The 144,179-nt window shown below is 36.1% G+C and overlaps 7 protein-coding genes across 10 annotated transcripts; 1 reads left to right on the top strand and 6 right to left on the bottom strand.

Moving 5' to 3' along the window:
* Positions 1 to 45,100: 45,100 nt before the first annotated feature.
* On the bottom strand, positions 45,101 to 47,624 carry fam181b (family with sequence similarity 181 member B). The gene has a single exon (XM_084126825.1). The coding sequence runs from the start codon at positions 46,966 to 46,968 to the stop codon at positions 46,003 to 46,005; it is 966 nt and encodes a 321-aa protein (XP_083982951.1). The 5' UTR covers positions 46,969 to 47,624; the 3' UTR covers positions 45,101 to 46,002.
* Positions 47,625 to 53,141: 5,517 nt separating this feature from the next.
* prcp (prolylcarboxypeptidase (angiotensinase C)) lies at positions 53,142 to 72,526 on the bottom strand. The gene is made up of 9 exons (XM_084126045.1): positions 71,926 to 72,526; positions 64,602 to 64,742; positions 63,910 to 64,011; positions 63,637 to 63,818; positions 62,820 to 62,971; positions 60,998 to 61,170; positions 57,317 to 57,484; positions 55,616 to 55,803; positions 53,142 to 54,448 (listed from the first exon to the last, which is right to left on the bottom strand). The coding sequence occupies exons 1-9, from the start codon at positions 72,085 to 72,087 to the stop codon at positions 54,247 to 54,249; spliced, it is 1,470 nt and encodes a 489-aa protein (XP_083982171.1). The 5' UTR covers positions 72,088 to 72,526; the 3' UTR covers positions 53,142 to 54,246.
* Positions 72,527 to 72,907: 381 nt separating this feature from the next.
* On the bottom strand, positions 72,908 to 83,390 carry rab30 (RAB30, member RAS oncogene family). Its single transcript, XM_084126044.1, has 5 exons — positions 83,215 to 83,390; positions 81,699 to 81,797; positions 81,479 to 81,562; positions 80,061 to 80,244; positions 72,908 to 76,480 (listed from the first exon to the last, which is right to left on the bottom strand). The coding sequence occupies exons 2-5, from the start codon at positions 81,783 to 81,785 to the stop codon at positions 76,230 to 76,232; spliced, it is 606 nt and encodes a 201-aa protein (XP_083982170.1). The 5' UTR covers positions 81,786 to 81,797; positions 83,215 to 83,390; the 3' UTR covers positions 72,908 to 76,229.
* A 1,130-nt stretch (positions 83,391 to 84,520) lies between these two features.
* On the top strand, positions 84,521 to 86,140 carry ndufc2 (NADH:ubiquinone oxidoreductase subunit C2). The gene is made up of 3 exons (XM_084126534.1): positions 84,521 to 84,771; positions 85,700 to 85,843; positions 85,952 to 86,140. The coding sequence occupies exons 1-3, from the start codon at positions 84,633 to 84,635 to the stop codon at positions 85,999 to 86,001; spliced, it is 333 nt and encodes a 110-aa protein (XP_083982660.1). The 5' UTR covers positions 84,521 to 84,632; the 3' UTR covers positions 86,002 to 86,140.
* A 1,894-nt stretch (positions 86,141 to 88,034) lies between these two features.
* thrsp (thyroid hormone responsive) lies at positions 88,035 to 88,687 on the bottom strand. Its single transcript, XM_084127478.1, has one exon. The coding sequence runs from the start codon at positions 88,567 to 88,569 to the stop codon at positions 88,153 to 88,155; it is 417 nt and encodes a 138-aa protein (XP_083983604.1). The 5' UTR covers positions 88,570 to 88,687; the 3' UTR covers positions 88,035 to 88,152.
* Positions 88,688 to 94,139: 5,452 nt separating this feature from the next.
* On the bottom strand, positions 94,140 to 102,540 carry guca1c (guanylate cyclase activator 1C). The gene is made up of 4 exons (XM_084126440.1): positions 102,001 to 102,540; positions 98,724 to 98,873; positions 97,812 to 97,899; positions 94,140 to 95,548 (listed from the first exon to the last, which is right to left on the bottom strand). The coding sequence occupies exons 1-4, from the start codon at positions 102,193 to 102,195 to the stop codon at positions 95,418 to 95,420; spliced, it is 564 nt and encodes a 187-aa protein (XP_083982566.1). The 5' UTR covers positions 102,196 to 102,540; the 3' UTR covers positions 94,140 to 95,417.
* Positions 102,541 to 109,674: 7,134 nt separating this feature from the next.
* Positions 109,675 to 138,345, bottom strand: LOC311090582 (NACHT, LRR and PYD domains-containing protein 3-like). Of its 4 annotated transcripts, XM_084125952.1 has the most exons (10): positions 138,199 to 138,345; positions 137,927 to 138,022; positions 134,999 to 135,106; positions 131,724 to 131,837; positions 129,866 to 131,608; positions 129,222 to 129,392; positions 127,449 to 127,619; positions 115,728 to 115,898; positions 111,686 to 111,859; positions 109,675 to 111,391 (listed from the first exon to the last, which is right to left on the bottom strand). In XM_084125952.1, the coding sequence occupies exons 2-10, from the start codon at positions 137,974 to 137,976 to the stop codon at positions 111,385 to 111,387; spliced, it is 2,709 nt and encodes a 902-aa protein (XP_083982078.1). In that variant the 5' UTR covers positions 137,977 to 138,022; positions 138,199 to 138,345; the 3' UTR covers positions 109,675 to 111,384. The 4 variants fall into 4 exon arrangements, with proteins under 4 accessions (XP_083982078.1, XP_083982079.1, XP_083982077.1 ...); XM_084125951.1 differs by lacking the exons at positions 109,675 to 111,391; positions 111,686 to 111,859 and adding an exon at positions 112,461 to 112,845; XM_084125953.1 differs by lacking the exons at positions 109,675 to 111,391; positions 111,686 to 111,859; positions 127,449 to 127,619 and adding an exon at positions 112,455 to 112,845.
* Positions 138,346 to 144,179: the final 5,834 nt, after the last annotated feature.

Here is a 144,179-nt window from a genome sequence, read left to right as displayed (position 1 = left end):
TTTTTTTAATCTTATATGTTTCCTCCTGTCTCAAATCAAGCTGTTCGATATTGTGACGTCACAATATCGACGCCCCTCCCACGATGGCTGATTGACAGCAGCGTTTCAAACACAGACCCGCCCTCGCGCCCTCGTGAGCGAGCTGTCAATCATAGCACGCGCCGACCGGCGCGTTCATTGTTGATAGCTGGAGTGCTGAGCAGAATGGCGTCTAACGATTGTGGTGTTCTGTTCTTGGGTGTAATAACGAACAAATGATGTTTCTAAATCCGTACAGCTGAAGACGCAGTGGCTGAGTTTGTTTTCGAAGGGAATATTCCCCACGATCAACGTCAATGCTGTCATGTTTGCGCGAATCATTTCACCAGACTCGAGACTGCTTTACAAACGAGGGTCAGTATAAAGCTGTTTTTGCTAAGAAGCTGCTCCAGAAAAAAGGATCAGTACCAACTATTCGTGTTCCTGCTGAATCTCCAGAAGAACAAGTGAGTGTAACGTTTTATTGACCTTTATATTAATATTTATATTAATCTTTGCAAATAGCTTGCATGCTTCACAATGAATGTGGCTATTTTTACACTCAGGGTACATTATGGCATGTTTTCTATGTACGACGTTCTCAATATAATTCATAATCCCACGTTTATAATGAACAACGCGTTATGGTTATTGTGTTGTTATTTAAAACGGTGTACGCACAGAACAGAGGGGCGGGGTGAGCAAAGCTCATTATCATTTAAAGACACATGCACTGAAACGGCGTGCTGAAAACAGAGCTGTTTTTGACCAGGTAAAATGAGTGTTTTCTTACAATACTAATGAGAATTTTTAATTAAAGTATATTACACAAACTTTTAATTTAGACCCTAAAGAATCATATTAGCTTGTACAAAAATGACATTATATGACCCCTTTAAAGCATGTTGTTTTGCATATTATGATTTATTCATATTTTAATATGGTTTATGTGTTTTTTGGTTATGTGTTTGAATATGTCTGAGTGTTTTAAGCTACAGTGTAATTGCCCCTTGTGGGATTAATAAAGTGGTAAACTAAACTAAACTAAACTAAACCATACTTTTCAGTCAATGTATGAACTTTTTAAGTGTTTTGGGGGAATGGACTTTAAATGAAGAAACAGAAATCTCCCAAGTTTCATTAAACGTATCTTAATTTGTGTTTTGAAAAAGAACGAAAGTCTTCCAGGCTTGGAATGATATGAGGGTGATACAATTTTTGATACAAAAATACAAATAAAAACTATCCCTTTAAAGTCCCCCTGTGGTGAAAAATCAAGCTTTTAATGTTGTTTATATGTCTATGTGGTGTTTTTAATATGCTTTAAGACAAACCATGTGCAAATTCATAAGTCCACACTATTGCTGATTATTTTCAAAAACGCGGTTTGAAATCGCTGGTGTTTCTGTGAGTGTGAGTGAGTGGAGGGGGGGCTAATTTGCATATTCATTGCATATTTTTGTGTGAAAATAACACAAATGGTGCCTGAAAGAAGCAGTTGAAAGAACTAAATTCTTTCAAAAATGTAAAACCTATGATTCCATTTTTACAGAGAAATAAGCCATGCAAGTCCCTGGTCATTGCTAAAGCTTGGGTAAACAAAATTGTACTAATCTAAAACACATTCAATTCCTAATATACCATTATGTCTTTCTGTTGATAACTGCCAACAGCTCCCTCAACAAAGAGTTTAGAAATCCTACCTGTATTCTTTATCTAGTATCAGGTGTTCTATGGAATTGAATGAAACCTTGCAATTTTTCCCTTCGAAGGACAATAAATGTTTCTACCATCTCTATGTTTTGTATGAACTCTTTCCTCACCAGCATTTTTTAAACATGTTGGCTGTTCCTCGCCAGTGTTTTTGATCATTTTCACAAAAATGTCATGACCCCCAGAATATTTTGTTATGAATATCTGAACATGCAAAATATCAAAAGAAAGAACAAAGCCTCTGGTTAAATTTGCTGTTTTATTCTAGCTTCATGCATTATTTCTTATCAACACTTGAATGTGGATATAAGTTTCATTAACAAAGCAACATTTTGAGCAAAAACCTGAGAAAATCGAGTTTTTGTCAGATACTACATCCAGATGGGATTCAGAACGATGATCAAATCACAGATGGAGTAAATCAAGTCCATCAACACCCCTAATGCTTGCACCGTCCTAAACCTCGTCCTGGGTCGACATTTCATGTAGTAACTTTAGGCAGTTTTGATTTATATGTTGTTTGAGGTTGATGATCGCATTATTTTACATTTTTATGCTATCATAGTTCCTGCATCTTCTTCACTTGTTTTGATCTGGAGATTCAGCACTCCCTACCCTACTAGCGCCCCCTACCTTATAACAGTGAAAACACGAAAAAGCCTTAAAAACTCGTCTTTGGCGGGGAAGAGCTTTCTCATAAAAGCCGAGATAACTCGTCCATGGCAGGGAAAGAGTTAACGATCTGTGAGCCCTATTGTTTGAACTTGAAGTTATCTTTACACAATGTCCACAATGATGTGTTTGCAGACTCCAATGCCTCTGAGCATCAGGCGAGCAGTGATGAACGGTGAACCGCGGGGTTTGACGGAGGGGGTGGGCCCTTAAAACCTAGTGGCTAGGAAGAGGTCAGCCACATGCTGTTTGGATCATTACACCACCTGAGCCCAGACCTGTGGTGCCAGTCTGATTTATGGTCTCCTGTAGCTCAACCCACCCATTGGAGGCATCCTATCCTGCCCAAACTGAGGCACATCCATCTTGGGTCATGAAGTCGGGCTGCCTTTCAGTATTGTACATCTTGTTGAGCTGTGTTGGCCTCAGTCTTAATCTCGCTCCGTGATTTAATGGGCACATTAAGGGCAGGACTCAATACAGTATGGTAAATTACTGCAGGCCTGCCAGGCAGATAAAATTAATACAGCAGCAAATCTGAAGGTCCCACCTGATCATCACACAACTCTGTGTAATTCATGGTGGTAGTGCAGGAGACATTAGGTTAAAGTAATAGTTTACACAAAAATGAATCTGCCTTCATTTATTCACCCTCAAGTCGTTTCAAACCTGTATGAAATGTTTTCATAATGTTATGCTTTGAAGAGCATTTACACTGCTCTTTTCCATACAATGAATGTGGATTGTGACCAGGGGCTGTAAAGCTCCAAAAATGAAAAATTATCATATGATATGAGGAAAGGTGAAGGATGAAAGAATATTCATATTTGAGTGACTGTCCCATTAAAAGTATGGCTGGAAAAAGATTCTGTATGCAGTGTCATTAACAATTTGGCCGGCGTGTTGAGTTCTCAGGAGTCTCAGGAGTGGAGTCTCAGGACTCCAAAGGGACCCAAAGGACCATTTGTAGACCCATAAAGGCCCCAATATACTTACAAGTAAAATCATAAAACGAACTGGTGTGACGTCATTTCTAACAAAACCAGACCAAAGCAAAGTTTGTTTGAAGTTTGTTTCGGGAGTTCAAAACCTTTCCGGAAAAGTTAACTAAATACCGTCACAATACCATTGGTCCATTGCAATAGTAATAGATAGGTTTGGCTCTGAGGTTCTGCCTCCTTTAAGGTGAAAATCTTCACCGGTTCATTTTTTCTGTTCAGTCCGTTGAGATCAGACTCGAGAAAAAAAAAACATGAACACAGAGAGCTGCTTTATAGTAGAAACTGAAGTTTTAATTGTAACTGAACGCAACACTGACTCTGTTTTTCATGTTTATTACTGTAAATCAGCTTGCATTAAAGGATTTGTATAAAGTGCGATATAAATAAATGTGAAACGACATGACTGGAGTGCACATATTTACATATTCATCTAAACGTTGCTCTCAGCAGGGCGGTGTCGGGATGTTCGCCAACACTATATCACTGCTTATTTTTGCCCCAAAGAGAAGAAATAAAATTTTGATGACATGGCCTGAATAAATCAGATTTAATAAATTACATTTATTTTTTTTGTAGGCTTTATATTGTTCTGTAAGTATATAGTAACATGTTAGCGTCATTTTATTTTCCTGTTGGGCCAGAGTGTAGTGGACGTTTATCCCTGTACAGTCACTGTCAAATTAAAATTGTTTCTTATATACATTTTATGATGCATGAAAATGCATATTTGAATCTAAAGTATTGCTTTAATTTCTCTGTTGCGTTTTGAAGTAATAGCTATAGTTTGGTTCAGTTATACACCATTTATGCCAAACATATTCACATAATTGTAATGTAATTTATGTGTTGTTTTTCTGCTGTAGAACCAGTAAAATTTCCGAACAGTAGGACATAACGTTAATGTAAATTAGCAGGCTTAGCTGCACATCTGTAACAAAACTTAAATTGATCAAAATAACTGGAGTGAGAATATTATGTTCGTTGGCAACATCTGTGAACATTTGTGTTTGCAAAGCCGACACTCTGCTCAAACTTCAGAGAACTTCATGGGTCATCCTGTTCTATATGTAGACGAAATCTGTTGTGGATTAAACCCAGTGGCCTCAACTAAGTGAGGACATTTGCTTCTTGTTTGCTGCACCACCTGTTTGCACAAACCTTGAGCACGACATCAAGAGATGCGAATGAGGTAATACGCGTGAATGCTAATGATATTAGCCGCAATAACCAAATCCTCTCATGTAATCACAGGTTGTGGCGATGAGCACAAGCTGTGTGCGCTCAACTTTGTTGTGTGTCAGAGAGAGTTTAATCAAATCTGACAAGATTGTTTTGAAGCAGCAGCTGTTTGGGCTCATAAATATTACTTCGGCTCGCACAAAAAAAAAAAAAAAAACGATTCATAATTCCTATGAGTGTACGTACGGCTTGATCAAGATGAAGAAGCTGACCTGCAGAGGCAACAATAAATAAGATTGCTTCAGCATGCTAATGCTACTAGCCGGTCTATCTAGTGAGTTAAGAGAGGAAGGATTCCAATTTACACCTGTTAACCCATCACGCTTTCGTTCGTGTGAAAGCCATGCATTCCCAGCACCCCATGCCTCGTGGAGTATCTGCCTTCTAACAAATAATAAATGAAGCTTATTGCATATCGAACAGCTTACAGTAATGCCAATTTGATGCTCAGTGAGATCCTCAACCCAAGGCTAGCGCCAGCTCCCCATCTACGATAGACTGACATGTCGAAAACAAATGAAAAGCGCCCGTCCCTCGCCGACTCCCTGTGCTTCACCCCTGAAACCAGCTGCATTAGCCAGATGCACACAGCTTGTCTGCTTCCTTTGCCGCCCCAGTAATTCTCATTACAGTAATTGTTGCTTAATGTTTTCATAATCTGCTGCTTAGAGGAAACAGTTTCCATTCCTCTAATATCATTGCCGGCTCCCTGCGGCCTCCTCCTTGATGCTGGCCTTGCATTTTTATTCTTATTCTCGCCTCCCTGTAATGAATTAGGATCTGTCTCAGCTGGCTGACTTCCCTGATCAGGAGCTGTCTGGGCAAAGGGACGGTTGGCTTGACTCTGTTGGCAGGGAAGGGCCAGCGGGCTCACTCCTCCTGGCTTAATGAGGCGGTCACATGTCCACACGCTGGCAGGCTTGGCTGGCATCTGGTACTCGAGCAACCGAGCGAGCTCACAGAGTTTACTTACAATTCACCTGCACAATTACTCAAAATGAGTGATGATCTGCTTAAGCACTCCCCTCAGGGCGCGATTCCGCCGAAAGATGGCCGTGCGTACTGAGGCGTGGAATGATGGGGTGATTACCCCGGGAACAATAAGAAGTCAGTCTGCATTTGATACACTGTCTGATTACACAACTCACGGTCCCTCTTTAAGTGTCTTTAATGGTATACTTACACCTAAATTAATCATTTGACAAACTCTTTAAAAGAAAGGTTCAGGTTTTCAGAATGATGCCATATAAGAACACTTTTTGGTTTCCCAAAGAACCTTTCAGTGAACAGAACCTTTTTCCACAATAAAGAACCTTGAAAAGTTTCCATGGATGATAAAGGTTCTTCATGGAACCATTTCATAGTTCCTAGAACTATTGGCGGAAGTACCTGGATTTTGGCGTGTTCGCATCGCAGGAACTAGGAACGATTTTAGTTCTAGGAACTCCTTTTGGAGGAACTAATTTAGCTCCTACTTCAGAGTAGGGTCTAACCCAGCACTATAGGAACTATCCGTGACGTTAGTGTACGCTGATTGGGCGAACGCACGCGAAACACCAGCACCTGCCATTTAAAAAAAAAAACTATGTAAACACACAGATTATAGCCTATATATTTACTCCACAAACTAACTCTACGAACATGGAAAACAGTGATAGATGGGTCTCTAAACCTTTATGCTGAAGAGAAAATCCAACGCAACTTTAAGGGGACCAAGCCAAACATGATTATGGATTTCTGCTCAGCTGGCAACACTGGATATCAACCACACGGCAAACACCATCTGTTCATATACGGTCTACTTTCTATGTATAGCAGTTCTATCTAACAATGTACTGTTAGATAGATCGTAAACTAATGAACACAGAGAATGCGAGCACTGTGTGCTGTGTGCACAACAGTCACAACAACAATCGCGGCTTACGTCACTTCAGAGTTCCTACAGCACTGGCGGTGCGAATGCAACCAGGAAAATCTTCCTAAGGGAACCATTAGTTCTCGGGAAAACACCCTGGTGGCTAGTTCCTAGAACTAAGTTTCTAGAACTACCTGGTGCGAAAGCCCATATTGATGGCAATAAAGAATCTTTTAAGAGTGTATAATGCACTTATTGAGTACTTATATTTAAAAACACCTGCATGTAATTACAGCTGTAATTCATTTCTGCAATTACATCTATTACAACACTCTTGACCCTTCCTTTGTCCCTTAAGCTACCCCTAAACTTACCCATACCACCAAACCTCACCCATATCCCATCTCAATAGCAGCAGACATGTTTTGCAATTCAACAATCACAATAAGTACCAAACATTTTTTATGTAAGTACGTAGTAGTTAAAAGACACCTAATATAAAGTGTGACCCAACGTCCAAACTACCGCGCTGACAAGAACTGAAAATATGCCGGCTGGTTTAAGATATCGGTTAATGCTAGTTTGATGCTTGTCTAGTAATCGATAATGATGACATTTCACTAGATATGCGAACACTTTTTCAGTGACGTTACATCACAGCAGCGATACACTGATTTCTGCTGAAAAGGTTGCAGAGTGAGCTACAGCAGAAAAAGTGCATGACCCATGTTGTCTAAAGCACTTTATAAATGCTTTAAAGGTCAAGAGCCTAGAGTATCATGTGGATTGTCAGGTGTGTGCAATTATTTATTTTTTTCAGCACATATTTGACATGTGGCTAATATGTTTTACTATAATATGCTTTGCATCCATGCAGCACAACAGAAAAGAGGGGTGCAATAATTTTGGAAAAAAATAAATTGATAAAATATTTGTTGTTTACACTACTGTTCAAAAGTTTGGGGTCAGTAAATTTTTTAAAATATATAGATTTTTATTCAGCAATGATGCATTTAATTGATCAAAAACTGACATTTCTGAATTTACAGAAAATTGATAACACTTTATAATAAGTATACAGTAACAAAACACGTATATATCATTTGCAAACTATTAGTTAATAGTTAATTTATTGTTTATAAACTGTAGTTAATACATTAATAGACTATATACAAATAATGAGTTCTTCATTCATTGACACTATAATTAGCAAATTATTAACTGTAAATAGTTCTCACTTTAGATTAGAACAAGGAAAATCGGAAAATGTCATTAAGTAAGTGCTTTAATTCAGCCTTTATTGGACATTGATTACAGTAGTATTAAGAGTTCCTTAAGTTCTTTGAGTTGATGTTTATATGTGAATAAAAGCCTAAATTCAATCTGTTCATCATATAAAGCGATCATGTCTCTTCAGAAAATTTGGACTGAAACCCCTCAATTCATATGGATTAGTCTTACGATCTCTTTATCAACTTTTTGATTCATCAAAGTGGTAGTTGCGTAGCTGTCAATGGAGGGACAGAAAGCTCTCAGATTTCATTAAAATACCTTTGTGTTCCGAAGATGAACGAAAGTCTTACGGGTTTGGAAAGACATTAGGGTGAGTAAATGAAGACAGAATTTGAATTTTTAGGTGAACTAACCCTTTAAACTGTATCTGTGAAAGTTTTTGTTCCATCGCTTTAGTTATTACTCAGTGTTTTCAACAAATTTCAGAATTCAAAGCCTTCAGCTGCTGTTTTGCTCTGATGTCTGTCATTTGTTTTATGACTTTAATCGAAGGTTCCATGGTCCAATTCCTGATGGATTCTCCCCTGTGCTGTTTTGGCTCTTTAAATTTTATCACGGCATTGATTTGAAGCGCACACACACACACACACACTCGGACAGACGGGAGCATACAGCTCGCTTGCAGCTATGCACTGATGGCAAGAGCTCTCTGTCAAGATCCCCTGCAGGGTCAAGTAGATTGCTTCTTGTCATTTCTCTGGCTGCTGGTGTAAACTCAATGCCAACAGACCCACCGTCCAATTACACACCCAAACATATCCTCATGGAGATACGCTTTAGCCTACCTAAAAACTTTTAAAAGACCAAACTCATATAAAGTGTTAAGGAGTAAGACGTGTTTCATCAAGGACACCATTTCCCTTCTGAAGAAGTTGTGTGAACTTCTTGTTAAGTGTAATTTAATTTAATAGTTAAAATTTATATTAAATGCAATTAGCTGAGCTTAAGTGTGTTTTCTGACCCACTTAAGTAGGACTTAAGAACATCTTTATATGTAATTTCATAATTACTTAATACTCATAAGTTATAATAACTCATAAGTATTACTTAATACTCATAAAACTCATAATTACTTCTATTGTCTTTGAAATATGTTTACTGCTGAATGTTCTGACAAGCATTTATGGTAATCTAAAATATTCTTGACATACTTGTCATTTCTTTTGAAACGTTTGTTTTACATATTTGTAATGACTAAGTTGCAATTTATTGAAAATGTAATATCAAATAACACACTTCAAAATAAGTGTACTCTAAATTATAACAAAATATGATGAACCCATAATGATTTAAAATATACCTTAAAGTAAAACATTAACTCTTTTTTTTTAAAGTGCATTTAAAAAAACTAAAAGTGTAATATCTTTAAGTGCACTTACGTGGTCTTTTATTTAAACTGCGAGTACATTTTTTAAAATGTACACTTTTAAGATTTGAAATACACAAGTGCACATTCAATACAATTAAGCACACTTCTTTTCCATAAGTTGTAGTGTGACAGGGTCATAGTTTGTATGCAATGACTGGACCCCTCTATAGACGCTTTATGAGAGTGACCTAGTTGCATTGCATTGTGCCATTCACTACCTAAACTCTGTGTCTGGTTCACTGTGTTGGCCTACATATGGGGAGGAATTATTCCAGTGAATAGAATATACAAGTTAGAAAAGAAAGATGGAATTCCCAACATACTTGTAGAAGTGTTATAATATGACAAAGCTGGAAACTCTCACATTTTCAACCTTGATTACACTAAGATGCAGGTTTATCATGTCACACAAAACACACAGAATCTTGCATTTCTTGATGATGAAGCCTGTTTCACAAACATTTGCATAGGCAAGCATGTAAAACATATCATATTCTTTGTTTATAATCAATAGACCTGCAAAACAAAAGCTAGAATTCAAAAGAACACTACATGATCAGCAGAGAAAGCAACATCTGACACATTTAGGTACAGTATTATAGAGTGAATTCAAAAAGAAATGCATTAAGGTGCAATCACATTTACTGCTGTTCTGCACATTTTTGACAGACGAAATCCAGTCATTTCAATAGGAATATAGGGCTGCTCGATTATGGAAAAAATCATAATCACGATTATTTTGGTCAGTATTGAAATCACGATTATGTAACACGATTATTTCACATGACTTTGGGAACGTGTTGCATTTACTAAAAAGTCACCTTTCATCAATTCTTAAAAAATCTAAATTTTAACATTTATTGTACTTTTTGAACTATTAAAATAAATAATATAACAGATAATACTTCAATAAGTATTCCCGCAGGTCTACCACTTTTAATGCGGGAAATTCCCCCGCAAACATTGATTCACTTTAGCAAGTAGATTGTATGAGTAGCCTAAATTAATCCACACAGATTATAAAATCAAAGCAATCATTTTAAAACTTTCTCCAAGACGCAATTTCACAAACCAATTGAACAAACCATGTTCAGCGGGGGGTGCATCTTCTCTCTCTCTGTATCTCAAAATGGGTTGGACAAGGCAAGCGTCGAAACTCAGGTTTAGGAGTCGGGACATGACGGAATTGTCATTTGCACAATCGGGCCAGCATTGCATCGTAACTAAAGTTGATCATTTTCACTTCTTTTTAAGTCTGATCAGTTTAAACATTCAAGCTGAGAGAGTTTATGGCTTCGGGAGGGGCGGATGTGCGCGTACGCGTGTCATTCAGAACTGTATTTGTTCTAATGACAAATAGAATTGTACTATTTTGGTGATCGTTGGGAGCCAAAATCGAAATCAAAATTAAATTAATTGCACAGCCCTAGAATATACACAGATTCACCCATTTCTCCCTCACTATCGTCATCTTCACTCATGCTGTTTGGACTAATCATTAAATCAAGCACTCATTACCATATCTGAATTTCAGCTCCAGAGGCTTCCTCAGCACTTGATACACAGTGAAACAGTAGCGATGGCATCGATTTTACCATATTAATTTTTAAGAATGAAAACATTGGAAGAAGAAGTCGATCAATCCGATCACCATCGCAAGCACGACGTTTCTGAGTGGCATGTTTTTATTTAGATTGTCGTTCATTGTAGATGAGATGTTGGATGGAGTTAAACTGCTGTGGTAAAAATGAATTTTAGACTCTTCAAATCCTCATCCTTAGGAAGTGCATGAAAAGTGGATTTGCATTATCGACAACACGAACCAAGCTCTTGCAGTCTCTAGTGTTTTAGACATTGTTCACGAGAAGCCAATCAAGACCATAGGCTGGCAAGTTACAAAACCACTTCAGGCAGTTCAGAATCTGACCTTTCTTTTGGGAAACAATAACTCCATGTATTGTATATTTCCTTTGATCTGTGAAACTTTGCAGGCCTTTCACATTGACAAACAGCTATATTACACACATAAAAGGTAATATACGAAAAAGCATAACAGGGGCACTTTAGCACTGTCACTTATAAAATGAGTGACACTTTTATTAAACACTTTCAATATGAACAGTTGAAGGACAAAGTAAAGCATGTACAGAAGTCAAAGTTATGAGTCTCCTGATGTCAGGTTATTGATGCTTTACCCAAAGCCCATCGTGCTCAGTGCGTAATAATGAAAGTGTCTATCGACCCCACCATCTGTAGATCAGACAGCTTTTGGGCTTTTCTAATTATCCTGTGCATGCATTCTTAAAGCCCTTGACTGCGGCAGAGGGCTTGAGCAGGAAGCCACAGCAAGGGTTGAGATGCCACGAGGTGATAATGTTCATTTATTGGTCGGCTTTCATCAGCACATTTCTATGCCTTAAGGCCTGATTAAAATCAGATGCATTCCTGCAGGGAGATGTAATAGCCTGGCTTTGAAGGTGAACCTTTGAGGACATCATCTTTGTTTTAAATCGCTTTTTAAACGTGGACCCACGATACGTCCGGCACCACCATTATCTCCCTCTCTTTATGTCCTGCCGCGGTCTCCATGAAGCGGAGAAAGGTGCTTAAGAACTGATATGTTCATGCTTTTTCAGAGTAATTAACACTCAAGGTAATGACATGTCCTTCATAGTCTTTGCTTGTACCTGAATTAATGTAGTTGTCAAGGATAATTAATCGATATAAGGGCACGTTGGAAATAAAATCTAATGAAGACCAAAACCGTTTAAAAAGTAACTGGGAGGGGATACGGAATTGAGCGGGAAAATGATTCGCTTTCCCACAAAGCACTCATAAAAACCCACTTCGGTCATAACCATTGGAAATAGTTAAGACGTATTACAGTCAACATGTCCAATTGACTAAGGGAGGGGGGGGGGGGGGTATCAAAGCGTTTGCATTGCGGTCTATTGCATGATTCATGGGCAGACGGGAGCCGCTCCGTGAACTGACAGTCCCGGGACGTGTGATTGATAGCATGCTGTGCTTATCATTGTGGTGTATCGGTTTTATGACAAAAGCTTGAAGGACATTGCTACTTGATATGGTTATTCCACAGCAGGCAGAAGGAGACGTCCATAGCAAAAGGAGCTTCACATTGTGAGCTAAAGAATGTGTTTCCTACCCAGAGTTCCTGTGAGTGACACATATGACATTCCCAGAAGCTTTGGGGATGCCTCAAATGGATAAGAATAGTGCATGCAGCATTGTTATTCAAATTATGTCATATACTATTCATTCTGTAGTCTCTGCCTGCTCAGATTATTGGTTCATTGTCCTTTTGTTCACCTTGTTTTGGACGCAGCTTAATAATATAAATCGTTAAATGACATGACAGCTTGAATCAAATTCATGTACATCCTTAAATGAATCTCATGAAACCTGTCAAAAACATGAACACGTGTTATATTTCGCCTCAAAATAATTCAATATTATATTTACTGTTATATGTTGTGTACGTGTAATAATTTTTTATTATAATGAGCAACAACATATTTCTATTTGTAAAGTATTTATACATCATGGAAGTATTTGCCGTTTAGAACAAAGAACAAATGTCTGGACATATTGTGGCAATGAGAATGTGGGAAGAAACTGTGCTTAATTGTCACAATGCATTAAAAAAAAAAAAAAAAAAAAAAACTCTTGATGGTCCTAAAAACAGATTTTCTTTTCTTTATGCAACACTTTATTTAGATTTTGTAGTGAAATGTGACCTGACATGCACTAGTTTCAGTGCTAATTTTAATGAGGCTGTCTGTTAACATAAATGTTTTATCTCTTGCGGATGGATCTTGATTTAATGGTTGAAACGTCTAATTTGCTGGATGGTTGTCTTGATTTAGATACCATTATGCCTTAATCAGCAGTAACCAATGATCTGTGCAGAGACTCTGCCCATTTAATTAGCATGGATGCGAGCGTCCAACCAGCAGTGGCCAGTGAGGGTATTTAAACCTCAAATGTACATTTTTAACACAGAAAATTCCAATAATTAAGCGTGTAATTACACAGAGTGCATTGTTCAGGGAGTAATAAGACAATAGAGGGTTAAGATTGTGGAAAAGAGATGTAAAACTGACTGCAAAGTAGTTAAAACAGTGGGGGGGTTTTTTGTTTTTGTTTTTGTTTTTTTTATGTGAGTGCATATGATGATTTTTGTTTATTATTTTCCCAAAAAGGAAAAAAAGGGAAGATTATCTAATTTTTATATAATGTGGGAAAAATACATTAGTAGTTATTGTAAAGCAAACATGTAAACTATGATTAGACAGACAGACAGATAGATCGATCGATCGATTCAATATCTATTTATAGTGGGTGTGTGTATGTACTGTATATGGTCTTAAAACAAGATTCCTTTAGTTAATGCAAAATAATTCGTTTTTCTTTTGATTTTAATGTGCAATATGACCTATACATGATCATAGTTCTTTGATTATGCCCAAAACAAAAAATCCACATATGAACTTGATAAATGACTCCAACTTTGATTTAAAAAAAAGTGAAAACAATGACCGAGTAATCATGTCAAACTCCACAGCCCAAGGGATAAACTTAAAGCAGAAGGCAGCTTTGAGCCCCAATGATCCATGTCCTGCGTCTGGAGCGTATCCAGACGCTAAGTTAGCCATCAGCAACCATAATGCAGCAAGGACTCGGCTATAACCTCAAAAGAAAAAGAAGAGCAAGTTTCAGCATTTACGCCCCCCCCCCCCCCCCCCCCCCCGTTTATGGGATATGCATATCAGAGCGTCTCTTCGCGTGGTGCCGCCTATTTTGTTGGCGTGGGCACATAGCCTTTGACAGAAGGCATTCTGGCTTTAAAGAATGGGCTGTACGCCTGAGCTGTGCCCTGAATCAATGCAGTCGCTTTCTTAACAGGTTTCAATATGTAACCATGGTGAAGGGGAATCCGTCGCCATAGCAGAGCGCCCTGAGAGCCAGCCGAGGCGCAGTGGAGCGTTAAAGCTAAGCAGCCGAGCGTGTTTCCTATACCTGCATCATAATGCTACAGGAGATATCATGTGTGAAAGGCTATTTGGGAGGTTCCTCGTCTGCAGGCTTTCATTGCTGTCATAACTCTGTGTTGGTGAATACACTCCATGGCAGAATTACATTAGGCCCCATACGTCCAGAGGCAGCCTTGTATATGAATATATTTCACCCTATACTACTACTGAAACCATTTTCATTTGCATTGCCTTGCTATACCGTAAAAAAATACAATTTTGTTAATAAAATGAACATTACGTTTTTCAACCCGCGTTGTATTGTTACAATGTCGATAGTATATGTAAATCAACAATGTTTACTCATTCTCCGTGTTACCTGGAATGAGAAATGCATGTTTATTTGTCAGCAAAAGTCCTCAGGATGACGCAAAACATGTCATCCGTAGGACTTTTGACTGGAAAACTACAAATTATACATCCACATTTATGGATTTGTTCGGATCAATAGAGGGTTATTAACAGAACAGTTATTGTAAGAGTAGGTTTTATAACTGAAAATTGTATCTTACTTTGTCTACATTAGAAGACAAACTGTGGCAACAACTTTCTTATCTGTAGCTAGGCAATGACATTTTGCTTCGGATGGAAAAGAGCAGTTCAGTTTTCCCCCTCCGTTAGGCTGTTTTCAGATTTTCCGTCACAGCGTTCTCTCCGTATGTACGAGTCTTTGCAGCCTTTAGCCTCTGCCTAAATCGCCGCTGAATCCTTTGAAAGTAGATCCCTCCCGCTAAATGTTTACTCTTTGAATTCTTGCACCTGGGAACAATTCAAGTCGACACCATAAGGACTAAACGTTTGCTAAGAAGTATTTCTTACTAAAGCAAGGCAGTATTTGACTCTGGTATGTGTATCCATAGCAGACTGGTGGGAGTGGCCTTGGATAGTAACATGCCCAGTGCATTATGGGTGTTGAAGTTTTCCTACCGATTTGGCAAAATGGAACCTATTTTTCTCTAGTCAGGTAGCATCGATTTCAAAAAATGTTTCGCCTTTTCTATACTGTAAGTTTTATTGAAAGCCAATTTTGCCTGCGGTGAAGAACCCCTTTAACTGATATTTAACTAAACTTATTTCAGCTAGTTGCCAAAATTTTTTTCTCATTTTCATTTAGTTTTATTTAATGTACTGAAAATACTAACTAAATTATATACAACATAATTTAGAAACAAAAAAACAACATAACATAAATGATATACAACATAAATTATATACAACATAGTTTATATATATATATATATATATATATATATATATATATATATATATATATATATATATATATATATATATATAAACACAGACAAGATAAAGATTAAAACTAATTCAAATTATAAATAAAAACTATAAGAATGGTAATATACATGGTAATAAAATGGTACTGAATTACACAAACAAAGTACCATGGAATGACCATGGTTCATTTTACCATGTTTACTGCAAATTTTTTGGACATGTATATTGGTAGCATGATATTTACCAAAAACCATACCATTTCAACATACCATAAAACCATGGCACTGTTACAGTGGGGGGGGGTTTACACTACCATGGTATTCTATAATACAGTATGTAGTAATCACCCTTACAAAAAAATACCTAGAAGTACTACAGTATGTATTACCATGTATTATTGAATACCCCTTGGTACTTTGGTATATAGAATGTATGGAGTACCACCATAGTACCATATCATTCAGGACCAATTCAGATTTTTTTGTTTTTTTGTAAGATATGTATATCTTAAGTATCCTTAAAGTTCCATTTAAATGCTATATGGTATATAAATGATTATTTACACTATCTAAAGTTTTTTTTGGGGGGGGGGGGTTAAAAATAATTTTATTTAGCAAGGATCAATTAAAATGGATGAAAAGTGACAGTAAATACAGAAAAGACTTATTAGAATAAGTGCTGTTCTTTTCTATTTTCTATTCATCAAAGAATCCTGAAAAAAATGTATTACTGTTTCCACAAAAATATTAAGCAGCAGTTGATAATAATAAGAAAATCAGCATATTATACTGATTTCAGAAGGATCATGTGACACTGAAGACTGGAGTGATGATGCTGAAAATTCAGCTTTGATCACAGAAATAAATTACATTTTAAAATATATTCAAATAGAAAACAGTTATTTTAAATTGTAATAATATGCTACAATGTTACTGTTTTTAAAGTATCATTTCTGTAACATGCTGCTGCCACAGTAAGTTTAGCAAGAGTACAGCAAAAGAAAGAGTAAACTGCATTATGTAGTGAATGCTTAATGGTACGCTGTATTGTGAGAGTGTATTCAGAAGGTATTGATGTGCAGCATTAGCTGTGTGTGTGTAAAGAGCAGTAAAGCAGAGGTCAGCAGTCATCCTCAGTTATCTGAAAGAGAAAACACTCCACTGAATGTTGAGAGCTTCTCGTGTTCAATTGCGTCGTCATTATAACATTCAGCAGAAGAGGAAGAGTCGCTCTATCTGCCATTATTATCTCTCCATGTAATCTCTCCTGCAATTCTGCACTTTATGAGGGTTTCAATCATACAGCAAACAGAAAAAAAAAAATTTAGAAAAAGAAAATTCTCCTTTTGAAGTTGTCTTGTTTCCGTCTGGCTTAACGAAAAAAAAAAGAAAAGAAAAAAAAGGCATTGGAACAGTCTTGATCATAATTAAGAAACAATCAAAAAGTCTCCACTCCATATTTAAAATCTTATATATAGTTTATTTAATGAAATTCATGAAATTGATTGGATCTCAGGTGCAACGCATAATTTTGCACGCTTCTAAGTCAAGATTATTTAATTGGATAATTTGGTTTTAGTGACTTATGAAAGCTTATTCATCATTAAAATTACTCTGCAATTTTAAAATAACCAATTTTGGTTAAAGAAAATACATTTAAATGTTGATTAAATCATCATTAAACAATTGAATGATAAATAGTATAAAGGTTTTCAAAATTGAAATGGAATAAGTATAATTTTACACTATTTTAATATTTTTTTCTTTCCACAGTCAACAGCAAATAAGGATGTTTTTTTCCAGTGACTATACAAAAGGAATGCCTGTAAAACTGAAGAGCAGAATCAAGCCAGAGTTGTTAATTAGATCAACAGAGTTAATTAAGAGGAGATCAGGTATTAAGTTAATTACAGTCTAACACCCAGATAAGACTCATCTCACTGCATGCCATATAATGTTCTCTACATTATTATTGTTGTTTGCTCTTTAGATTTTATGTACATACTGTAATTAAATGCCAACACATTCCACTTTTGTTTTTACAAGAAAATACTTCTTTTTTTTCTTCTTTTTTTTTTTAATGATGTTGTACACCTGATTGCTAAAGGTGATTTTGTACAAACAATGCCTAGACATGTGTTTTCAAAATAATTTTGACCTTTTGCAAGTAGTGAGGAAAAGCCCCGTATTTTATAAAATAAAAACATCTTAACATCTTAATAATAACAAACTTTTATCAAGCAAAGTTTCTGGAATCTGTTTCTAATTATCTCTGCCCTGTTTCCATTCAAACCTAATGCAGTAAAATCAGTAAACAGCTGACTTACACGATGAAGAAGACTAAAGATAATCTCTGTGTAATAAACAGATTTCTTAGCATACTGGAACCTTAAAAGATGCATATTCAGTTGGAGAAGGAATGTCAATTTAATTAACGGTAAAGATGAAAATTGGTCTAATTTAAACGTTATCGCTCAAACCTGGAGTGAATTTGATTGCTAAGGCTGAACGAGTGTTACTTATCACCTGCACACCAGTTGTGTATGATTGTCTTTTTTATGTATAATATTAGTCTTTTTCTATTACAAAAATGTTCCATTACGTTCGCATGCTCTAAATATATTTGAAAAATTATGGAAAATAAATTACTTCAGCTTGAATTTTAATCTATTCCACATTTTACAGTAATTAATTGAGTAATCAGATGCTGATTATTTGATGGTTATTAGTGGTGTCCTGTATTCTAATTAGGCAGATATGTGTTCTCTTGAAGACACGTATAAAATATTAAATTAAATAATTATATTATATTAAATAATTCTTATTTGATTATAAATCTTGTGAGCACACAATTATATTATAGATGTATTATAAATATAAGTGGGGAACAAAAAGTAAAATTACATCTTTAGAATTATGTTTCTGTTTTTGTAATCAGAAAAATCTGGTCAAAGTCACTTCAACAGAAGATTCAAATGTCAGGCATCATTTTTGAAAAATATTATACAAGCCATGTGTAACTGTAACTCAACACAACAAAAAGATTAATTTACTGATTTGTTCTCTAAGTTATCATCTCATTACATCAGTGTGCGTCTTTTGCACAGAGTTGTTGTAACATTCGCTCAACAGATTTGTTCGCATTCGACCCTAGTCTTATCCTTGATTAAAAATGTATCCCTACATTTTGTCAACAGTTGATCTTGGCTTTTATATAAAAAAGGCAACAATAGCCTAAGTCAACTAGTGACCCATAGGTCAGATCCAGCCTGTCAGTCCATTTTTTATGCATTCCTCTGATTAATTTAGATAAAATCACTGCCTGATACATCAGAGCACAAAACTGAACGATGAGTTCAAAAGCACTCAGAGCCAGCGGTCTACAATTATCGCTCAGTGGTCCACTCCAGCCTAGCACACTGAAGTGCTTGTTTAAGCGTTTTCTGCAAAATAGACTCATTGGAATTTTTTATTTTTTTTTGGCAAAACTCCAAAAATGTACCAATACATACAATTCACTGCAGTTTCCAGCTGAAATGAAAGGGATGGTTTGGAGTAAAATCAACCTAGGGTTCTTTGCACCATGACCTCGAGCCAAACACCCCCCCAGAAGCCTTTTTTCCCTTGGTCGAACATTATTAAAGTTAGAGCTTATTTAGAGATATCAGCCGAATGGTTTAGTGCAGGCGCTAATGGATCCAAGGCTGTATCTCGTAAATTACCCCACTAATAATGCCCGGAATGGTACCAAACTTCTACAGTAGTACAAATAGGTTCTGTACTCATAAAACAAGGCATTGGAAAGTTTGTAAGTACATCAGGAGTTTATTTAAATAACACTTGCCTGATGGCTAATGCTAATGGGGGATGTTTGGCTCGAGGTCATAGTGCAAAGGACCCTAGGTTGATTTTACTCCGAACCATCCCTTTAAGCGGCAAAACAGCAACAACTTTTATTCCTTTTCATGTAAATTATGATTACTTTATGATTACTTTTAAATTATGATTACTTACTTTTAAAGACAATACTATATTGTGTCCTCAAAACACTTTTACCATAGTGCATGATTTGAAAACTAATACATTTTGACATTTGCATCACATAATCAGCTCCATATGGCTTTTCGATTGTAGTAAAGTTGCTCGTTACCTCACCTGGTACAGCACTGCACTTCAATGAGGAGCGCTCGGGTACGAGTCCCGTGAAACACGAGTCACAATGAAAGAGCTCAAAGACTTTTAGAAACAAACTGAAACGCAGCTCTCATCACAATCACTTTTGGTAACACTTTATTTTACAGTGTCCTTGTTACATACAGTATGTTCTACTTACCGTAGAAATCACGGTAAATTGGTAACCCTAACTCTAGTCCTACCTTAACCCTATAGTACATGTACATGTTGTTAATTAATATTGCTCGGTACTTAAATGTATAATTACACTGTAACAATGTCACCTTTAAAATAAAATGTAACCTTACTTTTTACCCAGCAGTCCAATCACAGTGGAGGAAGGGCGGGACAAATACCACACTGACCAACCGCCACATCATGCTCGTATAACAATAAGCAGCACAACAATGGAACAATCATTTAAAACAAGAGCAAGAGCAAATACTTTACATTATATTGACATTGTTATATTCAGAAGCAAACTATCTGTGATATCAGATACTACATTGGACATTTACATTTAGCAGATGCTTTTATCCAAAGCGACTTACAAATTAGGACTAAATTAAGTGAGTCATCATGAAGAGGCAAAAACAACACAAGAAGTGCTCAAAATACGAAGTTCAGGCATTATTCAGAGTAGCATAAGCCCGATAAGAGAGGTTTTAAAGGGAAAGGGAAGGTTTTTTTTTTTTTTTTTGAGGTTAAGTGCTCACGGAAGAGATGGGTTTTCAGTTGTCTTTTGAATGATGTCAGGGATTCTGCATTCCGGATGAGGGTGGGGAGAGCGTTCCACCAGCATGGAACTGTGAATGAGAATGTTCTGGAAAGTGATTTTGTGGCTCTCTGTGATGGAACCACGAGACGTCGCTCTTTGACTGATCGTAGGCTTCTGGTAGGGATGTAGACTCGTAGAAGTGAGTGAAAGTAGGAGGGAGCTGAGCCTGTGATAGATCTGTAAGCAACACTGTAAAAAAAATCTGTAGAAATTACCGTATTACTGGCAGCTGCTTGCCAGTAACTTACTGTAGATTTAAATTGATGTTATTTACTGGCAACAGTTTGTTCAAAGTTAAATGAACATTAAACATTAACAAGTCTTTATCTTTACAGAATAAAACTAAAATAACAGCCTCATGCAAAGCATTCTGGGAACCAAAATCTGAAGGAAAAAAACAGAAAAAGGTTGATGAAGATTTCTGGTTCCCAGAATGCTTTGCATTAGGTTGTTATTTTATAGTTTTATTCTGTAAAGACAAAGACTTGTTAATGTTTAATGTTCATTTAACTTTGAGCAAACTGTTGCCAGTAAATAACATCGATTTAAATCTACAGTAAGTTACTGGCAAACAGCTGCAAAACTACAGCAAATTTTTTACAGTGAAGCGTCAATGCCTTGAACTTGATGCGAGCAGCGAGAGGTAGCCAGTGCAGAGAGATGAACAGAGGAGTGACGTGGGCCCTCTTGGGCTCGTTGAAGACAAGACGAGCTGAAGCATTCTGAATCATTTGTAGAGGTTTAGCTGCACATGATGGAAGTCCGGCCAGAAGAAACATTTCAGTTTGAAAGAGTCACAAAACATGCAAGAAGCAGTGTATCATTTTGCAAAAATATCATCACAGACATGTTTTTCCAATGAGCCTGGGCTGTTTTTTTGGGCATAATTTAGCTTTCCTTGTTTTCCCCAAAATGTCCTTGGACCAATTAGATGAACATATTTTACCAGGTGTTATCAGATGTCTTTAACATTGTTGGAAAATCTGTTTAACCGTTGAGTTATAATTAACACCACAATTAAAAAAAATAGCACAAACTCATTCCATCACCACCTCCACCCAAACCCTCAGAAGTCAAAAAGCCCGAATGCACATCCCTAATTAACAGCCGACACAACATCCTGCTACATCAAAATATCCTCGCCTAATAACAGAGATTCTGTTGAGTGTTTTGACATTTATCTAAGACAGTCATGTCATGAAATGCTTCGGAAGAAGCCTTCCCACTGCTTTGTTGACAACAGATCAGCATTCGCTTTCCTTAGTTAGAGGTAACCAGTCATACTTCATTTGTACAATAAAAATGGATAGCTGAGGAGTGCACCGCAAATGTTAAGTTAATGTCAATTAAACATTTCGTATTAGCCTCCCTGATAATTTTCCAGAATATTCCAGTCCTGTCTGATTGCATGTTTCTTATTGAATAACATGCAGCTTGTTTTATGTAGAGGAGGCCAGGGACTGTAAGACTTTGTATTTTTACATTCATAACTCAGTATATATTTTTTTTGCACTGTCTCTCAAACTTTAATATCATTTTCTTACATGTATCTACTACAAAGTCGTTTCGAAATATACTGCCTATCTCTAAAATAATGTAAATTAGTGTCATGTACAAAGAGTGCTGTTGTTACAACCTTCCCCACTCCAGGAGTGTTCATTTAAAAATTTGTTTTAAATTTCAAACTATTTTACTGAAAGGTATAAATATGCCAAGTAGTAATTTGAAGTAATGATTATTTTATTATTCCAACACAAGTTTTGCAAAATAATAAATATAATACAAAATCTAGACACATATTTATAAACGGATATAAATAGAAAAATATAGACAGTTAAGTACTATCAAAATAATGCAACTATCAAAATGGATTTATTTTAGCCGAACACGCCCACAAAATGTATGTAAAAAAAAAAAACATAAATACTGACACCAAAATTTAAATCTATTACCTACAGTATGGACTAAGTATATTTAATCTTTATGTAAAGTATTTTAATTTAAGTTTAATATTTATTTTAATATCCTCTCATTAAAATTATTTTATTTTTAGTTTAAGTGCTCTTGTCTTTTTTTTAAAGACTTGTCTTTTTTGTTGTTTTTTATATTTAGCCAAGTTAACTTTAAAGTACACAATGTAACTTTTGGTCCTCTAGGGCAGTTAAAAACAAAACTTTGAGGAAGAACATGGTTTAGGTTGTGCTTCGGCTCTGCGTGACTGTGCGGATGAATATGGTTATCTTATATTACTTATATTTTAATAAATACCTGCATACATTTCTGTAATTACATCTGTATTACACTTTTGACCCTTCTCTTACCACTTAACATTATCATTAAAATCATTAAGCTACATTTATTTCTTTGAATTTAATTTATTTAAATTCCATTTCCTTACACTGTTGCAAACTGTAGAGCAAAAGCGTTCAGGAATGCACTGAATCTGTGTAATAGAGTTGCGCATTAATAACACGAGACTCATTTCAGAGGAGTTCAGATCAATCTGCATGCTATAAGCATCCAGTTGCCCCCTTAAATTCTGTATTAGGATGCATGTCATCGCAGTGTGCACAGCCGTGCAGTTAGACTGCATTAATCGGATCGGAAGCCTCTCCTTTGGGTAATAGCACAGACTCCATGCATGCTGAAACATTAATTTGGCACTTTGTACATGAGGCATCTTCCAAATGAAATCATACGCACTTCTAAGAAAACACAAATATCCACAATTTAATATTTCTGAAAGCGTTCCTTCACAGTTTTTAAGCATTGAACAAAATGCTAAAAATTACATGCATTATGTTTTAGGCTTGCTAGATTGTTGCTTTCCTATCTAGTGATTATCTCTTCATATTAGATGCATAAAACATCCATGAAATTGTTCAGCCATGCACACATGGTTGCTGAGGATAAAAACCTGTAATTTACTCTTCATATTTGCTTGATTTTTAGCAATGTTTTTTTGAGCATATATGTTAATGGATGAATACATGGCAAATTGACTGAATAAATGTACTTTGAGCAAACACTCTAAAAAGTAGAAATTAGATTATATGCACTAATTCAGGTTCAGGTTTGTGTGGACAAGACCTGTATAGCATGGCAAGTATTGATTAACATGGAGAAAGAGGTCTGACGTTAGCCAGGCTATGATACTAGTGCTAGTACAACTAGAATCAGTGTTACTTTTTGTTAGTGTATATGACTAAATAAAACCCTGACTTTGTTGTGACCTTTTCTCTTTCTTGTTCAAAAGAGCGGTTAGCTGAATAGGGGTATTTTGTGAATCTGCAGCTGTGATAAAATCTATTCTCAGTTCTCCCCGAGGTGGCGGAGGCTGCACAGTTCAACTTGGGTAAGATTTCCTTTGATCCTTGTAGATGTGATAAGGTCAATAAAGGTTTAGGGCATTCCCCAGTTTTATTGAGCAAAATTCAAATGCATCTCGCTGGCCTTGAAGTTTGTACCATCATACTAGTATCCTTCCTCCATCCTCTCACACACAGCTGTTGCAGTTTAGGTGTTTGAGGAATCTTGAGAACTCCCGCTGAAATCAATTAAAAGGGTCAGAAGGAGGTTCTTGTGGAGTTTGGTGTGGCCTGACTGGAATAAAGTGTCTGCAAAGGTAAGTAAGAGGTCAAACCTTCGGCTGTTCTGCAGTGGAGCTATTAGCATAAATTAATGTATTTTAGGCCAGCGTCTACTTCAGCTCCCCGGTTCCCGCGCCAGTAATGTCCTTGCTGCTGACTTATTAGGATGCAGACTGTGAAAACAAGTGAGGGTAACAGTGAGTTCAGCCAGGGGTTTTGTACAAACTTTGCCCCGTGTTTGTACAATAAGTGTCAGCAATTTGGTATCAAAAAGGTTTCGAGGTAATAGTAAACACTCCACATGCTTGCCCTTGCGCCGATGACCTGTGAGTGCCATGGCCGTTTTTCTGCATAAAATGTAATTCAAAACAAGTTTTAGCAGCCTTGTATTTTTACTTTGATAACTGAATCACTGCTTCATTTTATGGTATTCTATTCAAATCTATATTTGTACTGTTGTTTTATTGTTGTTAGTTTTTATGATTTTTTATTAATACTGCGCACATTGGACAATGTAAATTGTATTTAATTGTGCTATATAAATAAATTGTCATTGCCATTGCCATTGCCATTCATCATTGTCTTGCAATACATTATTGACATGTTTCTTAAAGGAATTATTACACTTTTAAAAAGTGCACTTTGAAATAATGTTAAATTAAAAGTTTTACTTTTAAAGAGTACATTTTAAATCATTGTTTTAATCATATTTTGTCATGCTTTGAGGAAGTCCACTTATTTGGATGAGTTGATTAACATATTAAAGCACATGCACTGAAAAAAATTATTCGTTGAATTTAATAAAAAAAAATATCGTAAGTGGTTGCACACAATTGATTTTAGCTACATTTAAACAAATGCATTGTTGAACTTAATCAATTTTAGTTCAACTTAATGCATTTGTTTAAATGTAGCTAAAATCAATTGTGTGCAACCACTTACGATAAAAAAATTGATTAAATTCAACGAATACGTTTTTTCAGTGTTTATGTACTTTTTTCATTTCAAATCATAATCATTTGAAGTGTGTTATTCATGAAACTGAAGTGTGTTATTCATGCGTATTCATTACATATATATTTAAATACATGCCATGTTTCAACAGAAATGACAAATGCTTGTCAGTACACTTTAACCATATTTCAAAAAAAAACATTACATATAAAGATGCATGCATTTAAGTCCTACTTATGTGGGTCAAAACAGTTCAGCTATAATTGCATTTAACATACATTCAGCTTACACTAAAGTATACTTTTTTTAAATTATGTTATTTTCATAATAAGTACTCATTTTATAAGTATATGCTGAAATGTACTTCTTTTTTTTTTTAAAAGAAAAAATATTTATTTCTTCTGTGGAACACAAATGGAGATATTTTGTGATATATTCAAGCTGCTCTTGTAACCAGCTTGAATATATCATCGAGCCATCAAGTGGAAATACATAATGACTGTTTTCAAACAGGTTTCCCCAGACTCTTCCCTCATCTGCTATTGGTCAGAGTAATAGACAGCCCCACCCCAAATTCACACCATTGGATGAATGCAAAAAAAAAAAAAATCTTAATGATTAAGTTCCTTCAACTAAATTGACTTAAATATTACTGGAAAACAAACAAACAAAATAAAAGTCTACAGGCTAACTAAAGCCGGGTGCACACTGTGCAATTTTGGCCGCTATTTAGCCGCCTGAGACAAATTTTGCAAATCCTAAAATAATAAAATCTGAAGTCTTTGACCGTTAGTTTGACATGTTCACCGACAGCCGATTAATGACCGTTGCAATCAAATTTGACCTCAGATGAAATTCTGGCAGTGTCAGAAGATTTGACTCACAGTCCTGCAGTGTGACTTCTCCTACGACGACCGTCAAATTGTCTTCGTTTTTCAAGACAAGCCGTGAGCAAAATTAATGTTAGAGATTTCTTTGTAGCCACCATTTCAATCCCGTGTGTAATGCATCTTACATCACCGAACGTGTCATTGATTGATGATGTAAAACTCTGGACAAGTTTTCTTGCGTGCGTCCGTTTTTAGCGCATCTTGACTGTCATACAGTCTGACATTAATGACAACTGAGATCTTACAGTGTGACATGGCTTACAGCGAGGATCATGTTTGTACAGTCTGACAAGCAACAATCGCAAAAGGACTATTACAAATCGCACAGTGTGCACCCCTGGCTTAAGTTATTAAAACGTTTTTTGCATCATGTGTGTGCTTACAAGTCATGGGGTACATAGCCTACAATTGCTTGCATACTACTTACTTCCACATCCCAATTTAATATGTACAGTAGAGCTATATTTTAAGGTTGAAAAAAAGCACCTTTAACACTGTAAACCTCTTCAGTGATAATAATCCATGTGTAGTGCACAAGCTGGCCAGTGCATTCTCACCAATTGGTATGCCTGCCCCATGTATATTATGGCACACAAATTGTCAGTAAATAACTATGGCATGACATTCAAGAAGGCTTCCTGCTCACTGGCAGCGAGTCTTGTGACTCTTGACACAAAAGACGCTTCGAAGCTTGACATCTCACAGCCCAGTGACTCCAAGACTAAATGACCTGTCAACTCTCCAATCTGTGGCACTGCAACATCTCAATTCCACCTTACGTTCAATACAGCTCAGTTGGGGGATTCACTGAGAATGGATTGCACTCGCTGATAGCACCGTTTATCTGCATGCACTGTCTACATTGCTTTAGTACCCGTTTCACTATACAGGAATTATGCAAATCAAACATGAAAGTCTTTGCTGAACACAATTTGCATGCCATAGTTTCAGATTTTGTGGGTCGGTTCTGAGTGCTATGCTGTGGAGGATGCAGCAGACTACTACATATTAACATACTTGGGCAAAAATAGACTGTATTCACAATTTATACAAATGACGTAACTGCAAACAGACAAACACAATGCAATGGTCACATGGTTCAATTCCTGATTTAGCAGATGAGTGCCGAGTTGTGGAATATACAGCAGACTATTACAATCTAACATATTTTACTGGAATACTAGTGGGGCTCTTAAAAAGTCCAAGAGTGTGCTTGTTTGAGTGAATCATATTATATTATATTATATTATATTATATTATATTATATTATATTATATTATATTATATTATATTATATTATATTATATTATATTATATTATTTATGAATAACTGCTGCAATAGTATATGCAAACAAACAAAATTCAGTTTTCCACCTAATTTTTTAGTTTTGCATTTTAGGTACAGTCAACAATGTGGTGAAAAGAATGACAGTGACTTAAAGTGCACATATTATGCTATTTTAAATGTTCCTAATTTTGTTTTGGGGGTCTCCTATAATAGGTTTACATGCATCCATGGTCAAAAAGCGCCTACATTTTGTCATAATATACATCGCAGCATCACCTCTTTTCTCACAGTGTCGAAATGGTTTGATAAAAGATTCATTCTCTCTAAACCCCTCCTTTCCGAGAACCTACTCTGCTCCGATTGGTGAGATGACCCAGTCTGTTCTGTTGCGATTGGTCGACCTCTTACAGCACATGTCGGATATGAAGCACTCAATACCATATCTGAATTTCAGCTCCGGAGGTTTCCTCAGCACTTGATACAAAGTGATATGAACAGTAACGATGGTGTCTGTTCTACTATATCAATTCGTGCCTGAGTCCCCATTCTTTGGAAGTGGATTTGCTTTCACAGCACAGAAAACAGCATCTTCTTGACTTGTCGAAAACACAAACCAAACTCTTCAAGAAGCTTCAAATTCAGTGTTTAAGGGCGGGGCAAAGTAGATGTTGTTCACGAGGAGCCAATGAAACCATAGCATTAAGAAAATTTGTTTCAATATGTAGATTCGAGCAGGAAGTAATTTTGGAATTACTGGTGACTAATTTCCGGCAGTTCAGAATCTGTTAATTCTTTGGGAGACAATAACTCCATTTATCGTGCACCTTGATCTTTTAAACTTTGCAGACATTTTAGATTCACAAACAACTATATTACACACTGAAAGGTAATATAAAAAAAAAAATGGGGCACTTTAACTTCTCAAGGTGAATATATTAAGCACATTTAGTGCCTGATTGAACTGGATTGCAAACAGTTAGTGCATAAGAACCAGGATTTTGTGCTACACAAAAGTGAATTCACAGGCTTTTTTTGGATAATTCTCAAAGAGAGACACTATAAGTATTTGGGTTCATTTTGCTACTGTGTCAAAACAAGAAAACCTTGTAATCCACTGTCATTTAAGTCTAGTTATAAAGGGCTATTTCTATGGAAACAATGCATCACATTGATTGTGTATGAGCTGTCGATAAATTAAATATATGCACATCCACAACTATGTGCCAGATTGTAGAGACAACGTACTTGTTTGTTTAAGCTAATGGCACATTTAGTACAAGATTATTGATTCTACAGTATTCACTTCATTATAAATGTAAATATATGGGCATACCAAACAAAGCCGCCTTTTAGCAAAAGAAAAAGCTATAATAGTGGCAATCAATAATTCATCACACCACACACAGATCAGTTATTATGAACTATACATTTCATCATGTTCCACTAATCCCAGTCACAAAAAAAGGATGAGACTGATAATATCAAGGGACACTTTTCACTTCAATAAATATTTCCCAGGGTGTGATTATTTATTAAAGTGAAAATCTCTATAGATCCATACCTTAAAGTCTTGGTTGCAAAAAGCAAATGAACTTTTCCAACATTATTTCCCAGGAAAAGAATAAGGTTCATTGAACGCCTACTGTTGTCACAACGAGAACCTATAGATTTGAGAAAAAAAGAAAAAAAAAAACGATATCTAAAAAGACTATCTAAAGTAAAAAAAGAAAAAGAAAATTGAGACTATTTAATGACTTTTCAAAATTGCAAACAGTAAAAAAAATATGAGAAAATTCATGAAACAGCAAAAATAGAAAATGACATGACGATTAACCATGATATATTTATAGTACATTACTGTGTGTGATGTATATGTTAACGTTATTGTTATTTTAATATCGTCATTATTATCAGTATAAGTGCTGCAGAATCCACCTGAAGCTTCCCGGATGAGTAGCATTACCTTGTCCTGGGATTCATTGAGCGATGAACTTAAGAAACCAGGCTTCTTTTTTCCAAGGGGTGGGACTGCGGTGGAGGAAACCAGCTGTTCGTCATTTGTCTTCATATGGTCAATGAACCAGTATTCAACACACAGCTGCTCCTGAGGATCACACTTATTAAGCACATCTGTTGTGCTGCAGAACATGGCGGGCAGAATTTTCATCTAAAAATGAAAAATGAAAACGTTTTAAAGATGGTTTCTTTCAAATAACTTGTGTATAGAAAAAAAAAAAAAAAACGAATGTAATTACAAATTAATTAATGTAATTACACAGTTATAATATCGTCACTGTCAGGCGGAAACCTTGTAGTCCAAACCCGCTACTTTTCAGGAAAAAGAAAAAACACTGTATTTATTTTAACATAATTAAACACTGTGTTGTCAAAGTTGATATTGGGGCTTTATGGTCAGATACTTGCATGTGTCATTTTATTATTAACATTTTACCAAAATCAAGCTCAGATAGAGTTTTTGACCAGCGAATTTCAGACATGCGTGTTTTGCCCGTCATTAGAACGGCCGCATCTGAGACAGTAAGTGCAGCGCATTATGTTTTCATCAACTTACAGGTTATAAAGTTTACTGTAGCTATGTAGATGTTCAGTTTTTCTCTCACTTGGCCAAAATCTCATTTTATTAAAAGATTAAGTGCTACGCACAGGCTATTTTATGACAGTATTGGCTATGACTATACGACAAAAGCTGGAAAAATACATAAAACACTAGCCTTTATATATAGTGTTCCTTGAGAAAAGAAAACGCTGTATTTATTCAAACAAGCAGTTTTTTACCCTTGCATTGTAAACAAGAGACGGTCCAAAATATGTGCACTTCATTCAAGATAGAGAAGGGCGGAGTTATGAGGTTTGACTGACAGCTTGAGGATCCAATGGAGTTACAATGTTTAGTCACAAGCTCTTTTTAATACTTTTCATTGGTTAAATATTTGCGAAAACCACAGACAGATGTAAAATGTGACCAATAATGATTTGTGAAAAAAAGTCAAAATGACGAAATATATATCTGGTTTCCGCCAGACTGCGACGATACGTAATTATACCACTTATATATATATACTCTGGTCCCTATATTACTGTATGACACTTTTCAATGTTAATGTATTTTTTGCCTGTTTTTTGCAAAAATAGTAATAAAAAAATGTGATATGATAATTTAGAAAAGTAAATAACACTAACACATCTCTCATCAATAAGCCTCATGATTTGAGGTATCATACATGTCCATAGCACAATCAGTACAGGAACAGTAATAGTAGTACAAAGGCAAGTATTGCTATGAACTACAAAGGCACTCAACAGAGTTTTCAAAATTGAGGACTGGTGCTCAGAACTCTTTTCTCTCCAGATACATTGTGACATATACATAATGAAGTGAATGGCGCTCACCTTCCCTTTGTCCTTGCTCCACTCTCGGCCACACTATGGGGTCCACGGAGCTCGAGCGCTCCACTTGCTGTCCGTCTCCCATTGTGCCGGCTCTGAACGGATGGATTTATCTCTATTTGATTAATACGCTACCCTCTGCATTGTCAATATTGTTTCTCTCTGCATGTTATCTCTGGTCCAGAATGTGCATATCGCAAGGCATGGTGAATATGATGAAATACATTCAGAGGATTTGCTGTGTACTGGTGCATATTGGTTTGAGATTCTTTTGAGGGCAAATAGATTCAGCCTTGATTGATTTTACAAGCAAAACCATTCAGATGGTATGCTTGCCTTTGCTTTATGGAAAGTAAAAAGTTTCTGTCTTTATGAGCATTGCGAGGGTGTATTGTTTTGTTACAATAAAGGATGAACTTTAGTACAGACCTGATGCCGCAAATGCAGAAAATGTTTGTTTTTCTGCTTTAGATATATAATTTATCATTGACATAAAATTTACCATTATGTGCGCGGGCATATCCTCAGAGACGAAGATGCAAATGTAGGAGGAATTTCCATAAAATTTGCATCTTTGCAAGGACATGAAAAGGTATTGTGTGTGTTCACCAACGCAATGTATTACAGTTCAATAACTTTAAGAGCAAAAATTACCCTCAGTGTGAGGCCAAATGTCTTTGAAAGTCTTTGAAAGTCTCTGTCTTTGCAATTTAAAAGTATTTAAATAAAAATACATGATAAATATAAAAATAAGTTTTCTTTCAAATAACTTGTTTATAGAAAAAGACAGTGTAATTACAAAGTAATTAATGTAATTACACAGTTATAACATCGTCACTGTCAGGCGGAAAACTTGTATGTCCAAACCCGCTACTTTTCAGGAAAAAGAAAAAACACTATTTCTTTTAACATAATTAAACACTGTTGTCAAAGTTGATATTGGGGCTTTATGGTCAGATACTTGCATGTGTCATTTTATTATTAACATTTTACCAAAATCAAGCTCAGATAGAGTTTTTGACCAAGTTTTGGCGTTTTGGCGAATTTCAGCCGCATCTGAGACCGTAAGTGCAGCGCATTATGTTTTCATCAACTTACAGGTTATAAAGTTTACTGTAGCTATGTAGATGTTCAGTTTTTCTCTCATTTGGCCAAAATCTCATTTTATTAAAAGATTAAGTGCTATGCACAGGCAATTTATGACAGTATTGGCTATGACTCAATGGACAACAAATGCTAGACAAATACATAAAACACTAGCCTTTATATATAGTGTTCCTTGAGAAAAGGATCTATCTATCCATCCATCCATCCATCCATCCATCCATCCATCCATCCATCCACTGTATGTATAAGAGCTTCCCCATGCACCGGTGTCCTCTGTGTATGTAACAAATGTAATGATAAGCAATTTAAAGACAGATACTGATCAAGCTGTCAATGTTAAACTAGTTCCTCATGACTCTTTGCAGCTGTGTCTTGTAACTGTCCTCAATAACAGAGTTTACAAGATGAGGTCACTTTGTTATAAAGTTTCACCACCGTCATTTACTCGCGGCTTTCGTTTACAAGCCTCTGTGGTGTCTAACCTGATTAGAATGAAATCTAAATGCCAATCTGAGATCATTTTCCACTTCAGTGTAGCTCTTCCCATGAGAATAAATCTCCCTTTAATGTCACTGCTTATTAAAATGGACTATTTATAATTTCCAATTTATTAAGAAATTGCGCACCTACAGTCAAGTGGATATAGACGCATCTTATATTTCTCAAGTTTGTTGCAGAGGACATATTCATAGTAAGCTTAACATTTTATTACAAGTCTTTATATGTTCAGATTTGAAATTTAGTACACAGAGCTTTGTAATTACTGTGAGTTATTTTGCATAATGAAATGTATTAATGCCTCTGTTCCCTAAGAAACGAGCAGCAAGTTCACAAGACTCTGATTATGCACATGAAGAGACGAGCGTTTACTCATAAGATTCTTATTGCCATCTAACTCACCTTTAGAGTAAAAAAAAGTGGGCTTTTTCTTTTAAAAATTGGAAGTTTTGGTCTCAGAAGATATCTACTTCAGTCATGAAGCTCTAGAGGGCACAGGCTAATAGCATTAGTACATGCAATCAGCAAGCAATCACATCATTACCATATAACACAAGCTGATTGGCCTCTGCAAATCCTGTAGCCAATGAGAATACTTGCTCAACATTTAAAAAGTCTGGTTCATTGTTTGCTGTAAGCTAGTTCCTCGGAAACCCTCCACCTATGTCTATATATGCAGCTTATCTTATGCTCACATTTTCTACTAAATTTGATGAATAAAGTAATTTTATTGGTAACACTTTATTTTTATGGTCCCTTTTGAATATTCTGTTGACTATAAATAACTTTGCAACTACATGTCAACTAACTCTCATTAGAGTATTAGTAGAGTGTCTGCTTCATATCTGCTAACTCTTTATTGTGATGATCCTCCAACAGACTTTCTACTGACTATAAATAACTTTGCAACTACATGTCAACTAACTCTCATTAGAGTATTAGTAGAGTGTCTGCTTCATATCTGCTAACTCTTTATTGTGATGATCCTCCAACAGACTTTCTACTGACTATAAATAACATTGCAACTACATGTCAACTTATTCTAACCCTAACCCTACCAGTCTACTAATACTCTTAATACTCTACTGAGAGTTAGTAGACATGTAGGTGCAACGTTACTTATAACCAACAGAATGTGTTAAATGGACCATCAAAATAAAGTGAAACCAATATTAGGTTTTAATATATTAAAAGTAGTTATATTTCTGTCCATACAATCACAAACATATTTCCAGTGTGTTATATTATGTAACATTTCTGATATTTGGCTGCTTACTTTACACCCAATCAGTCAAATCCTTGGTTCAGTTCATTCCAAAACATTTTACGTTCTGCTCAGTTATCGATTCTGATTCAATAAGTCAGTAAGTTGCTGACTTGAGAACCACAGTGTAAAATAAAATGATTTTTCAAAGCTGTGAATAGAACAAAGATTATTGCAGTAAATGTTACAAGAAAATACTATTTCATTCAGACTTTCTACTTTCATTTCATGTTATAATTCAATGTTCCTTGCTGTTTCTTTATAATTATTTGTAAAAATGTACTAGTAATTTCTGATTAAAAATTGTTTCCACACCATTTTTTTTTTTCAGTGCAGATTCCAATTAATTGAAAATAGACAAATTAGACATCACTACTTTCTATTATTGTCAATGCCAATAATCCGTTTCTGGCCAACTCACCCACCTAGTGACTAATCATTTGCAATGTCATGGTATAAAACCTTGTTATTCATAGGCATCTTTCCATATTTCATTAGAAAAAAGGCAAAGAAATGCATGTGCTAATGAGGACGGATTACACTATTCAGTATCAACGTCTTGGAAGAATTACCTTGAGCAGACAAAACGACATCCAGAGGTTGCACCCGGGGAAATTAATCTGTTTCAGACGATTGCACACATAAAGTGCCAGCGCATTATCAAAAAAATGAACTGGGAGCGAATTAAATGCCTCCCACTTTTTTGAATGTCATATTAGTTAGGCTACAAGGCAAATCCATTGCAGTCTGTAACATTCTTTCCTTCAAAATGAATACTGGCTAAATATCTGAGGCAGATGATGACAGCCATATGATACGTGTCAGCCGTCGGGATGAGAGCCGAGAATCTGTGTCTTTGAATTAAGGAAGGCTCATACAGGTTTGGTTGAAAGGGATAGTTCACCCAAGAATAGAAAGTCTGTCATCTTTTTTCAACCTCATATCATTCCAAACATGTACGCTGTTTTTTTGTTTTTTTTTTCTCTCCCATAGAACACAAAAGTAGAATTCTGGAATAATCTTCACACCGCCCTATTTCACACAATAACACGTTTATACTGACCAAGTCAGCTCCAAATTGGACAAAAAAACATAAAAAAAAAAGTAAAAAAAAAAATGCTGCCTTAAATTTTCAAGTACATTCAACTTGGACATTTAAGTCATTTCAACTTAAATTACATTAAAAGTTGAATCTGTATTAACTTTTTTACATTTTTTCATAACTTATTGATCATATAATTTTTTTAACAGTGTTACTTTATGTATTATACAATAAAATATCAAATGATTTAATTATAAAGCTAAATGAATAACACATTATTGAGATGCTAAGTCTACTTAAAGTCTTTATATCATGCATTATAAAGGTATTCAGTTTGATTTTTTATTTTATTATCCTGACAATTAGTTCATATGTCAGGTTTTACAGGGTTAAAGTTAGGGGACCATAAAGCCACTGTAGATTTTCAACTTCATAAAAGAATCAGGAAATGGCTCCACAATATATCATAAACACAGGTGTCATTACCTGATCCAAACATTTAGTGAGGGAAAGCTGGCAACATCTCCAAGGGTTTTAAATATTTAGTTTAAAAAGCCATCAAAGATATCTGATTCATCCCACACACGTCATCTTGGTTTCAAGAGTCTCACCGTTTCCGTTTTATGTTCACGATTACAAGAACCCTGGAATGAAACAAAACAGGCAGCTTTCAGATTTCTCTGTCAGCTTTCGGCAAACATCAAAAGCAGTGTGCAACAAGGCGCGCTAGGTAAACAATTCATTAAAAGTGGAGGCTGCCCCCAATCCACAAACATGGGCTGGTTCAATGCCCCCGACAGGAAATGCAGAAACAGTGCCACAAACAGGCATCTAATAGCTACTATTCTTTTGAACATCAGTCAGATCAAGCTGAGTGACGTGAAAAATGCAGCAAATTTATGTTTTAAAGATTGATATTCACAGAGTTTGCTCATAAATAATTAAAGCACAGCTATTACAGATGTATGGTGCAACAATAGAGGATAGAGAGAAACGCACACTGTGTAGCCATCTAGTGGTTAAAAAAACAAAACTGCATTCATTTTGAGGAAGAACATGGTTTAGGCTGTGCTTCGGCTCTGCGTGACTGTGCGGATGAATATGGTTATCCTACTGCTCATAAAACAACCAGTTTAGATGGAAAGGATTTCAAGCTGACTAGCTTTACCCATTAATAGACACGGTACTTCCTTAAAAATAAATTCCAGCACAACTACAACAACCATAATGAAATGATCTTCACAATAGATAATGCTTTACAATCAACTCTGAGAGCTACATATGATAATTTACTGTATATGTTCAATAAAATACCTTATACTCACCTGTTGAGTAATAAAAACACATTGAAAAGTAATTTCAAATCCCTAAGTTCAGGGATTCAAGGGAGGTTGTATTACAGTATACTCACTACAAAAAACTAGACTACACCACTGATGTTGTCAACCTTTCTCGCTTGTTGTGACAACTAACCTCTGCCACTCACAAGTGACACAGACAAGTGACCAATCCTGAGTTGCTACATCACTAAACATTCTATTCGATTAGCCAACCCTGCAGAGAATCCCGGGCTGAGAACGGTCCGTAATCGTGCCCTGCCGAACCAGGCTTAAGTGGAAATAAACTGGAACTGGTCCTTACCATTCTCAGAACTGTTCGACCCGACGCTGGAAAAGCTGCTATTTAAATTTGGTTCATTTTGAACAAAAAGTTACATAGTGCACCTTTAAAATAATATACAACTAAATAAGATATTAAATCATACAACCTATTGATGCAATTACTTTTCGATGTGAAATTATGATTTTCACCTGATGCACAGTAAAATGGTTTTACAAAAATCCCATAGGATTGGATTGTAGAAGGATCTGCATCGTTCAGACTGTCAGTCCAAATGCGATTTGAGCATATCCGAAGTGTGAACGACAAAAATCACATGAAATGTGATTTTTATAAATCCATTTTGAGCGACATTCATATGGGGTTTGAAATCCTATTCAAATCACTAGGGGTGGGAATCTTTTACCATCTCACGATTCGATTCGATTCCGATTCTTGAGGCCACGATTCGATTCAAAATCGATTTTCGATTCAAAAAGATTTTTGATTCAAAACAATTCGATTTTATTCATAATGATTTCTAATCAGGTTTCTGATCATGATCTACTCTCATCTGCTTTGCAATACAGAATGACAAACGGAGACATTAAAGTGTCTTTTTCACATTTATTAAGTTCAATTCTCAGGGAAGTGCCTTTTATCAAAAACATTGAAAAAATATTTTTACTTGGTACTTTTAAAGTATTTAAAGTATTTATGATGACCCATAACGAACTTACTTCCAATACTTCCTATATTAATTGTATTAATAAAACAAATGGAAGTGATTTGGCAAGTCAACTGTAAGGTTACATTTGCCAGCATATGTCCCAACATTGCTGAGAACCAACAGGAAAATAAATGTGTGCCTGTACTAGCAGCATACTTGTAGTAAATTAATACAAACTTCAGCATATTCTGAATCTCTAGCATTTAATAATAGACTTCTAACCAACATCCTCTTGTTATTTCCAATGAGCAATATAATCCTTCAGACAAAAAAAAACATTTTGCTGTAGCAAATTCACAAACAGTTTTCGTTCAAAAATATAGAATTATGTACCTGAAGCTATCATAACGTATAATGCTTGTGGACTTATGCATATTCTGAATAATTAGTAACATACAAAGTCGCTCTTGACTTATACACAACTAAATAATAAAGAGTTATGACTTGAAATGTTTGCTGTATACCACAATCAAAAATAGCAAAGAAAGTGAATGAACATTCTGCAGAGAGTAACTTACAGTCAAAATGTAACTTTTTGTGACTGGCATTGCACATATTGCATACAGATCAGATCAGTTTACACAGCATATTGATGTGAAAACTAAACAATACAGAAATTAGCTCTCATACAAAAAAATACTAAATAGATCACAATGAAATTGCCAATGTTCCATACGTTAGCTTTTAACGAAGACATTCTCTGGTGCCGTTCGGATTTGGCGCTCAGCCATCATGCGTCTGTTATGTGCGCGTCTCTGTTATGTGCGCGCCACAGACTGTCCGCGCACTGCACGTCCGCTTCAGAGTTCCGCCTTTTGCGTTCCTTCAATGTTACGTTATTAGATTTTTTTTTTTTTTTTTTAGAAAATCGATTTTTGACATTTGTGAATCGATTCAGAATCGTCCACGTCCCGAATCGCGATTCATCTAAGAATCGATTTTTTTCCCCACCCCTACAAATCACATTTCTGGAAATCCCTTTCAGTCTGACCGCTCTGATTGGATTTCGCGTGATTTATGTTACTTTCTCACGCCGGGTAAAACGAAACATGCTGAAAGTCGCTGCAGAAACAAGGTTGTGTTGTTGCAAAGTGCCGGACAGCAGAAAACGAAACCAGCATGGTAGTGGACAGATTTGCATTCATAAAAACACTGATTAAAAACATTTCAATAAATAGTTACATTTATTAATGGTAAAGATCCAACTTTTTTCATAGACAATATTTCTTTCACACATTGTGTGTATCAGAATTTTACAACAGTTTTGATCAATCAGAATTACATATACAGTTTTATGAAGCAACAGCAATAATGATAAAAGACATAAACGATTAAAAAAAAACTATTTATGATAATAAACACAATAATAGACTATACTATACTTCCTCAAAGAAGGAATATATAAGAAATATATTTCATAGGCTACAGTCACACAATATCAGAATTCAAAATGGAAAATGTTCATGTCTTCTGACTCTGACTGAAATTATTAGTTTACAAGGCTCATACCAACAAAATAAATCCATTATTTGCTCACAAAATACTGAAGAATAAAGAATAAGTGCATGACCAGAATAAAATGACATTTTATATTATAAAATTTGTTGAGTTCGTTATCCAATTGCTGGATTTGCATTGCATTTGCTGCTGCCATTTTGGTGATTTTTACAGCAGTCAAGCTTAGCGTATATTGATCATTTTACAATGATTTAAGCAGTTATGTTTTAGAGCTAAAAGCATATCTTTTCTTATAATTAATTATTAACTATGACCGTGAGAAGTAAGAGCGGGTGAAGCAACTTACAAGTGCTTGACCACTGCTACTTTGCAAATTAGTCTACATCTTTTTATCAAGTTCACCTTTTAACCATCTTTTTCAGTTCAGTCTTATGCAGTGGATACAGTTTGCTAAGGTCTGAATTAATCCAATTAGTCATTAAAGATTGTTAATACACACAGAATGACCATAAAACGTTTTTGTCCTTGGACTTCAAGCTGAACGTTAACTGGCCCACATCGAGGAGTGTTCAGAAGAGAGCGTCCTTCACCTTAGAGAAGGGGCAGATCTGGTAATTACGAAGGAGAGGTCTATGATGGGGAATGGGATTTTCTGCACTTTTATAAGATCTTATTCCTCTCTAAGGACTCTTCAGGGTTATTAAAGCCCCTTTTCCAGAGGAGATCAGGACATCGTTTGCAATTTTAGATTGGATCTCGCTTTCAGCGTGCACTGCTAGGAGGAGGTGGACAATTTGCGTCACAGAATCAAAGTTGTTTATCATTTAAAAAAAAAACAAAAAAAAAAAAACTACAGGTTATTTTAATTCTGTAATGTGACCTTTTCAAGTGATACAGGAGATTTATAGCTTTATTTTATCTATTGGGAATTGATTGGATGGTAAAAAATGGATTCATTACCATAAAGTAAATGAACCCTTTGTTAAAACGTTGTGGTATAATATTGATTACCACAAAAATACATTGGGATTTATTTTTAAAAGCACAGATATGAATTACAGTGAGGGACTCTAGAAGTGAGAATAGAACAATCTGTAAACGTTAAAATACTCACTGTATGAATAGTATATCCACACAGTGTAAACAATATATGTTAACATGGTTTCAGTGTTGAAAAAATAGTTTAACCATTTCTTGGTGGTTTAATCCAATTTTACAACGTCATTGACATTACAACACAATGGCTTAAATGATTATAAGACTGACAAGGACTTAACTGCTTGACTAATACACAAATTTTATAGAAGAATTAATGCGTGTTATATAAAATACAAAATTTCATAAAATAAGCATCACATTTCTGCTTTTAAATAATCCATAAATTGGCCTCTTCACTTCCGTTGTAAATGCCTCACTGTTTGGGGGGGTTAATCAATGATATATGACTTATGTCTAACTTAACTACTGTAGCACTATTCTTAGGGAAAATACTTCCTAACATTTTCCTACAATGTTTCTACGGCAATGTGACATGCAGTATATGATGATTTGAAGCACAAACTCTCTAATTAATAAACACACACTGAGAAACATGTTTCTCGTTTCTGCTGCTCTCAAATAATAATACCCTTGACATTTATCTTACACCATGACCTTCCAGCATCGGGGCAGAAATTCGGCGTTCATTAAAGATGTCATCTGAACCCACTGCCAGTCGTTAACAGCAAACAGGCAGCTTGTTACAATTACTTTCACTCCTCCGCAAATTAGACAGAAAGACAGATGCAGTGGTTTGTTTATTTATGACTGTGCAACACTGCGGACAACTCAGAATACTATTGGGAGGCAATGCATTTAGGTATGGGTTTTTTACAATCTTAACCTGATCCAAACACCATATTTTTATGTGAAATCTTATACCTGTCCAGTGATGAATTAGAGGGCTCCAAATGGTGTGCATGCAGACAACTATTTGACTATTGTAAGAGCAAATCGCTCACAGCATTACGCATGTGTAAGAATGAAACCGAGTTTCTTCTATCTATCTTCTCTTAAATTTTTATGCTTTAGGGTAAGAAAAGAAATCTGGCAGCTAGACAGGAAGAAGTATTTAGAGCCAGATTTATTAGAGTGATTTAGCCTGGAGGGTTGTGCCAGGCAATTTAAAGGGGATTTGCCATTTCGCGTGTTTAGCTACATTTTCTTTTGATTGAGACAAAATTGTGACAGCAATAAAGACTAAGATTGTTACAACATGTAAAAATGTCGATCAACACCATTTATACATGCAAATCACACCGGATAAGCCTGATTTGTGGTGGTCGTCAAGACAAGCATCACTACTACTGTTGTTTATTCTTAAATCATTTTAATTAAAAAGTATTAGTATTAAACTTTGGTGTGAACAGTGCTATTTGCCCACACATGAATGACCTCAAGCCATGTGGCTTTATGAAGAGATGTTACAAAGCTACATGACTTAAAACGGGCCAAAACAATATCATAGACATATAGGATTAGACTTTCAAAACAAGCTTCGTGAAGCTTCGAATCTTTTTTTTCTTCGAACCAGTGATCCAGAGTGCATATCAAACTGGCACAATCATGTGATTTCAGTAAACAAGGATTTGTTACATCATCGTTTTGACACTATTTGAAATTTTAGTGGTTCACAGCTAAGGGTGATCTCTGTGAACCCATGAAATAGTGTCTATATTTGCCTGCTCTAAGATCAATTTGATCAATTTGTAGACATTTAATGGCACATTTGTATAGTCTCTTATTGGTCTGATTAATCAAGCGCTCCATAAAACAAACAAAACAAGCCATACGCATATTATAAAAACACTTTCATAATGGTATTAGATGATTTGTTAATTGCATTTAATAGCCTAGATCACACCTTCCTTCAATAAAACATTTGTAATTGGGTTTTGTGTATGTTTGGGCTGAGTTTACACCATAACGTGTGGCCTTTCAAGCACTTTAAAACAGGGAATCATTTTGTGAAGCAAATGATTCAAAGTTTCTAAAAGCTTAATTTCTTCCATCAATGAGCAATATTCAAGCAACCACACAGAACACTTTAACAACTGCTAGCAACTGGCCTTTACTTTAAACCAACCATAAAACCCAAACAACCACTTAGTATCACTATATCACCCATTGAAACCCAGAACACCAAGGCCTGGTTTCACAGATTTCACAGGATTAAGCCAGGATTAGGCCTTAGTTAAATTAGGACATTTAAGTAGCTTTTATAAACATGCCTTAAAAAGCATTACTGGTGTGCATCTTGAGACAAAACAATGGCACTGGCATTTTTTAAGATATGTCAGTGCAAGTTTCTTTCAGTTAAAACAGCTCAAACATGCATTTTAGTCTGGGACTAGACTTGAGCCTTGTCTGTGAAACTGAAGTATAACAACCACAACAACAACATCCCAGCATGCAGCTAGAAAATCTTATTAATCATCCAAAATACCCTATAGCAACTGAACTGCAATATAGATATCATCCAGACCAACCAACCAAGCAAGAAATGCCTAGAAAAACTCTAGCAACAACAAAACAATATGCATTAGTAACCACTTAGCAATGTTCTAGCAACTAGCTACAACACTTACAAACAGTACAGAACCCCTAAAGGGACATGATGGGGAAAATTGAGATGGAAGGAAAACATTTTTTTCAATGCTTTTGTATTACCCCGAGAAACTTTGCAAGTGTTCTCAAAACTGTTGTGATGTAAATAATATATGAATCAAAAATATTCAACAGCAGATTAATCATTTAAACATCCAAACAAACTTAATTAACATTTTTGCAGTGTTTTCCAATATGCTAAACATCACATTTATCGGAATAGAGAACTATGGGTAATCACACGTGAGCTGTTGACAAGAAGTGAATGAGGTTTGTGGAAGAAAAAACAGTGAATGTCATGCTGTAAGACATTGCAAACTACTAAATACAAGCAATGCGGGTCAACAGGAGGTGAAGTGTGAAAACTGTCACTATAATTATGTCACATATGAATAGAGAGGCACTGATATCAGAATAGATCTTGGTGTTAAACAGCTCACCTGTGGATGTTTATGTGATTTTCTTTTCTCTCCGGGGAAATAAGTGAAGAGCAGAATCAAGTTTCTGTCATTTTTATGATAAACATCTCCATGTGATGCAGACAGAAATGAATACTTGAGTGAATATCCATGAAAACTTGTAGAGGTTCTTCTTGTTAGATTTTTTAGTCAGTTTTTGTGTGTGTGTGTGTGTGTGTGTGTGTTGTTGTTGCTGAAACTTCCTCCACTGTAGCCCAAATTGTACATACTCAGACGTTGTCAATCCAAATGAACTGAATCCAATTTCAGATTATAAAAGTAGCCGTTTATACCTATAGCCTACCCTAAGCGTTAGAATGCGATTCAATTCAAATTCGTTTACACGTCAGGTGCATTTCATTAATTACAGTGCATGCGCACTGCGTCAGTCTACAAAAAAATACATATCGTAAATAAGTAAATAAATAAATAAAAAAACGCGAGAAAATCACCGGAACTTACCTCGAGCAAAATTGGTGTTTGTATCTCCTAGGCAAAACATTAAAAACAATGTCAAGAAATGCTTGAACGCATTTGACTAGAGAACTCCCTAATGATGCCTCGACATCTTATTAAACATGGGAAGACACGACAGGTGGGCCTCTGCCAATAAAACAGTTTATTACACTGTTTATTAAAATAAAACTGTTAAGCTGCCATTTTGTATGACCAATAAAACGGTCACACGTGTTATGTGTAGAACTACAAGTTACCCAGTAGGCTAGGTAGCAGTTAATTTTTCATAACAATACGAATTATAAAAACTAATTGAGTTATTATCTTCATATTCTTTGAATTTAGTCCTATTCTTAATATAAGTCTACTCTTCATTTCCTCTGACATGAAATAAAGATATGAAACATCAGTGGGGTGACGCAAACCACAAAGAAATATCTCATTTTAATTATAGGCTACTGTGGATATCAAAAGCACGCCCTGATGTAAAGATTTGCTTGAAGCACCACTGCCATCTTGTGTAAAAGAAAAAAAACAACGAATCATTCTGCAACATAGTCATGTAAAGATTATGCAAGGTGTGTATAATGTAAAGCATTTCACACATTTAAGTTATGGAGGTGTTAAAGCGTGTTAATTACCTTGAACAGGAGGTGAGATAAGCTGGTAACACATAAAACATTCCTGTTTATTGAACCTAAAAGCGGCTATAGCATTTGAATAAGTAATATCATTTGGACTTTAATATGCTGAGACCATTCTTGCACGATCCATTTAGGATTTTATCAAATAAGATGTTGCACAATAAAAATGAAACATTTGCTATAGAAAATCTAACTGAAAGTTTTCATTTAATCTTTTTCATGAATTGCAAAGCTAGGATTTTAACCTGATATTTGGAAAAATGCAACAGGTTGTATTTATTCCTTAACTATATTATAGCCGTGTGTGTATGTATCATTCACAATAATGTGAATCTGGAAGATCTAGAGCAAAGTTTCTCAATCAGGGGCTCATAAACAAACTACTAAGAATTTTTGATGCAATAGAAATGCTAACAAGCACAGCAAATTTGGTTAATAAAGACTAATGTTAACTAAACTAGTGTACTAAATAAAAAGTCAGGATTGCAGTTCATTTCTAATGAAACAAAAGACTCTGAACTCGTCAAATGAGGATGGAGACGTTTTTGGCCAACAGATGGTGCCATAACTTGAGAAGTGTTACACCCTTTTGTTTGCCATATAGTTCGAATGAAATGGTCATACATGCACTTCTCTGGGTGGGTTCTCTGTCTTTTTTTATGTTTTGAGTTTTCTTAACACATGCTGCACATCGAAATCTCGGCTACTGATTAAAAAAATAAACATGCAAAGAAGTATTTTTCTTTAATAGACATAAAGACCAGCTTTATTTTGTCCCATGACTTTATGACCAAACAAAACGTCCATCCAGTGCCCCTGTAGTCCATAGATTTAGATGTGTGATTCATTACTAGTAAACAGACAAGTATCTTGAATAGAAGATGTCAGACAAACTAAATGTTGCTCTCACTTCTTTGTTTGTTTTTTTGTTTGTTTTTCCGTACTGCAAACAATGTGAAGAGTAAGCATATAAATTACAAAACACAGGGTTTTTTTTTACTCTTGGCTGATGTTTCCCACATAAAATTCATTTAAGACTACAACTAAATATAAAATATTTCATTAGCTTAATTTATTTTAACTATTTGTTGTTTCCCAATGCAATTGGAAATGTCTCATTCCTAATTTAATTCTCTATCCTAAACCAATGTAAGGCAATGGTGTTACAAAATAATGTTGTATATAGTTCCTGTTTTCATGTTGTGCTCCTTTTTTGATGAACATGATTATTTGTGTACTGCAACTATAACCCATTAATACCAATACATCATATAGCTTATTTTGCACATTTTTACCACCTCCTTCTCCTTTTTATCACTTGTTTTACATAGCCTACTCATAGTTTTCCATTTCTTCCAGAATACACCAAAAAGCCAGATCTAGACCAACCTCAGAGAACTTATTCTGTGAAGTATAAAGTATATTCATTCAAACATTCGCCTTAAGGGAACTGTAAGCCATTGTTTTAGATAAAAATGTTCTAACATTGCATGTTAAGCAGTCAACAAACAATAGATGAACAAACAGTTATAAAAAAAAAATATGTAGACAGATTGTCTTGGTTGCCACTGTTGCAGAATGTTTCATGTTTCAAATTTGTCTTGACCCTAAAAAGTATTTTTCCACTTAAAACACATATTATAATAATATTATGCCATTAAATACAAAATATCAATCCAAGTGGCATTTATTTCTGAGAAAAATAGCACAAGCACAGAAAATATATGACAAAAAAAAAAAGTTTTTAAATTAGAAAACAACCAAAAATTCTGTTTAAAATTAAGACTTGGTTGTTAAATATTAGTGGATCATGTCATAGTTAATGTGATGAACTACACCTGTTGTCTATGTGAACTTGAGGGGAACTTCATACAGCCACTGTGACAGCATTTGATTAAAAATAACTGCAAAATGATTGAGTGAAGTTAGTTCTAACGTAGTTCTCATTTGTTTGCAGATGCCACTAGATTTGATATTTTGGTGTCTCATAAAAAAAAAAAAAACATACATACATTTTAAGTGTGGATAAAGCATTCAAATACTTAATGGGATCACTGTATGCATGTAACTATTTAGTTTGTGACATATTTAAACAAATTAGCAGAACCCCCTGAGATCAGCTCTGTATCTTATTGTTTCAAATTGTTTATATTGTCAATCAAACAATGCCCATGTTACAAGAGTAAGAGGTCCAAAGTGTATCCATATATTAAGAATACTTTTTTTGTTGTCGTTGTTTTATTTACAGGGAACAAAGTAACATAAAACTCTGAGGCATAGTTTTGTTAATATATGATTAGAAATGCATTCTGTTTTCAATAAATTTTGTAAACTGTAAGGATATATGTAAACTAAGGCCATCTTTAGATTGTAAGCCTTAACAGTTTGCAACTGTATACATGTTATCCCATCAAGCGATGTTTTAAAAGGGTCCATTAGCTGATTTTGAGGCAAATATTTCAGGATTAAAATGGACATTTCATGTTGATAGCGTCCTTTGTCAATGCCATACTGAAAATGCAAAAGTGATTTTGTCCCAATGTAATGTCTGAGAAAAAGAAAATCTCTGGCTTAAAGAGAAGAAAAGCTCCCTCTGTTGTATCCGTTTGCCAGATCGTAAGAAACCGGCGGTGTGGAGCAGTCTGTGAAGAAGTTTGAAAAGGTAAGTGCGCATGGCGAGCTCTGTTCCACAGGCACGCTGCCAGAAAGGTCTGTGTGAGTATAAAGATTTGGCTGTACTGGTACTGTCCGCATGTCTCCCGACTTTTTGGGGGTGTCGCTACAAGTGCCCCAAGGCTCGGTGTACAAAAACCCACCAGTTACAAAATGGTGGGAGTCATATGGCTCGGGGCCCATGGTCACCTCCTGTTGAATCCTGATAGGTGCGGTGTGGAATAGATCCTGCTCCGAGACCATGTTGCTGTAGTCGGGTCCAAGAAGCTCCAAGAACTCTGCCGCTTCCGGAGTCCCTCGCTCCAGGTCTTTGAGCGACATGCCAGACGTGGATGTAACTCTGGAGCTGTTGGCTGGCTCCGTGAAAAAGGATGGAGGAAGGTTTCGATGCCGCAGCGGGGGCTTCTTGGCCCTCTCTCCTCGTACATCCTTCGCTGGGTTAAAAAGGGCAGCCAGACTCTTGCTTTGCAGGTTGGCCTGTATCCCTTCCTTCTTGGGTGGTGTTTTGCTGGAGAAGTTGCTTGTCGGGTTTTGGGGCGAGCCTTGCTTCTTGCATGGCTCCTGAACCGGTGTGGTCCCTGGCGAGATGATACCCGTGCACCTCTTAATCTGCTTCTGCAGGTACTTTCGGTGGTTGACCTTCCTCTTGGACTTCACAGGTTTGTCCAGCGCAAGTTTGATGTTGCTGGAAGCCGAGTCGATGAAGCTAAGCAGGTCCCTAGTGGTCTCCCTAAAGTCACCCTCGCAGTCCACCTCGCCCAGGAGACCCCCTTCCAGACCCTTTTCCACCTCATAATCCATGACCGAGCCAGGAAAACAGAAGTTTAAGAACTGAGAGTTCATGATGGCAGCCTGAACAGCCATCTCCTCTCTCTCTGCCACAAGCACAACACCTTCACGCAGGATGTATGCAATTGTCTTTTAGAGACCCTAAAGCATATTTATTATCTGCATTTCCAGGGTGGTTTGCTAACCCTTGGTCCTGTGCAGGACACCCTTACAGTTCGTCTGCACTCTGTCGAAAGCTGGAATTTGGGGGAAGGGAGGATTATTTTAGGGGGCAGGGCCAATGATGTCAGGACATCAAAGGGGAGGGGCCGAGGGACCCTGGGACTTAACTCTTTGCTCACGCCTGACCACCTGCAACTAAGAGGGATTTGTTTGAGGCATCCCACAGAGTAAAAAGACAATAGCCTCGGGTTCATCTGTCCTGGTCAAGTCTTCTTGTATATGTCTACGTGAATATACACATTGTATGATATGAATTCTCTGAGAGCAACTACATTGGACTGCCCACAAGGAATCTGAATTACTTTGATCTTATTAAAGACTAATAAGTTTTATTTGTTAAATTTGATTTAAACTTTTGAAATAGACAGAGCTTAATAGGTTGTAAATTAAACACCTGACTCAAAATGTTAGCACATGAATGATCAAATAGCAAATGTTTCCAGGTTCAACAATGTAGTTTATGCTTTGTTCAAGTTAGCTTAAACTGATTCTTAGTGTGAAATAAACTCTGAAACACCTTCTTTAAGTGATTATTAAAATAATGTATCTGATGCACTCACACATTTTTTAATTAGTTGTGGCAGTGTGGCATTTTATTCCCCTAAAGAATTCAAAAGTTTCATGCAGTGTGATCTACATTTTTTTTTTTATGTCTCACAAAATACACCTCTTGAATTTGAATGCATATGTTGTATAAACTTGACCAAACCTTCCGGACATGTGCATTTGGTCCTGTGCGTTAAGGTGAACGCTTAATTAGAGATGCATGCTTTGGGACAGGTACTGTTTGTTTTTCTACATGTTCTTCTAACTTCCTACAACTATCTTAATCTGTTCGTGGTGGAAGTTGATTTCTCGTGCATTCCCGCACCAGTGGGAATTTTAGCCTCTGCCTGACAACTATTATAGGCTGCCTTTGACATACAGCCCTACATGGTCTAAATAGCTTCTATTCTTCCTCGGGCAGTGAAAGGGATCTTTGTGCCAGAGATTCATTAAACTGCACCTCACAGCCCCTTCGTAAAATGAGGCTCAATAATGAACAGTCGATTTAACTAGAAAAGCTGCCGGAGCTGTTAAATTAAAGGGGAATAAAGTGCAGTTCAAGCCCAGTGTGCCAGAAGAAATGTTGACCTTAAGAAATCCTGCGTATGAGTGAAATAGCCGCTGTAAACAATTCAGCATTTGCAGGAAGTTTCTTGGCCAGCAGTGAATAATGAAGAGGGATCCAACACTGGGACTTTCGTAGGGGTCCGAACGGATCCTGATCTCAGTGAAAGCACTTAAAGGACGTCGCTCTGGTTTGGAATATGGTGGGCTTAGAAAGAAAACACTTGAGGATGTTGGGAGTGTTTGAATGAGGATGAATTGATATCAAAGATAATGTTCGATTTAGTGTTTTTCTCAATCAAATAGCTCAGAAACAAGGATTTTTGCTCATTGATGCAGAATGCTTTTGGCCCAAAGTGTTGAAATTTCAGGACATGATGACTTTTCAAAAGTATTTAGAAAAATATAGTTTTGTCCCATCTTTCTTTTGAGAGCCCGTAGACTTGTGTAAAGTCAGTTCAGATGCATTTAATCTGATCCAATTCCAGTTCAGTCCACTAAACTTTACTTTCCCAGGCATTAAACACGTTTATAGCAGCCCTGACAAAGTTTCTTTTTTTATCGCATCCATTTCACTTAGCATGTTGTGAAATCACGTGCCAATGGACTGTTTCTGCCATGTCCCCTTTCTCTCTCACTTTGAGAGGTTTTCCCAGGGATTTTTTTTTTTATTCCCACCCCATAAGTGCATTTTTAGGTGAGGCAGTGAATCATTTGGATGTTGGAAAGGGGGAAAAAAAGGAGAAAGTCTAAGCGCTTTTGAGAGAGGGGGACCATCGAGAGTGTTATTATCATGTAAATTGTGATGTAGAAAAGAGACAGTGAAACTGATAGCAGTGATCTAATTATCTGTAGCCCGGCTCTAGACCCGGTCCTGAATGGGGGTCCCAAAGAAGCTGCCATGGCCTCACAATAAAACTGTGTACCACAATAGAAAAATAGCAACAGTGTAAAAACAAGCTTTTTTTATTTTTATTTTTACAGGATTCGCCTCCACGTTTCCAAAGTTACGGCTATTTTAAACCACACCAAAGTCCGTTTCCCTCTCACAGAATAGAAGTGACCACTATGATATTTTTTATTAAAAGGATAGTTCACCCAAAAATGAAAATTGTGTCAGTAATTACTCACCCTCATGTCGTTCCAACCCCGTAAGACTTTCATCTTCAGAACAGAAATGAAGATATTTTTGATGAAATCTGAGAGCTTTCTGACCTCATCATAGACTGCAATGTAATTACCACTTTCAAGGCCCCGAAATGTAGTAAAAACATCGTTAAAATAGTCCAAGTGACTACAGTGGTTCAACCTTAATGTTATGAAGCGACAAGAATACTTTTTGTGTGCAAAAAAACCCATAAATAACGACTTTATTCAACAATTTCTATTTTTATATAAATCTTAATAGAACAAGGGAATGGATAATTTAAGTTTGTTTTGTATTCATAATTTAAACAAATTTAAATGTTTAAATTTAAGTTTAAGATTCATACAAAATGTTTTAAGTTGTAGGTTTTTTTCTACTCATTTAAAATTTTGAATTCATAATGTGAACAATATGTAAGGATTATTCAATTCAATTTGTTAAAATTATACTATTAATCGAAATGCGTAAATCTTGAATGCTTTTTTCTTTTCAAGTCCCTTTAATATATATTTATTTGTCCCTTTAATTTTCCTTTTTCAACAAGCCCCCCTCGTTCTTCTGGAGCCTAATTTTGGCACTGTGACATCACCAGCCTAATGGCTGATATTTTCTTCTCTTCCCGCACAGAGCTTTTGTACATGCTAGTCATTCACGTTTAAGGGCTTGACGCACTAATTCCGGAAACAAGTTTCTATGGCCACATAAAGGCCAAAGGGATCAAAGAGGGTGAGGAGTAGAATACTGACACCAAAAAAAGGAGAAAGAATTGTGTGACATTAAAGAAAAGAGACCAAGGAGATTCCTAAGCACTTTGTAAAAGTTGCAAAAACTGGAAAGTCTATTTTATACTGTCAGTCCAACACATGAAGTTGAAAATAGTTCAACAGTTCATGATCTGTTTTGGCTGAACTTAATAACTAATTAACTCATTTATTTATTTAAAAAAAATATGTTTTGCAAATCAAATAATTTTGACCTTATGTGGACCTTAGTTCGGCAGCCTGTGGTCACTGCTATGGAATGACAGAATTTTACATTTCTGGGTGAACTACCCCTTTAAGATGTAAGCAAAATGTTATTTTTTCTTGATTGTTACAACACTTAACATATTTAACGTCATTAAATGAAAGATTGCACTGACACAAAATTAAAGAGATTTAAATGAGAGTTTTTCTTTTCATTACCTTGGACATTCTTGCTATTGACCCAAATGCATATTAGTATTAGCATCAGATGATGTGGTCCTTGCATGACAATAAATGCATTTTTCTTCAGGGGAAAACACTAGTGGGAAACAAATTATAAAGAAGCAAAAGAAATCAACAAGGTCAAACTAAGTTGAACAAACTCAGCAGGGGGAAGAACAAATGAGACGGCCGAGGGAACAACATTCATCTTTTCCGCTTTCGATTCACGTCCATGGAAAGCTGCTTAAGCAAACGGACCATTGAAAGTGAGTATTGTTTGGTTATCGTTACACACCGCGCACCCCGCCCTCCACCCAGGGAATTTACAAACTCAGCACCCACTCTTTTTTTAAACCCCGTTTTCCCTGGACTCCCTGCCCCCCCCCAGACACCCTTTCCATGCTCTCCAGTACGACAGTGGGTTACACACTCACATATCTTCCCATTGGTGTGTGTGGTCTCAGTGTAACCACAACACATCCGGAACTAAAGACTCTCGGTCAGCAAAATACCAGCAACATATTTGATTGATGAAACTGTCAGGTGAGAAGAAAGGATGTTTAATGGCAACAACAGGGACCTTAGAAAAGTGCAATAGTGTTTAAACCCCCCCCACTTACCCTTGATGTTTGTCTACATTTGTATGTTGTAAGTAACCATATGCTATTCAGAATGGAAACTAAAGATTTTGTTCACTCTACATTTTTTTGTAATGTTGTTTACGCTTGAACGTCCAAGTGAACATCCAATACATTTGGTAACCATAAAAATATAGAGTTGTTATTCCAGAAACATACACTAAGATCTAAACAAACAGATCTAGACAAAGTCATAAGTGGGAAGATTTAGTTCAAATATCCCACTTCCGACAAAATGTCCAATTGTCTTGGGATACTTCTCACTTTACAAATAGGATTTCCAACCCTAAATAGACCTTGGGCCTCATTTATAAAATATGTAGAAACCGTCTAACATTTGGTCTAAGATCATTGCTCAAATGTATGTCTCAAGATTCAGAGAAATAAACGCACGCACACAAAAAAACTTGCTTACGCCTCTTCTCCCAGATGTGAAATCTTAAAATTGTGCGCAGCTGAATGTTTTCAGATCTCTACCTTGTAAACGCCTCCTAATTAATGTCATTAACATATAAAAGAGCACCAGTCAATGTCCAAATCCTTTACTTGAGAATGGCGAGTGGAAAGAATTGCTTAGATTTCCAAAAAAATTGTGTATGCCTGCGTAAAACCTGACATGGCATTTTTATCAATATGAACGTTGCCGTGAATTTTAGCGTATGCATGTGTAATTATTTTTTAATTACAAGCACAAAAAACAAAACAAAAAAACACATGGTGCATTCTTGCCTTACTGTAGCAGTAACAAACCCCAGTACTCAAGAGGGCGATAGAGTTTCCACGTGCACATTAAAAATGGATGTGTTATTATTCAGGAAGCTAGCAATAAATATATTTAATCAAGTCAACCTGGAAATTTGTTTATCATGATAATCTTCATAAATTAACACAACTTTTGGGAATTTAAATTTAATTTAATTTAAAAAAAATTAAAAAAAATAACATTGACTTCAGGACAATGGAACCAGAAGTTCTAAAATGCAATCTCATTTATGGGTTTTGGCCTACAAAAAATGTCATCCCTGCAGCACTTTATTAGCAAAATGACAATGATGTACAAAATCATGTCCCTACCAACATTTTTTTCTTATTTGAGAAGCCGTTTCACTCGGATATATGGGGATGGGGAAGAAAAGTAGGTTTCTTTTTATTCCTGAGACTATTAACAAAAACTCTTCCTTTTTATTATACTTTTTATGTGTCATTAAAAATGTCTAAAAATGTATACAACTTAAAACAAAAAAAAAAAAAAAAAAAAAAAAACATATTGGTTTTGGACACTGGTTTATGGGTTCACAGAGATCATCGCCCCCTAGCGGCAAATCATTGAAACTTTGAAACAATTTGAAACGATTATGTTGTAACGGAGCCTCATTAATTAAAATCACGTGACTTTGGCAGTTCAATATGTGCTCCGAATCACTGGTTCGAAACAAATGATTCATCAATGTTTACGAAACCTGTTTCGAAAGCACCCATCTCTGAACTTATACCTTTGAAGTTACTTTCAGACTACGTAGCAAATAACAAAAAACAACAACAAATGAACGCAAAACACTGAACTGTTCATATTTCAGGGAGCAACAAAGTGAAAATCATCATCCATCACCTCACACTCATCTATTCCTCCTCATGACCTTCCCCAACCCCACAAAACAACCTGCTCTGCACTCTGGCTGTGATATTAATAATAATATTAGCAGGAGGCAGCTCAGCAAAGAGCAGATGATGTCTACGCAGCACAGTTTGGAGAAGCAGGAGCTGCCAGCGAGTGAATACAGGTCTGGTGGAGTCCTGCAGGTCCCGGCATGGGGCACAAACTCTGTTTTACACCACATGCCTCCCGCTTGCTACTTTATTGCTCGTTTTCTGTCTTTAGGCTTTCATTAAATCACACTGGAGCAGCATTTGTGTAGGAACAGGAAATGGGACGGGTACGGTTACTTCCGTTCATATGCATTTATTCTGTGGATCATGTTCATGCATCATTTCCAATAAAAAACAGTGCCAAATTAAGACAGTAACATTAGTACAACCAAGAGTGTAAACAGTTTGTTCAGAAAACAGAAGACTTGTGGTGATTTTGTATGGACAATGAAAATAACACTGATCACTGGTATTAGGTCCTGCTAATTTCAGTGACTATATTTGATTTCTGAATAATAGAAATTAGCCCTATAATATAATGTTGCAAATTAATAAAAGGAATAGTTTACCCATAAAATAGAAAATTCTGTTATCATTTACTCACAAACTCGTTGCAAACCAATATGATGGGTTTTATTTCAGTGGCTCACCAAATGAGTTTAAAGAATGTTCACGCTGCGGTCTTTCATGAAACAGAAAGCTTCAAAAAGAACAAAAAAAGAACCATAAAACCAGCATAAATGTTGCCTACATGACTATATTCAAAATCTTTGTGAGAAAAACATATCAAACAGTATATCGGTTTTCACTCAAATTTCAAGTTTGGTTTTTGCACATCTCATAAACAATCACAGCACGTCACATTTGGGAAATGTAGACATAATACAGACATAATGTCATGTGGAATATTTTTATGTTTTTTTTGTGTCCTTTTTTATGCTGTCCTTTTGTTTGTTCCTAGAGAAAATTTCATTTTGAGTCCCATTGAAGAAAGAAAGTAATACAAGTTCAACACAAGGGTGAATAAATGAGAGAATTTTCATTTCTGGTGAACTATTCTTTTGAAATGTAGAATACTTCAGTTAAAAACCCAAGCTGACAGCAAATATGAATGATTATTATTGCTACAATTTAACTTTTAGGCTTTGGCAAAAAACACCCTGAGTGGTTTTGTATTTGGTATTTTCTGAAACTTTACGTTCCTCAATTTTGTCCAAGAGAATCTAAACAGCAACAAATGTCAAATTGTAATGGCAAAATTCTTGGCTTGCACACACTCAAAAAAAGAAGAACTTCCCATCCACTCCCTAATAAAACAAGTACCAAGGAAGAGACCACTAACTTTGGCACACAGCAAACAAAAATGGTTAATTTCGTCGTTCTTAAAGTCCTCTTTTCATTTTCAATCAAAAGCTGCCGATTTGATCCACTGCTTGAAGTAGTTTACTTCCAGCTCCCGTGTTTTGAGAACAGACTCTGGGTCAAACTCGTTGTTGTAGCGCAGATCGAGGTGGTGAGCACCTCCATCAATCATAATGGCGACTAGAGATTTGGAAAGACTCTTAGTCACTCCACCGCTCATCCATGGATCAAGATTTCCATTACTGAAATATAATACATTTAGTACGTTATACCTTTAGGTCTCATAGGATCACCAAATATAGTGTATGTACCCAAACAAGAACAAAAATGAAATCTTTCAATTATAGAATATAAAACACAAGCTCTATTTCAAAACCTAGTGAGCTGCCTACTTAGGGTGGCATATACCGTTGTAATCAAAATTATTTAACTCCCACTGCAAATCAAGTTTATTGCCTAAATTTACAGACTTTCAGCTGTTTGCAATGAACATATCAAACAAAAGTAATTGAAATAGCTCAACACAACAAATGTTTCAAGTGGTTTCCCCAAATTCAACTGAAAATGCAACTTTTAATGACTTCTGCAGTCTCAAAGTTATTCAACCCCCTGAATAGAATCCCTCACAACAGCACACATCTGCAAAACAGGTGTTGTCTCAAGCACACCTGATGCAACTAATCAAGGGCTTCAATAGTTGCACCAGGTGTGCTTGAGCTAGAACACATGAAATATCTGAACTGGCTAGGTTTGTTGAGTGTCACGTTTGACTGCATGTTAGAAATGTGGCTAAGTCAAAAGAATGGTCCAAAAAGTTAAGAGAAGATATCGTCGCCCGTCTGAGAAAAAATGCCAGCTCTCAATTCTGACATTGTTCTTGCTATCTTAGAATTCTGAGAAATAAAGTTCATACCTCACACTTTTAAGAAAAGAAAAAAAATGATATAAACTCGCAATTTTGGGTTTATTTCAAGCAATTGAGAGTTTATATCCAGCAATTCTGACTCTTTTCTTCTCCAAATTGTGATATAAAATCGCAATTGCGGGTTATAACGTCCAAATTGTGAGACATAAACATACAAATCTGAGAGAAAAAAAAAGTCACAGATTTGTGAGATAAAGTTAAATAGTTGTTTTGTTGTTGTTGTTGTGGAAACAAGCTTCTATACATTGCAACAAGATCAGCATAAAAAAAATTCGATGGGTGGATGTCCAAAAGACTGATCCAAAACTGAAAAGTATCAATAAAAAAAAAGTTCAGTTCAATAAAATTTACTATTTTTATTAGTGTAAGTTGTGTATTTTTGCACCATTAGCTTAGCAACATGCTAACATAAAACTCTATTTAATCATGGTATGAAGTAAACATTCAGCAATGCTCAATATTATACAAACACAAGATGTCCTACCTGAAGATGATGTTGCTGTGAGCACTGATGTTTCTCCCACCATATACAATTTCTGCCCAGTCTTCCCGTGGTCGCACTCCAAACTGGTTGTAGCACATGTCAGAGAAGGCCTGGAAGTTCCATGGCTCTGGCTCAAACATGTCAACGATGCCATCTGTACACATTGGCATCACCATCTCTGTACAGCTCTGCACAAAATGACAACCAGTGTTGGGGAAAGTTACTTTTAAAAGTAATGTATTACAATATTGTCTTTCTCTCTAAAAAAGTAACTAATTGTGTTAGTTACTTTTTATGTAAAGTAATGTGTTACTTTACTTTTGCTTTACTTTTTTTTATCTGGGCTGGGCTGTTCGTTTGTTTTTCAATAACAAAAAATAACAAAACTATTTTTGGCAAATGTAAAGGCCCATTCACACCATGGGCCCTATTTTAACAATCTGAAATGCAATTATCAAACGCGAAACACAAGTAACTTTGTGGGCGGTTCTCGCAAATCTAAAATGGGTTGGTCTGAAGTAGCTTCATTACTCATTGGTGTGGTTTGGGCGTAACGTGAAATAAACCAATCAGAGTGTCATCTCACATTCCCTTTAAAAGCAGCCGCGCTTGTTCCATGGCGGATTGCTATTATAACGACGGATTTGCCAGGTGCACGCCAGGAGCGGTTCACAGCCGAGGAGACCGATGTTCTCGCCAGGGCCGTAAAAGACAGAGAAGTGACATTGTATGGGGATGGGAGAAACCCACCCAAATTAGCTTCGGTTAAACAGGCGTATAATAATTTGGGTAAATGTGTAAGCTAGATTTCTGCCTATTTTTTCACATCTTCATGGACACCACAATGATTTCCCTTGTGTGGTAATATTTTTCCTTGTAATTATGTATGGTTTGCAGAAATGGGAACTGCTGCCTGTGTCTGTGTAGATAAGAGAAGCAAAGTGTATGCGCGTTGTGCACATGCTACATTATGGCCAAGCATGCGCCCTTAAAATAGCATCTGAATAATGTGCCACAGACTTTAGACTAGGTTTTTCTTGGTCTGTGGCAGAATTGTTTTCTGAAACTGCAAAATAGCACCAGGGAACGTTTGCAATATGCACTCACCCAAATTCCAAGTGTATAAAATTTATAAGGTTATTTTGTCATTTGACATCAGAGTCTAATAGCTCCGCCCCCTCTACTACGCAAGGAAAGCTGCCACAGTCGAGTGCATGAAGTGTCTGACTTTTTTATTCCGGTTAATTAATTGCATCATCCAAGTATTTAAAGTGTACTTCTCTCTTTTTGGAATTTTCAGTGTGAAAATTGTGAATAGTTCATAAGTACATGAATTGGGATGCACCTATCACAGAATTAGTGCGGCTCATGTGTTATATTTTAAAGTCCTGCGATAGTTTTGTGAGAAGAACAGACCAAGTGTGTCCAAACAGACCAACATCTTCTAAGCAATTGCAGAGACAAATATTTTCTTTGAATAACAAATTTGGTCTGTTCCTCACACAAAACTTGGAATACAGCTCAAAAACTAATTTTATGGTGTGTGGGTTTTTTTCAACAGCTTCTTCCCATAATTAATTTCTATGCATGATAAAATAACTGCATCAAAATTCGTCAACATTGTGAAACAAATCAAAATAAAACAGGATGGAATTACTTATATTAGTAAATGTGACCATCTTAAACATCTTAATATTTTACCTGGTAGAACCAACCCAGGATGCCCAGATCCCCAGTAGCAGTTTGGGAGGTGTTGAGACAGACTGCATCTCCCGTGTAATTGTAGTAAACTCTTACAGCTTGAGAGATACCACTCAACAGCTTCTTGTCTGATACACCTGCATCAAACTGAAGATTCCTGCAGACCACCTGAGGATCAGAAAAACACATGTAAATTATCACAGAACAAACAGCTGGCTTTATGTTCAAAGAGATGACAACGGTTCTGCTTTACAAAGGGCAGATTACAATTTCAATCTGCAAACAAGAAAAGCTTTATCCGTACAAAGATGTTCCATTTGTTCTAGTTCTTTTAAAACAATCTTGCTGTGAAAATCCCCAATGCAGTGTTTTCTGTGGGATCATCTGATTTGCATGTGAAATTGAGTGAAATTGAATTCCACTTATGTGGAATTTATCAACATCAAGCTGGAACAAAGTAGTAAGAATGTTTTCAAAGACGAAAAAACCTTGACAAACAGAACAAGCTATAAAGTGATGCAAATATTGATGCAAATATTTGTTGAATTGTTAGTGTTGCCACAAGGGGCGCTAGAGAGAGCATTTTGTAAAGGCATGGTATAGATCTTATTGTGAACATTACATCCATGTATATGTTTAATGTAAAATGGCATTACACCATCATCAAACTTCTCTCAACTGACGCATCTCAGACAATCATTGAGTGGAACCCTGTCCCTACAAAATTGACTGCAAGTTCACATACATTTTTATGTGTAATGCCAGCATCTAAAAATCTTTCGATAATCCGTTACACTCGAATGCTCCTCACAAATCAGAAGAGAAAAGATCTGTCGCTACTTCCGTTTCATCACGACCTTGATGTAAACAGTCTCCTATGGCCTTTTTCACGTCGAGTTCAACATCTGTGATGTTGAGACAACAATTTGTATGTTTGCTGAATATTATAGCAAAGCTAGTTTCCTGAATAAAACAAATGTGGTTTATTGGCATTATTATCGTGGCACAATTCTGGAAAAATAGAGAAGCACTTTTTTTTTGTTGAACAGACAGGAGACAACTAAACAAAATAACATATCGGCATAAAATGTTAATTGCTGCAGTCTCTTTAAAATGTTTAATTAATTTTAATTAAATTTGGTTTTAATCGGTTTGAATGAATGATTCAATAACTCACTTTTAAATACTTATTTAATAACTGGGTGAATTAGCGTTTTTGAACAAATCTCTTGAATGAATGATTCAGTGGCATACATTTTTAAGTCACTTGTCGCCACCTACTGGCATAATAATGTTATTGATACAATCGTTATTTAAGCACCAAGTTACTTTCAGATGGATTTGCTCTAATTTGATTTCTTCCGTAGACATCGGTGTTGATATCCAAACTTTAAACTTTTATCCCAGTGCTTCGGTGATAAATTGAATATTTGTAAAACAGAAATATTGATACTGTATAGTTGAAAGGACTGTTTGTGAAGCTGTTTCGTACCTATATACATGATAACCGCTCTTTCTGGCTCAATGGCAGCGCCATAGCCCTCGTTTAAAACTCCCAATCCCACAGATTCCAATTGATATGACTGGATTTCAAATGTGAAACTTTGCAGAGAAATAGTAAATGTGACCGCAACTTTACTCATAGTTCTCTCTACATATTAAACTGTGAGATAGTTGCGGCACATGTCACACACGTCACACACATCACATTTAACGTGCTGATATCTGTCATGTCTGACTTAGAGTGGGTTTGAGAAGGTTGTTGCTAACCTTTTCTTCAGAGGTGGTGGTCTGTGCGCGAGATAAGCTACACGCATGTCCGAGCAAAGATTTATACTATGACAAAAACAGCAGAGGCTGTCCAAAGCACCTTCTCTCTGCTTTTCAGATGGGATTAGGCTTACACATTCATCTCCAGCAACAGATTTCCCACTCCTAAGCCTTCAATACCCCCTTCTCTCAGTCACTCACATAATCACATTAGCTTTGTCATTAAAAAGCCTCCTCTTTGCACCCGCTGCCTAAACTGCTTTAACCACCCATAGGGGTTGCATACATTATCAGATTTAAGGGGAGAGAAAGAAAAATACTCAAGTAAACCAAGTCTACGCATATTCATATGTGCTAGAAATAAGCTACAGTTACCAACAAAAAAGCACAGAAGATAATGTACCTAAAAAATTCTATAAAATAATTAAACGACTAAACTATTTAATCAAAAATAAAAACTTTTGTGATTCAAATTCCCACTGCTATGTGTATCTCTGTTTCCAAACCTACTGAGCTCCCTGAACTCGACTGTCTACCGCGTCTAGCCAGACACTATGCAAAACAATGTCTATACCAGACATGACGAGTACAGACAGACAGCTTTGTCTGCTTTAGTCTTTGTGACTCGAGTTCAGCGTATTTATTTAAATATGAAATTAATACAATTCAAAGGTAAAAAACTATTATTTCAGCATGATATCCATACTACACACAAAAGCACACGAGAGACGATTAAAGAAGTTTGCCATGAGCTTGTTGTGATATACAATATTCCAATAAGCATAAAAAATACACACCACACACAAATATTAGGTAATAAATAGGTCCGTTTTAAATGGTTGAAACGGGGAACTATTTGATACAATACTGTTCAGTACTAAATTAAATCCAAGTATATTTTCAGACATTTTTCTCATCTCGGTCTGCCATGATTGTTTAATTCATTCTGGCCAACACAATTCACCTCTACTTGCCTTTCCACTGTTGTCATTGAATATTGTAAACCTGTCGGCAAATATATATTTAGGCATTGCTTTAGCAAGCTACTGTAGCATTAAGTCCGGCTTCATCTTGTATGCAATGCCAGCTTTTTTTTCTCATTGACTATCCTCTTTCATTCTGAAATACGTCAAATATGGAAGTAAAATGCGTAGCGGATGGCAATTCAGGTTGTTTTTTAAATGCTTGTAGGCCGTTCACTAGCTTTAGTAGCAGAGTGTAAATTATTGTCTGTTTGCTTTGTAAGATAGAGTTAATGAATGGAAACACAGATGCCTCGGGAGTCTTGAAAATAAACATGTTTTCTGTCCACGCCACCCTCTAACCAAAACCAAACAAAAACCCGAACAAAAGCTCAATTCTGAGGGTGGAAGAAAACAGAAGCATTATGAATATGAATGAAGCTATTTGCATAATGATGTAGATGGGTACAACAACTGACTTGTTATGAGAGGTGAGTCAGCATTAATGAGGAATTCATAGAGTGAGAGTGATTCATACCGAATGGCTGGGAAATCCAGCTACAACTTTATTGTTCAGGACTTTTGTGTGTGTGTAATACTTTATTTTAGACCATGTAAGTCACATTTTACTGAATCATGAATCAAAGAATCATGCCATTTATGTAAAAAAGCAAAGCAAAGGGTCAGTTCTAGTGTTCTAAAAATACTTAAATTATATTAAAAACATTTTTTTTTTACCATGGTAAAAACTATTTTCTTTGGACATGCATCACATAAATACCATGGTGCAGTATATTTGGTAATGATTCTGTAATGGTATATTTTACATTTATGCACTTGCCACACGCTTCCATCCACATCGACAGTGCATTCAAAATATCCATTTTATCAGAAGGTGTGTGCCACAGCATGTTCTGTAAGCGAAACCTTGAAAGGGAATTTATCGCACCTTAACAGGCCAGGCTGGGAGTGGCTGAAGGAAGTTGGCTTCGTATGGATAATCCACCATGGCTAAGTTCACCCAGGTTTCCTGCAGCCAAGCCTTGAAGCCGTACACATCATCTTGAGACTTTAAAGGACCACACAGTCCAAACTCTTGAGACAGCCACTGCAGACCCTCGCCTACAAAAGAAAAACTAATCAAATGAGTCCAGGGAAACACAGAAGCTTCAAAAAGAGAGTCTGTACAAAACCACAGTCACAAATGAACATGGGATTACAAAAAAATGTAATTCGGACTACATAACAAGGAAATCAAAATCAGGAAAACAAAAATCAAGCACTTCGAATTTAGTCAGCATAAAAATCAAAATTGAAAATTATTTTTTTTCATGGAATATTGCAGTGTTTATTATAAATTACTTAATCAGAACACATCATGATTTTTGTGCCTCGTAATCTTTAATCAAAATAACTTCTCACTCCTGCAGTGACATCTCTTCTCTGATGATGTGTTTACTGGCGTGAGGGCGACCAATAGCAAACCACAACCATCCAATCAATTCCCCATGGACAAAATCAAGCCCCGCCCTACTTTTTTTTCTTGTTCAAGATGCCATTTCACTATGTCACAACTGGGAAGAAAAGACTATCATAACTTCCATTTCATGCCGACTTTAATTACACATAATAACATTACAGGTACTTTTTCATTATTACTTATTGATTACCTATCAGGAAATGACAATAAATTAACTAAATGTACACTGAAAAAATTGCTGTAGAAACAATATTCACAAATAATTACAAAGAAATGGCAAGTAACACATTGAATAAAACGTGACATTTTTAAGTAGAAATACTTAGGATACATTTACACGATAATAATGTACTAATACGGAAAAGTTTTCCTTTGGTTTTGTTGTGTACAGATGACAACATTTTCAAAAAGATCCCTGTTCACACGGATCCGCAAAAACAACAAAAAATGCTGTATTATGCATGCCAGGCCAGTAGTTGGCAATGTCAATGGGCTGAACACGTAACACATGATGTCAACGTATTCACAAATTCGTGCTTTTGTAGTTTACACAGAGACGATAACGATATCGTTTTCAAAACACGTTTACAAAGGTATTGATTTCAGGCCCCGAAAATGCCATAGTTGTGTAAATGAACAGCCAAAACGCATAAAACGTTTTCCATTTTTAGTTGAAAACAGTGTCGTGTAAATGCTCCCTGAAATAGCATTTTCACAATTCATACTTTATAACTCGCAATTGTGAGTTTATGTCTCACAATATCCAAATTATGGGATATAAACTCACAATTGCAAGACAATAAATCTGAATTGTGAGTTTGCGAGTTTGAATTGCAAGATATAATCTCTCTAAACTGTTTAAACTCTCAATTTGAACTTTTCTCACAATTGCGAGTGTATACCCTCCAATTCAGACTTTTTTTCCTCAGAAATGTGAGATATAAACACGCAAAAAGTCTGAGTTGTAAAGGTAAAAAAGTCGCAACTACCTTTTGTATTTATTTTTATTCCATGGTGGAAACAAGCTTCCAGAAAGCACTTTGTGTTGCTAATAAATTAGTATTTTAAGAAATATCTTCCTTTTTGCTCCTTTCTGTATACTTAGGTATAGACTTAGGTCAAAAGTAATCATATTAGGTGTCCTAAAAAGAGTAATCTAAAAGATCATGTTATTGATTATCATTGTAAATGTGTGTTTTGTAACCAGAGTACCAGGATCTGCCAAACATCATCATCATCTCTCATAACATGATCATGATAATTACGCAGCATGGCAATCCCATTCACCAACCTGTGGCTGAGACCCTGTCAATAGCGGCCCATGACCTCCTGATGCTGCTGCTGCAGTTGGTGCCACTGATGGTGAAGTCATGGGTGACCACTCTGTAAAACTCTTCACACGGCACAATGAACTGCCAGATGGGAGCGGACGCGGCAAGAGCGCTGAAAACATCAGAAGGTCACAATCACTGATCCCATCCCATTTCACAGTAGAAAAATCACTTTCTTAATTAAACACATGGTTACACACCACACTTAAGCCTTTCTAAATGTAAGATAGTATTAAGTTTCTAGGCATGATACTCCATTAAGTATGCACATACTGTACTTATGCGGCTTCAATAGACTGATATTTCACATTTAGATATAAACTACACTAGCTGTGACCGTTGTGCGCTTATTAAACATTTGCAATGTTATCTTCATACCTTCATATATTAATATATACAGGGTTGGAAATTAATGGCGGGTGAAAATTCAGTTTTGCCATCACAGGAATAAATTACATTTTAAAATACATTAGAATAGAAAACAGTTATTTTAAATAGTAATAATATTCAGTTTGTATTGTATTTTTGATCAAATAATGCAGCCTTGATGAGCAGAAGAAACTTCTTTCAAAAATATAAAACAATTCTTACGACCCTAAAATAGTACATATTTACATATCATTTTTTTATTATTTGTTTTCAAAAATTCTGGTATATACTGTACGTGTAGAATATATCTATATAATAATGTGTCTAGAATACTATTCTACATGAAAATTAATTTGATATCAATATATTACAATATCATATTTAAATATGAAGAAGGCACACTCTCACCCTACAACTGCGCTGGGATACTTCATCCTGAGCCAGGCCGCCAGCATCCCGCCGTAGGATCCGCCGATGGCGATGACGGCACTCTTCTGAGCTCCAGGCACGGTTTGCTTCAGTGCTTTGATGAGCACTGCAAAGTCAGCTAAAGCCTGTTCTGAGGTCAGGTAGTTCAGATACTTTGCATTCTGGAGGAAAGGAAAGACATGTCCAGAAGGTCAAGGACGGTGTTTGCTAAATGACCCTTATTGCTCCACATGAGCAACGGTCTTGACTCACGCTGTAAGACTCGTCTCCGAACGGCATGGACTCTCCGTAGTAGCGATGTTCAGCAAAAACCAGCATGGCTCCCAGCTCTTCTGCAACATCCCACATGAAACCCTTGGGAAGAAGCAGGGGTATAGATAATGAGCTTCAATTTTGACTAAGTGTTAGCATTTTATACTTTTACAAGTTTTCCTCTGAATGGTAATATTTCAATTTTCTGCTTCACAGACTTGCCTATACTAGTTTTGTATGTAAGTAGTTTAAGAGGGTAGGGAATCTGAGAGCTTCATCATGGAATGGGCAGGTATAAAGTGTTCTATTGGCATAATTTGGTGAAGTTTTTTGCAGAATCATGGGTAATGTAGTTTTTCCACCAGGAATTGTGTTGTTGAACACAATTATTTAAAAAAAAAAATGTGTTAATAATGTGGGTTGATGGCTTCAACAAAAAATATGCCATCGCTTATCAACCTCATAGCTCACAGTAGGTCTGTCTTTAAAGGTTTATGAAAAAATAAATCCCCTATAGAGAAAATAAATGAGATGTTTACTTCGAGAACCTGGCTGTTGCACTCTGTGCATGAATAATGACTGTTTCCTTAGAAAATAGCTCCCTGTTTTGTCAGCTGCACAACCCATACATCAGAATGTTTTTTACTGCCATCTCTTCATATCTAAGAGCTATTCAAAAAGCGCATATTTACAGTGTTGTTGCAGAACCATGTGATGTCTCCTTCATTGCCCGTGTAAAACAGGATCGGGCCTCCTTCCTTGTGCCAGTGCTGGTCATTGAGAAGATACCTCTGCTTGAACGTGCCATTCTCCAAAAAGCCAAAATGGTCAATCTGCAATAAAATAACTCTGATTAATAACTGCTATTAACAGAAATAACTGCTTTTAGTTTTTAGTTTTTTTTTAAATCACAAGGGAAAAAGATAATCTAAATGAAATATTCATTTAATGTAATTTGTCATGCAAATTATTTCACCATGCGACTTTGCCACTGGAAAAATGGGCTCAATAAAACTTGGCTGCCTATACAGTAAAAAGGCGAAAACATTTATGAAATTGATGCAACCTGACTAGAAACAGAGGAAAAAAGGCTGTTGTCTTCCCTTTTGTAGTAGGAAAACATCAATGCCCATAATGCACTGGGAATAATCCACTCCCACCAGTCTGCTATGGATACACTTACTATAGTCAAACACTGCCTTGCTTTAGTAGGAAATACTACTTTGCAAACTTTTAGTCATAATGATGTTGACTTGTATTGTTTCCAGGTGTAAGAATTCAAAGAGTAAACGTTTAGCGGGAGGGAGTTACTCTTGGTTTCCACTAGTGAAGGGTCCAGCAGTGTGTTGTAGGCAGAGGCTAAAGGCTGCAAAGACTTGTGAATATGGAGAGACGCCGCAATGGAAAATCTGAAAAACCTCTGTGTTTGTAGTCCACGTTTCAAACTAGATGACCAGGAACACAGTGTTTAGACCAAATGGAGGGGGGAAACATTTCCGCCCCAACCACCCGAAGCAAAAAGCTGTTGGATTTTTTTTTAAGGAATGTCGGTAATTTAACAGTTGATGGACCCAATTGATTTCCATAGTATTTTTTTTTTTTCATACTATGGAAGTCAATGGGGTCCATCAACTGTTTGGCTACCAACATTCTTCAAAATATCTTCTTTTGTGTTCAGCAGCAGAAAGAAAGGTTTGGAAGAGCTTGAGTAAATGATGACAGAATTAAAATTTTTGGTTGAACTATCTCTTTAATAACCCTCTGTCATTCCGAAGGAAGTATAATGAAGTATAAGTATATATGCGGAAGTATAATCTTTTGTGTCATCCAGAGGACTTTTGCTGGCAAATAAATGTGAAATTCTCGGTCCAGGTAACATGGAGAACGAGTAAACATTGTTAATTTACATATACTACTGACACTGTAACAATATAAAGCAGATCGAAAATTAAAGTTACACTTTCAAATATATAAAAATATATATTGAATATTATATTAAAATATAATTTCATATTTGGTGCTAAATCAGGGTATTAAATGTTTGGTCCCACTCTGTATTGAGTGCCTTTATGAACTAACAGTTAATCCAATAATACAAAGCTCCAACTGTGTACATACATGTTTTATAAATCTACATCTGTAATTATTTTCTGTAACTACACTGTATCTGTATATTACACTGTTGACCTTTCCCTTACTCCTTAACCCATTTCCCTTAATCCTTAAGAACGGCATTTCTTAAGTGACTTGCCTGGTTAAAAAAAGGTTCACCTTAACCCATCGTTAAACCTAACCATACCACCAAACATGTCACTAACCTTACCCATATCCCACCTCAAGCAGCACGAGTGTTTCGCAAAACAACATGATCACATTAAATACTCTGTATTTAACAATTTTCTTTTTTTGTTGATATAAAACCTGATAAAGTGGGACCAAATGCTTAATAATATTTGCTGCTTTTTTAACCACAACCTGTTTTAATGGATGTCTGTGCTTAACGTACAGTAGCGATACAACACTGTCTTTATTCCTGGGTGTTCCCCTCAATCTCCTGGCCTTCAGCCATCTCATATTTATGAGCGTGAAACCTCAGAGCAGGATGGAGGGATAATTAGCCTCAATTTGTATTAAAATGTAGTGCCAGCGTCAGGGATGCCACATTAGTTCCGGTTTCAGCAGAATTGTGATATCCATTCATCCGGTTCAGAGCTCGTCCACTACATTTCCATAAATTCTTGAAGTTTGAGGGAGGGAGAAAAAAAGAATGTTAAATTTTGTTCCCAGAGCTGCAAGTCTGCAGTTCTTTACAGTTCTCGCTCTTCTTGAATCCCACCCAACACTTAATAAAGAATGTTCTCTCTAGTGTTTTGTTTTTTTGTAAATACCCTCTTTCTCCTCCCGTTGGCAACAAAAGAGGCAGAAATTTTATGAGCCAGTGACAGCAAAAGGACTCACAGTTACATTCATTCAACAGCAGTCAGAGCCTGGCTGCAGGTCAAGCGAGTGTCAGCTATATTCACACACTGCACTGACTTATTTTCTGTGTAAGATGTTACATCTGAAGCCTCCAGCTCCAGAAAATGGACTTTTTACATCATTTATAAGTCTATTCATTTCATTTTCACTCATTTCAACAATATTTTAACATGACAGTATACATGCATTGTCTTATTAGATAAAATAAATATAATACTATTAATAATACAATAAATGATAAGGTTATTTGTACGTTTTGTTATATTTTACATTAAGTATTTCCTTTTAAAATGTTATTATAATTAATTATAAAATATCAGCATTACTAACATTAATATACACAACTGTTAAAAAGTTTGGTGTCTGCCATTTTTTTATGTTTTTGAAAGGCCCTTAGGCTCACCATTTATTTGATTAAAAATACAGTAAAAGCAGTAATGTTGTACAATATTATTACAATTTAAAAGAACTGTTTTCTATTTTAATATAATTTAAAATGTAATTTATTCCTGTGATCAAAGCTGAATTTTCAGCATCATTACTCCAGTCTTCAATGTCACATGAACATTTCTGATTATTGTTGAAAACGGATGTGCATGCTTCATATTTTTGTAGAAACGTGATATATTTGAAAGATATATTGAAAGATAGTGTAGCTTAATGTATTATAAAATATCCTTATTCTAATTACATGTATAATGATATCACCTTTATCATAAGCTTTAAATGACAATGGCAGATTTGAGAACTGAACACAAACTCATAATTTAAAAACAGCCTGTGATTTTGTCTGCAGTGGTTAGATGGGTCACATGATGGACAGTGTGTTCACAGTGGTTCAGAAATGCAGCGCCCCCTTCTGGTTATTAGAAACGTAAAAAGCAAATGCACAACACTGGAATGAGGAATGAGTCATTCAATCTGCTATTTAAAAATGTGGAAGTGCTTGTTTTGTAACTTACTTTATCATGTCTACATATTTTAACAAGAACCTGATCTGGAGAAAAGCTGTGGATACAGCTTAAAACAGCTTTTAAAGAGAAAGTTCACCCAAAATGAACATTCTTGCACTATTTATTCAATCTCAACAGAAGTTTTGATAATATATTAATAAAGCTAATAATCAAATCTGAGGTTCTGGGGTTCAATCCCCCATGTAAGAAAATCTGGTCACACTTTAGATTAGGGTCTAACTATTAACAATGACTTTTGCGTCAATAAACTCCTAATTACTGCTTATTAATAGTTAGTAAGGTAGTTGTTAAATTTAGGTATTGGGACGGATTTAGGGATGTAGAATAAGGTCATGCAGAATTAAACATTAATATGTGCTTTATAAGTACTAATAAACAGTGAATCTCCTAGTAATATGCATGCTAATAAGCAACTAATAGTAAGAATTGGACCCAACAATAGTGTTACTGAAAATGTTTGTGATCTTAACATGTAAATGAAGCATTTTGGTGCACTCTGACAAGGAAATAAAGGGAAAAGACAGTATTTGCTTCAAAAAAAAAACAAACAAAAAAAAAGCTTATTGACACTACAGGACCCAGGAACGCGTCTAACTGCAAAATCAGGATGTGCGTAAACGATAAAGGGAACCTCATTTGGTACATCATTATAATATTAAAAGTTCCAGTGAACCGGAAGTTGCGACTGACTTTACTTCAGGATTGTGATGTATTTTCTGTACACTGAATGAGCCGATAGAGTGCGTGTCTTGTTTTTTCCCACTGGGAAATGTGCACTAACAAAGTAAATGGGTTCATTTTAATTTCATGCCAACTTTAAAGGTTAAAATTAACTAATTTGTAGGCTACTTAGTTTTAAATTACACATAAGGAAGTTTTTATAATAACGTTATAATAATACATTTTAATGACAATTATAATATAAACATTTAAATGGTGGCTGTCATAAAACAGATTTATTCAAATATACATTGAATATTGAATAACATGTTAAGTCAAATACAATGAATATGGAATATAGTGCAAACATTTAGCAAAACGTTCTTCTCCAAGTTCATTTTTGTACAGCGATCTGTCGGGTCACAAGAGCGCCAATATAACTGGTCTCACTATTTTGCGGTTTACTGCTTGCAATTTCACCCCGACCAATTAGCAGTGGGCGGGATCACACAGATGTGAATGGATGTGGCATTGTTTTCAGAGAAACAAGTATTTGAGGGAATTAAGGGATGTAGAATATGGTCATGCAGAATAAGGCATTAATATGTGCTTTAAACAGACAATATCCTAGTAATATGTTAGTATATGTGACCCTGGATCACAAAACCAGTCATAAGTCGCATGGGTATACAGTATTTGTGGCAAAAGCCAACAATACATTGTATGGGGCAAAATTATCGAAAAATCACTAGGATATTAAGTAAAGATCATGTTCCATGAAGATATTTTGTAAATGTCCTACTGTAAATATATATAAAAAATATTTTTGTGAGTGAATGCAGCACAATCGCGAACATAAATGGACAACTTTAAAGCAGATTTTCTCAATGTTTCGATTTTTTGGACCCTCAGATTCCAGATTTTCAATAGTTGTATCTCGGCCAAATATTGTCCGATAGAAAACTTATTTAATCAGTGTTATATGACGTATAAATCTCAAAAAATGTACCCTTGTGACTGGTTTTGTGGTCTAGAGTCACAGTTAATAGTGAGAATTGGACCCTTTTTTTGTCAATATTGTGCACATTAATGTTTTTTGTACTGTAATGAATTTGAACACAGCTTTGCTCTCGGTTGCTTTTCAAAGTGTTCTCCGTTTCATCATCCACAGCCAGCAACAGATGCTGAAATGATATCCCACGACAACTGTCCAACCGCTCAACAAAGAGATTTAAAACAGCTCAACTCGAGCGGGAACGTGAAACGAACCACAGAGGGAATGTAAGATCTTGAGACCCGTGTTTCATTTCCTCTACAGTCTTCTTTGTAGATCCTCATTTTAACAGTCTCGTATGCGCTGCTACATCTGAAGGCTACCGTTTAAGGCATGCTAAGTGCTGACAAGGACAAAACCAAAGACAATGAGGAGCAAGAAAGCCAGGAAACGGGCCTAATCTTCCTGACGGCTCAGAGGATGAGTTGAACAGACACCGAGAAACAATTGCCTTGGCTGTGGTGTGTCCAGGTCAAGAAGTAATTAGGCTCAGAGTACACCATAACAGGATTGTTTTTGTCTAAAACTAGACACAAGGCTTTTCCTGTGTCAGCTTTTCACACGGACAGCATGTAAAAGATTAACTGCTAAGCCACTCTTCAGGTTGAAAATGAGATTAAATGTCTCTGAGACGTGAATTATTAAATAACAGGCAGCATCATACAACCCTTAAGCAATATACTACTATATATTATATACTATATCTATATAACTAAAAATAATCACTCAGTGTTTTTTAGTCAAAGCATGTTAGAACACCATCAGGAACTGACACATACAAAATAAAGGGACTTTCAAGATTTCTCTTTCAGTTGAATCGAGAGAAAACGGGCAGATTGCCAGCATATGAGCGATCCCAGAAGGGCAAAGGATCTGCTATTATTCTGTGGGGGCCACAAGGGATAGGGAATTTCCTGCAGACACAATACACAGCAGAACGGCACAGATTATGCACACATTAAATAAAGGAAATCCTTAAAGGAAGCCCAGTTGTAAGTTAATGAGCAGCCGCCACCAGAGAAAACTGCTGTGGGCTGCAAAATCAGGCCTGGAGGAGAGGTGATCTGTCAGGAGTTTCTGACTGACACAAGCTGACTGCAATGACAGCGGTTTACAACTCTGATAAATGAACAGCAAACAAAACCGTCACATGACATTCAGATACAGGACCAAAGTTAGAGAAAGACGGTAATCAGTGTAACCACTATAGATTTTTACTCTTTTGTACTTCATTGGTTGTTGAGTCCATTGATAAATTGCACTATTTGGTTGGTTTTAATGTTTTACCATAAATATATGATACTATTACCTATAAAATAGCCTACACAATAATAATAATATTAATAACAAGACATATTTATAATTATTATTATTGAAAGCATTGTGCATCTCTGAGCAACACAGAAGTGTTTCGTTACTGAATAAATCTGTGTTTTTGAATGAATCGGATGAGTCGCTGATTCAATTCATAAAGACGCTCACTTGCTTCGTTCCTGAATGAATCAGCTGTTTGAACAAATGCTGAATTAATGACTCAATGATTCAGTCATTTAGACTGACTTTCATAGGTAGGCCTATAATTTAAAATAATTTCATATTTTAATATTTTCATTAAAAGAAACCAATTACATACCATTATAAATGTATTTGCAGTGTAAATACAGTCATGCATTCACAATATTTGTTTTTTTGTTTTTTATATAGATATATACTCTTTTGTACTTTATTGGTTATTGAATGCACTGATAAAATGCACTATATTTGGTTGGGTCTCACTATATTTATTACTGTACCTGCATACAGTAATTTATTTTCAAGAAATGAAAATTAAACATTTTAAGTGCAACAGGTAGACGTAACACAAAATAGATGAAAATAAATGTGAGATCGCAAAAAACTTTGCATAGGCCTAAATAAAGTGGTATAAATAATAATAATAATAATAATACAAATAATTGATAATAACTGATTGTTATAATTATTTAGTATTGTTGTTTTTACCATTTTATTTACTAAAATGAAAACAGACGGTTGTTTGCAAAATAATATATGAAAATGCATATTACGTTTTTTATAGTAGGCCTAGTCTTAAAATTATTATTATTATTATTATTTTATTTATTTTTTTGCTTTTTTAATTTTTTTTATTAGTTTTTACCGGGGAAAATCATATTTAGCGTACAATTAAAATATAAATATAACACGAATCTGCAAAAAAAAAAAAAAAAAAAAAAAAAAAAACAGTTATCTCAAACAAAGTTATTTCTTGACATGCATTTAACTGTTAAGTCCTATTAAATTCAATTTCTTATGCCCAAGAATAAACAGTCAGATAAGACACTTGCTTACCTGTTGATCAAAATATAAAGTTGTGTATGAGAGAGGTCTGTGAAGAGAGAAGGTTTGGACGGTGTGTCTGCCTAGGAGCTGCGGTTTGAAAGCCAGTGCATTACAGCTGATGAGGACGAGGAGGAAGAGGAGGAAGAGCAGAGCAGTGCTGGTCAGTCTCATGGCTGTATGAATGAGTGAGTCCAGTCACAGGTCATATGAAAATATCAAGCGATGGATCATTTGCATACGCGGAACGAGGAAGGATGTCAAATGACTCGTTGTTGTTATTCCATGACGCAAACTTTTCAACTACAGTAATACAAATAAAAAACACAGCGATACAATGCAATGCCTTAAAAGATAGCTATATAATACCGTAGATTTTAAGTTTTAATTGATCAAATTTCAGAGCATTTTAGAAAATGAGCATGCAGTAAGCGTGCTATCTGTTCGCCATGTGTGTATAACGTTAGTGATTAAGGGTGTCTTTATGTCTCAGCGCTCACTCAAAGCGGATTATGTCTATTGTTTCTGTCGATAAACGGCATGTTTTGTTAACTTCATTTAACGATACAACGTGCGCTTCCGTATTGTAAACACGTGATCCGCGCGATGCCTCGTGGTTATTGTAGTTTCTTGTTGTTCCTCACTCCTTACGAAAGTAATAACCGTAGCTTAAAGTTAAAATCATATCATAAATCATAATATATATATATATAGCTTTTAAATCTACCAAATTTCTATCTTTTAAATCTACTAAACTAAAACTTAAAACTACTTCAAACTTTCTGCCTAGGCTTTCTCAAGCCAACAATAAAGTTTGTCTACAAACTTTTTAATCTAGCTGTATTATAATATTCATTGAATATCAATAAAATTGTATTAGTAAATTCTATTAGTGTGTTTTTATTATAATACTTATATTTTCCAAATTTTTTTGTAAAGGAAATTTAATCTACAAAAATGTTTAACTCATTTCCCACAATGACAATAATACAGATAGTGTCATAACCATGTTTATTTGGAGAAATGTATTAACTTGCAGTCTATATGCTGAGAATTAAAACACAAAGTTACACACACAGAATTGCTCAAGAAAACATATTCGCAATACTGAATTGCTGCAGTCGTGGGGTTTGTCTCTTCATGATAAATGAATCACAGATGACGCGTCACAACTTATATACCAAAAGCACATAAATGTACAGCGAAAGAATTGAGTTTCATCTTCACTAGACAAAAGACTGTTGCTCCTTGATGAATATTGTCTTTACATAATGAGACATAATAACATTGTCCACAGAAAATGTAAGCGCTTAGTAACAACTTATACTGGAAATTAGAGCCTTTAACATAGAAAAGAAATTATTATAGAGTCCCATTGGTACACAATGCAACACATTACAATATGGCGATTATCTGTAAAACAAAGCTAGACAAAAATACCTGACAGAGAAAATACTGTGCATGGCACGTCAAGTAACATAGAAAGAAAACAGTTTATACAAAACTAGAAAAGGTTATCACTTTAAAATAAAATGTTAATAGAAAAGCTTAATATCATATAAGCAGCAATGCGTAAATATGAGGAAAATGCATTATATTGAAAAGTAATTGGCATGGACAAAAAAAAAAAAAAAAGGTAAAACAATTGGTCCTCAAGTAGGTGTTGGATTTTGTTGAGTGTTAAAAAAATATCACTCTAAACAAAATCATTGAATTATCATCATCATCATCACAAGTATAACCAAGCACAAGGCATCTAAAACCTCAGATGTAATTCCGTCAATTTTGTTAATTAACAAGAAGAAAGGAAAAAGGGAAAAGCTCTGTAGCAGCAAGTAAAATACTGACAGTCTATAAAAGAGGAGATTCACAGTTCCATTGTAATGACACCGGTGCAAACAACCTTACAGCACAGCCAAGGTTGGAGGTACAAGTTCCAACGGTTTAAAAAGTCATTAAAATGCACAACACAGTTCCAGAACAGAAATCAGAATCACTGCATCACACCGCTAAACAACTCCATCATCTCTTCCTCAATATAATGCGTTGAAACACAAAGACCATTTGTGCAAGAACTCACTGAAACATCTATGAAATACATGATATCTCTCATTCACACAAAAACTACACACACACACACACACTGTTCTCTTGGCCTCTCGAAGGCCAAAAGCTTTAAACATCGCTACGGTTATTACAATACTAAAGCTGGACTAAATGAACTACAAAGCATCCTGGTATATTTCAGTTCTTGTAATATGTAATAATGTGTAGAAGGACAGAATATCTCCAAAAGTGAATCAGGAGTATTCCTATAGGGAAAACAAACTATTAATATGGAATGAAATATGCATTTTAGAGAGTGCATTATTACATTGAGTTCATTGGGTTTACTTTTTAGCATATAATGTGCAAAGCCACTAAACACCTCTGGACTGGTAGATCTCATAAAACCAGTCAAGAACACGCCGTTCAAAGGTTTAAGGTCGTCACATATTTTTGAGTCTCTTATGTTCACCAAATATTGTGAAATGCTATTACGGTTTAAAATGAATGTTTGAATATATTTTAAAAAGTAATTTATTCCTATGATGTAAAGCTGAATTTTCAGCATCATTACTCCAGTCTTCAGAGTCACATGATCCTTCAGAAATCAGTATAATCTGACGTTTTAATGCTGAAGAACCATTTCTTGTTATTATTATCAATGTTGAAAACAATTGTGCTGCTTAATATTTTTGTGGAAACTGATACATCCAAAGTGCATTTATTTGAAATAGAAATCTAAATGTCTTTACGGTCACTTTTTAGCAATTTAATGCGTCTTTGCTGAATAAAAGAATCAATTTCCCAAACTTTTGAACGGTTGTGTATTTCACTTCAAAATCATAATTTTGCAAAGAAAATGGAGCTTATTTTGTGAACAATAACATTTCTACAGTGTGCTTAATTTCCATAAAGATTATGCACATTTTCTATTCATGAATGTAATGCAAAAACAAAACAAAAAACGCACTTTAAAGTATGAACATGTTATGGTAGAATTACTATGTTGTACTGTGAAAAAAATAATTAAAAAACATATATACAGTAACTGTGTCTGGACAGGATTATTCCAATTACTGTACTGATAATCTAATGAGAATTATTCTTAAAATAATGAGAACAAACAAAATCTAATGCAAGAGATAAAACAAACTCGCATCCAGACCAATATATTGACACGATTTGAGTCACATTTTTGTGTGAAACATGACCCAAACATGTACCCCAAGAGACTCCCCGGGGTGCTATGTAACGCATTACGACAGGATGGAAATGGCAGAGGCACATTGGGTTTTTGCTGTGACTTATCAAAATGACATGGCCTTCATTGGGGATTAACAGCCAGGCTTCCATTCAAGCAGTGGATGTTTAGTGGGTAGTTTATATTCTCCGCCTAATAGACGAGGGGGTTTTACTTCACATCTTCCTGTCACAGATTATTGACGGTAGCTGGCTGGCTGTTTGCATTATTGACTTTCATTTAAAAAAATAAAAGCATGCATTAGCAACCTCAAACGATTTCCCAAGGAATCATCAAGAAGTGCATTTTGTGCGAGTAATAAATGTGCACATCAACACACCAATTTTGTGGCAATGGTTCTTAAAGGAGCAGTTCACCCTAAAATGAAAATTCTCATGTCTTTCCAAACCGCAAGCATCATATGGCTTCACAAGACTTGAAATATAGCGCACAAGTCTTGTGGACTGCTCTGGTCACTGTAGGCTTTAATTCGGGAAAAGACCAGCGTGAACATTCTTCAAAACATCTTCTTTTGTGTTCCACGGAAGAAAGTAAGGAATATGGGTTTGGAATGACATGAGGGTGAATAAATGAGGACAGAATGTCAATTTCTGGATGAATTAGTCCTTCAAGTGAGATTGCGAAGAAAACAAATCTCTAATATGACAAATACATTGGCTCTCAAGCCAGCAGGGAAATCCCAACTGTTGCATTGTACAGAAGTGTAGAAAATCTCATTGTCTGACCTACTAGCAAGCATTATTGTGTAACAAGGCCCTTTTTACGGTCCAAAAGCATCTACTGTAAGAGCTTTGAACCCCCCACCCCCCTTTAAAAGCAGCAGCATCTTGTTATGTTTTTCCCGATTGTATGTTTTAAAATACTCAGGGATTTGAGAAGGGTAAAAGAAGTAGACAAGAAGTGGCAAAGAGTAACCAACCACTGCAACTACGTAGTGGTCACCAACAATACAACCACTTTGTATGCAATCCATGTTGCGTCCTCAGCCAGACAGGGAGGCCAAGTCTACTTAGTTCATGCTGCAGCAACTCAAGTAATTGATGTTTTTCCCTTCTCCAGGCATGGGGGTGGAGTCGTTGTTGTCTAACGTGTTTTGCTTGGCCTCGCGGATCAGTTCGCAGGCCAGATCCAGAAAGAGCTTCTCCACGTTGTCCGATTCTTTGGCGGAGGTCTCCAGATACAGCATGCTCTGCGCCTCCGCAAACTCCTCCGCTCGCTGCCGGTGGACCTCTCGCTTATCGGCCAAGTCTATCTTATTCCCTGTGAACAACAACAGTATTGAACAGGGCCCAAATGCTCTGGTGACAAGGACATCCAACATATGTTGACAGCTAGAAGGTCTAATGGAAGCGAGTCAGTTTGTTGTGTTAACAAGTAAGCTTGTTTGCATATTCAACAGCTCCAAAAAGGGGTCATCGGATGCAAAATTAATTTTTATATGGTGTTTGCATATGATGAAACCACCATACAATTTCTTTTAATCCTCAAAAAGCCTAAACACTCTCAATAATCAAGCCGTTTGGATTTTCTGAGCAATATGATGTCATATTGCTCATGTTCCGCCCACTACCGCTGACGGACTGTCCCAAATTAGCATATTTCCGCTCAGCCATTTGTATACTGTCTGTCAAGGCAGCACACGCCCCACGGAAGAGAGAGGTGGGGTGAGCAGTTGCTCATTATCATTTAAAGAGACATGCACCGTAACGGGTCGCTGTGAAAAGAACTGTTTTTGAGGAGGTAAAAAGGGTGTTGTTTTACACAACCATTGAGGAATTTTAACCAAAGTATGTTACAAACTTTACACGAAGACCCTAAAGAATCATACCAACTTGCGGAAAATGGGCATCCGATGACCCCTTTAAAGTAATGTTGATAGACGGTTTCCAACATCTGCTTGAGCACCTTAATCAGCAAGTATATGAAACTTTACTGATACACTTTTTTGTAAATCACAGATGTCATGAAACTGCATTAAACACATAGTCATAATAAACACAGCATTAAAATCGCGGTGAAACGGAAGTAGCAACAAATGAAACGGAGACTTGGTTCTATGCATCGGTTGTTGATTGGATTTTGAGATGAGATGAAATGGAGGGAAATAAGCATTAGTTCATGACAAACAATTTAGATTTATGCATGTTTAACATGACTGTTTATGCATTAAATTATGCAGAGGTTAAATTATGTTTTTTACCATTTGCGACGCCTGGAAAAAGTTAAAAGGTACACTATGCAACTATTTTTTGTTCAAAAGTAAGAAAATTTAAATAATTGGTCAATACATCATTAATCCTTCTTGCAAAAAGTGTTTTGTCTTACTCTGATTCACAATAACAAGCCTATTATAAGTGTTTATATTTAAGACCTGTCAGGATGGTTTTTGCTGGAAAATGCATACATCACTAGCCTGTGTGTCTCGTCATATCCGTAAATAGAGAGAAGTTGCTCCGGCTGCTTTGACGTGTGTATAGTGTGTGAGTGGCAGAGGTTAGTTGACACAACGAGTGAGAAAGGTTGACATTGAGCAGCTAAATCTCCATCCTCCGGGGAATCACACGTTTAAAACAAACGCAGAACAGAGGAGAGTCTTCTGGCAAAAGGAGAACGCGACAGAGCTCGTAATAAAACAAGAATCAACATTGGCTTGGCTTTCAGAGATGGCAAGAACTGAGGGATTTGAAATGTTGTAAAAGCGACGCGGAGATGGTGTTTTATTACTCAACAGGTGAGTAAGGTATTTTATTGAACAGATAAATTGCCATATGTAGCTCTCTAACAGAGTTCATTCAAAGCATTATTTATTGTGAAGGGTCATATTTATCCGCGCAGTTACACAGTATCTATCAGAACAGTGTCATCTCTTCCTGTTTTTAAATCAAAGCTCAAACTCACTTACTTAAGGCCCCAATATACTTCAAGCTAAATCAAAGAACGAACTGATATGACGTAATTTCGAACAAAATCAGGCCAAAACGAAGTTCATTTTGGGAGTTTGAAACAGCTTGCCAAAGCGAACTTTCCAGAAAGGTTTGCTCCGGCTGCTAAACACCTTCGTACTTCCATTGGTCCGTGGCGATTACGTAATAGGTAGGTCAGGCTCCGCTTTCTTTTACGTGAAAATCTTTTCTGGTTCATTTCTCCTGTTCAGTCCCTCGAGGTCAGACGCCCGCGAGTGAAACGTGAAAGTTGTACTTCTGATGAAACGAGACACTGACACTGTATTTCATGTTTAATACTGTTAAGCTGCTTGATTTTAAGCAATCTATTGTAGATTTGTGTCTTCAATCTATTGTATTGAAGTGATTTATAAATAAAAGTGACGTGACTTTACTGGAGAGCCGTAGAGCTTGTCCAAACATATCCACGATGTTATGACCAGGTGCTTTTCTTATGCTTTATTAAATGCTTGTGGTTTTCTCAATTTTGTTGTGTGTTTATTTTGTTACTGAGAGGAAAGCGCACAGTACATATTTACATATTCATCTCAACGTCGCTCTCGCAGTGTGGACGGCGTCAGATGTTCGATTACAGTATATTGCTGCTCACGTATTACGCATTTACTCCTAAACGAAGAACGGAAAGAAATTTGCCGTGAGTATATCGGGGCCTTTGCTGTGGCATAAATCTTTAGTCTGTGTCTGTTATTTTTTTATATGGATTGTTAATATGCATTAAGTTTGTTTTACCTTATTTATTGATATGTACCATTTGGTCAACCTTGGGTTGTTTTTAAATGCGTTTTATAAATAAACAATGAATGAATAAATGCATGAATGAGTTTGCTGGGGTTTAAGTGGACTAAATGATTAGAGACGTCCTGCGTATATCTATGGCAAGCCGTTTTAGCTTAAATTGTACCCAGCGTTACTCGTCGTAATTGCATTTTCACTAGTAAGAATTCAATTAGAGAGCTCTACAATTCAATTCTTACTAGTAAAAATTCATTTGTAGAGCTCTCTAATTGGAATTGTTACTAGTAAGAATTGAATTGTAGAGCTCTCTAATTGAATTCTTACTAGTAAAAATGCAATTACGACGAGTAACGCTGGGTACAATTTAAGCTAAAACGGCTTGCCATATATGTCACCAGAGAGAAGTCACCGGAATATTGAGTAAGGACATTTTGATTAAATATTAGGAGGTCAATTTAAAATGTATATATTAAATGGTTAGTTCACCAGAAAATTAAGCTTCTGTCGTCAATTACTCATCCTCATGTCATTCCAAAACTATAAGTTTTGTTCATCTTCAAAACACAACTTAAATGTTTTTAATGAAATCTGAGATATTTCTGTCTCTTCTTTGAAAGTCTATTCACTCAAAACACTTGACGATTCAAAATGTTCACAAAGATTGTATATTAAATCTATATGAATCGAGTGGTTTAATTCAAGTCTTCTGAAGAGAACGATCGCTTTATATGAGGATTTAATTTAGGCTTTTATTCACATATAAACACTGATTTGCGAACATAAATAGAGCACTCAAATATGGTAAATGGGACATGATTGCTTGACACATGAGAACCAACAGGGTTCACTCTCACACACATTTGAACTTCCTGGTTTGTTCTCGCATGTCAAGCAAATTTGGTTGAGCTTCCAATGTATGATCTCTCAGATTTCATCAAAAATGTCTTTATTTGTGTTTCAAAGATGAACAAAAGTACACTAGTCAACATTTGAAGTGGATCAAAACCTTTCATCAAAGTTAGACATGAATTTTGAACAATACCCGTTATAGATAGATAGATAGATAGATAGATAGATAGATAGATAGATAGATAGATAGATAGATAGATAGATAGATATTGAAGCTTGCCTTGAATACTCACCTACTAAGATTGTCACCACTTGGTTATTGGCATACTGCTCGATCTCCCTCAGCCACTCAGGAAGGCACCGGAAGGAATCTTCACAGGTGATGTCGTAGGTGAGAATGAGGGCGTTGGCACTGCGGTAGTAACTCTGGGTAATTGAGCGGAACCTCTCCTGCCCGGCCGTGTCCCAGATCTGGAGCTGTGGGCATGAGCGGATCAAATAATCAGTCAAGTCACTTAACACGTTTAGCAGAACCAACACAAACTGGAGCTTTCAGTCCATTACATTAGCAGGAAGTGGAGTGAAATGCTGGAAAAGGCTCAGAGGTGCCTATAGATGCAAAAACACATGCTTTCTACAATTATATAATACAAATGTGTGTTATAAATGAAACTATACTTTATAGTTTTCTATAACTCATATTTTTAATTCCTGTTCTGTTCTGAATACCATTGAATTTAAGGATTTCTTAAAATCCTTAATCCAGTGAGACAGAAATCTCACTGGATTATTACAATTAATAGCAAAAAGAATGTTTGGAAATGTAAACTGATATTTCCTACTGACACACTACAGCAAAAGATATAAATAACTGACTTAAAACCATTTTTTGGGGGTGGGGGGGATATTAACATGCCTAAGACTTTTGCACAGTACTGTATGTAAACGTTTTGTTTTACTTATTTATTTTGACATTATTTGTTAATTTAATATTAAAATGTGACATACACTGATGCAAACTTTATTTTATGTTTTTGCCCAGTGCGGCTTGTATAGTATATATACAGTATTTTTAAAGCAAAGTCTTTTTTTTTTTAACATTGATTTCTTTATTTTGTTGTCCCACTGTTAGTTTAACTGCTTCTATTGTTCTCATTTGTAAGTCGCTTTGGATAAAAGCGTCTGCTAAATGAATAAATGTAAATGTAAAATGTAAATGTATTTTATTTTTGGCAATGTTAAGAATCCTCCATGTGTAATTTCCAAAATTTACCAACAGCCTTGTCAATGAATAATAATAATAATTAAAAAAAAGTTATTTATTATTATTATTTTTATTATATTGAGAGGTGTCCTTGTGTTTGGGGCTATGTACATACAAAAGAAATCATAATTATAATTACTATTATTATTTGTATTATTAAATTGTTAAGTGACCTTGGGTTTGGGCCTATGCTATGTCCATAAAAAAAGAACTAATAATAATAATTATTATTATTATTATTTACATAGCCCCTTTAACAAAGGACAATTTACAATTCATGACAAAAAGAAATCAATAGCATAACCAAAAGACTTAAAAGCAATATAAAAAAGAAAAAGATTTTAAAATGATAACAGAAATAACTTAATACAAAATAAAGACAAAAACTCAACTAAAATATATATCACTTATCACTTTTCTTTATGCATAATAATGAGTCAAACCCACCTTCACCTTCACTCCTTTTATTTCCACAGTTTTGATCATAAAATCGACTCCAATGGTGGCGCCTTGTCCAGGAGGGAACAGCCCCTAGACAATTCAAGATGAAGACGTTTGAATGCAATGGTTATTATGCAATTATAATACAGGACCGTCAATCCTGTAGAAACACTGCACATTGCAAACCTCTAGTGCTGGAAATGATTCCACACACACACACACACACCTGAGTGAAGCGTCGGACGAGGCAGGTTTTGCCCACTCCAGCATTTCCAATCAGCACAATTTTGAATAAGTAGTCATAATCCTCCATGCTCACGCTCAGCTGAGGGAACATGAATGAAGACAGAGAGAGAGAGAGAGGCAGATAATACGTGGGTGTTAAAAACTGCAATGCAAAACACACATGGCTGAGCAACATCCCTCTGATAAAACACTGTTTGAAGTAACAGAGCCTCAGCAGCCCTTACAGAACAAACATTTCAATGTCACCAGTGATGCATTACTGAGAACAAACGAGGGAATAAACTACGCCTGATGTCTCTGGGGACCCTTTTTTTGGGGGGCTTTTCATTCTTTAATTGATTCGATCAACAGTGCCTCTGTATTTCACCACACACATTAGCTGTGTTTGTTTCTGAAGTGTTGCTATAGGAGAAGCTGCTATGCATGCGCTCAAACACTGCTGTTGCCAAGGCCTATGGCAGGATGCTGAGAGGAGCGCAATAAAGACACCAGGAATAAAGAGCAACTCCCAGAGGGCTGTCAACACACATGCACACAGGCAAACACTTGTTCAACAGCTAGGCTAATTAAGAATGGTGCTGGACGTTAGCATATGCAGCTTACAAGAAATATAGCTGAAAATGTGCATAAACCATAAACATTAAAAACAATTTTGATTCAATAAAAATTACCACTGCAAACAAACTTCATCTCACATTATTTTTGAATGTGATTAATTTATCAAATAAAAAATATTAGTTGAGCATGTGATCAGTCACATTTACATTTTAGATCTTTTTGCACACAATTTATGGCATATTCATATGTATATACATTGTTGATGTTTTATAGCTATTCATTTGCATTGTTTAATAAAAATCTAATAAAAAACATGTTTTTTGCTATTTATCACTCACATTACGTAGTTTGATTTGCCACATAATGCAACAGCATGAGCACAACTTTTTACACTCATAGAATAACAAAATATATATTTCATTTTGATCCAGAAATAAATGCTGAAAATAGAGTAAATATAACTTTACTATTACATATTAAACATTATGACTCTAATATGTGGATTATGTAGAAAACACATACACATACATGCATGAATACATACATGTACATGCATGCATGCATAAACATTATACACATACACACACACACATATACATATGCATACATACATGCATGCATGCATACAATAAAGCATACTAAATCATAGAACAGAAAATAAATACTTTATTGATCCCCACTCGGTATGAAAAAAGATCTGCAAAATCTCCAAGCAGAAAACTGAAATCTGATATGCAATATACCTCTGAGCAGAGGAGAAGGAGAAAAGACACAGCCATGGCCTAAATCCGTTTCTTTCTATTTGGACCCTTTATAAATTGTGAAAACTGAATATTTTATTTTATGATGAAATAAAACCAGCAGGCACAGTGTTCTCCATTAGCTATAGCAGGATGCTCTGCACATTAAAGGTCACATTAAATCATCTTTCCACTTACCAAGTAACAGGGGATTCACCCCACTGCTTCTATTATTCCGAATGCATTCAGTCTTTTCTTCAGGCTCTTAATCTAAACGATAATAGCAGTCGCGCAGCGCCCAACAGAAACCTCGGCAGATTTTCGGCTCCAGTGTTGCTGCACAATAATCGCAGTAGTTTCCTCGGTTTTTTGATAATGACGTCATGCTGCTTCCCCAGTGGAAGACCGAGTCCGGAAAAACGCCGCTGCATTCTGGGATTTGAAGTTCTGCTTCTGTCCGCAGCGACTTTACTTGATTGATCTGTGAAAATGGCAAAACAGAATTGCAGAAAAGCTAATAAGTCTGTTTTTTTTAGTTTTTTTTTAGATCTATTGAATTCTTGTTTCGCCAGGGGAAAAAATTCGGACTTTTTCCTCACAATTCTAATTCTAGAATTGTAACTCATAATTGCAAGTTTACATCTCGCAACCCCGACTTTTCCCCTTAGATTTCTGGATTTACTTCTGGATTTTCTCAGATTTACATCTCGCAATTTTGACTTTTTATTGGAATTTTGAGATTAGGCCTATGGCAATTCTGGCAATTCAGATTTTTTTCCCTCTGAATTCTGAGTTTACGTCTCGCAATTGTTTTTAACACCAACAAATAGAATAAACTTTTTTTCTCACAACTGCGAATTTATGTCTAGCAATTCTGACTTTTTTCTCATCAGAATTGCGATAAAAAAGTCAAAATTGTGAGATAAAAATCCGCTATTGCCTTTTTATTATTTTACCAATGGTGGAAACAGAATTGCAGAATTGTTTCTCTCTTGAGTACGTGCTTATTTTGAATAAGTAATTACTTCACAACCGCTATAAAAAAGAAAAAGAAAAATTCTATATAGTATGAGTGTGTATAGTATGAATGTAATCTGGATGTATACTACATTCGCCATGTTGTCATTATCATGTGACCTACCATTGTTGCGTCGCTTCACTGGCATTCTCATATCCTCTCCCGTGGCCTCATGGGATAGTAAAGTGTCCATCGAATGCAAACTTCAGAATCTCACCGGAAGTATGCTTTCCAATACTCTTTTATGCACTATGAATTCTTACATAGCAGGCCTACTACTTTTGTCACAGATTCTGCAGAACCACATACTGTCAAATTACTCTCACTAATTTTACAATATCTTTCTGTGGCAGAAGTAGTAAGAATAGTACGCTAGTATGCGGTTCCGAATTCAGCCATACTGTTTTTTGCCTACTATATAATAGAGAAGTATGCGATTTCGGTATTCATCAATTGAAGCCCGGAACCCTTGTAATTCGTCGTGTGTTTCTCCCCGGACCGGTTACCATTTCCGCCTAAACATTGTCCTTGGTTTCCTCTAGGAGGTGATATGGAAAGTTAAGTGTTCTGACTTCAGAAAAGCCTGTTATCTGGGAACATGGGACTTCTGCCTGATGAGGCGAAACGTCTTCCTCCTCCGGGGATCGTCAACAGAAATTCGGTGTGGCTCGGGCTGTGCGGCTGGGCGTGCGCGATGCTGCACAACAGCTTGAACCGCAGGCCTGCACTCAAAGCCGGTGAGAACAAATCTGCACCAATGCAGTTCTAATATATCATACCTGTAACAAACACATTGTCATTTGAAGGCATAATAATGTCAAATGAATGCGTTCCTGGCTAATTTGACTTTGCAGTCTTTACACAAATGAACTGTGGTGGTTCAGACATGGTGGTAGTTTGACATTTACATGTTACTGAATGAACACATTAATATGCCTTATTTACGTGGTACCATGTAAAAAAAAAAAAAAAAAAAAAAAAAAAAAAATATATATATATATATATATATATATATATATATATATATATATATATATATATATATTTATATATACTATGGTTACTACCATTGGGACATTTTTATTACCAAGACCAATAGAATTACTATTGCACTCGTTCTTATCACCTCAGCCAATAATATTGCTTGTGACTGTATATAATTTGCATATAAGCACTATATTGATTTCATTTAGTAGCTTAAATATCAAAATGTGATTTAAAATGTATACAGTCATACCATCTTTAAAGTTAGCATGAAACATAAGCCTTTTCTATTCTATTGTTACGTATTTGAGTGAAACTGTTTCACAAACAAGAAGAAAAAAAGGGAGGACTTGATTTTGTCCATGGGGAATTGATTGGATGGTTGTGGTTTGCTATTGGTGGATCTCATGTGAGTGACCGGTTGCCCCGCCCTCACACCAGTAAACATGTCATTAGAGAAGAGATATGTCGATGTAAGAAATAAATCATGTATAGTAAATAGTGCAATATTATAAAAAAAAATAGGAATTGTCTAGTTGATTTCATGGTGACTTTGAATGAAGATTAAAAAATCAACTGGACTCGAAACCGCAAGCATGCAAAACAGTCACTGGATTTATGCATGGATTATGATAGTACTTTGACTTTCCACCTGTTTTTTGTTTTTATATATATATACAGGTGTTCATCGCCAAACACTGTTCGTAACCATTGGATGGTTCATTGGCTATCATCTCACAAAATATGAGAATTACAAATATGCCACATTGGACAGGGACATGAATGAGTACATCCGGCTGCATCCTGATGAGTTTCAACAGAAAGGTAACAACAACACATGGAAATCCAGCCACATTAGTGTTTTAAATTACTCTGCATGTTGCCACAATACTTTCATTCCTTTAACTTTTTCATTTCTCTTTCTCAAACCAGAACGGAGGACATTTGCCGAAATCGTGGAGCCGTTTCATCCAATCCGTTGAGAGGATGTAGTTGTCACGAGGAACATGAAGACTATAGTTGAAAATCTGGTTTAACAGGCTTTTCTGTTATAAATACTCTTATATTGATTTATTAAGTTGTGTACTCAATGTCATTAAACTATTTAAAAGAACAATCTGATTTCTTTATTTGGGGTTTCATTTGTTTTCCAATGCACATCCAGATTAGTTTATTTTTAGGGACATTCAACACAAAACGAAACCATTATTTACCCACCCTCAAAAAACAAGATTAACTGCTAGAAAACACATCAAAATGTATAATAATCTGTGAAATTACACAAGGGTGATTAAATGATGGCAGAATTTTCATTTTTGGGTGAACTGTTTCTTTCACAATCTGAATTATTATGCATGATGTGTAGGATACTGATTATGTCATTATGCATGACATAATGTCAAAAAGCATGTTGCATAATTCAAGGGCATGCATACATGAGGCCCTCAGAATCCCTGAAATGACCTTACAGATGATTGTGACAGGACTGTCAATAGACCATTTGGGAGCAGTTGTTACAGTTGTGTCACTGTAGCTGCGCACACATTGTGTTGGCAGAAAACTGGTGGCAACAAGTGGAGGAAAACCTATTTTCTGCCACCAGGCAAGCTCTGCCCACAACATCATTACTGTTTGCAAACACCCAAATAGTCTGACATTTGAGTGATCTTTCTTGTCGTACACAATATATTTATTTTCTGATCATTTATTAACTGAGCTGTTTTTAAAGGGACATGAGTTGTCTAAGAAAATGTACACTGACACTGCCCATAAATTAGAATCATAGTGTTTTAATCTGTTGTTCATTTGTCCCTATAACAAGCTGGACATGTTTTGATCCACCATTTCATTGATTTGGTTTAATAAAAGATTAAGTTTATTTACCCAGAGCTTGACCAAAATAATTTTTCAAATGTTTTACATCACCGTATCATGATTCAACAAAAATCTATTTTAAAACTGAGTTTGATTTTCTAAATCTTATGATGTCCAAAAGGAATGACCCAACTGATTTCAGATAGACTTTGGCACGGATATTGTACCGATAGCGCTCCTCATGCAATCCCAGGAGTTTTGCAACTGATTCAGTTACCCTTGGTTTACTTGTGAAGCTCATCGATTTCTTTTCTTTCTTTTTTTGTCATAAATTCACAGTTAAAAAAACAGATTATTCCAGTAAACTGAAATTATTATAGGACTTTCTAGAAAGTGTGTACTTTAGAGTTATTATCATTAACCAAACTTAAAACTATATTGTTAAATTAAATAAAGCTACAATAAAATATAAATATTAGAAAGGGGAAACTTAAACTATATGAAATATTGAAATGTAGCCTTGGCAACTAAAATTAGTTGAAGCACTAAAGTTTTTACCTGGGGAAAATAAATTCTAAATTCTAGTATTTAAAATGACACAATATGGGTTGTCCATACTTTTGATTTAAATAACGTATTAGTAAATGTTGAAATTAATATTAACTAAGATTAATAAATGCTGAAGAAGTATTGTTCATTCTCAGTTCATATTAACTAAGGTAGTTAACTAATGTTAACTAATGAACCTTATTGTAAAGTGTTACCATATAAATAAAAGCACTGGTGTACATACAGTAATTTTGCAATATTGACATGAATTGTCTTTTATTGGCTTATATTTGTTGCATCTCTGAAGATTTCACTATGTACTGGTTATTTTGACTGAAAGTACACATGATGACATATATATATATGTAATATATGACAAACAAATGATGTACAATTATGTCTTGAATAATGAAGTTCTTTTATAAGTGTTTCAATGATCTTGTGTACTTCACAAAATAAGTATTCTGAAATCTCTTATATGAGGAAGCAGTTATTTTTTTAGATATCAAATTAAAAAAATTCCTCACAATAGTTCACTGACAATAATTACAAAGAATGCTAAATATTATTGCAAGCCAAATGTAAAGTAGGAAAAAAAATTATTAGGAGAAATTTAAATATTAGTTATTTTAAATAAGATTCTAAAACAAAATCATTTTTCAGATTTTTTATTGCATGTCACATAGATAGTGACAAGGACGTAAACAGCTTTCCGGGTAACTTAATTGCTTCCGCCTCAAGATGGATTCTTCCTCGAGATGTGCTGAATCCTAATGGCCGACCCCAATGATGTCCAAGTATTTCTCAGTCAAGTTCTGGGACTTGTTTGCGAGCGTAGCCATGACTGTGAACAGTCCCCGCAGATGGAAGTGGAAAAGCGCCTCAGGTTCGGCCTCCAGCAGGGGCTCCAGGCCTTTGTGCAGGGCGGCGTGACTCTTGGTATTGCCGTCGTCGTGAGGGAAGAGCCCGCTCTCCACTGTGTTCTTGATGGCTTTCAGCATAAGGTAGGACTCATACAGGTCCATGCTGTTGTCGGCGGCCTCGCAGTCCTGAGCCTCGTCGTACGGCACATCTCTCAGGAGGCTGGGAAGAAGGACGGTCTGCTCCATATTGCGCACCACTGTGCTGTAGCGCCTCAGGGCCAGCAGGAGGGAGTTTCGGTTCAGCCTAGAGTCAGGGGACTGCATGATGTCTCGGTAGGTTTCAGGCTGAGGGCGTCTCTGATGGTGAAGTGGCTGAGGCCTGGATGCAGTGCAAGATCTGGAGAAAGAGGCTCTTTTTATAGTGTGTCTATGGGGCAGTTATGCAACATAGTGGCCTGATCTGGCAACAGCTAAAGCGTTCATTTGAGCTAACACACCCCTCCCTAAAGTTTATTTCTTCACAGCATGATATTCTGGCTTCCATGCAGTTTACAGAAGGACACTGACCCCCAAATCGCATGGTTTACATCAGACCCTCTCTAGGGAAAGAGAAGTTTGCTAAACTGTATTAAATGTGTACTTGTAGTGCAATCTTAGAAGTTTATTTTAAATAAACTGTACTGGCAGCACTATTATTTTTAAAATGAAAAGCCATTTTTGTGTACTTAAAGAGAGTTCACTTTCATGTTTCTTAACATACTTAAGTACGATTTTAAAAAGTGTACTTTTTAAAATTGTCAAATTAATTTACACTTTAAATCATTATGTTTTAATAATCTTTTGTAGTGCTTTACTTTCCCCGAAATTTATACTAATATATTGGTAACTGTACAAATAAGTCTCCATTTGTAAACATTAGTTAACATATGTTAATTAACATGAACCAACAATGAAAAATACTTTGAAAACATTTATTAATCAGGGTTAATATTAATTTCAACATTTACTAAGACATTATTCAAATCGAAAGATGTTAGATCAAAAGATCTGTTAATATTATTTAATGGACCTTAACTAACAGAACTAACAATGTAATTGTATTAACTAATGTTAACAATTATTATTAAATACAAATGCATTGGTCAGTGTTTGTTAATGTTAGTTAATGCATCAACAAACATTAACTACTGGGACCTTATTGTAAAGTGTAACCAATAGGGGTGTGACGAGACGCTTACTCCACGAGACGAGACACGACACGAGATTGGGTTCACGAGAACGAGACAAGACGAGATTTTTACACAATTTTTAAGAAATCCTCAATGATGAAATGTATGAATGGAAAATAGTATTTTATTCAACTGAAAATCACAAAATGCAAAACAATTTAGGTGCATTTTGAAATCAACTTGTAATGAATGTTATTTTACTTCTATTTTAATGAATTCTATGCAGTAAAGGACATGCAAACACTGCAAAATGTTTTGCTATAAACTCTACCGTCTGGCTTCTCCCCTGTACGATTTCACATGAGAAATCTAACTCCTTTCCACAAATCGAACATAAAAAATAAAACAGTATAAATAAAATTAATATAAATAACTGAAATAACACTTTAAATGCAAACAGTAAGTGTGTAGGCTATCCATAATCAAAGTAGCCTACTGCTCTCTCAAAACTACAAGTTCAAACAGAAAACATTTTTTTCTTCAAGCATGAAAAAGAGATAAATTAACTACACAGAACAGACTAAGATTATGGTCATGTTCTTTTTCAAGAATATAAGCATGTCGACGATTTCTGGCAGCAGTTGAGACCTTTGGGCAGGGCTGCACAATATGAGGAAAAGCTGCGATGTGCGATAACATTGTTTAATATTGCGATGACTATATGACTTGTGATATGTGAATGTTAGCTATACTGTTCCCATGTCTTAGTGCTTTAATAGGTTCTTTGCGCGATAGGTCAAATGTTTATTACCTGCCTGGTTCAGATTACACTATTTTAGCGCGATTTTGGCACGATCCGTTTCGTGGAGATTCGTAAAGGACAACGGGCGTCGGGACGCAAGATTCGATCGTTTCATTTCGTATAGTGTGTCATAGTGGGCGACAACCTACGCGTCTGCGATGCTTCGGGACATCACGACAGAAAGACTAGCATGTTTAATTTTAACGGTCCTCCACGACGGGTTGAGTGTGAGCGAGAGTGAGTGTGCGCGAGTGAGTGAGAGTGCGAGCAACAGTGAGTGTGCGTGAGCGTGTGTGTGTGTGTGTGCGCGCGAGTGAGTGAGTGAGCGAGGGACAGTGAGTGTGTGTGTGCGCGCGGAGTGTGTGTGTGATTGGCCCGGCACACAAATGATTTAAAAGTGGCAGGGGCATCTTCAATACTAATTTCACCCTCACGCTCCATCACGCTGACATCACAACAACTCACGAGACAAAGTTTCACCTCGACGAGAAATCTCGTCGCGTTTTAATCTCGCGAGATCTCGTAACACGAGATCTCGTCACACCCCTAGTAACCAATATATTATTGCAAATTCATCATTACAAATGTGTAATTACAAATATATCTGGTATATGTAACCCCTCACCCGGGTCCTACTCACATCCTAGCTGGCCTCTGTTACATTTATATGGTTCTTATAAGAAGTTTCGAGAAATAACATTAAAGTATATTTTAGTTAGTTCAGTTTAATTAGTTTACTATAAATGCTTGTCCATAACTATATTTCAAAGGCAATAGAAGTAATTCTGAATTTAAATATAAAGATATACTTAGGTGGGTAAAAAAAGCCATCTTAAATGAATTGTGGTTTAACATGCAATTAAGTGTCTGAAAACACTGCATTATGTTCATACTTAAATATATTCTTTTGAAGTATATCTTTAAACGTACAAACATCACTTTTTTAAATTCAGAATTAACTCAATTTAAATGTCAATACATCATCAGTCCTACTTCCCAAACATGTTTTTGTCTTAACCTGATTCACTATGGTAAACCTACTATAAGCATTTATATTTTAGACCTGTTGGGATGGTTTAGTGGGAAATTGCATACATACGTCACTCGTGTCTCATCATATCAGAGAAAAGGCTGCTTTGACGTGTGTATGGTGTGGGATGGGAGTGGGAGAGGTTAGTTGACACAACGAGTGAGAAAGGTTGACATTGAGCATCTAAATCTGCATCCTCCGGGAAATCACACGTTTAAAACAAAAAGCTGAACCAAGGAGAGTCTGCTGGCAAAAAGAGAATGTGACAAAGCTCGTAATAAAACAAGAATCAACATGGGCTTGGCTTTTCAGAGATGGTGCGAAATGTATTTGAAATGTTGTAAAAGTGTTTTACTAAGCGGCACGCTTTAGTTAATCAACAGGTGATTATAAGGTCTTTTATTGAACAGATAAATTGTCATACGTAGCTCTCTAACAGAGTTGATTGTAAAGCATTATCTATTGTGAAGATCATTTCATTATGGTTGTTGTAGCGCTGTGCTGGAATTTATTTTCAAGGGAGTACTGTGTCTATAGCTACAGTAACGTCTTCAGCTAGTCAGCTTGAGATCCTTTCAATCTAAACTGGTTGTAACTAAGTTTGTTGATAAGGGAAGGAGGATGCGGGAACCGGCGAACGTTTAAAGACTTTAATAAATAAACACAAAAGGAAAGTAAAAGCGGAAGCCCCTCACGGACGACTGCCGCACAGACATAAACTAAACATAAAATAATGTCCAGACCTGGTCCTCTCTCGTCCTTCACTGCGGTCGCTCCTCCTTTTATGCTTCCGTAGCTCCTCCGTGAGATACGTTAGTAATCAGTAATCATTAATAATCACGCCACCGCTGCTTGTCACACTGGTCAGATCTCTTAAGCCTAGTAGTGGTAACCATATTCATCCGCACAGTCACTCAGAACCGGAGCACAACCTCAACAATGTTCTTCCTCAAAATGCATGCAGCTTCAGTCTTAAGTTACATAATGTACCTTTAAAAGTGTTTTTTAAGTATGCTCAAGGGATTTATTTCCTCAAATCAGTCAAGATCAACACTGTATCATCTGATAACTAAAAAGGGTTAAGGGCACCAATGCCACTTTAAAACATTTGTAAATGTAATGTCTGCGGATTTTACAGGATTGAAAGGCTATAAAGGGAGAGATGAATATGATCTATTTCTGATCAGTTAAAGTGCAAAGACATTCAAGGTCAGATCTGTTTGGATTGGCTCTGATCAGTGCATGTACAGACCGATATCTTAGTGCTGCTGTCATGCAACCAGACTGTACAACATCATTCATGTTTGGAAAGCACAGTCAGACTGTTTACACAATGTCTGTGATGAAATAAAATCATTTTTTGGAACATAAAATGGGGTTATGAAATCTATTCAAACAGACTTTGGGCATTGCGAGTTAAAGTTCATTGCTAAGAGTTAACTTCACGTTTAGCACGTGTCATTCCAAAAATCCAATATAATTTATAATATTCTATATAATATTTTCAAGATTGTGCTGCTGCATACATTAGACACATATAGGGGCTTTAAAGTGAAAATGATTTGGAAAGTTAGTGTTCAGTGCAAAGAGCTTTAGATGAAATATGAGACATGTGAAGATGTATTATGAGCAGAATATATTTTCTGTGATATTTATGACTGATTAAAATAACATGTAATAAAGTCTTTAATATTGATCATGCTGTATAGGGTAGGCCTAGGCAACTCTGGTCCTCGAGGTCCACTTTCCTGCAGAGTTTAGCTCCAATCCAGATCAAATTAATCTGTCTGTAGCTTTGTTGTGATCCTGAAGACTTTGATTAGGTTGTGCAGGTGTGTTTGATTAAGGTTGGAGTTAAACTTTGCAGGAAAGTGGATCTCGAGGACCAGAGTTGCCCATCCCTGCAGAGTGCAGAAGGATAGTGCATAAAGTGAACACAATACTTATTTAGTGTGGAGTTCCTGTAGCTCAAACAGTAAAGTATGGCAATAGCGAGGCCAAGATCATATGTTCAATTCTCAGGGAAGGCATGACCTGATAAAGTAAATAAAAATAACTTACCATTTTCTCTTAAAGCATGGGTGCAAAACTCAGCACCTGGAGGACCACAGCCCTGCAGAGTTTAGTTCCATCCCTGCTTCAAAACTCATACCTGTATGTAAAAATTGTCTGAAGGACTTGATTACTTGGATCAGGTGCATTTAATTCGGACTGAAGCTAAACTGAACTGAAGCTGCATTAGAAAGCTTAGCTGACTTGTTGCCCTATCAGGCAATGAGTTTGCAGGCATATTAGAAGACACCTCACAAAACTGACATCTGAGGCATGCAGCATAACGGATTAATAATCTACAACAAAATAGAGAGAGCTTTGGTAAGAACTAAGCAAATATTTAATACCTACAATACTAATTTATTGCTAGAAATTACATCAAAAGTGGAAAATGTTGGTCAAAAATGTACATTTATACACAAACTGACAACCAAAAGCAACGTTCAGACTTATTTATTTTTAGCTCAACTGGCTCGGAACGGAACTCACAGGATTGCCACCTCCATGAAAAAGTAGTGCATATCGAATGAAAGTTCGTCTTCAATTTATACATATTTATATACATTTACAGTATACTGAAAAACTTTGTTACAATATTCCTTTCCCACTTTGTTGCTTGACTCTTGTACTTTCCAGGGACAAGAATGGGAATATATTTAGTTTAGTGTTTGTTTACTTTAAAATAATAATTATTTATAAGGTAGTGAAAATGGGTACTTCATGATTTAAAACCATATTTTTTCATAAGTAGGTCTACTATTCATTTATTTAGGTAATTTTTTTTAACCTTTAAATGCCTTTCCTCTAATTTAAAGCAACAGTGACAGTGAAGACAGGAATCAGTAGTCCAAATGTGCATTAGACTGCATTTATTTATATAAGGCAACAAGTTAAAATTGCTACGTTGTCTATATTCAGCACAAAATCTCAAAAGTCAGAATGAAGATTACATACATCAATAGAAAAACTGTACAATTATTTATAATACTCGCCCCTCCATACACAGTGTCCCCAAAACAGTATTTGGACACTTATAGTAAGTCTTAAATCTTAACACGTTTGAATGTGTATTCCAAAATATCAAGCAAAGTGGTCTTGATGCCCAAGTTCATGACAATCGCTCCCATTACACAACCCGAAAGTCTTAGTATTTTTAGTCTCCATTTTGAACAGTATATCTATTGCTTTATTAAAATTTGTATATGTGAAATGTTTTGCTTAAAAAGAGTGCTTGTGCCTGTGCTATCTTTAACACTGCAATAATAATGAACGTAAAACACTTAGAGAACGTAAAACACTTGGAGCTCTGATTTGTACCACTTGACTGCTTCAGATTAATTTCGCCGTTGATAGTTTGCCGTAACGCATAATTCCGAGTCTGAGAACGTGAAGAGCTCCAAGTAGAACGCCTCAGGTTGCCATCTCTTAATCACGGTAATTACGACATGACGTGAACGCAGAATAAGCTTGTAGGTTTGGTTCAGGAGGAACTGTAAAAGGCGGCTGCTGCTGTTTGTGTGCAGCGTTCTGTGACTGTGCATAGCCTCATGTTCGCGCTGGTGTGATGTCTACGCGAGCAGGTGCGTGGAGGTATGCAAACACATAAGTTGACAGGCAGGTAGGATATCGGACCGAATGCAATGATTGGACGAACATTTTTTGGTCCTGAAACTTCCACAGAAAATATATGTAATGTTTTGAATATTTAGACCACTTCTATTATTGATTGCTATCAGAATGTGAAGAGAGTTTTAACTAGTATAACAAAAAATGTTTATGAAAAACACTGCCTACCCTAGTTTTAAACCATGGATTCATCTCCTCTTGTGTCATTTCTTCCTGCAAGAATGACATTTTCAGACTTGTAGAGGTGATGCAGTTAAGAGTAGAGGGGAAGAGAGCTCTGCTAACTAGAAATCTGAGGCACAGAGACAGAGAGAAAGTGTTTGAAAGACACAATCACAGATGTTGATGATGGTGATCGCTCATGTCCACCTCTGAGATGCTGCTAGCAGGTTTCACCCTCCACTGAGTCTGTTTTACGCTTTCCAGCCACAGAGTTGATCATCTTCAATTAGGAGGGGATCCTTGTATTGTCCAATGCATCATACATTGGCAGTCACTCCTTCTTTTTCTGCCCATTGACTATGATCTCCAGGACATGTGTGAGGTCCATCATCTTGGTGAGCATCTCCATGATGTCAGGATGTTCTTTAGCGCCTGTGATGAACTCTTCTAATGTCAACTCACCTGCCAAAAGTACAGACATGCTATTTTAAGGGTGACTCCTTATATTATTATTATTATTATTATTATTATAATATATAAAACATAATAAATAAAAATATACACGTCATTTTATAAATGCCCGTTCACATCAAAGACGATAACTGTAACGATAATGATAAATATATAGTTCTAAAAATAGTTCTAAATGTATAATAGCAGAGTTGACACCACAACTATAACAATGATGGCACAGAGAAACAATATCGTTGGAATCACTTTCAGACTTTTTTTTTTTTTTTCAGCTGATGAACAATAAAAACATTGAAAGCCAATCAGAATTCATCCTGCTTTAAAGAGCTTGAGCATTTAAAGCAGCAGATGACAAAACTCAGCGTGCACTTATAACAGGCTCAGCCAAGCCAAGGCTCTAGCCAAGGCTCAGTGTGGACACTAATATAGTTATCTTTACAGTTATTGTTCTTGGTGTGAACGGGCCTTACACATAGCATTATATTTTTAATAAAATTGTTTTTAGCATTGTGGCATTCATTGTTATTTTAGTATCATTGAAATACTATTATATTTTTTATTATGAATATTTTGAATTAGTTTTTATTTTTAACTTCTCCATTTTAATTTTAGTCAAGGTTTCAAGTTTTTGTAATTGTCATGTGTTTTGTAATTTTTAGTTTTTTTAATATGTCTATAATTATTTTAGTATATCAAGTTAAACTAAATTAAAAATGTTTTCTTGGCAACTAGCTGAAACAAAATAAGTTCAAGTCTTTTTTTATATTTTATTAAATATCAGCTAAAGTTTATTTTATTTCAAGTAACAAAAATGTTTTTTTTTATTTTTTTTAAGTTTTAGTTAACTGTATATATTATTCTGTAACTAATATTCGCTTTAGTTCATACCTTTGTTCTTATCCTGATTCTAGAAAGAAATTCAACATTAACCTTGACCCTTATTAAAGGCAGTAGTGGCATTAGCCTAATGGTTTTAAATGTGGGCTGCTAATACGGATCAAAGGTTGTAGGTTCAATCCTGAACAGAAAGGGCTTGTAGAGTGCAACTCTGTGTAAATGTTTACCTTGAGCAAAACACAAACGCCACAGTGCACAACTGCATTCTCTAATCAAACTCACACCCGTTAATTTTCAGACTCACAACAACCGCATTTTCGTCATATGTGTGAGAGAGCCGCTCTGGGGTGCGTTTCCCATACAACGACGTAACTCGCTGCGTACGTTGCATCGTTGAAGAAATCGACTAGCTAGTCACGACAGTTTCCCGAAACTATACTGTGGCAAATTGGTCGTTCAACCACGTTGGTTAATGATGTCACACTGGTGGTGGAGTAATAACTAATTTTAACAAATCTGTTGAGATTGAATTAATGTTAGATGTTTTGATATAAATTACGGACATGGCATCTGAGGACTATTTCAAATTTTCTCAGTTATTTTGCTCTATTTCCAGATTCGATCATAGGCTCGTTCTTACGTGGTATATTCTCACATATGCGCACTCTTCAAAAACGGTGCTTTAAATCTCTTGACAAACTAAAAGACGTAAATGACATTTGTATTTATTCTAAATAAAAGATACAGATTGCACTGAATGTCATCTTGCTTATTTTGCTCAAGACAAGGATTTATTAAGTCCACATGTCAGGCAAACAAGAAACTATCAACCACATTACCACAATTCAAGAGCTGTCGTTCTAACCACACTACTTTGCGATGCTGTTTGCGAATGTTCGTTAGAACTGTGTTTTCGGGAAACGGCGACTCGTTGAACTATGCTGATTACGACGGAACTTGCGACCAAAGTTGGCTAACGATGCTTTTGGGAAACGCACTCCTGCGCTGCAAAAAACGCATGTCCACAGTGTGTCCGCATGTGGTTTCGCTCTCTGTAACTTACAGCGACGGGGATATGATCTGTGTGACATCTGAAGGTTTTAGATTTAGATCTGTCGGTTAATTTAAGATTTGATGGATTAACTTTTGGCTTGATTGGACTCTTGTCATGTCAAAAGTTAAGACTTTTCCGTTTTATGGATGACGCCATCTTTGATATTACCTTGGTCACTGTCGCTATGACTACTGATAAGAGAATACTGACTTGACGGCCGTTGCATGTTCAACAAGACAGTATTCAAGATGCTACTATAAGTTACTGTGTGAACAGGACATTTTGAGACTCACACTTGCAAGTATGCAGTTGTCAATCCCAAAAACTGAGAGTGTGAACATAGCATGATCTGGCAGCTCTTACCTTCATTATTAACATCAATCCTCTCATAGATCAGAGTCACAATATCATCTGGAGGGATCTCATAACTCCGGGTAATGTCTTGGATGGCCTGGAAAAGATGAATAAATACTGTATTCATATTTTGTGTTTTACTACCTTCGCTGTCTTACTGACCCATGTCTAATTTCCCTCGTCTTTGAACCAACATCTGTCGTGTGGCTTCAGAAGTTTTAATGAGATCAGATTCATAAACATTATGTGTCCAAAAATCATTGACTTGGAAGTAGGGTTATTATTAACTAAAACTAAAACCATTAACGTTTTCATTAGTTGAAATAAACTAAACTTTAGTTGAAATTAAATTATATAGGCCTATATATATATATATATATATTTTTTTTTTTTTTTTTTTTTTTTTTTTTTTTTTCGCATGCGATCAATACATATAATTTGACCAATTTGTCTTATTTAAACAACAAAGAGGTACAAAACTGTCTAAATAATTATGTGCCATGGACAGGTGTAATAGGATATAAAATCTATTCTGAAAATAAGGGAGCTCAGCCCATTGACATCATGGACTCTGGTTAGGATTAAAAACAACTGACTTTCCCCAGTCTAATCTCTACTGCAGTAGGCTAGTCGGTTTAAAAGTACACACGAAGCAGGTTACCTCATGGAGGCTTCCATGTTGAGGTCACACGACCAGTCAACTTCTACGCTTTGTCTCCATTATCTCCCTGTTACTGGACACTTTTGTTTGTGGAATAAAAGAATCATGGCTAACTGTGTATAGTGTATTTCTACAATGGCATCAGTAACTGAAAACCATTTAATTTACGAGTGATTGTACCTTTAAAACAGAACTCTAGTGTGAACAATTGGTTCTACATCAAAGAGTTCGCTAAGTACAGGAAAAAAATTATACTTTACTTTGAATATGGTCTCCATTTCATCTCTGTCAATCTTGCCGTTTCCATCCTGATCAAAGAGTTTGAAGTACCACTTCAGTTTCTGGTTTATCTCTCCTTTCAGTAGCAGACTTACAGCTGCGATGTATTCTACAAAATCTATATAGCCATCCTGAGGAGAAAAAAAGGATGAATATCAGAAATAAAGAAATAAATAAAAGAATATATGTTATTATATGCTATGCTAAAGCAAAAAAGCATTTCAGACAGAACGTGTTGTTTATGTTGAAAAACGTCTCGGTAACGTATGGTAACCCACGTTCCCTGAAAGAGGGAATGGAGACGTTCATCGGAGGGATCCGACAGAAATGGGATCTTCGCAGAGAGACCAATCTACTTCGAGAGAAACTAAACGAGCCAATGCACATTGGCATGCGATAATTGTGCCAGCTGCTTCTATCACGCAGTGCAGGTATATAATGAGCAGAAGGTGCAACGCATCTTTGGTTTTCGCTGAGGAGCCGAGCCAGGGACCCGGCCGTCTGCAGCGATGGTACAACAACATGGCGACAGGACGAACGTCTCCGTTCCCTCTTTTAGGGAACGTGGTTTACCATACGTAACCGAGACGTTCCCTTTCATGTCGGTCACTCCAACGTTCTTCGGAGGGATCCGACAGAAATGGGATCCCTACCAACACGTCATGTTGTTGGCCCTTCCAGTGCCCTGCATAAGCCTCACTTTTCTCCCTTTATTAGGGGCAGAAGCTTATGCGGGGAGTCCCGGCCACTGATGTTCCACAAGACCCACTCAGTAAGAACATTGGATAACACTGGGAAAGGAGGAACGCCCAACGCCCAGGAGGAAGCAACACTTCTAGTTGAGTGCGCTCGTAACCCGAACAGGCAAGGCACGTCTTGGGATTGATATCCCGCATCCAGAAACACACGAGTGGAATGTCACACTCGTGTAAGCTCCTTTAGGAAAATTTGCTCTCTTTCGAGTGCTGAAGCACACAGGGGGGTGTCCACGGCCAACAGCGGGAAATAGTGCAATCCGCTGAGGCACTCAACCGAACCGACCACGTTCAGAGCTGTGAAAACAGCTGTTTTTTTTTGTTTTTTTTTGAGGTGATCACACCGTGACACACAACATGAAGGTGAGGGCTTCTTCAAAAAAGAACACTCAAAAAGTTGTCTCTTCTTTAGAAGTTAGACTGCTGGAACAGAACATGAATCAGCTCAGCTCCTTAGCGAAAACCAAAGATGCGTTGCACCTGCTGCTCATTATATACCCGCACTGCGTGATAGAAGCAGCTGGCGCAATTATCGCATGCCAATGTGCATTGGCTCGTTTAGTTTCTCTCGAAGTAGATTGGTCTCTCTGCAAAGATCCCATTTCTGTCGGATCCCTCTGAAAACCGATGATAGTATTTCCACAACTTTCCAAAAGAGGAGAAAAATATTGATTGATTACAGATTGATTACAGCAGTCAGAAGAGAGAATGATGTGAAATTTTCCGTCACTCTCTCAGCCATTTATTATTAGAAACATCCTCACAGCAGCGTTAATTAATTTTTTACTGCCAAGTTAATATAACACAAATTATAGTGTTATAAATGTATATATATAAATTAAAATATGAAAAACGTTACTAGATTTGCGATGTTGATAACTGAAAACCTGTGAAAAATGTCCAAATGCCGCGTTCACGCCATGTCGTATTTACCATAATTTCGAGACGACAACGCTTGACTTTCTACTCAGAGCTGGTTACCTCCTCAGACTGGGAATTATGCATTTTTATTGCAACACTATCAACGCCTAAATGAATCTCCAGCGTTCAGGTGGTACAAGTAGGAGCATTCCTGGCTTACATGTTGTAATTACAAGCTCTATGAGGACGTGAACGCTTTTTGAAATCTCGGAATTACGGTAATTACGACAAGGCGTGAATGCACCTTCAGCCTACTTTGAAAGGCTTGCGCACTCAACTGTGTGTGAGACCCAGCGGAAAGTGGACAGTGAAGTATAACTGGGCCTTTAGTCACGACCAAAGCCCAAAGTATACTTGGCTTAGCGATTCGAACACCTGAATACATAGCCTTTGTCGCTCAACACTTGCGCACTAAAGTGTCATCCTTGTCCAGTGTCTAAGCTAGTTCTCTCCGCAAGTTATGATCAATAAATATGTCTTCAAACTTTGCATGTATTTCAACCCTTTCGCAGTACCGGTTTCTATTTTGACTGAGAAACAACGGACTGGACAAAACGATTGTACAAGCACACATTTTACACGCCACACAGTCAGAAAAATCTGACTATGCACACAGACGAAATTTTTATTTGTGCACTGTACACGTATGCATAAAAACCAAAGTATACTTTGGCATTTAGAGTTTTAAAGCGTTTTCCAAAATTACATTTTTTAAATCACCTTACTGTGCTTACATAAAACATAATATAAGCTGACTGAGATGATACAGAGAGACCTTTTTCATGGCATGACCGGTTTAATAGCAAAATATTCCACCATATACTGGTACATTCATGTCACACTTAAAATCACTCTTCCACATGGTCGGATATGCAATTGACATATTTCCTCAATTGCGAGTAAATCTTCAGTCAGGTGAAAATTAACATTTGTCTTTAACAACACTGTGAAAGTGAGCAGCTAGACAACAATGCTGATACAACTATTCTGTAGATATCTATGGGAATATGCATCACATGACTAAATGTGTGTCATTGTTTTTGAATACCTCAATTTCCATAGTCCACACTACAATGCAAAATCAGCATTTTCAAATTGATCAACTTGGTATCCACCGTTTTTACTAGATAAAAATGGCATCTCATTGTGGACAGAAGGTTAAAAAACGTAAAGAAAAAGATGCGTTTTCAGATTTATCTGGATTAAAGTGGACGTAGCCTACCTAGGACAGATTAACTGGATTGGGAAAAGGATTCCTGTGGACTGTAGGCCAGTAATAGGATTGTTCATTGTTCATGTAGACATATGACTTTCGATGATTTAATGATTTACTGTCACAATATTGTAATGTCTTTTTGTTTAAGTTTTCTCAGCAAATATTGATTTGTGCAATTAATTGTGATTTGATTAATAAATACTATAATTAATTTGATTAACATTATAATAGATTATTTTTTTAAAAACATGCACAATACTGAAGAGATTTTGGTGTCCTCTAAGATCAACTAAATGGCTGATATGCATTATATACCTAAATGTTCCATTCACACATTGATGTTAGTAAAAAACAGCTTTCTCTCACCCCATCCATGTCGAAGGTGAAGAAGACCTGGTCCACAAAGCTGCTGGCTTCCTCAGTCATCCCCTGCATCTGTAGCATGGCCTTGAGTTCAAAGAGCGTGATGAGACCGGAAGGCGATTCCCTCATGAATTTGTTGTACCAGTGGTGCATGTCCTCAGCCAAGACTTCATCCAAGCTGGATCCGTGGGCACCCATAACTCCACAGAGGACCTCTTTCTGAGTGAAATGTGGAAATGGTGTGTCAAATCCAGAAGTTCAGCAGTAGCAGCAGTCTATTCAGTGTGAGATGTGGAGTGTTGCAGCTCCAAGCCGGGATTGACTGTTGATGATGGCACAAATCCTAAAGCCCTGCAGACTAGGCAACTAAAATGAGAGATAACCCTTTAATTGGATAACTGTTGAACACTTCCAAGAACTAAAGGACATCTATGGCTGACAAAGAGGGAACTCTGAAAGTATAGTGACGGACTTACCCCTCCCACTGGGAAGGATAGGTCATGATTTGTCGTGATCCTGAACTTCCTTGCCTAGTCTGAGAGGGCTTAACATAATGATCAGTCACTTTCCATAGAGAGGTCAGCCAATAGGCTTTGATGTTCCTGGCCGTTCTGAGTAAACCCCGCCCATCGTGACTTGTTTCTCAAGCTTATGTAGTTGACCAAAGGATTTCTAAGGATGGTGAGTTCTCATATGGGGAAACCCTTTAGAGAAGGCTATATTTGAGTCTCTCAAAGAGTGGAACATATCTTGTGCAGAGGATATTTCAAGAAGCGAATAATCTACTGTACCAAGGGGCAAGATATAGTAGGTCTCTGTTAAATTTAAAGGGACTTAAGTAATTCATTTTTTTTTTATCTATATGAAACTTTGTTTTATTAAGGCCAGTAGTACTATTATTATTGTTCATATTTTGAGCACTCTCTTTGAACTCATCCTGCACCATTTGTGCTATGGACATGAATTATACTTTGTTGGGTAGAGTATTACTTTTCTAAATTAAGACATACAATTTCTGATTGTTTCACTAACTAGTGACCACTCTTCTTAGAAAACATTTAGAACACCAGAGTAACTGCATAGCAACATTCTACAAATAACTCAGAACACCTGCAACTGCATATAAACACCCTAGCAACCACCCAAAATACAAATAGCATTGTGGCTGCAAGTTTAGCACAAGCAAGCACATTACAAAATAAAATATTGTTGGTGTTTTTTATTCAGAAATCGCAAGTAAATTTCACTATTAATTACAAAGAAACTGCATAACATTGAATTAAACGTGAAATTTTGAAGTAGAAAGACTGAAACAGTATTTTCGTGTAAGACATACTTCAATAATCAAACAACGCAAAAAATATAATTTTTACAGTGCACTTGATATGACAGTGTTGAAAATAGTTCCAGTAATAATCTGTGTTTTATAGTCAGGAACATTTCTACCATATCTACCACAACGTTCTATTGTGATAAAAAAAAATATTCTGTGGTTAAAACCACATTTTAAACTTTTTTGGAATAAAATAGCTGACTATTTTTTTGTGTGCAAAATTTGAAAATTTACAGCTTGATTGGAAATGACAGACAATAAAAATATTGTGTTACCTTTTTGTTTTTCTTCATACATGACTCGTCTTATATTTCATTGCATGCTCTTCAATAGCTATGTTTCCATCCAAAGTTAAGAATTTAACAAAAATGGGAATATCGCACAAAAAATTTGTGGAAAATTTCAACTGTTTCCATCCAATTAGTCGAAGAGAACAAAAAGATATTTAAACTTGCGCTAAATATCACTAAGAAAAGTAGGATAAGCCACTGTATATAATTCTCGTATATAATAAATTATCATTTTTAGAATCTATGCGCATCTCGCCATTTCCATCCAGTGTTTTTTTAATGCAATATCCAAAAATGCACATAAAAATAGGTGGATGACACTATTGTATGTATGATAAACAAGTATATAAACAAGTGGAAATGTGGTGGAAATGATGCAACAATGGTCATAATGTAAAATGTAATAAATTATAAAATAAAAATAAATAAAAATTTCTATAGGTTTTTTTAATACTGCATGTCACTCATCAATAGCTTTTCATAGCTATTAAAACTATTAATGCTTTTTAAATTATTTTTAACCCTCTTTAGCCACAGACTCAAACACACAGCATGTTTATCCAACACGGCTGACCCATGTGTGACCCTGATCTCTGATCTGCATGAGCTTGTGCATGATCCACTCAGGATCACAAAGTGCCACCACATTTAGTTGACGTTGCATAAGACATTTAGTACACATTTAGTATTTTAGATCAAATGCAGCGGATAAATCAATCAGACTATCAAAGATCAGTGTTCCCGTTATAGTAAATCTGGCTTCAGACGATTAACAATTTCCAAAACAGATTACTGAACATTCATTCTGTTGAGATTCTTGGGACTTCTTATATAATATCCCCTGCAACGTATACACTCATAAATGAAATCTATATATTATATGATGATATACTCATAAACATTCTGTAATCTTAAAGATATAATAATATTATTAATTATTTAGGATAATTTTTAAAGTATTAGTGGTTTGAGTAAAATGTAATTTGAGATTTTGATTTTAAAAATTTCATTTTAATCTTAGACCATACTAATGCAGTTAAAGTGTTTTAGCCTGATATGGAAAAGTGAGAATTAACACTTTGAGTTTTACATGTACTGGAAACAGGTAAACATACTTTGTGTTGAAAACATTTCTCCAATACAATTTCAAGTAATCTTCTCAGGATTTTAATAAAAACAGGATTAAATAGAGGTAAAGTTGATTAATTGGACAGATGGTGTGGTCAAAGCATGCCACCCCTGCCAATCTGATTTAAGCAGTACTATGCTGATTAATGAAGTAAATCTCTTTAGATTTCAAATGATCTTTTTGCTATTTACTGTTTATTGTTCTATGCCTATGTGTTAATTCTATTTTACTCAATTTATATTCAGAACTGTTCGTTCTGTACATCCTTTAGGTGTATGCTGGCACTGACCCACTGATATACTAACTACCACCACAAAAATAATTTACTTTATAAAAGAACAATCTAAACACTTTTTTGAAAGAGAGGTCCTTACACAATATTGTCCACACTGAGAATGAGAGGTTTATAAAAGTCCATTTAGTTTAAGTTGCATCATAAACAAGGGTCATGGGTTCGATTCCCAGGGAAAGCAAGAACTGATAAGAATGTAAATGTGTACTTTGAAATGCAATGTAAGTCGCTTTGGATAAAAGCGTCTGCCAAATGCATTAATGTAAATGTAAATGAGTTTTAGTACTAAACTTATTTCAAAAGCATAATCTTATACCCTACCTATTGAAGGCCAAACATCAGAAGTACTGGGGAACAAAATATCTAACTGTGGCGTTAAAACCTGGTGTATCATTTGTGTTAAACTTTAGATTGTTAAATGGATTAAAGCAAAAAGTGTGCTTATTTCTCATACGTGTATATGATTTAATATTCCTACTTCTAAAAAGATTCAACCAGCTTTTATCACCATGATAAATACAGTGTGAATACAAAAAGACAATGTTGTCAAATAATTTGTCATGCAGTATTTAACAAATAGGGATACATTTAAATATAACTAAATCAGATTTATATTTATATCTAATTTGTTTTTGATAGCATTCCAGAGCTGCAACATAAGGTCTGTTTGGGTCATCATTAGAGATGAAGGGGTTCATGTTTTTTAGAGGATATTTGGCATGTGAAAGTTTTGGTGTGTCTGCAGGATATTTTCAGACAATGTTACTTACGTGTCAGGTTTGTTGTTTATGATAACGTTCAGAGCTGAAGAGTAAGATTTGTTTGGGTCATTAGAGAATGGCCCATGATTTTTAACGGTAAGGTGTTTGCTTGGTTGTCTTTTTATGACTTCTGAGAATAGATCTGTGGAGATCCATATATCATCTCAAACTGTAAATGCCAATACCTCAGTAGGATCAGTACTACCTGGTATAGGCTAAATGTTAAAAACTTAAAACAAAGAAGTCAAAACACATATTCAACACACCAATTCAATCCACCCACTAGTCTATTTCCTTCTGAAAATGTGAGCAAATGATAAGCAAATTAATTATTTTATGTCGTTCAAAATGCTTTCAATTACGCACAGAAAAATATCATTAGTTCACAAATTGGATTGCTTTTGGGTCTCTGAGAAGGTCTCGATATCTTCACTTAAAAATAATCACAGACTGTTTTTCCCCCTTAAATATAGTGATATAAAAGGTCAGATATTATGCTGTGGAAGGCAGTGAAAATGACAAGACATATTTGGCATTCCAGAGTCATTTTTTCTCATGTATGTGTACCATCTGTAGTTAAGTTTGTCTTGCCCCATTCTGCAGAGCAATACACCAACATATAACCAGTCAGATATAATACAATATAGCCTATTCTAGAGAGTATATACCAGACTGCAGTTCATGAAAATGGCCACCAGGTGTAGACAAAACTCAACTTTCCAAAATCCATCACTATGTAAAATTAAAATCACTATTTTCAGAATTGCTAAAGGTTAAAATATTGTGATATTTAACAAACTATATATTGATGTTTCGCATTTCATTTGACTCTATATGCACAATGGCCTATATTATAAAACTTTACAATATTATGGCATTAGAAGTTAAATGTAGGACACAATTTAATTCCATTCACTCATAACTGATGTGGATTTAAAACTGGCAACTAAAGAACAGAAATCTCTACTCACTGATATGGGGGTGACACGGCTGAGGCACGGTCTGACTCTGTTCTCCAGAAAAAACAGTTTCACAAAACAACCAAATCAGAATAAACCAAATCATTAAAAAAGCAAAAATTAATATTTGGACCATTTGAAAATGTAAACAATCATGCAAATACTTAAATTTAAATTGAATTGAGAGAGAGAGAGAGAGACAGAGACAGAGACAGAGAGAGAGAGAGAGAGAGAGAGAGAGAGAGAGAGAGAGAGAGAGAGAGAGAGAGAGAGAGAGAGAGTGTGTGTGTGTGTGTGTGTATGAGTGTAAGAGAAAGATTCATAATCATTATCATTAACTCAAAATCAAATTTATGTAATTAGGAAAATTCCTGAAATATCAGGATAAAAAAAATGATGCATATGTTTTTCACCATAAATAGAACATTATTAATATTAATATTACTGTAAGTGTGGAATTAAGCAGGAGTGACACACATCACTGCTTTCTGTTGTTGGATTCAGATCAAGAGGAATATGATTCAACATTGCAATTATAACTTTGTTCAGGTGCAGGAGGGAAAACAAGTAATGAGTATAATAATGTGAAGATTAAAGTGGGAAACTTTAATAGATCATCATGTAAAAAAAGGTTAACATTTTTTTGGGGAAAATATTAAACAAATGTTCCTATATTGTGTGTTACACCATCTACATTGTAATCAATATCTAGATCATTTAAAACAATTAATTTTCATGGGCCATTACCTATAAAACTTACAAAACACGTGTGTTACACACGTCAGTGTGTCTCTGTGTCTTCAGTCTCTGTAACGGCTCCTTATTAATTATAATTATAATTAATCATTTCTGGTTCTGGGTCTTTGAATGATCTCATTCAGGAGTGTTGGGTTTCCCTGCTTTGCTGTTCCCTCATACAGACACTCAAACATCTTCATCAGATTTGATCTAAACCTAAAATACCACATTATAGGGTTGCCCCCTAATAGTTGACGAACTTTAGCTGATTAGAAGAAGCTTAATTGGTTAACAAAATTTTAATTTACGGATCCTGAGAGTTGTACAATCAGGAGATGGCGGTGTTCAATCAAGCAATGTTAGTCGTATGTTAACACAAATGCTAAAATAAACCACAAAACCATTATTCTTTCTCAGCCCTGAAACTCAAACCATTTACTTCATTACCATTACCCCCCTCACCCTATTTAAGTAATTAAATTAATATCATGAACACGTGATGTGACTAGTCGACAAATGGCATGAATTAGCCATTCAATTAGGAAAATCTTTGGTATTGGTATCTTTAAATTAGATATTTTACAGTAATGTTATACCTGAGGTCTGTCTGTATCCGATCTTAAAGTCTAATGGCCAATCCATAGACCCGTCACTCTGCATTGGCCCTGTTTACACCTGGTATTGAGATGTGTTTTGGTCGAACGGATCACAACGAGGGAGACAGATACATACCCATTTACATCTGGGGTCTCATTTATAAAACTGTGCGTAGGATCCTTACTAAAAGTGCTGCTTATAAAATACTTATTTATAAAACCGTGCGTAGCTAAGCCAGAACCTGCGCAAAATTCACTTTATAAATCCAGGGGGGTAATCCAGCACCCGGAAAGCATACCATCCCCGGGGGCCGCCATGCTGTTAGCATTCCATTGACTCCCATTCATTTTGGCGTCACTTTGACAGCGAATAACTTTACATCTGAGGCGTTTAAAGACTCCATTTGTCCATTATTTATTTCTAAAGAAACACGACAATGTATAAAAGGCTTCATTACCTTGTATCTTATGTTATGGCCCTGTAGAAGCAGTTTTTGTAAAAATAGGCTAACGATTGTGTCATAACCACATGACTCTCTGGAAATTACCGTATAGACAGGAGGAGAAGCTTGCAGTCAATCGGGGGGATGTGGAGGCATAAAGTCCGATAAAGTCAAGGGAGAAGCCCATAGAGAGTCATGACGTTGTTCCTGCTCCTAGCTCATGGACAGCTCCTACTCACGCTCTCCATCTCTGCGAGATTCGGGAGGGAATGATTCAGATTTCATTGGCACAGCTACTAGAAAACTTACATCTGTCAGACAGGCTGCTCACGTCACATCCACGTCTCAAGCTCAGTTTGAGTCTGCGCAGTACACTCAGCCACCAGGAAGTGAGTGCTTCTAATTGACTTCACTTTTCTCTGTTGAAGTCTATGGGGTCGCTGTGTCCATTTCTTATACTGTCTATGTATAAATCCCAGTCAGCGAAATATTGTGCGCATATGCGTCTCCTCCCCGAAATAACCATATAAGGAGCTTACAATGCCTAGTTTTACTATATCCTCATCTGCATATCATTTGCATATGCATATTCATCCACATGATACCACATTTAACGGTACAAGACATTAGGAAAATATGAGACATCCGCCATCACATTACATTGATAAAAATCATGTAGTAGCCTATCCTTGTCTTTTTTTTTTTTTTAATAAATAAAATAGGCTATAAAATAGGCTACATTTCAGAGAAAGATTTTCTCAATCTTTTCCACTGACCAAATAGTATTTTTAATTGATTTATATTTTTAATGGAAACAGATAGGCCTTGTCGTGCATTATTTGCACGAAAATATTCTATATATCTATCTGTTATCATAAACAATTCTCTCTGTAGATGAAACATTAAAACACAACATGCCACAGGAAAAGTGTTCAAATGCATTGCATCCACTATATAAAATTATGTAACTTCTCCATAATGATTTCATGTAGTTTAAGTGTTTGAGAATGGCATATTTAATCTAAATGTTTATATCATAAGTAAAAAATAGTTTAAATCATTCTTTTATTTATTTAAACTTATTGTGAACATGCACTGTATTTATGATTATGAATCATAATGAAGATTTACGGTTTTCCTTCATCTGCCATTTGATAGGCTAGGCCTATATACAGGTGAAACTCGAAAATTTTGAATATCGTGCAAAGTGAGATATTCCAAGCCTTTATTTGTTATAATTTTAATGATTATGGCTTACAGCTTATGAAAACCCCAAATTCAAAATCTCAGAAAATTAGAATATTACATGAAATAAAAAATAAAAAAAAATAAAAAAGGATTTTAAATACAGAAATGTCGGCCCTCTGAAAATCATGCATATGTACTCAGTACTTGGTTTGGGCCCCTTTTGCATGAATTACTGCCTCAATGCGGAGTGGCATGGATGCTATCAGCCTGTGGCACTGCTGAGGTGTTATAATAATAATAATAATAATTTGTTACATTTATATAGCGCTTTTCAGGGTCCTCAAAGCGCTTCACATATGGAAGGGAGGAATCTCCTCAACCACCACCAATGTACAGCATCCACCTGGATGATGCGACGGCAGCCATATTGCGCCAGAGCGCCCACCACACACCAGCTTACTGGTGGAGAGGAGACAGTGATGAAGCCAATCAGTATAGCAATTTCTTTAAAATAAAATATCTCCCTTGCTTTGAACTTTGAGCATTGTAACTTTGCAGATGTTGTTTATGCTCAAACAGCAACATTAAACATTAACTAAAGTTAGAAAAGTGAAATCATGATTTAATCATTAATGTGCTCATTGTGCCCTCTTGTGACATCAGCAGACAAGCCAATAGTTTATAGTTTAGAATTAACGTAATGTGGTTGTATATCAACCAGGGACACGTTTGTGTGCATTTTGTTTTGTGATTTCACCGGAACGAATATGACCTTTACTGTCACTTTTTATTCATCCTTATTGTAAAAACATTTTATTTTATAACAATCTTACTGACCCCTTACTGAATTTTTTTACGTATTGTACATTTAATTTGTTTTAATTACTTTTAGGGCTTTTGCCATTTTAGGAATTGTAAAAGTGAAGAGAGAGGCAGATGGGATTGAGAAATGATGCAGGCCAGATTTGAGTTGCACACTGTCACGTAGGTGAACTCAGAAATGAGGAAGACAGGCACCAAACCACTAATAACTTTCATAAAAAAACAAAAACAAATACATACAAACAAGAGAACTAGGAAAACAGGGAATACAAGGAACAAAGCTGAGCACATCGACAAAACATTCATTAAAGACAAAAATCGAATGAAACTAGATTAAGATTGCTTAGGTGAGACTTGCGTCTCAAATGGTGATGCAACTTTCACAAGAGAGAGTTCAAATGTTAATTTCCAGAAAGGTCCTTTGTCTTCTCAGGGAGTGGTTGTTCCTCAACCAGACTGCCCGGCATTTTCTAATTTCTCAAGTCTTACAGTTTCATAAAAACATGTAGTGTATATTGAGTGTTACACCTACATTGTATTCAATATCTAGTGTATCCAGAACAATTCCAAATTGCTAATGGTGTTTTCCAGCATTTATTTTCATGGGCCACTGCATAAAAAAATTTGTATTAAATTATACAGTTGGACAAGTTCTTATATAAGTTCAGGTCCTGTAATATATCATTGAGGTAATTGAGAATAACAGACCCACAAAAAGATAAAAAACAAGAAACCGGTGTGAAGTCACACACACACGCTGTGTGTCTCTGTGTCTTCAGTCTCTGTAGCGGCTCCTTATTCACCATCAGCTGATCCTGAGGAAACTGAACTGACGTCTAAATACTGTGAATTCAATAAAACACAGACAGTCACATATGAGTATGAGACATTACTGCTGTTGATATGGTAAACAACTGATAAACAACTCTCTCTTAATCACTTAGATGGAGACACTGTAAGAGATGAAAATACTCATATATTCATAGATCATATTCACATCACAGAATTAAACTCTTATTAAAACAGTTTACAGAGAATAAAGTGGAGCTGAATTATTATCTTATATTCTCCAGTTACACACGAGGTCTGTTATTGAAATTGGGTCAATTTAAAGGATTTAAATAAAAAATTACTCACAGTAATGTCTCCAGTTTACAATGTGGATCATCCTTCAGATCAGAGAGCAACTTCATTCCTGATTTTCCTATTTTACTCCCAGACAGATTCAGTTTTTTCAGGTATGAGGGGTTTGATCTCAGAGCTGAAGCCAGAGCGGCACAACCTTCCTCTGGGAGATCACAATTACCCATCCTGTAGAGAACAATGACACACTCTTCACTCTCTCAGTTCAGACCAGATCAGTTTAGCAGTGAATCCATTATTACAAACTTAAGAGAAAGTACAAACTTAAAGGGAAAAAAAATCAAAATGTCTGATGGATCAGGATCTGTATTTTTTATGTCTAATCTATTTTAATTAAGTTTACAGTTATTTATATCTGTAACTATGTATGAAGCATTGATTTGTTTACGAGAGATGATTTAACTTTTTTTCCCCAAAGAAAACCACAAAAAACAACTTAATTATACGCAGTCAACAAATTGCAAAAGGTTTTTTCTTTTCAAAATTAGAAATTATCTCTTAGTTCAGATGGTTTCAAAATTCAATTAATACAGGGTTAAAAAAAAGTTTTATCTTTGCTTTGAAAACAGTCACCACATCCCAGTCAACTCCAAAATCAATTCTTTGTTTCATGCTTAAATGTACATTTTCACTTGACCTACTAGAAAAGCAAGCAAACATTCCTCACCCTTTGTTTTAAAATATTTAAAAGAATAAAACCATACACATTAAAACCTTCATTGATTCCATCACTCCACAATAATAGAACTGACCTTGTGACGAGTTGTTTACCCATCAGAGACAATAATGTATCATAAGCCGCAATCTGAATGTTAACACCTCTTTCCACTATCTCCCTGTATTATCCGGGACTTCATTCACAAATGGTTGAATAAAATGCCCACTGATGTACTAAAACACTCTTATGAGAAAAGTTTCTGACCATCCCATTCCTTCTCCCAAAATTGTCACAAGACAGAAGGAGACAGACAGGTATTAAGGTGCAAACAGTGTTTATTAAGCAGAGTGGTGGTGAAACAGCGGGAACCAGACGATGGTGAGTGGATGGTGACTTGCTGAATGATGGCGATGACTGAAGAGGATTCTCTGTGCAGCTGACGAGTGAACACGAAGACAGGAGATCTGGATCAGGATGATGGATAGAAGACTGGAGACTTTGACGAGACAATCACATAAGTAGAAGGGTAAGGAGTCTGACAGTAAGCAGTGGTAACTGCGACGAGACCAGACAATGAGTGGATGGTGAACTGTGAATATATGGGCCATTCTACAGAATTGGTGCAAACTGCTGTCCCTCATCCAAAAAACACAATTGAAAAGCATTTAATTATTAAAATCTTAGATGTTTACTAAGATCCTTCAATTATCTATTGAAACCCACAATAATATTTAAGATATCAGTAAGCTTTATATATAAAATCATAATTTATGGGCTACTTTCAATTAGGAGGTGGCTGTCCCAAACCCTAACCCCTAAATTTCAACTTGTGAAAATGATATTGAAAAAATTGAGGAAATTTTGAATCTGTCTTCATGTGACTGAGCTGGATAGTTGTTCAGCACGGAGTTCCTCTTCAAACCCTTCAATACACTGACATTCTGGGCCCTATTTTAACAATCTAAGCGCATGGTCTAAGTACACGGTGCAAGTGCACTTAGGGCGTGTCCGAAACCACTTTTGCTAGTTTAACGACGGGAAACATGGTTGGCGCACCCGGTGCATGGACTGAAAGTGTTTTCTCTATTCTCTTAATTTACGGTTAAATGAGGCCCCTGGCAACAGACCAGCCTGACCAAGCTGGGACACCAATTATGATAAGCAAACCATGTTTAGGCTGGTTTAGGAGCCTAAACCTATTTACATGACGGAATTTGATAGTGGAAAGACTGAACGTGTCTTCAGAGAGCAAACGGATCTGCTCAATGAAAGGTAAAAGCACGCAAGCAGACCATCTACAGGACAAGCCGGATTCCACCATATCTTTATGTACACAATAATAATCTTTTACATTGTAATCCTTTTATTTTAAATATTTGGCATGTTTGTGTGCTGCTGCGTGTCCCTGTGTGTGTAATAAGCGGAGTGTACGTGTGTTCTGGACCCACCTACGCATTACTAACGCACTCTTTAAATAACAAAAAATAATAATATTGCGCCATTGACTTTAGACCAAAATTGACTACACTGACTAAAAATATATTTTAGAAAAATAAACTTGAAGTGAAAATTCTGTTTATTTTTTAAAAAAAGTGTATTTATTTGCACTTTACTTAAAAATATATTTTAGGAATATTTTTAACTGTGTGCTGAAAATGATCATTATAACAATAGTATATATAGTATATATAAATAAAGTATATATAAATAATATTTGTTTATTAATATGCATTTGTTATTGAAGACAAAGTGTGCAATTTGTAGTATTTGGAATAAACCAAAGGTATTACTGAGCATATACTTTTTACTCATATATAATCTAATACACTTATGGTATATTGCTTGTATTTTTTGAAGACACTCCTAATGAATTTGTAATGTACTAACACAAATAAAGTATGCTTTTATATGACTAATCAAGCATGTAATTAGTCCCTACAAAAGTATTATTGAGCATATACTTTGTACTCAAATATAATAAACTTATGGTCTGCGCCGATAGCTTTGCGAGCAAGTGTGCTGACATAGCGCCGATGTGCTTTGGGCGACCCGAATCCGAGTCCAGGCTTGTGGACCTTTCCCGATCCCGCCCCCCCTTTCTCTCTCCCACCTCACTTCCTGTCTAACTAGTGTCCTATCCTAATAAAAAAAAAAAAAAAAAAATTTATATATAAAAAAATTATATATATATATATATAAAATAAATAAATGAATTAATAAATAAATAAAAAACATACATATACACACACACACACATATATATACATATATACAGTGCAATGCATAAGTGAATACACCCATGCTAAAGTTGACTAAAAAGAGGAATAAAAAATCATATTTTGGAAATTGAACTTAATGCCTTAATTTAAAAAATTAGGAAAAATCCAACCTTTAAGGACACCAATTTTCTTTGTGAATGAATAATGTATCGTAAATAAACCTCATACCTAGAGATTGGCATGGGGTACTTTCCATAAGATCATCTCTCAATGCAAATCAAACTAGCTTTTAGGCTAACTGAAATAAAATCATGCCAATCTCTAGGTATGGTGAAGGCTATGTGATGATGTGGGGCTATTTTAATTCCAAAGGCCAAGGGAACTTTATCAGGATGCATAGTATCCTAAAAAAAAATGTAAAAAAAATACTTAAAAATAAAAATCTGCCTGCCTCTATGGGAATTTAACATAGGGGTGTACTCACTTATGCACCATGTATTTTAAGGAAGAACATTTATTTATTTACGATACATTATTCATTCACAAAGAAAATTGGTGTCCTTAAAGGTTGGATTTTTCCTAATTTTTTAAATTAAGGCATTAAGTTCAATTTCCAAAATATGATTTTTTATTCCTCTTTTTAGTCAACTTTAGCATGGGTGTATTCACTTATGCATTGCACTGTATATATATATACACATCTTCAAAAAGATCACTGATTAAAAAACAGGAAAATCATTAGGAAATCCTTGGGGAGGCTGCGCCGGTGCTAAGCAAATTTTTGCTATGGCTACAGCCCCAGGAAGCCCTGGTCTAGCGCCGACACTGATGATAACTGCATCGGGCTGAAACTAGCAAAAAACACTTGCGTGAGTCACGCCTGGTCGCCGGGTGTATGATGGGGCCCTCTGTGTTTTTATTTGATTTGAGTTTAAAGTTTAAAGTCTGTTTAAAGTCAAGAGACTGAAATGTTGATTGTGTGTGAAAGTGTGTATTTCAGTGTGACTCTCAGTCCTGCAGTTTCATGTTACTGAGGATCAGCTCATGTGTTCAATCATTTACAGCTCAATCAGCTGAACTCACAGCAGCAGAAAGAGGCTGAACACTTCAAATATACTTTACATTGTGATTCATGTGTGAGAGTCAAATATGATCTTACCACAGTATCTCCAGTTCACAGCGAGGATCCTTCAGTACAGCAGCAAGCAGTGTGACTGATCTTCCTATTTTATTCACTGACAGATCCAGATCTCTCATGTGAGAGGGGTTTGATTTCAGAGCTGAAGCCAGAACAGCACAACCCTCCTCTGTCATGCCACAATCATGCAACCTGTAAAGAACAAAGACACACTCTTCACTCTCTCAGTTCAGATCAGTTTAACAGGTACAAAAAATAAACTGACTAACCTTGATTTACAAGTCCTAACTTGATTAATTGATCACATTTAAAGGTAGGGTAGGTAGGAATTTTATAAAAAACTTTTTTCCAAATTTGTTTAAACTTTCTATATATATCAATACATAATTAAAATGTAAGTACTCTGAAAAAAAAGAGTATAAAAATCGAGTGACTCTAGACCGTTTAATCTGCATTAAACACAGCTCATTATTTCCATTCGGGACGAAACAAAGGATTGGATTAGGTGACTGTCACTCTCTCGCAACCATGGCAACCACCCTTTTGCCACACAGGATCTGCCCATATGCGCGCGCACCCGTTTGATTTGAGGAATTCAAGAGGCACGGAACCTAGGAATAGCAAAACAATGGCAGAGAAAGAGCAATCAAAAATTCACATTACCGGCATATGCAGTTAGCGAAGGCAAACAAGGCAAAAAAGGAAGACAGTACTAGAGAAGGTAATGAACAAAAAGTCTTTGAATAAAACGCGTGTCAATATCCTCGGACCCTAGTTGCACGGCCTCTTGCACGACCTCCTCTGCTTCGCCCTCGACCCCGGACCTGTCCTCGAGCTGACGATGCGGTACTTGTCTCTGGAATGTAGTCCTCATCAGAGTCAACAATGCTTTCATCATGGAAACTCTTACATGCAGAACACCATATATGTTATGAATCTTACACGAAATTCATCTTCATCACAGTGTAACTGATGGTAATGGAAAAACGTGTATGCAATGCAACCTGTTTTTAGCTTTGCCTTATAGATAACTAGCTCGTTAGCGAATCAAAAAATATATATTTTAAACTTTACCAATATCAATATGCTAGCTTGATAGTGAGTACTAAAATACATCTTATTTGTTTATATTCATAATGATAAAGTTAGATTTTTTTATTACATGTGATTCTGACATGATGTCACTACATGCACTGTGCTCCTTCCTCTCCACTCGTCTCAGGTAAATAATGCGTCTTCAGCTCAGCGGTCGGCGTCGCGCGTTCATGTGTTTTGGGGGCGTGGCTTTGGAAGGAGCCCAGAAGGGAGGGGGTGGAGTGAATGGAAATAATGAGCTGTCTTTAAAACAGTCGTGAGAGGTCTACAGACACTCAATTTTTATACTTTCTTTTTCAGAGTACTTACATTTTAATTATGTTTTGATATATAAATAAAGTTTAAACAAATTTGGAAAAGAAGTTTTTTATAAAAATCCTACCTACAATACCTTTAAATGGGAAGTTTAATAATAAAAGAGCCACAGAGGAAAGATTATCTTCATTTGTTATGTTTGTTAATCACTGTATTACTTCTAATGTTGTGGTGAAGGATAAAAGAAAATCAACTTATTGTGAAACTGATTTAGATTTTAGACCCAGTACAAAAATAGGTTGATAATTATTAACCCTTAAAAAAGAGGGGCAAGTAAAGTAATATTAATTAAACTACCAGAAAAAACCGAACCTCCTAAACCAGCCTAAACATGGTTTGCTTATCATAATTGGTGTCCCAGCTTGGTCAGGCTGGTCTGTTGCCAGGGGCCTCATTTAACCGTTGCGTACACACAAAACAGGCCCTGAAAGAGGCGTACGCCACTTCCGACGCATAAGTTGTGATTTATAAAAACAAACTTGACAAGAAAATGTGTGTACCTGCACACAAACTCTGACCCATGCGTATGAACGTTTTAGAGACAGAGCAGTTTGGCGACACCGATGGTGAGCTGAAGGACAGACGGCAGATGAAGGAAAACCACTTTAAATCTTCATTATGAATCCTAATCAAAAATACAGTGCATGTTCACAACAACAGTTTAAATAAATAAAAGAATGATTTAAACTATGTTTTACATTTGATATACACATTTAGATTAAATATACTATCCTCATTAATATTAAGTACTTAAGTTAAGCACTTAAATTTCATGAAATAATTAAAGAGAAGTAATTAAAAAAATTCTAATAAATAGAAATATTTGTAGTGGATGCAATGCTTTTGAACACTTTTCTTGTGGTATGCTGTGTTTTAATGTTTTAACTACTGCGAGGATTGCTTAGCACATGATAATAGCAGAACTCATGGTCTGAGAAAATATTTCTGTGCAAATAATGATCAATAATGCACAATAAGGGCTATCTGTTTCCATTAAAAATATAAATCAATTAAAAAGACCATTTGGCCAGTGAAAAAGATTGAGAAAAACTTTCTCTGAAGTATAAATAAATAAACTTTTATTTATTCAAAAACAAGCCAAATATAGGCTACTAAATGATTCTTAGCAATGTAATGTGACAACACTTTATATATACCATATCTAATCTATTCCTGATGTCTTGTACCATTAAACATGGTATCACATGGATGAATATGCATATGCAAATGATATGCAGATGAGGATATGCATAGTAAAACGAGGCATTGTAAGCTCCATATATGGAGAGGGGGGAGGAGACGCATGTGCACACAATCTTCCACTTACTGGGATTTAAAAAGGGAATTTTGCGCAGGTTATGGTGTGCGCACGGTTTTATAAGTCTGAATATTTTATGGCGTGCCATTTTTGGCTTTCAGGCGCACGTACACTTTTAGTAAGGATCCTACGCAGTTTTAAAAATGAGACCCCTGGTTTTAGAGAGTTTTTGGGCACATTCAGCTGGTTAAGCTGGGAGATATACAAAAAAAATTTAAGCATCGTGGTGGTTGTCAAAAACATGAGTCCTCCTAGACAGTGTTAATCTAGTCAATGTCAAATTAACTTAACATAACATAAATGGTCATTAACAAAGGGGTTTTTATTTCATCACCAATAACAAAGACAAGAGGGATACTAAATAGGGGTGGATTAGTATACCCTAACCCTCAACTTCAGAAACACCAGTTTAACAACAAACTATTTTACTGCATGATATTATCAATGATCTAACAATGTTTTTATAGGGACTGCCGTTTGAGCTGCCCAAGCTGAAGCTGAACAGTGAATGAACACTTGAAAACAATCACTTTGCCAAAGAGTTAACTTACCCAAATGAATCATATACACATTATGAATCATATACACAGAACATAAACAATCTTAGAACTTCACAAAATGACAAATGAAAGTGAAATTGAACTTTACAAATTTTGAACTATGTTTTTTTTATGTATAAATCTAATACCACATTTGTGGTTTATACAATATGTAACTTAAAACATACATAACATTAAAGTGCCCCTAGTATGATATTTTAAAGTCTCCTACTTTGGAGTAGGAGGTCAAAGGTCATCAAAGGTCAAAAAAACGTTTCATTTTCTTATAATATACATCGGACATCACATTTTTCAATGATTCTCTTTAAATCCCTCCATTCCGCAAGGTACTCTGCTCTGATTGGCCAGCCAGCTCAGTCTGTTGTGATTGGTCGACCGCGTACAGCACGCATTGGAAACAAAAACGCCCATTGTCATAACTGAACTTCAGCTCCATCTGGAGGCTTCCTAAAGCTCAGCAATTGTACACACCATAAACTAAAGACATTTACGAACGATCACGTAGATTTTACCATTTCAATCTGAGCGTGAGACTGATAATGAAACATTGGAAGAACTAGTTATTAAACCCGCACCTCCCATCAGAAGGACAACTTGAGTAAGACGTTTCTCAGTGATACACTACTCAGTTTGAGGTACAGTACATTATGAAATGTTGCTACTGTATCAGTATACTGATAACTGTATACTGTATGTTGCTATACTGTATTCATCAGCATCAGGCTCCATCCTTTATCTTTCCTCAAAGTAGTAAGAATGACAGACAATCTGCATTAATAGACACAGTTTTAGGTAATAGTGGCCCGCAGCTGATTAGCAGAAGTATTTCAGTAAGACAGTGATAACGTGAGTTAGCCGGTTAGCAGGATACCTACACAATATAAAACACAAAAATACGAATTTTGAACACCCGGTAGAAAATATGTATACATCAATAATTAGTCATACTTACAAGTTGTGATTCTGAAGAGCAAGTTGGTGCAAATAAACTGAGGACTGACCCATCTTTCTAGAGCAAGCGTTTTGCGAATCCTGCGTTGGACTCTGAGATTTGAGAAGCAGTCGCCAGTAAAATGAAGGGAACACAGCAAAAGTTTGGGATTATACTGCTGTGGTATCATGGTAAAGACTGACTCTTCACATCCTTTGGAAGTGAAAATAAACCTAATTTATTTTCACAGTGGAGAGCACACCATCTAGATTGTGAAAACATTATCTACATTATGAAAATGTAGTAAGTAATCTACATTTGTAAGTAATCTACATTATGAAAATGTAGTAAGTCGTGATGTGTGAACTTAACGAAAATGGATTCGAATTCCAAACGACTCGTTTGAGCGGTTCAGAGTCCACTCTTTCTTTTGAGATAAACTAACTTTATTTATGATGCACTTTTAGCTTTACAACTTTGCAGACTGTTTACATTCACATACAGCTACAGTACACACAGCATGAAAGGTAATTTTCAAAAATCCATAATAGGGGCACTTTAAACTTTGATGCAACCACCTAAGCTCAAATCTAGTTTTTATTTTTTGAGGGTGTGTTCAGATAAATATTCATCAAGTCTTTAACAACTCAGGAAACCATTTTTTATAAAAAAAAAAAAAAATGGTTCAGAGAAACGGCAGGTTCACACATACTCCGTTTGCAGTACGTATGCGGTGCAGAAGCAGCACGGGCTCTTGTGCTGTCACATATGACGGATTTGCAATGCACAGCTGATCCGCGGCTGTATACCACAAACACAACATTTATTCATTATTTGTATTTAAAATCCAGAAGTTGTTCCTAAAAAAAATTATTCAGCATTGTGAATCTCTTTGTTCACAGTACAGTTATACAGTCTTTCATAGATGTATTCATGTTTAAATGCACTAAATTTAAACAACATATTATTCAATTCATTATATAGATATTAGATGTATATAGATGTATATTTTAAGCTACAATAGCAAACATTTTAAATTAAAACTTACAATTGACAAAAACAGCCGACTCTCATGCCTTTTCTTTTACATTTAAATCCTTATACAAGAAATCCTGTGGGTCATAAAGAACTTTGTTTTTCCACATCCATGATATTAATGCATACTCTGTTTGCAGTGAAACTACTAATATGTATGAACCTGCATGAGACGTGCTGGAATTCTGTAATATGGACAATTGTGGTAATGAAAATGCACTGAATTGTTATTGTGTGCACTTTGAGATATTGTGAATAATTCTAGGTACCTTATTATCTCACTTGTTTAGATTTTTAGTACAGTTGCTTCAATGTATCGGACCCAATATTTAATGGACAATTTTTTATTAATTTAAAACCACTGGTTTATCGACTATATGAAACAAACTGATAGATTATTAATTAACCGTGTGAAGACTTTGAGTTGTATAATGTCTGTTGCATAATCCAACATTTTCCTCTGGTTGAAATAATTAAATACTTTGTGATCTCTTATAATTTTGGCCTGCTGAATGCTAAATGGAGCAAATCCATGTTCAATTAAATTATTTGATGATGCAGCAATAAAATAAAAAAGTATATACCTTAATCAATGTGTTTTACATTTTTATGCTAATTTAAAGGGTTCATATGATGCTATTTCGTTATTTTGTTATTCGGCCTAATAAAATAGTTTAAAATGCTTTATTGCTAAAAAAAAACATTATTTTTTCACATAGGCTACTGTACATTATTGCTGCTCCTCTATTCCCAGTTTGTCTGAAACGCTCTGATTTCTACAAAGTCCCTCCTCCTGAAAAGCTCAGAGTGCTCTGATTGGCCAGCAGACCCAGTGCGTTGTGATTGGCCAAATACCTTGAGTGTGTTGAAAAAATGTAACGGCCAATACCATAATCACGAGCTTCAGCTTCCAAGGCATTAAGCAATTGTAAACACAGTTAACAATGTTGTTGGTTTTACCGTATCATTTCGAGCCAGACTTGAATTCTTAAAATGGTGATGATAAAACCGATCTTGTGCAGAACGTTTCACAGTGGTAAGTAGTCTTTGTACTCTCCAAGGTTCAGGAAACTGTCCTCTGTAAAATGTGCTGTGTACAAGCAAACATTGGGTTGTACTGCTCAGGAACAGCTTTATAAATAAATCCTAAGCTCTGATTAAAGCCGGGTGCACACTGTGTGATTTATAATAGTTCTTTACGACTGTTGCTTGTCAGACTGTACGAACATGATCCTCACTGTAAGCCATGTCACACTGTACGATCAGTTGTCATTAATGTCAGACTGTACGACAGTCAAGACACGTTAAAAACAGACGTCATCAATCAATGACATGTTCGGTGATGTGAGCTGCATTACACATTGGATTGAAATGGTGGCTACAAAGAATTCTCTACCGTTTATTTTGGTCACGGCTTGTCTTGAAAAACGAAGACAATTTGATGGTTGTCGTAGGAGTAGTAACACTGCAGGACTGTGAGTCAAATCTTCTGACACTGCCACAATTTCATCAGAGGTAAAATTCAGTTTTTGGCCTAGGATCAAAGGAATCTTTTAGGATTTGCAAAATGCGTCTTAGTCGGCCTAATCATACAGTGTGAACCCGGCTTAACATCTGAAAGAGTCTCCATGACATGATGACAACACTAAAATTCACTGAAGCATCGTCTCTCTCTTTGCGTATGCCTTTGGGCAGGAATTATGCTAATATTTCACATTGGGAAATATTAACTATTAATATTTCATCTTTGCTCCTGTCTGCCTTGCTGCTGCTGAGTTGGTTTGCGTCTGTAAGCTTCGTATATCTTTCTGTTTTGAATCATTATTTACAGTACTATCATTCCTTGTTGTTTATACTGCTAAATATAACTTACTCAACATCACACATTAACCTGACATCGCTAGCTTCAATCTAAATTGTTATTGCTAGCAACACGCTAGTAATTTGCTAGCCTGTTAGTGTGCCATCTGTTCGCTCTAGTTATTTGTTTATTTTTTCTCTCACACGCTCGCACCTTTTTACGAGTTCATCAACTGTGGTGAGTAGGATCAGTCAACAAACACGGTCATGTCATCTTCTCCTCTTATTGTCACTTGCACTTCATGGTACATGTATAGCATAGCCTTCTCTGTCAGCATTTACAGGATTTACATGTGATAAATGCAGGAAGATAGTCAGGCTGATGGAGAAGATTTCAGAACTGGACACGCATCCAAACTTTAATCAAGGTTAATTGTAAGAGTGCAAGGGGTTTAGATACTGCTTTGGATGCGACTAGCTTAGTGAACTCTGTACATTGTTCGGTTCCAGCTGTAAAGCCCATGCAGCAGGGCAATTGGGTGACGGTGAGACGCTGTAGTCGCGGGACAAAACACTGCTCTTCCATTCCGATTACAATAACAAATGGATTCTCCCCACTCAGTGAAACACCCACTGAGAATCTTGTTGAATGTGCCCTAGTTATTGGCGATTCTATTACACGGAACATGAAAATAGAGACATCAGCCACCATAGTCACATGTTTGCCGGGAGCCAGAGCACCTGACATCAAAGCAAATTTAAAAGTGCTGGCTAATGCTAATTGTAAATTCTCTAAGATTATTATTCAGGTCGGCACAAATGATGTGTTGACTCCGCCAGTCGGAGATCACCAAAATTAATGTTAAAAAGGTGTGAGAACTCGCAAGTACGATGTCAGGCACTGTAATTTGCTCTGGCCCCCTTCCTGTTCGCAGGAGTGATGTGATGTCTAAGTGTCTGCAAAATAATAAAGAATTCATAATCAATTGGAAAAGTTTTTGGGGCGGACCTGACCTGTTGAAAAGAGATGGTAATCATCCCTCCTGGGATGGTGCTGCTCTTCTCTCTAGTAATATTGCACATAGTCTTAGAGCTCAAACATGAATTGGGGCTCAGGTCAAGAAGCAGACAGACTGGCTAAACCGACCGTCTGCTAGCTGTCTCACGTCAGGTCAGATAAATCCCATCACATAGAGACTCTTTCACCTAGATATCATCATATAGAGACTGTGTCTGTTCCTCGAATTAGGAAATACAAAAAACTTCCAAACCCATTTAAGAGTAAAATAATTGATGTTTAACAAATAAAAAGCAAATATAATACAAATGAGCAAATGATAAAGCTTGGGTTGCTGAATATTCGATTCCTTACTTCAAAAGCACTTATTATTAATGATATGATTACAGACTATAATCTAGATGTGCTGTGTTTGACAAAAACCTGGCTAAACCAAACAATTACATTACTTTAAATGAGTCCACTCCGCAAGATTACTCTTATAAACATGAACCTCGTCTGAAAGGCAAAGGGGGAGGTGTTGCTGTAATTTATAGTAATATTTTCAGAATTACTAAGAAGTCTAGTTTCAAATATAATTCTTTTGAAGTGTTGGTGCTAAATGTAACACTATCTAGTGTAAATGATAAATCACGTTTGAGATTTGTGTATACAGGCCAACAGGGCACCATACAGACTTTATCAAAGACGGTTTATCAAAGAGTTAGTACTGGCTTCAGATAAAGTCTTAATTGTTGGTGATTTTAATATACATGTACATAACGAAAAAGATGCATTGGGATTGGCATTTAAAGACATTCTTAACTCTATTGGAGTTAGACAACACGTCAGGACCTACTCATTGTCGTAATCATACTCTACATTTAATATTATCACACGGAATCAATGATGATGCCGTTGAAATTCTGCAGCAGAGCGATGACATCTCAGATCATTATCTAGTCTTGTGTAAACTTAATTTAGCCAAGGCTGCAAAGCTGACTCTGTGTTACAAATATGTTAGACCTATCACTTCTGCCACTAAAGATTGCTTTATTAATAATCTGCCTAATCAGTTTCATCATCTCAGCATCCCAGATAGCTTAGAAGAACTCGATATTGCGACAGAAAATGGAGTGCAACTGGAAGAAAACAAAACTAGAGGTATTTTGCATTTCAGAGAGGCCTTAAAAGCTGCTAGATCTGCTTATTTTTCAACCCTTTTAGAAGAAAATAAACAAAACCCTAGGTATTTATTTGAAACAGTGGGTAAACTAACGAAGAATAAAGCTTTAAGCCCAGACGTTTCAAAGCAGCACAGCAGTAATGACTTTATGAACTTCTTCACTCATAAGATTGATAATATCAGGGAGAAAATTATAACTATGCATCCGTCTACTACAGTATCGCATCAGGCAGTGCATTGTAGTCTCCCTAAGGAAAAATTTGATTCATTCATTGCTATAGGACAGGAAGAATTGTCTAAACTCGTTAAATCAACTAAATCGACAACATGTATGTTAGACCCTATACCGACTAAGCTACTGAAAGAGATGCTTCCAGAGGTCATAGATCCTCTTCTTAATATAATTAATTCATCTTTGTCATTAGAATACGTACCAAAAACTTTTAAGCTGGCTATGATTAACAACCTCTTGTTAAAAAACGCAACTTGATCCTACAGAATTAGTCAATTACAGGCTGATCTTGAATCTACCTTTTTTGTCAAAGATACTAGAAAAGGCAGTATCTTCACAACTATGTTCCTTTTTAGAAAGAAATAAGTATTCAGTAGAAATCAGTATTTAGACCGTACCATAGTACTGAGACAGCTCTCATTAGAGTCACAAATGATTTGCTCTTATCATCCGATCGTGGTTGTATCTCTCTATTAGTGTTACTCGGTCTTAGTGCTGCATTTGACACTATCGACCACAACATTCTTTTAAATAGACTCGAAAATGATGTTGGCATTAGTGGAATTGCATTAGCATGGTTTAAATCATACTTATCTGACCGTTATCAGTTTGTAGCAGTAAATGAAGAGATGTCTTATCGATCAAAAGTTTAGTGTGGAGTACCACAAGGCTCAGTACTAGGACCGTTGCTATTCACTCTGTACATGCTACCCTTGGGAGATATCATTAGGAAGCATGACATTAGTTTTCACTGTTATGCTGATGATAATCAGCTCTATATTTCTTCACACCCTGACGAAACTTACCAATTTACAAAATTAACGGAATGCATAGCTGACATAAAAAACTGGATGACTAGCAATTTCCTACTACTTAATTCTGAAAAAAAACGAGATTATAATTACTGGACAAAAAAAAAAAAACCTTCCTCACGTAATAACCTAGAATACTGTCTAACACTTGATGGCTGCTCTGTTAAGTCCTCATCGTTGGTTAGGAACCTGGGTGTGCACTTTGATACCAATCTTTCAATTGAAAGTCACTTGTCTAGTATCTGTTAAACCACATTTTTTCTCTGTCAGTTCAAATCTATACTAAAAACACATCTCTTTGGCCTGGCATACACATAACACATTATAGACTTCTATAAATCAAGGTTAGGCTGCATAGATTAGGTCAGCCGGAACCGGGAACACTCCCCATAAATCCTGATGTATCGTTACATCATAAGAAGAATGGCGTCTATGTTAATATTAGTCTAAATAGTCTATTAGTCTATTTATCCGAGGTTTACCACAGTCCGCCGGATCCAGGCCATATCCAGATCTGATAAAGGACCTGCACCTGGACACGATGACAATGCAGTCCTGAAGTGTCAACCAGTCCATCCCCTGTGAAGGCCTCCTTCCCTTTACCTCAGTACAGATAAAATGTTGTCGGGATAATTCCATTTGCATGGCTATGCAGACGCGTAAAAAAAAAAAAAATCTGTAATATACATTTAGGCCAGATAAGTGGTTTATTGAGGGTTGATTTGTAAAGAAGGACTACACTTCTGCTCACATACATATTCAAACGCGCATACCTTTGGACTGAACACGTAATGCGCATGTGCACGATGTCTGCGTTTTCGTGGGTTTGCGTTTTTGAGGTTTGCGCAGAGATAACGGATAATCGTTTGCACCTTCAAACCTATTTCAGGGAGTGCGTTCTCGAGACACCAGGCACTGTTTTGTGCGGATGGGCGGCCGGAGCGCGTTAAGGGTTTTCCTGTTAGAGCGGTGTTGTGTTAGCGGCCCCCAAATTAATAACTAATGATCTTCGCAACGGAAGTGAATCAATTAATCAAAACCTTTAGCTGGACAATAACTTTATCCTAGAGCTGTTGTAAAGCCTAAACAATCTGTTACGGTAATTTCCTATTATCACTGTAAAGCTGCTTTGAAACAATCCATATTGTTAAAAGCGCTATATAAATTAAGGTGACTTGACATTGTGATGTAGACGTTTGAGGAAGTAATATCTGCACTTTAATCAAGACATTTTAGGCAGGTCTGGATCAGTGTGTTCTGTTAGAAAGCATCTAAAGCTCCAATAAATGTTTGGTGGGTCAAAAACAGGAGCAACAGGTCATGTGATGTGATGGAGATGAACTTCATCTTCAGTCTTTTGTGCTGAGATTTAGTTTGTTTAAAGAACATTTCTAAAATTTACATTAAAGGACACTTCTTACTGAGGAAAAAGACGTGTGAATATCAGAGAGATGATCTAACCTCAGTATCTCCAGTTTACAGCAAGGATCCTTCAGTACAGCAGAGAGAAGCTTCACTGAATTTGATATATTACTCCATGACAGATTCAGTTCTCTCAGGTATGAGGGGTTTGATCTCAGAGCTGAAGCCAGAGCAGCACAACCTTCATCTGTGACGCCACAATTGCTAAACCTGTAGAGAACAATGACACACTATTTACTCTCTCAGTTCAGATCAGATCAGTTTAACAGTGAATCCAGAATTAAAGAGAGAGTACAAACTTAAAGCAAAAATCAATATGCTTGATGGATCAATGCACTGAGATCTAAAATGTCACAGAGCACAAAACAAAACGGTTCAGAGTAACGACAGGTTCACACATACTCCGTTTGCAGTACGTATGCGGTGCAGAAGCAGCACGGGCTCTTGTGCTGTCACATATGACGCATTATTTTTATTTAAAATCCAGAAGTTGTTACTAAAAATGTTTCTTCCGCATTGTGATTCTCTTTGTAGACAGTACAGTTATACAATCTTTAATAGATGTATTCACATTTAAATGCACTCAATTTAAACAACATATTATTCAATTCATTACTTTTATATAGATGTATATTTTAAGCTAAAATAAGAAACATTTTAAATTAAAACTTTCAATCAACAAAAACAGCCGACTCTCATGCCTTTTCTTTTACATTTAAATCCTTATACAAGAAATCCTGCGGGTCATAAAGAACATCCATGAAGAGATGAGTGCCATCCATTATGTCGCCTTGTTTATCTAAATGTGAGGTAAGATGTAGTTTTCCTTGATTTACCCAGGGCAAAAACCCATGTGTTGACTATGAAACACATAGAGTTTAAATTATATGCATCTATGGTGAAATGACAACATTTCCATTGCAATCCATGTTTACTTTTATGCGAACAATGCGCTGTCACTTTAATTCAGCGTGTGCGGTCCAGAAATGCGTTTCAGGAGCTGTGTGTCTGCAGCATTTTTGCTGAATCTATTTTTGCTGTGCTGCACACACTTCACATTGGAGCAACTCTACTACAAATCTAAACAAGTCAGATAATTGGGTACCAAGAATTATTCACAGTATTTCAAAGTGTACACAATAAAAATGAATTGGATATTCATTACTACAATTGTCCATATTACAGAATACCAGCATGTCTTATCAGCTTCATACATACTCTCACGTTTGCAGTGTGAAAAACTAATATGTATGAACCTGGCATGAGACGTGCTGGAATTCTGTAATATGGACAATTGTGGTAATGAAAATGCACTGAATTGTTATTGTGTGCACTTTGAAATACTTTGAATAATTCTAGGTTTCTTATTATCTGACTTGGAGATGTCTTTGTAGCCACCATTCGTGTAAAGCAGCTCACATCACCAAACGTGTCATTGATTGATGATGTAAAACTCCGGACAAGTTTTCTTGTGTGCGTCTATTTTTAACGCGTCTTGACTGTCGTACAGTGATCTGACATTAATGACAACTGAGATCTTACAGTTTGAGGAAGTAATATCTGCACTTTAATCAAGACATTTTAGGCAGGTCTGGATCAGTGTGTTCTGTTAGAAAACAACGGAAGCTTCAATAAATGTTTGGTGGGTTAAAAACAGGTGCAACAGGTCATGTGATGTGATGGAGATGAATGAAATGAACTTCATCTTCAGTCTTTTGTGCTGAGATTTAGTGTGTTTAAAGAACATTTCTAAAATTTACATTAAAGGACACTGAGGAAAAAGACGAGTGAATCTCAGAGAGATGATCTAACCTCAGTATCTCCAGTTTACAGCAAGGATCCTCCAGTACAGCAGAGAGAAGCTTCACTGAATTTGATATTTTATTATCACAAAGATCCAGAAATCTCATGTATGAGGGGTTTGATCTCAGAGCTGAAGTCAGAGCAGCAAAACCTTCATCTGTGACGCCACAATTCCTCAACCTGTAGAGAACAATGACACACTCTTCACTCTCAGTTCAGTTCAGATCACATCAGTTTAGCAGTGAATCCATTATTAAAGAGAAAGTTCAAACTTAAAGCAAAAATCAATATGTTTGATGGATCATTAGATTGAGATCCAAAATGTCACAGAGCACAAAACATTTGCCTAATTTATGAAAGATAATTAATATTGCCTTATTGCACAATGTCATTGGTTTAAAAATGACAAATATTTAAATTCCTTTTTTATTTGCAAAAACATTTTTAATACCTGATATGCCTGAATTATTTCTTCATATGCAACTTCTCTGATTTTGAAAACTTATGGTGTTACTGATTTGAAAAAAAATATCTCACTAAGTTAAAGATCACTAAACTCTAGACAGCATCTGCAGCACTGACAATTTATGAACTTTTATTTTCTTAATGTTTTAACAGTAAATTCATTGTTCTCAGTGATACTTGTTACTTACTGAATTGATCTGGATTCTTTCATCACTGGCAGCAGCTTCTGAAAAACTTTCGTATCTTCAGCTTGGTTTCCTTTAACAAACTTCCTGAGATCAAACTCATCCAGCTTCTTCTCTGATGTCAACAACACAAAGACTACAGCTGACCAGTGAGATGAAGAGAGTTCAGCTTCCTTTATGTTTCCAGATTTCAGATACTGATGTATTTCCTCAACTAGTGAATGATCACCCAGTTCATTCAGACAGTGGAACAGATTGATGGATTTCTCTGGAGAGTCAGTGGTCCTGATCTTCATCTTGATGTACTCAACAGTTTTCTCATTACTGTCAGATCTGCTTGTCTGTTTCATTAATCTTTGTAGGAGAATATGATGAGACTCCACTGACAGACCCAGAAGGAACCGCAGGAAAAGGTCCAGATGTCCATTTTTACTCTGTAGAGCCTCATCCACAGTCTTCTGATGTAGGTCAGATACAGTATATGTGAAAAACATTGAGAAGTCAGAGAATACTTTAGAGACCTGTGAGCAGTTCTTTATAAAAGAGAGGTGCACAAATAGAGCCGCTAGATGTTCCTGAACACTCAGATGAACAAAGCAGAAAACTTTCCCCTGATACCAGCCAGACTCCTCTCTGAAGATCTGAGAGCACAATCCTGAGTACACTGATGCTTCTGTCACATAAATGCCACACTCTCTCAGGTCTTCCTCATAGAAGATCACATTGCCTTTCACAAGCTGCTGAAAAGCCAGTTTCCCCAGTTTGAGGATCATGTCTTCATCTGTCATGTTCTTCTCATAATCCTTCTCATGTTTGATGTTGGTCTGAATGATCAGGAAGTGTGTGTACATTTGAGTGAGAGTCTTGGGAATCTCTTCACTCTTTGCTTCGCTCAACATCTTCTCCAGAACAGTGGCTGAGATCCAGCAGAACACTGGGATGTGGCACATGATGTAGACGCTCCTTGATGACTTCAGGTGTGAGATGATTCTATCGGCCAGACTCTGATCACTGATTCTCTTCCTGAAGTATTCCTCCTTCTGTGGATCATTGAAGCCTCGTACCTCTGTCACTCGATGGACACACTCAGAGGGGACGAGATCGGCTGCTGCTGGTCTGGAGGTGATCCAGATGAGAGCAAAGGGAAGCAGATTCCCCACAATGAGGTTCGTCAGCAGCACGTCCACTGAGGCTGATTCACTTACATTACACAACCTCACATCGCTCTGAAAATCCAGAGACAGACGACACTCGTCCAGACCATCAAAGATGAACAACACTTTAGATTTGTCACTGGATATTTCCATTTCTTTAGTTTCAGGGAAAAAGGCATGAAGAAGACCTGAAAGACTGAATGTTTTGTCCTTCATCAGATTGATCTCTCTGAAAGGAAGTGGAAATATGAGCAGGACGTCCTGATTCTCTTTCTCTTCAGCCCAGTCCAGGATGAACTTCTGCACAGAGACTGTTTTTCCAATGCCAGCGACTCCCTTTGTCAGCACAGTTCTGATGGGTTTGTCTTGTCCAGGTAAAGGTCTAAAGATGTCATTGCATTTGATCGGTGTGTCCTCTGTTGCTGCTCTCCTGGATTGTGTCTCAATCTGTCTCACCTCATGTTCATTACTGATCTCTCCACTCTCACTCTCTGTGATGTAGAGCTCTGTGTAGATCTCATTCAGGAGTGTTGGGTTTCCATGCTTTTCTGTTCCCTCATGCAGACACTTAAACTTCTTTATCAGATTTGATCTGAACGTAAAATTGTAAAATTAACATACCAAATTATTACACAAGTTAATAAGCAATAATTCTTTTTTGTATTCTGTATCATAATCAAATCATATCTTTTACAAAGATGTTATACCTGAGATCAGTCTGTGTATCTCCACTCTTAAACTCTATTATATGACACACAGACGCATCACTCCTCATAGACACACAGCTGGGCTCTGGTTCTGATATCTTCTGATGAACTGAACTATAACAGAGAGATTAAAATTAATTAAATTTCTGCATTTCAGTTTAAATTACTGTATTAAAAAAATTCAATTAAATTTTATCCATAGAAACACTTCACAGGTTTTTATTTACACTCAATTGATGTTGATACAAAAACTGTACTTTTAAAGGCTAACTAAACCCTAAAACAACTTTTTTTAGTTAATGATTTGTAAGACTGGGGCTTTATTAGTGCTGTTTATTGATTCGAGTAAATCTTTTGACATTTGGGTATAAAGTGTTTTAATTCTACAATATATGGTGTAAAAACGTCTGAGTGCTGCCCTCTTCAGGTTGAACGGTGGCTACTGCAGTTGAATTTCCCTATTGGTACACCCTGTGATGTAAGCAGGTACCAGCTCACCCCGCCCTTGGCAGCCCCTGGTATAAAAGCATCTTGTTCCGTCAAAACCACTGTAGCGAGTCAGGAGTTGGAATTGCGAGTATTGAAAACGATCAGGATAGCGTATATTAGCATCTAGTTAGCATAGCATTTATATAGTTATTTAGATTATTTTGTGTAGCCTAGGTAGTTAATTCGCAGTTACGCCCATTTCACACATAGGCCTACTCCGTTTGCAGTGCGTATGCATTGCGTATTTTTTCCCTTACCCATGTTAACAGGTTAGAGCTTTCACACTGCACGCGGTTGCAGTCCGTTGATCCGTTCCAGGTGCGGTGCGTATACAGCAGTGCAGCGATCGTTTCTGCACTGAGTCTATTTTTGCTGTGCTGCAAATGCTGAATTAAAGTGACAGCGCATGTTTCGTGGTCAAAATGAACACAGATTGACCTGAAAATATAGTAATTTCACCATAAATCCGTTTAATTAAATAAAATGTAGTAATCTCACCATAAATGTATTTAATTAAATACTACTTTTTTTCAGTCATCTTTTTACATTAGGAACAGGGTAAAACAAGGAAAACTACAATTTACCTCAACAAGGCGACATAATGAACAACACTTGTCTCATTCGTGGAGGTGGAAAAACAAGTTCTTTGTGACATGCAAGAATTATTGTATTAAAATTTAAATGCAAAAGAAAAGGCATGTGAGTCGGCTGTTTTTGTCAATTGTAAGGTTTAATCTAAAATGTTTGCGATTTAAATATAAGTACATGGTTAAATATTTGACCACTTGCTTGAGCAACTTAATATATATAGAAGTAATGCATGGAATAATAGGCCTACGTTGTTTAAATTGGGTTTAAACATGCATACGTCCATTAAAAAATGTACAGTATATGTGTACAAAGAGAATCGCAATGCTGACAAAACTTTTCTTTTTTTTTTAATAAAAGTTGCTGCATAACTTCTGGATTTGAAATAAAAATAGTGAGTATGTGTTTGTGATACAGCCTCGGATCAGTTACGCACTGCAAACGCAGCATATGTGAAAGCACTATAGCGCGTGCTGCTCCTGCACCGCATACGCACTGCATCACGCACCGCATACGCACTGCAAACGGCATATGTGTGAAACGGGCGTTAGTGTAGTATTGTTAGAAGCATAGTTAGTTAGTAGCATGTTAGTTGCATCAGTTAGGATAGCTTCAAGTTAGCATAGATTTTTAGCATTAGCTTTATCTGTATTTAGTACAGTGGTTAGGATGGGACGTAGTAGTGTTGCTGGTTGCAACAGCACTGCTCGTGCTGAAAAGCGACGCAGTGCCAAACGCTGCTCCTCCTGCATGGACTCCATTACTGCAGCGGCGTCTTGATGTGAGAGAGCATATATTTTTAGTCACAATTTATGTTCCTTCCTATTAGGCTAAAGTTAATCCTCTGGGGTCGACAAACGATCAGGATCGTTTCGGCGCGTTTTTGCTGGATTTTTTCACAAAAATAGACTTAAAATACTCTGTCATTTATGGTCATACAGACTTAATAAATATGAAAAAATAAACTGTTAAATGTCAGTTTTTTCATGTGTTCACTTACAATCGAAACAAACCATTGTGCTTTTGTAAAATAAAGAAAATAAAGAGGGTGTGCTTTCTGCCTCTCCGTCTCCGTGAACTTTTTTTCTGGATCACGTCTCTAAACTTAAACAAAACTCAGCGAATACTAGTCACACAGGCATAAGCAATATCTTTATAAACATTTAAGTCTCTGCTATTAAATGATCTAATTCAAAACGAAAACAAATATTCTCTGTTTATGTAATCTGTATGAAAAGATAGAGATGTCAATCGTTCTCATGGCAACTCATCTGCGCCTACAGAGAGCGCGCGCTATTGAAACGGGTTTCAGGTGCACGGCCTCCCACTCAGCCCCGCCCTCTGTTCGTCCCCTCTATCTCCGCTCATAGACAGTATATAAACTGGACACAGCGACCCCATAGGTCGAAAAGTGAAGCCAATTAGAAGCACTCACTTCCTGATGGCTGAGCGTACTGCGCAGACTCAAACTGAGCTTCACGACGTGGATGTGACGTGAGCAACCCGTCTGTCTTCTAGCTGTGCCAAGAGAAATCTGAATCATTCCCTTCCGAATCTTGCAGAGGGAGAGTGTGAGTATGAGCTGTCCATGAGCTAGGAGCAGGAGCAACTTTATGACTCTCTATGGGCTTCTCCCTTGACTTTATGCCTCCACGTCCCCCCGATTGACTGCAAGCTTCTCCTCCTGTCTATACGGTAATTTCCAGAGAGTCCCGTGCTTCTACAGGGCCATAACGTAAGATACAAGGTAATGGAGCCTTTTATACATTGTCATGTTTCTTTAGAAATAAACAATGGACAAATGGAGTCTTTAAACGCTGTCAAAGTGACGCCAAAATGAATGGGAGTCAATGGAATGCTAACAGCAGGTGATGGCTTGTTAGCCAATGGCGGCCCCCGGGGGTGGTACGCTATTCAAGAGCTCGATTACCCCCCTGTCTCCGCTGGGCTCTGCCCACCTTTCCAGCATTTTTCAAATATTGCCAGTGGGTGGAGTCAGGCTCTGACCAGGGGTTGAGTTACCCTTTAACTAAGCACTCTCATAGATGTGTGTATCTGTGAGCAACTCTATAGACGTTAAAATATCAGATAAAGAATAGAAAAACTATAAACGATGTACAAAAACATTTAATATCACAATACTATTCTAATAATACAAAATGCCATACTATAATCATATTTTTATAGAAATGATTTACCTGCAAACAGTATCTCCACTCTTAAAATTTACTGGCCAATCCATAGACTTGTCACTCTTCACTGACACACAGCTGGGCTCTGGTTCTGATCTCTTCTGATGAACTGAACTATAACAGAGAGGTTAAAGTTAATTTAATTTCTGCATTTCAGTTTAAATTACTGTATTTAAAAAAAAAACGTATTTTATCCATAGAAACACTTCATAGGTTTTTATTTACACTAAGTTGATGTTGATACAAAAACTGTACTTTTAAAGGGTAACTAAACCCTATAACCCATGAACTGAACTATAACAGAACAGATTTGATCCTTTATGATTATAATCATTTTAGGGCTGCACGATTAATCGCAATTAACATGGAAATTGCGCTTAAACAGTTTTGAATTATTGCGATTATGAAATGGCATTATTTTTTATGTGCAGCTTGTCAGTGACGTACGGCTCTTTGATCAGTAGTAAATGCTACTGTGCTATGCTCCATCTGAGAGCACTGTGAGTTTGAGTCGCTTATAAAGTGCACTTGAAAAAGCAACACGCGTCAAACATCTTTCCAAACATGAGAAACATTTATGAACCTCGTCCAACAAAAGACAACATTTAATAAATCAATTAAAGCATTTCAATCTTGTTTATTCAGCTACAGCGATAGTATGATGCCCATAGGGACTTCCTGGAATGACGTGCATCATCTACTTCTGTGGCGGGGTATATTTAGAGTTTCTGCGTGAGACGCCCTCTGGCTTTCAGAAGGAGCCGCTTTTACTCTCGATCAGCCGTTCTGCACTGACAAGCTGCGCGCTTAATATTAATGGCTATGAAAACACAGGACCTTATTAATATTTCAAAATATGTCTCAAATTTTGATGGTAAATTATATTCCAGCCATGCATGTTCCGTAGACAAAATAGAAGATTTTTTAAAGCCCCTGAAACATAGTATATATAGTATTGATGAAGAATGTAAAGCCCTTTGTGATAAGGAAGTATCCATTTTAGAGATTAGAACAGCTATTAAAACAAATCCCCTGGTAATGATGGCTTAACTGCTGAATTTGAAAAAAAAATATTTCAGGATGATTTAGCTGCATTTCTGTTAATGGTATTTAAAGAATATATTGATCAGGGTGTTTTGCCACCCTCCGTGACACAAGGTCTAATATCTTTAATTACAAAGCCTGATAAAGACCTATTATCACTAGATAATTGGCTACCTATCACCTTAATTAATAATGACAAATAAAATTATTGTATCCATATTCTCTGAAAGATTAAAATCATGATTAGAATCTATTATTGATGAGAGGCAGTCAGGTTTTATAAAAGGAAGGCATATTTGTAATAATATTAGACTTGTATTTGATCTTATAGATTATAGTGAAATTATCAATGAAAATAGTTTTATCCTGTTTGTTGATTTTTACAAGGCCTTCAATACAATCAAACATGACTTTATTTTAAAAAGCCCTTGAATATTTTTGTTTTTGGGGACAAATTTCAAAAGGTAATCAGAACCATATAATAATATTAATAGCTCTGTAAAATTGGCATATAAAACTTCTCATAGATTCGAAATTAAGGATTCGACAGCGCCCTATTATTCCATTGCCTTTTATGTTGGTTACACAAATTATGGCCATTCATATATTAAAAAAAATACATTTTTCGTGGTATTAGAATAGAAGATATAGAAATTAAATGCACACAATTAGCTGATGACACTACTCTTGTCTTAAGAGACTATACTGAAGTTGAAAAAGCAATTATGTGTCTGTCTCTCTAGGTTCCTGTAACTTTACAGCAGTATGCAATATTCCCATGAAAGAAGTTGTCAAATATTTATTTTAGTCAGGAATGAGTTAAACTTTACCCCTATCATTCAGTCATTTGAAAAGAAACTGGATTCTTGGCTGATCTAGCTGGCCGTGTGTTAATGGTTAAAGCTGAGGGTTTATCTAGGTTGTATATACTGCTCAAGTGTTAGATCTACCCCCTCGTTAATTAAAATGATGGACAAACTTTTAACATTTATTTGGAAGAACAAATCACACTATATTAAAAAAGAAAATATTGAAAGAGGATAGAATGTTTTGGATTTTAAGACCTCTAACATGAAATTCAAAATAAAATGGCTAAAAAAAAAAAGCATTTATATGGTATACAGTACCTAACTTTATATTTCAAAAAGTAGGTGGTGCAGAGTTCATATTAAAAAATGTGATTATCAACAAAATACCCACTACAATTGCAAGTTTCCACAACAAACAAGCATTGTTTTCATGGACTCTTATGTATAGTCATATTGGAGTAAAATTTGGATGATGCCTCATAAGTATTGCATCACAAATAAAGTGAATAGGTTTCATATAAAATTGTCCATCAAGTTTACCCAGTTAAGTAACTTGTGGTACAGCGTTTTAAAGTGAACATGGAAGATATTTGTGTTTTCTGTAAAATTTCCCCTAAGACTATTAATCATTTATTTTGGGAGACCCAACTATTTTGGACCCAACTATTTTGGAAAGAATTCAGTAATTACTTACAAAAAAAAGCTATGAAACATGTTAACTTTGAAGAAGTTGATGTTATGCTCAAATGTTTTTCATTTGAAGGTGATAAAAATCAAATTATACTTGCCCGTTACCATATTCATAAAGTCAATAATTTGAACGTTTTTTCCCCTTTGTTTAGCCTACAGCTGACATGCTGTGTACTCCTGTATGTAAATTGTTTTGTTTTTTTTCTTATTAAAATGCAATAAAAAAAAATAAAAAAAATAAAAAAAACGAATCGTGCAAATCGTTTCATTTATTATAAAGTCTTTAAAAAGCATTTTTCATCAAAAGCACTTTAGGCTGGTCTTCTTTGTAATAACTTTGTATAACAAAAACATAAATATGTTAAATGTAATTTATGTTTATTCAAAGTACCTGCATCCTGGAGAAAAATCTTCATCTCTAGATGTTTGTGTGTTATCCATGATGAAGCTGAACAGTTAAAACGAAATCTGATCTCCAAAACTGACTCTGGATGAAAATCACAAAAACAACAATTCAGTTCAACGAGTCAGAAAGAAACAGGATCACGAGACGGCGACGTTCACTCAAACACACATTGTTAACACAAATGCTAAAATAAACCACAGACAACACGAAAAACCAATGAAACCACATTAATTTGTTTTAAAATATCTAAACCTAACCTGAAGAACTAATCTTGTCCTGTAGAGAATGCAGAAGTCGCACACTAAAGCGTCTCCAGACCTATTCTCCACAGATGCATTTTTTTTCACCTTTCAAGTAACTACATGTAAATTCATTACAAAGGTTCCCATTAAACACACGGATAGACTAGACTACTCGTTAAACATTTACTTTTGCCTTGTCCAAATACTTGCGGTCTTTGCACTTGACCATTTGCATGACGTATTTCCTCTATTTGGCCCAAGTGGTCAAAGTGGCTTAAAGACTGCCAGTGTGGGTATTTGGACCATAGACATAATAGAGACCGCTACTGCCTATACTGGCGCTGACGAGTCGTTGGGCTACAGAGGCAGAATTGTCTCAATTATAAATCACGCAAAAAAACATGATTCACATATGCGTAGACAATTTCACATGCATGAAACCTAATTCATGTAAGTTACACACAAAAAATAAATAAATAAATAAATTCACGTGCGTGAAAAAAAAATATATATATTCACAAAAAGAAATTCAAATGCGCAAAATAAAATTATATATTCATAAAATACATTTCACAAATGCAAAACACAAAAATCTTTGAATGTTTAAAATGTATGGGATTCCATTTGTGCCAAAATTATGTCGACATGCTATCTGTCTATGCTATGTGTCGTCTTCCATGTCTATGTGTCTGTTTACTGTTTATGTCCATGTCTGTCTGTCTATGCTGTGTGTCGTCTTCCATGTCTATGTGTCTATTAACTGTCTATGTCTATGTGATTGCCCACATGACTCAACTTTTGTCTTTGTCAACTCAACTTACTCCTGTCATCTGTCCTTGTCGTTTGACTGTGTCGTCTTGCTGTGTCAATGCTGCATGTGTCATGACTATGTGTTGTTTCACTCTGTCGTTGCTATGCGTCGTTGCTATGCGTCATTATTGTGCGTCGTTTCCCTCTGTCATTACCATGGTCGTTACTATGTGTCGTCTTCTCTCTCTTGCTTCATATTGTTGCTTTGTGTTGTTGCTATGTGTCGTTCCTTTGCGCCGTGTCACTCTGTCGTTGCTTTATGTTGTTTCACTCTGTCTTAGAAGAGAGAAGACGACACATAGTAACGACCATGGTAATGACAGAGGGAAACGACGCATAGCAACGACGGAGTGAAACAACACATAGTCATGACATATGCATCACACAGCAAGACAACACAGTCAAACGACAAGGACAGATGACAGGAGTAAGTTGAGTTGACAAAGACAAAAGTTGAGTCATGTGGGCAATCACATAGACATAGACAGTTAATAGACACATAGACATGGAAGACGACACACAGCATAGACAGATAGCATGTCGACAAAATTTTGGCACAAATGGAACCTCATAAAAATGTACGAGTTTATCCTTGAACGTGAATGTCCAAATCGTCATTCATTTGTGAATTGCCTTGGATTTGTGTGTGTGTGTGTTTCCTGGCAGCGCGCTCCTCCTACACCTACTGTCTATGTCCTACACAGATGAGTCGTACTCTTTAGCCAATCAGATTTAAGCTTATCAATCAACCAATCAGTATCACGTGAGGGCGGGCCTACCTGCATGCTTTCGACCATGGACCAGGTCATGGCTGAGCAGAGGTATGTGCAGTTGTACGTTCGTTTCTGTGTTAACTGAAGTTAAAGAAGTTCGAGATCAGTTGATGCAATTGTTTATTCACTGCTTTTTAGTCCACATGTGAACATTAACATTTATTTTTAGTATTGATGGATTTTCATGTCCTGTCCACCACACATTCAACTGATGATAATGTATGTAATGATGTGCATATATAGGAGACTTCTCTTTAAAAAATGATTAGTTATGATTAATTTTCCTGTTACATATGAAGGTAATGAACTGACAATCTTAAGTATGAAGCACAACATTCAACAAATATACGTCTTTTCCAGAGTCGTGAGATCCAGTCAGAGTCTTCTTTGCTTTTAAAGTATATAAATATAAGTGCAATACATCCAGTGAAAAGTTAACAAATGAATTGTGTTCAATCCAGTCATCAGTAGACCTCTCTGTTAGAACATATCAGATATTGGCCTGATATTTAAAATAGTAAAAACCTATAGTACAAGAGGTGCAGACAGAGGACGTGGGAGATTAAGTAATGGTATTTGAATAGAGTTGACTGACTAATCTTAGTTGCATAATCTTAATTGCTTCTCCATGATAAGTAACTTTGTCTGATCAGCATAAAATCAGATTTGCCTATTTTACTAGGCTAAGTAAAATTAATGCTTCACAAAATTGTCGTGTGACACTAAAAACCTTGAGATGACAATACAGCACAAAACATAAGGAAATGAATGTTGAATATATTGGTAACACTTTACAATAAGGTTCATTAGTTAATATAGTTAATGTATTAACTCACCATGAGCATGTTTCCTGGAGCGCGCTGCCAGGAAAGTCTCAAAAACACACACACACAAATACAAGGCGATTCACAAGTGAATGACGATTTGCACATTCACATTCAAGGATAAACTTGTACATTTTAAAACATTCAAAGGTTTTTGTGCACAGTTGTATATGTACGAATTGTGTTTTGCATTTGTGAAATGTATTTTATGAATATATAATTTTATTTTGCGCATGTGAATTGCTTTTTGTGAATATATATATATATTTTTTCACGCACAGGAATTTTTTTGTGTGTAGGCCCTACGTGAATTAGGTTTCATGCATGTGAAATTGTCTACGCATGTGTGAATCATGTTTTTTGCATTATTTATAATTGAGACTATTCTGCCTCTATATGGGGCCGCCATCTTAGACCGGTGTTACAATATATTCGGTTCCTGAAATATTTGGTTCCAATGGGTGGAGCTATCATGAATATTCACCAGACCATAGCGTGGGCATCACGACAAGCGAGTGGAACAGAAATTATTAGCGTGAGCGCCTCAGATCGCGTTTTGTTCTAAACTAATCCTATAACTGTTCGTTTCTCACGAATGACTGAGATTAAGCTTTTTAAATATCTATTAGTGCATGTTTAAATAAATATATTCTTGTGTTTTTATTCTGTCTCCCAAAGTTGTCTGTAGGCTATATTATTAAAATAGCTTTTTATATTATAGGCTGATAGCTCAAGACAACATAGGCTACGTGGATTTGCATGTTGTTGCATGCTTTGAATGTTGCTTTACTGAAAATCTTTTTGATACACAACTGAAAATCTTTTTGATACACAACTGTCAAAGGTTATCATAAATGTAAAGCTTCAGTTGCTTTAACAGCTGTTTTCTCTAGCAATGCTTTTGAACGTTGGGCAAATGAAGTGATAATTATTTCAATTGTATTGATGTACATAGCTTGGTCCAACTAAAGTAATGTTATACTTTGTGCAATTTGTCATTTTGAATGTACCATTCCAAAGGTAAGTGCACTTAATTGTAATGAAAAAGAGACAAAACTCTAGAAAATTGATTAATTTAATTTAATTTTTATTTGGCAATGTCAAATTGTATTTTTTCTTACATTGATATAATGCATTGGAGTACCAAATTAAGGGCTTTGGCACCTAGGGCAAATAAAAACCTCACTGTATAATATAGTATAAGACCTCATCTAAAAGTAGTATGTTTTGATCATGAAGTTACTTAGTGTTACTTAACTCACCTCTGATTGTAAGTTCTGTGCCCTTCTAAGGACATATTTTTCTTTTTTTTTTAGAAACACCATGAGGAACCTTTCCAGATTTTTTCAATTCATACAAGGTTTTAAACATTGACAGCCAAAATGACAAATTCAACAAAGATGGGGAGGTTTATTTCTATGAATTGTGGTTGAGACTCTTATGAGGTTATTCTTTTAAAACATCACCATAGCTAATTGGATGTTGAATGCTTCACAAACTATATGTACTGAACCAATTATTTATTGGCCAAAGCTGTGTACAATAGTAAATTGCATATAAATATTGGTCAGAAAAGAAGTTTCTCAGGTGTGGTGGGTCATGGACATATAATTAAAAAGTATTGTCATTTAAAGAATATAATATACACTCACCTAAAGGATAATTAGGAACACCATACTAATACTGTGTTTGACCCCCTTTCGCCTTCAGAACTGCCTTAATTCTACGTGGCATTGATTCAACAAGGTGCTGAAAGCATTCTTTAGAAATGTTGGCCCATATTGATAGGATAGCATCTTGCAGTTGATGGAGATTTGTGGGATGCACATCCAGGGCACGAAGCTCCCGTTCCACCACATCCCAAAGATGCTCTATTGGGTTGAGATCTGGTGACTGTGGGGGCCATTTTAGTACAGTGAACTCATTGTCATGTTCAAGAAACCAATTTGAAATGATTCGAGCTTTGTGACATGGTGCATTATCCTGCTGGAATTAGCCATCAGAGGATGGGTACATGGTGGTCATAAAGGGATGGACATGGTCAGAAACAATGCTCAGGTAGGCCGTGGCATTTAAACTATGCCCAATTGGCACTAAGGGGCCAAGGAAACATCCCCCACACCATTACACCACCACCACCAGCCTGCACAGTGGTAACAAGGCATGATGGATCCATGTTCTCATTCTGTTTACGCCAAATTCTGACTCTACCATCTGAATGTCTCAACAGAAATGGAGACTCATCAGACCAGGCAACATTTTTCCAGTCTTCAACTGTCCAATTTTGGTGAGCTCGTGCAAATTGTAGCCTCTTTTTCCTATTTGTAGTGGAGATGAGTGGTACCCGGTGGGGTCTTCTGCTGTTGTAGCCCATCCGCCTCAAGGTTGTGCGTGTTGTAGCTTCACAAATGCTTTGCTGCATACCTCGGTTGTAACGAGTGGTTATTTCAGTCAAAGTTGCTCTTCTATCAGCTTGAATCAGTCGGCCCATTCTCCTCTGACCTCTAGCATCAACAAGGCATTTTCACCCACAGGACTGCCGCATACTGGATGTTTTTCCCTTTTCACACCATTCTTTGTAAACCCTAGAAATGGTTATGCGTGAAAATCCCAGTAACTGAGCAGATTGTGAAATACTCAGACCGGCCCGTCTGGCACCAACAACCATGCCACGCTCAAAATTGCTTAAATCACCTTTCTTTCCCATTCTGACATTCAGTTTGGAGTTCAGGAGATTGTCTTGACCAGGACCACACCCCTAAATGCATTGAAGCAACTGCCATGTGATTGGTTGATCAGATAATTGCATTAATGAGAAATTGAACAGGTGTTCCTAATAATCCTTTAGGTGAGTGTATATCATTTTTATAATATAAAACAATATACATAAAGTTATCTACCTATCCTAAATACGATCTAGACTGTTTAAATAATGATAAACAAAAACATCTGCCTCAACATATTTCTGTGTAAAATGTATTGAGGTTTTTAAAGCATTCATTCATTAACTCAAAATTACTTTTATAGTAAGATGAAGTGTCTTAAAATGACATATTTTATTCATATTCATTTGTAAAAATGAGAATGTCAGACAAGAGAAACACATGGGATCAAGGACAAAATTAATACAGCAGGACTAATAAAATATTTACTATATTATTCAAATATTTATCTATAAATATAGGCTACCTTTCCTTATTTTTTTGGTGTACCCATCTACACCAGTGTGTTTTTGTGTACACTTGTTTACAAAAAGATTACATAGAATGATAACATTACTAAACTGATAAGATGTAGGCCTAATTTTTATGATTAATGGTTAGTCATTATATCAATTAGTTTGACCACTGTTCTAAAGCATTGCTAGAGAAAACAACTGTTAATGCATCTGAAGCTTAACATTTATGACAACCTTTGATAAAGTAAAGGATGTGTATCAAAAATATTTTTCAGTTGAGTCAGTATAAAGCAACATTCAAAGCATGCAACTCCAAGATCTTATGTTGGACTTGCCTATAATTTAAAGGCTATTTTAATAATATGCAGACAACTTTGGGAGACATAGCCTAATATATTTGTAAATATTTAT

The sequence above is a fragment of the Abramis brama genome, assembly GCF_963993115.1.
Source record: "Abramis brama genome assembly, chromosome: 10".
NCBI classification, from domain to species: Eukaryota; Metazoa; Chordata; class Actinopteri; order Cypriniformes; family Leuciscidae; genus Abramis; species Abramis brama.
The sequence above is the reverse complement of the archived record's forward strand: the minus strand, read 5'-3'. Positions and strand labels throughout refer to the sequence as shown.

Bases quoted from the DNA above. Each gene is read 5' to 3' on its own strand.
- rab30 (XM_084126044.1), bottom strand. From the start codon at position 81,785: ATGGAGGATTATGACTACTTATTCAAAATTGTGCTGATTGGAAATGCT. The intron at 80,245-81,478 runs GTGGGTTTGACT...TCATGCCCACAG, and splicing joins TAAAAGGAGTGAAGGTGAAG to CTCCAGATCTGGGACACGGC. The intron at 76,481-80,060 runs GTGAGTATTCAA...TGTTGTTCACAG, and splicing joins AGTGGTGACAATCTTAGTAG to GGAATAAGATAGACTTGGCC.
- ndufc2 (XM_084126534.1), top strand. From the start codon at position 84,633: ATGGGACTTCTGCCTGATGAGGCGAAACGTCTTCCTCCTCCGGGGATC. The intron at 84,772-85,699 runs GTGAGAACAAAT...ATATATATACAG, and splicing joins CAGGCCTGCACTCAAAGCCG to GTGTTCATCGCCAAACACTG. The intron at 85,844-85,951 runs GTAACAACAACA...TTCTCAAACCAG, and splicing joins TGATGAGTTTCAACAGAAAG to AACGGAGGACATTTGCCGAA.
- thrsp (XM_084127478.1), bottom strand. From the start codon at position 88,569: ATGCAGTCCCCTGACTCTAGGCTGAACCGAAACTCCCTCCTGCTGGCC.
- guca1c (XM_084126440.1), bottom strand. From the start codon at position 102,195: ATGGGTGCCCACGGATCCAGCTTGGATGAAGTCTTGGCTGAGGACATG. The intron at 97,900-98,723 runs GTAAAGTATAAT...CATCTTTTCCAG, and splicing joins AAATGGAGACCATATTCAAA to GCCATCCAAGACATTACCCG. The intron at 95,549-97,811 runs GTAAGAGCTGCC...TACTTTTGGCAG, and splicing joins GATTGATGTTAATAATGAAG to GTGAGTTGACATTAGAAGAG.
- prcp (XM_084126045.1), bottom strand. From the start codon at position 72,087: ATGAGACTGACCAGCACTGCTCTGCTCTTCCTCCTCTTCCTCCTCGTC. The intron at 64,012-64,601 runs GTAAATATGCGC...CTTCTTCCCAAG, and splicing joins CATGGTTCTGCAACAACACT to GGTTTCATGTGGGATGTTGC. The intron at 63,819-63,909 runs GTGAGTCAAGAC...CCTTTCCTCCAG, and splicing joins TCGGAGACGAGTCTTACAGC to AATGCAAAGTATCTGAACTA.
- LOC311090582 (XM_084125951.1), bottom strand. From the start codon at position 137,976: ATGGATAACACACAAACATCTAGAGATGAAGATTTTTCTCCAGGATGC. The intron at 135,107-137,926 runs GTACTTTGAATA...TCTCTGTTATAG, and splicing joins GATTTTTCTCCAGGATGCAG to TTCAGTTCATCAGAAGAGAT. The intron at 131,609-131,723 runs GTATAACATCTT...TTTTACGTTCAG, and splicing joins GATACACAGACTGATCTCAG to ATCAAATCTGATAAAGAAGT.
- fam181b (XM_084126825.1), bottom strand. From the start codon at position 46,968: ATGGCTGTTCAGGCTGCCATCATGAACTCTCAGTTCTTAAACTTCTGT.